Below are 144,179 nucleotides of genomic sequence, written 5' to 3'. Positions count from 1 at the left end.
CAAATTAGATTATGGTACTTTAATGTAGCCAGTGGTTAATTCTTCTAAAGCAATAAACCAATTCTGTTATTGGTCGTTAATAAAGAGGGTGATGTAGTTTGTCTCCACTTCTTGACTATTTTACAATGAGTTACATTGATGTGTGATTAATTTAGCCATGATCATCATCTATTTATTTATATAGCGCCACTAATTCCGCAGCGCTGTACAGAGAACCTACCCACATCAGTCATGTGTTTGTCCAGGAATTGAATGGGTTTGTCTAACGACTAAGTGGCTGGATCTAAGGGTGAGACAATCTTAGTGATGTTTTCTATAATGATGGTTATTTTCCGCCCAGAAAGTTTTGACCATAGACAGTCCCAACATAGATGCAAAAAAAGTATCTTGCGTCTGACCACAACTTCTCCAACAGTTCAAATAAACCAGCGAAAAATATGTCTGGTTGGAAAAATTAATGTCTTGTATACTTTTTGGGCCTAATTCATGTTCAGACGCAACCTGTGTTTAAAACTGGAGCATGGAACTTGATCATAATTAAAGCCGAGCGGTTCGATTTGAATCTGGATGTAAGTACACTCTGCCTAAATGTTACTTGTGGTATGATAAGAAGTTGAACATAGTGCAGGATACACACATACTTATGTCTAATATAAGGTCCCATAAGAACGCATGCAAAAAAATTTTTTTATAAAATATATTAACAACTCATAATTCTATTATTATTAATACAAATATGTTTTCAATTATTATTTTTATTTTACATTAAATACATAAATCAGGATGTTTGTTATTGCACACTGTAGATACAATGTATTTTTATACTCTCCCTTACTTGCATACAAATGTTCTCTGCTATCTAGGGGTATGCATATGTGTAATTTTTATTAAAAAGACAGTGCCGTGACTTTATATGCATTATATCTTATAAATACATTTACTGAACATTTTGCTTTACAAAGTCTTATATTAAATCGTCTTGGTCCATATTTACTCTGTTCTACGCCGATTCAAAAGAATCGTAGGCTCAATTATTTTTGCTAGAACTTTATTGTATATCCAAGAAATAATTCTATTTTGGTTCAAATGAGCCTGTCCATCAAGCCTATTTAAGGCATATTTGGGTGTAGCTCACAAGCCAGCCTTTGCTAGATATAAACCCCTATATCTGGGAGGTGAGTGCATCTGATTTTAACTGCATTTTAATAGTGTTTAAAGCATATAGGTCAGTGTTGGACCTGCATATAATGAGGTGTCCTTGACGCTGGGATGCAGGCTTAAATGTTTTGATCAAAATATGAACTAATACCTCATGTTTTCATATGGCTAGATACACACAGATATGCATTGTTAAGGATGAGTGCTGACAACTGTCTTTTTTGATTTGTATACATATATGGGCATTTATATTACCACGCAGCTGGTACCATATACAATATGGGAATTTCCTTTATCACCTAAATCCTCTCTTATTTAGCCAAATTGATTGTTGATTATTCCAGAAATTTTGTTTCCATATCGAATGTAACTGTGAGAGTATTTAGTTCAATTTTCTTTTTAATGTCTAATTTATTTCTCTGCCATTACTCAAGAGTACACTCTCAATATATATATTTTATATATAGAATATCATGTTGACAATTCACAACAAATAAACAATACATTCATAGAGATATTACCATAATTTTTTTTTTTTTAAAAAAATATATTCCTCAAATGGCTGTATTTATCTATCTATCTATCTATCTATCTATCTATCTATCTATCTATCTATCTATCTATCTGTGTATGTATATATATATATATATATATATATATATATATATATATATAGTCCAGATATTAATGGAGCTTTAATATGATCTATTATAAATATATACCTTCATCAAGATTCCTTATACAGAATTTGTACATACATTTGTCCATCTTTCAGGTTCGTGTTCTGATCGGAGAGCTTTAGTCCAAAGAATAATAGAAAAGATCAAATGCATTAATAAAATAAAGTAAGTGTATTCCAGCTACGCATTTCGGGGACCTTCCACCTTTAGTGGGAAACCCAGAACAGAGCGTTCAGTAGGCTAATGTCTCTTGTTTAAATAGATAAGCCCTAACCTATTCAAAGTGACAATTAAATAAGATAATATTAAAAGAATACCAATATACACATATTAGCATATATGCAAGTAATACAGACATAAAAGAATTATATACTGTATCACAATATAACATTACGTAAAAATAAAAGGAAAATAATAACCGTACATTATTAAAACCTTAACATGTTAAATAAAATGAAAAAGAATGAATTTTGTTTTTTAAAACTTATTTTTTTTATATAATGCCAGCCTCAGATTATAATAATTATTTACATCTTAATATTATAGATCTATTGTTCTAAAAAATAAATGAGCATTTATTGGAATTGTTTCTATGCCCCGAAATTCAAGATAAATGGGATTTGCATCTTAGCATTCTGCAAAATAGCAGTATATACACTATGGGCCAGATTCGTTAAGGAAAATAATGAAAAAAATGAGTAAATTTTCTCCTGCACAAAACCATGTTACAATGCACGGGGTGCATTTTAGTTTTTTATTTTGCACAAATACTGGCTATTTTTTCATATTGCACACAAATACTTCATAACTTTATGTTTACTCTGAAATTTAAAGTTGATCTAGGACATGCCCTACTCCAGCTATGTATCTGACCCACATTTTAATTTACCGAAAAGTTACTAATTTTCTTTGCTTTACTTTCCTTACTGAATCAGGCCCTATATGGATAAAAGTATTTGGACGCTTGACCATTACACCAGCAGGGACTGTAACGACATTGCAATCAAATACATATACTTTAATATGGAGTTGGTCCCCCTTTTGCAGTGATAACAGCTTCCACTCTTCTAGGAAGGCTTTCCACAAACTTTTGAAGTGTTTCTGTAGGAAATTGTGCCCATTCATTCTGTAGAGCATTTATGAGGTCAGGCACTGATATTGGATGAGAAGGCCTGGCTCGCAGTCTCCGTTCCAGTTCATTCCAAAGGTGTTCGATGGGGTTGAGGTCAGGGCTCTGTGCGGCCAGTCAAGTTATTCCACACCAAACTCATCAAACCATGTCTTTGTAGTCCTTACTTTGTGCACTGGGGCACAGTCATATTGGAATAGAAAAGAGCCTTCCCCAAACTGTTGTCACAAAGTTGGAAGCATAGCATTGTCCAAAATGACTTAGTATGTTGAAGAATTAAGATTGTCCTGAAAAACAGCCTCATACCATTATCCCTCCTTTACCAAACTTCACAGTTGGCATAATGCAGTCAGACAGGTAACGTTCTCCCAGCATCCACCAAACCCAGACTCACCCATCTGGCTGCCAAACAGAGAAGCGTGATTCGTCACTCCACAGTACACGTTTCCACTGCTCCACAGTCCAGTGTCGGTGTGTATTACATCACTCCATCCTACGCTTGGCATTGGTCTTGGTGATGTTGGAGAAGAGTTATCTCAAATATGTTCTTGTACGGAGCAAACTTAATGAAATGAAAACCTGTCATCTACAGCTTAGCAAATGGCTCATAAGATAACTTTCTGTGATGCCCAGAGTCAACCCAACCTTGCAATAACTCTTGCTCCATCTACATAAATGATATATATATATAAAAATAAAAATACAATATTACACTCTACATCAGGCCTGAGAAAACTGGGACTCTCCACATGTTGTAAAACTACAAGTCCCAGCATTCCTTTCCAGCTAGTAGCTAGCTATTTGCTATTTGCAAATCCCAGTGAGTAATTAGTTAAAAGTTAAAAAGCACCCTTTTTACATGAATTCATTCATTGCAATTAGTTAATAAATAGGAAAACCAGAGCAGAACGTATACACAGGGTAAATAGTTTATGCTGAATATATCCATCTCTACTTTAACAAGCTACCCTAATTCTACAGACCTGATCGCTTGCAACACCAGAAATGCATGTGCCAGCTTTTAATCATTGGGAAGTGCGGATCTTCATCCGGTAGGTTTTATTATAAGAGATCTGTCAGCTAATTGCTGTTTTGTGAGGCTCTGGGGGATTATAAATTCTGGCAAACACCTGATCACAGCACCGAGCTCAGCGAGAGAGATCAGACGTTCTCCCCCAGCCAGGTGATTAATGAAGACTATAAATATCAGGGAATCCCAAGCGAGTCACGTTAAATAATATTATGACTCGATGTTATCTGGGAAGCAGTTTCATGTGGTCTCAGGGTCACCGATCAGCTGGAAAAATTCAGTTTCCTGCAATACAAATTCTGGGATAAGGTCTTTATATTGTGATTCATTTGCTCCTATGTTTGACAGTCTGAATGGATTTACCGGCTCGGATGTGGAAGTCTCACAATTAAATTGCGTTACCGCTGCGGGCGAAGCAGTCGTGGCCCAGGGTCATTGCACCCTGTGACTTGATAAATAACGATTCACGTCTTTCTCATACCTTAATATAAGGAGCTCAGCTGCTAAAAGGGGGGATAACATTTTATGATTGCCCCTCCCAAGCAATAGAACCGTGAGAAAGCGATGCTGGAGAATGTCACTGTTGCCGTTGGCATAAAATGCTGGAGACGTTTGAAATTACCCAGGCTGCATTTAATGCTGTCAATGGGCAAATGTCATTAGATATTCTGCGTCAATGACGATCAATCCATCCGGTGTATTGTAAAACTTCTCCAGGCTTCTATGCCTGGAGAAGCAGCTGGACCAGTCCCTCCCAAATGATGAGGTCCCATGCGTCAGATGGGGAAGTTGTTACTCATTAAAGGTTTTATTTGAATGAAGTTCCTCTTTAACGAGGACCCCTTATTTCCTCATAAATCTACAGTGAGGATTATTTATTAACAAGTTTTAAAGGAACAAAAACTTTACCAGGCAATCAGATATCTGCTTTAATTGTGTAACTTGTATTACGCTGGTACAAGCTTATTGCTGATTGGTTGCTATGGTTTCAGTGCTGATTTGCAGCTCTCAGCAATATTAGTAATTAACCATTTTTCTGGGCCTCATGCAGATGACAAACTTGAAAGCGCAAAATACGTTTTTGCACAGTAAAACAGAGTATGGGCGGAACATACAGGCCCGGGGTTCAGGCTGCTCTAATATGCTTGTAACGCCCCCCTCGCATTTCATACATGGCTAATATTTGGTAGATAAAAATTAACTTGTCCATAATTTTAAATTATGTTTCCTGCACCCCCCACCAATGTTTATGTTCCTGTGTTTTCGAAACTCTGGTCTTAGGTCTTTATCCTCATGTGTCCATTTGAGGATGACTTGTCTTCAGCCTTGACCATGGGAATCCATCAAGATTGAAACCATACTACCATACTTTTTCTTTGCAGTACAACGATTTGCTTATATTTTAAGTTTAATTTCAGTTTACTCCTCTCATTGTCGCCATTTTGCACCCAGAAATTTTTTGGCGCCCCAGAAAAGCCTTGTGCCCTAGGCTACAACCTAGTCAGCCTATTGGATAATCGCGTCCTGGGGACCTAGAAAACAATGCTCGCTTCAGGCTGTGCCGAGCGTGTGTTTAAACTCTGACGCCTCTGGTCTCACTGCACCTTACTGAACAGATGATGGCAGCAGCCAGATGTAGGTACTATTATCTAAATGCCCATGGGTTTTACTTATTGTGAGTGTTACATGTAAATCCTTTAACAAGTATCGAGATTGACTACATATTACACACATTTAATTAGTTCCAGTGGGTAGAGGAAGACATAGCAAAAAGTACTGTACAACAAGATTTTAAATCTGCAGCAGACAATTGATTATCACAGAAATTACAATGTAATGTCATACATGACATTATGCCGTGTTGCTGAGTGAATCCGACCATACCGTCCAGAGACTTGTTGTAGCCCTTAGTGTCGACTCCTTGGGACCTTGAACAAGTCACTTCCATTTTCCCAGGGACCAAAACTTATATTGTCAGGTCAAGTGAACAGGAAATATGTGAACAATTATGTGTAGAGTACTCCATAAGGGTATGCATTATATACCCACAAACTCATGGTGTGAATTCCCACAGACTAATCCAACCCAGAAATATGTTGTTTTTGTAACCGCTGATGTAAAACCTATAATAGCAATCACTTATGGCTATTATTTCTTCCCTAAAAGTTGTATTTTTATATTTAAGTTCAAACAATTAGAAAAGACATACGTAAGAAACAAACAATTAGTAAACAAAGTCATCAATGGCTAACTGTCACAACTCTGAAAGCTAGGATATCTGCTAACATTGGCGCAGCTCTAGTAAGAGGTGTGGAGTCTAGCGTGTCCCCAGTCTTCTCCAGGAGTCCCCGCAAGGAGGTATGGCTTTTGCCGCAGGAGGCGCGCAGGTTGCAGTCCTTCCACTGAGCTATAAGCAAGTTCAAGATAATAGTCAGACTTTCCGAGTCAGCAACGTGTGGACAGAGGAGATACACAGGGAGAATCCAATAGAATGGTCAGACAAGCTGGGTCGGTAACTTTCGGGAACTGCAGTACACAGTACACAGAATCCAGGTGGGAAGTCAGACAAGCCGGGTTCAACAAGATAACATTGGAAGGCAGGAGAGAGGTTAGGTACAGCCAAAATGGTACACAGGAATGAAGCACAGGAACAGTGAAGCAGGGTGACCCAATACTCTGGCCCATGAAATCTTAAATAGCACCAATAGCCAATGACAGTGCCGGCGGTGTGACGTCAACGTGCTCTGCCAGCGATCCTGATAGCATTCCGTTGCCTGCCATGTGCGGCAGAGCTGGCAGTACCGGCGGAAGTTTTGTGTCTGGTTGCTTGGCAACCAGATGCGCAAGGGGAAATGACAGGCACCCTTCCCGAATCAGTGGAGGGACGGCGCCTGACATTAACAAACCAACAAAAGAAAAATTCAAAATGAGAGTGTTGAGTATCATTGCATCAAGGGCAAAGCAATGCCATTATTGTGTAAAATTATATCTAGACTAGTTGAAGTACCCGTCATTGCCAGAGTTTAAATCTACAAGTTATTAAGTTATCAATGAGCTGGATGTAACTGTCAACATTTTAATAATAATCGCAGCTAAGGTGTGCTCGAAATCCCTCCAGTGGAAGGGCCAGAGCAGGCTCCCCGGGTCAAAGTTCTGCCCAGCGTACACCAACAGGAGGTCCAAATGGAACCCCAACCACTCCATTAGGCATCTGAGACCAATTGTCACCACTCTGAAGTTTTCATCCAAATCCATTCACTGGAAGACCCAGAACAGGCTCCCTGGGTCAAAGTTCTGCCCAGCATACACCAAATGGTGCCCTGACCAGGACCTCAACTCCCAACTATGTCTTCAGGGATCCAATTTTACCAGTCTGTGAAGTTTTCATCCAAATTCATCCAGTGGAGGGCTTAGATCAGGCTTCCTGGGTCAATGTTCTGGCCAGCATACACCAATGGGAGGTCCGACCGGGACCCTAATCCTCCTAAAACCTGGACAGGATCCAACTAGACCACCTTGCATTGGTTTCATCCCAGTCGATGCAGGGGTGTCCAAATGCATAACCAAAATACAAGATTCCCCAGTGCAGAGGAAGGAAGATAGAAAGGAGTATGAGGATAAAAATAATATGAGACAGACAATGTATAAATGCTAAAATGTATTATTAACCATATACACGGTGAAGTCAGAAGAAAAGTTTTCTTCTGACTTCACCGTGTATATGGTTTTGCTATATTCAGGGGTTTGAGACCATCCCCTCTGCTTTGTTCCCCTGGATGCCCATTTCTCCTCCACTTGGGAAGCGCAGATCCCCCACATTTCTATATAGTGTCCAAATGCATAACTGGACAGACAAACAGACCAATGAAATTGTACCTAAAATATACACGTTGTAATCTGTAACTGAAATTAGTATAAATATTTTACTTTTGTTTCCAACATTAAAGATTAAAGTTCACATCAACAATAAAGCAGTTCCTATAAGTTTGCATATTGTTTCTTGAGGCTCAGGGAGATCAGAAGAGGAATGGCAAAAACAATTTTAGTACATACAAAAGAAGAAGATCCACTCTCTTTTAATACAACCAATATAGAAACAAATTAATTTGTACATACATCTAGCGCACACTCTTGTCGCACATCAGATTAGATGACACTTCACCAGTTCTAGGAATTTCATACAAACCTTGAAATCTTTCACTTTTACACTAGAACTCAAAATGAAAACACATAACAGTGTAGTATGTCACACATATTTCTATGATCGTTCCCAAAGTGCCTTAGAATACTGGAAAAGGCTTCTATTAACACCGTGTAGTTCGTAGCATGAAACACCAAAACAATCTTGTGTTCTTCAAAAACATCTTGTCCCCGCAGGACTCATGCTTACAATGTTTCTGATATGAAGGAGCCTTCAGAAAAGACAAACTTTCTCTCCTCCTTTTCTCGTTCCAAAAAGCACAGCTCCCTCCTAAGTAAATGCAAAATGGGGAAATAAGATCTAGTGTATCATCTTTTAATCATACAAAAATATGTAAAAGCTCAAACAAATAAAAACATAAACAAATAAAATGTCCAACGATATGTAAAAATGGACTCGTAGCAGACTCCTCCGAATCAAAGGCATAACATATGACTAATTGAATTCTCCGGTGATCAGGTCGGGTCCCAGCTACAAACGCGTTTCGACTCTAAGCCGCGAGTCTTTTTCAAGGCTGATAAAATTGAATGACTTATTTTTAAGTGTATTGAGCCAGCGGGTCCGGTGGTATTGCAGCATTGCAAAATCGGGGAGGGGGGAGCGTGGGGTCCCCTGAGTTTACAATAACCAGAACTAGACAAGCAGGCTGCTGCAGGAGCTGACAGGTATGTGCTTATCCTGTAGGGTCCTGTGTAGTAGACCAGAGCAGAAAAGGAAAATACACCCATAGTCAACAAGGAACGTATCTTGAGATCCGCTCCTTGTTGACTACGGGTGTATGCAGAGCCTATTTGCGTAAAGTTGTATTACTCCATGCCTTAATGACACAATCCCGTGGAATTTACAGAGAGTGGCCATATTTTTTGACAACTGAATCCCTACATAAGATATAGACTTGGTCGCCCAGTGTAAAGAAAGTTTGTAAGCCAATGAAAGCTTGTTATAACCTCTCTTTAGATAAAAGTCTGTCAATTTTACAAAGTTTACCTGAAACCCTGACATAAATCCAAACTTCGATTTTCTCCATCAGAGGGACCAAATAAAATTCCAGGTTGGATATATATAATAGAATGTCGTCCACTAAAGTGGTGATCTTGATGGACTCTGTCCCTATCTGAATGCCCCATGGTATTGATTACTTTTGTATGTTCCACACCCTTGTTGAGTACATCTTGTCCTTTCCAAAGAAGTGCCAAGTAAAGTATTGACTAATAGGGAAGTTAATGGATGTTATAAGATGGTGGAAAGTTTGCCCTAACTTATTCTTTCTTTGTTCTGTTCTTGACTCCCTGTGCTGCTGGACGGCATGTGGAACGCGAAAGTGTGGGCAATGCAGAAGCCATCAAGGGACAAATGTGTTGCAAATCTCTTTGTGTTTTACTCTGGCTAGGAGTAATGAGCGGTTATAGCACTTATTAATTTATTTACCCTCTTACTTTGGTGTTGCATTGTGGGTTTCTGCACAAATTTCATTCCCGAAAATATCAATAAAAAATAGTGTTTAATCTGGTAGGTTTGTGGCTCATTAATACTCCTAATAATGGTCACAGACTGTGGTTATAAGTGAAGTGATAGAAAATAGCTTGTACATAAGTGCCAATTTATTAAAGGCCGAAAAATCGGTGAAAACGAGTGTTTGTTCTTTAAGTTCCACAGTGCATAGGTGAGACTTGATCTAGTGATGTTGGCAGAGACTGTTAATCCTTACAGCTCGCCAAATTTTGATAAAAAATCCCCATAAAATCTATGAGGCCCCCTGGAATATGCAGAGTGCTCCCAACATAGATTGCATGTCTACGGTGGTGAGAGGGTTAATGTTTTTGCTTTCTGAATAAGGTAATTGGCCAATAAGTTTTACAACCGGTAGAGGCATTGTCTGGCTTGGCAATAATTATTATGTGGGTCTCTAAATTTTCAGACAGAAAAATCCCCCTCGTAGTACCCGCATTATACAACTGCTCCAGTATGGACAGCATCTTTTCCTGGAATGTGAAGATTGTTAGTGTAGCCGTCGGGACCAGGTTCCTTATTTTTATTGACATGACTAATAATCCAAATCTCCTCTTGGGACCATGGGGCATGTAATACTTCCCTTGTAGCCAAGTCAATGGAGGGTAGGAGGAGCCCTTCAAAGAAGGAGGAAACATCTGCCATACTTGGCTGGTAGGTAGAGGCATCATTTTTGTAAATTATACAACCCAGTATAGAAAGAAGCAAAGATGTCAACTATATCATGGGGGTTAGAACCTTTAACACAATCCTGACATATAATCGTCTTGATACGATTACTTGCTTGCAAAACTCCCTTTTTAGCCAACAACCTACCCGCTCTGTTGCCTGCTGCATAAATTTTTTGACGTAACCTAGACAATGTCCATTGGGTACGGATCATAAACAGCTTCTGCTCAGGTGATCTCACCTGAGAAATTTCTGATATAGGTGACTTAGAAAGGTGAGCTTTATTCTAGGATTCCAGAAATGTGAGCTTAGATTCCAACTCCTTCTGACGGTGAGTGTTTGTCTTCTGGATCCTAGAGGCAACTTGAATGACCATCCCTCGAAGAACCGCCTTAAGGACGCACCAATAGGTAAAGATAGAAGTCTCACCTGGGTTGCTGGTTTGAATAATAAAAAGGAGGGCTCCTTTAATCGAACTGGAAATTTGGAAGTGGTGGTATGGAAAATGATAAGTGAACTGAATTTGACAGTTTTACAATGAAAGCAGCATATAAATTGGCGGTACGACATACCACCATATATTGGCCAACTTCCACCACTGATTGTCTCATGTGTGGACACTCCGGATCCACAGCTTGGCCATGGGCCAATCACGGCACCCGGCCCCGGGCCAATCACGGCGCCTGGCCGCGGACCAATCACGGCGCCCGGCCACGGACCAATCACGGCTCCCGGCCGTGATGAGGTCATAGGGGAGCGACCAGCTGGGGGATATATACGGTGCCCACGTGGAGGCCGAGGAGTGCGGTGGGCAGGACCGCTGAAGGCAAGGGTACCTGAGCGAGCAGCAGGAGGGACACAGTCTGACCCAGCAGCAGCAGCAGCAGCCACAGCCACCGCAGCAGACAGCACCAGCACAAGTCCAGACAGAGAGCCCTTGTCAGGGCTATGAGCTAACCTGTCTGGTGAAGGTAGAGCAGAGCAGGTTACAGCGGAGCTAGAGCACAGCAGTGAGTCCGGGCGGCCAGCACCAGCAGGACCGAAGAGGAGCTACGCTGACGTCGCGAGCGGAGGACCTAGACCAGGTAAAACCCCAGTGGGGACCACCTCTCCCGGGCCCACGCCCGCATTCTATCGGTCACTATTCACCCGGGCCCAAGGCCTTCTTCCTTCGGGCATTAGGTCCACCCTCCAGTTTGGTAGCTCTTGTTAGGTCATATAGCCAGGCCTAGTTCCCCCATAGGGCACCAGGCCCTGAGTGGACCCCCTAGGGCACCTGGCCCTGAGTAGACCCCCTAGGGCACCAGGCCCTGAGTAGACACCCTAGGGCACCAGGCCCTTAGGTCACCCCCAGGCTGTAGGCCCCGGCGGTAGAAGCTTGCCTTCGTTTCCCTTCTTTCCCCCCCATAGGGGACAGAGTAGGGCAGTAACTCACACACGGCTGCATTGATATTGCGTATTGTATTGGGGGATTGTACTGTGCCATTAGTAGTGTCTTGGGTATTGTACTGTGCAATTGAGTATTGTACAGGGGTATTGTACTGTTGTGGTTGGGCTTGTACGGTGTAGTAGGTGGTAGGGGGGTGTTGTGTTCTATCCGGAGGGGTCGGAAGGTGGTGTGTCGGGACAGATCGTTGGGTGGACTTAATTCGTCCCCTGGCCATGCGTACGGCCTGGGAGTGGCAATTGGGGCGAGCTACGTACCACCGCAGGGAGACGGACTGCGTAGGGTCTCCCAAGCCGGTAAGTGCTGTCTATCCCCTTTCCCTTCCCCTTCCGTGTAGACTCGAGGTAGGGCAGGCCCTTGGGCGGCGGTGTGGCACGACTTCTTTGCGGGCTGGGGGAGATCAGGGTTTCCCTCGGTGCCTTGGGAGTAGTGTAGCACAGCCCTTCTGAGTTCCGGGGGCGGTCCGGGCGTTCCGCGGTTCCCCTGGGGCAGTGCAGCCCTGCCCTTGTGAGTGCCGGGGTTTGTCCCGGTCATCCACGGTTCCATTGGGGTGTCTGGTCTGGGCTCCGACAAGGTTGCCTGACGGTCCCAGGGCAGACGGTGTCTCGAGGGGTAAGACGGAGTCCGCCCGCACGCCGGCAGGATACTGACGGTTCCGGGTGGGGACTGTGATACCCCGCAGCGCACGGCCGGCCGAGTGAGTCTTGCCCCCACATTCGGGTGGCCCTCCCCAGTGGGGAGTAGGGAGTTCGGGCGAGAACGTTCTCTACCCCGAACTCTTGAAGCCGCGTGGCTTGGCCAGAATAAAACGGGGAGTCACCAAGCGGGGCTGAGTAACCCTCGGTTCCGGGGCAACATTCCGGACAGCCCCTTCCTTCCCCCGTTGTATTCGTGCCTCTGTTCCTCTCACACTACAGGGGACCGTGATCGTCGCCGAAGTCTCCACCTTGGACGGGCCCCGCCCATAGCGACCCTCGGGATCAGGTGAGAACCTTTCCTCTCGGTTTAGGGGACTCTCCGAGGTGTTCCTCGGGAGTGCCGCTCTCACACCAGTGCACAGACCTAAGCTTAGGAGTTGCACCTGCATAGAGAATACAGTTTTCTTAGAGTGGACTTCCCTTTATGTGTGATATATTTTGTATTTCCTTGAGATGGCTTTAACTCATATTCAGACCTTATAATGTATATAGATTGTGTGAAATAAAAACATTCCCTGAGAGTCATCTCTGAACATTGTGACACAATGCATGTTTGTGCGGTTCTCCTCACTCCTGTATCACCACTAATGTCTGCTCTTGTTTCTCATGATGTTACCACAGCATAATACAACTTCCTTGTGGTTTCTGCATTGCTTTTATCTATACTTAAAGTAAAAGGCTTAGAACAAATTACATCCAGAAATGTACATCTTGTGCCATCAGAGAGGATGCGATCGATGGTCGTGGAGTTCAGTTTGACCACAAACATCGTTCCTCAGTCAGAAAACAAGGCTTGGTAACACAATGCTTGTATACACTTACAGACACAATTATCCCCGGCAATAAAACGAGTAACAATTAGCTCTGTATGAATTCATGTTAATATTACTCTCCGATGGAGAATGACATAAATTATACCGGACATATACCACATAGAGCGGAGGTTGTTTGTACATAATATAAGTGCCAGAAGTTAGTAAGGACAAAAACATAACTCTGCAGGCTTGGGATATTGAAAGTACCCGGAATACACAAATTTTCAGCCAGGATTGACAGCTGAATGCTCTCAGAGATGCTCTGTGTGAAATATTGGCAGAGGCCGACCGTCTATCACGCCACTTGGATGTAATCTAATCACCGTTTAATGGCACATCAGCAGACACATTGATGATTAGGGGAAGCAAAATGCTGTAAAGTTTTCTCTCAATGTGTTTGAGGCTGGATCCTGAGCTTTATAATACACAATTGATTACCGCGTGTGCTGCTTAATCTTTATGCAACTTACAAAATGCATTACATCCACACAACATTAAGTGCGGCCAACCTGGAACAGTATTACCGCTGAGTGAAATACTTGTAGGGTATAGACTTGTGGTGGAAGCTACGGAGAGATTTAAAGGGACCAATAACATTTTAAAGAATGAAAGATCACCTAGCAACAACTGTCAAGCTGCACTACTGCCTAGGATAAATATTTAACCACGTTGGCCCTGGCCGTGCATGTTATACAGGAAATAATAAAATGTAACCACCAGCTCTATTACTAAGGAAGTGATCTAATTAAGTGTAAGCAGCTGCACATTATAGAGAATGTGTGAACGAGATCGGATAGCAAATCTAAGAATAAATATATTTGGCTGCGCTTGCACCTAAAGAAAAAATCCTATCACAGAATTGGATAATTAAACCAATTTATTAAAAATTAATAAACATAAAAAAAAAAACCAGCTGGGATTTAAAAACATATATGTTTTTTTCGTCCCTCCTCATAGCAGGAACATCCCATGAAAAACCTATAAAGTGCTTTTGTAAAAATCAGGATTTTTAATATAATCTGTACAAAGGCTTGTTACAAAATTGACATTAACTCTTATGTTCTGGTATGAGATTACAATGATTGACAGACAACAGTAATTGTAAAAAGGATAATACAAATGTATTTTATAAAAGATATATATATATATATATATATATATATATATATATATATATATATATATATAAAATCAATAGGTACTTAGCTGCGGAATACAATTTGATTGTTGAGAAATATCTTAACCTGAGGAGCCACGTTGCTAGATTGCACTCAGTAAAATAAATCAGGATACCTGCTAGACGTAGCCTTCTCAAATTTTTGAAAGGGCAAAAAGAGTTGCTGATGATGCTTATTTTAGATTTGCTCAATAAATAAAAGGTGTTGGTGCCTGCAAAAATATTGTTGCTTCTGGCAATAACCCTGCTGGAGGAAGGTTTACCAGCTTTTGATTGCATAGGCTTCCCCATCGCCTCCGCAATACCTGTTCTGTTAATGCCATCTTTGAAAAAAGCATTTTTAATGCATAAATGTTTTAAATATTTAAATTTGTGAAATAAATTTTATATTTTTTTAACTTAATTTAAATTTTATCCACATTAGTGGAACTAAAAGGCAAAACCTGCTCAATCCATGTCACTGAGTTGGATCAGGACTGGGATATCCACAAGGACAAATTCTGCCTGAGAACTGTACAAAATTCAACAACAAAATGTGGCAAGATTTCCGTGAAAATATTGCTCATCTCTAAGAGTGAAAGCTGGTTGTAATGACTACCAAAATACGCATGGAGAAGGCGTAAAGACTGCCAAAACATTCGTGGAGAAGGGGTAAAGACTGCCAAAACAATCAAGGAGAAGGTGTGAAGACTGCCAAAATACTCAAGGAGAAGGTGTGAAGACTGCCAAAACACTCAAGGAGAAGGTGTGAAGGCTTCCAAAACACTCAAGGAGAAGGCGTAAAGACTTCCAAAACACTCAAGGAGAAGGCGTAAAGACTGCCAAAACACTCAAGGAGAAGGTGTGAAGGCTTCCAAAACACTCAAGGAGAAGGCGTAAAGACTACCAAAATACTCAAGGAGAAGGCGTAAAGACTGCCAATATACTCAAGGAGAAGGTGTAAATACTACCAAAATACTCAAGGAGAAGGCAAAAAGACTGCCAAAATACTCAAGGAGAAGGCGTAAAGACTGCCAATATACTCAAGAAGAAGGCGTAAAAACTACTAAAACACTCAAGGAGAAGGTGTAAAGACTTCCAAAACACTCAAGGAGAAGGCGTAAAGACTGCCAAAATACTCAAGGAGAAGGCGTAAAGACTGCCAATATACTCAAGGAGAAGGCGTAAAAACTACTAAAACACTCAAGGAGAAGGTGTAAAGACTTCCAAAACACTCAAGGAGAAGGTGTGAAGGCTTCCAAAACACTCAAGGAGAAGGCGTAAAGACTACCAAAACACTCAAGGAGAAGGTGTGAAGGCTTCCAAAACACTCAAGGAGAAGGCGCAAGGCTACCAAAATACTCAAGGAGAAGGCGTAAAGACTGCCAATATACTCAAGGAGAAGGCGTAAAAACTACAAAAACACTCAAGGAGAAGGTGTGAAGGCTTCCAAAACACTCAAGGAGAAGGCGTAAAGACTACCAAAACACTCAGGGAGAAGGTGTGAAGGCTTTCAAAACACTCAAGGAGAAGGCGTAAAGACTACCAAAATACTCAAGGATAAGGCGTAAAGACTGCCAATATACTCAAGGAAAAGGCGTAAAAACTACCAAAATACTCAAGGAGAAGGCGTAAAGATTTCCAAAACACTCAAGGAGAAGGCGTAAAGACTACCAAAATACTCAAGGAGAAGGCGTAAAGACTGCTAATATACTCAAGGAGAAAGCGTAAAAACGACCAAAATACTCAAGGAGAAGGCGTAAAGACTTCCAAAACACTCAAGGAGAAGGCGTAAAGACTGCCAAAATACTCAAGGAGAAGGCATAAAGACTGCCAATATACTCAAGGAGAAGGCGTAAAAACTACTAAAACACTCAAGGAGAAGGTGTAAAGACTTCCAAAACACTCAAGGAAAAGGCGTAAAGAGTTCCAAAATACTCAAGGAGAAGGCGTAAAGATTGCCAATATACTCAAGGAGAAGGCGTAAACACTACCGAAATACTCAAGGAGAAGGCGTAAAGACTTCCAAAACACTCAAGGAGAAGGTGTGAAGGCTTCCAAAACACTGAAGGAGAAGGTGTGAAGGCTTCCTAAACACTCAAGGAGAAGGCGTAAGGACTACCAAAACACTGAAGGAGAAGGTGTGAAGGCTTCCAAAACACTCAAGGAGAAGGCGTAAAGACTACCAAAATACTCAAGGAGAAGGTGTAAAGACTGCCAATATACTCAAGGAGAAGGGGTAAAGACTGCCAATATACTCAAGGAGAAGGCGTAAAAACTACCAAAATACTCAAGGAGAAGGCGTAAAGACTTCCAAAACACTCAAGGAGAAGGCGTAAAGACTTCCAAAACACTCAAGGAGAAGGCGTAAAGACTTCCAAAACACTCAAGGAGAAGGTGGGAAGGCTTCCAAAACACTCAAGGAGAAGGCGTAAAGACTACCAAAACACTCAAGGAGAAGATGTGAAGGCTTCCAAAACGCTCAAGGAGAAGGCGTAAAGACTACCAAAATACTCAAGGAGAAGGCGTAAAGACTGCCAATATACTCAAGGAGAAGGCGTAAAAACTACCAAAACACTCAAGGAGAAGGCGTAAAGACTTCCAAAACACTCAAGGAGAAGGTGTGAAGGCTTCCAAAACACTCAAGGAGAAGGCGTAAAAACTACCAAAATACTCAAGGAGAAGGCGTAAAGACTGCCAATATACTCAAGGAGAAGGCGTAAAAACTACCAAAACACTCAAGGAGAAGGTGTGAAGACTGCAAAAACACTCAAGGAGAAGGCGTAAAGACTTCCAAAATACTGATGGACTACTATGATAAACTGTATTGTGAATACCTTCAAGTTTTGTTAGCAACCTGTGTTACAGACTATACTGTTTGTTAATAAACAGGGTTCTCTTAATAAATGTTGGTATTCAGCATGTAACGAGTTCTGATCTTATGCGATGCTCTGCAGAATATCTAGGTATATATCTGTGAAGGGGCAGATGGCACAGAACAATGTTCTGCTGATCTCTGAATAGGTTGATAAACTGGCTATATGCAAACTATTGACAGATAAGTCCACTATTGTGGCCATTTTTTAGTAATAAATATGCACAGTAGAATAATAACCCTATACTATATCTACCATTTTAGTAGATATACTCTCCAGCAAAGTGTTTCTAATGTTCAAATGTTCATGTTTTCCTGCAGACTAATGTTAGGCAGTGTGCTTATCTGTCTACAGGCATCTGACCAATTTCAGGGTTGAACTTACTAGTGCAAAGAAATGTTTGTGCTATCCAATGTAAGCTGATGATGTTGGGTTGGGGCTTGGTGTAGGCAGAGCACTATTTTCGGCACCCCTAAGACAATGACCAAAAAGCTTTTTTTTAGATACACTCTACTAGACAGTGTATCTAACCAGATATTGTCTAATACAATATATCTAACCATATATAGGCTAGGAGTTGCAAATTAGAACTATGGAGCCATTTTGAACATTTATCACCAAAATAAAAAGTCTACATATGTGCATTTATGCAGTAGACATCCCTCATATAAGCATATTAAACAAATTTAGTAGAGTACCAGCAACTAAACAGTTACAAATATCACATATAATTTCAATAACACAACTATGGAACAATAGTGTATAACCTCTGTGATGTTCTGTGTTAAATGTTTAATATTTTCTCTAACTAGATCTGACTTTTCTCGAAATAAAGCCGGAAAAACTCCCCAGTGATGAATCTACCTGGGGAACAAATCAGTAATATCCTTTGTAGATAACCATCCTTAGCATGGAGTGTAACCTTCAGCACACCAGCCGAGTAATTATCCTGCAAAATGAGAATATAGCTCAATAACATAAATCAGTTTTGGGTTTGAACACACACAACAGACAGCACGATGTGCGGACTCCTGTGAGCAACGGGGTGGGGGTGGGAAGGATTATTGTCACTGTTAGAAACAGACTGGTAGATATTGATATAATTTCAGAGTAGACAAAAGGAAAGGGGACAACTAAAGATGTTCTATTGTATTATTAGCATTATGTCTCCAATGGTAGACACTTTGTATATTAAGAATTTTCAGCATTATTGATAATTTATTAATGCAAAGCAACCATGGTTACTAACTGGTTATTCCAGTAATGAACCCAGGCGAAATGCGTTGCGCATAAAAGCACTACAACAAACTTGAGCCACTTCTCCAGCAACAGGCTTTCATCAGTGTGCAGGCAGCAGTAAGCAACGAGGAAGAATTATGCTGCCTTATACTACAAAGTGCCAAAAACAGCGCACTAACCGCTGTGTAAGGGAGGAGCTTTATCAGCTGCCTACACTTATACATTTCAGTCCTGATTTAGTGATTCAGAGTAGAATGCAGGCGTAAGTGTAATTTGCGCTTGAAAAAGCTGCACAGAAGTGTATGCATATGTGTGCCATATTCAGACACTTATGTCTAATTTGTGCACATGTACAAAAACCTTTTATTTTATGTGTTAGGAATGCAACTGCAATGAAGTGTCGGTTAAACTTGAATAACTTAGCTCATAGAACAGGAACAACTTCCTGACATGCGGCTAATCTATGGCTGAGCGCCTACTAATAAGCATCTGCAAATCATTCGCAAAACCTCTAATCACAAGATTTTTGCTAGTTGGGGAGTTCATCATAATCCACATCCGCTACTTACACCTGCAAATAATACCGCAGTCTGAACCTGTACATAATTGCTTGATCATGTCCTTAATGTACATTGCCCTTAATGTACAACGCCTATGTTAGAACACCCCTTCTGAGTGGCTGATGGCCCTTTATATATTTGCCTTATGGCTATATGATATTTGTGTGCCTGCAGTTCTGACTTTTCAGTTTTACAACCATTGTGCTAAAGAAGCAAATGATTCCGATTACACACATACGTGTTACGGCGATAAGTGCGGGGATGTTTGTAATGAATGACTATTTTATTGCTTAAATGCAATCAGCGCATTTTCCTACTAACACTGCAAACACAAAATATAATAAATATATTCTTTCTTAAAGCTACACAAGACATATTGTACAAGTGGAACAATATTTTTTGGGTACTGAAATTGGTGCAATTTCTTGCTAACACATGAAAGTTATATCTCCTTAAAGTTGTGCTAGAGAAATAACCACAAGTTATTGCAAAAAAAAATAATTAAATGGTATTCTTTTCTATAGATTACATTATCTTTCATTGATTTTGTGTCCTTATAACATTAGGAAAATGTTCAGAAATTTGACACGCGGTGCACCAGAAAGATCCGAATGATTGATTTGATGATGGTAGTATGTGTTAGGTCATTAATTGATTTTAGCTGCGTCACACAAACGATACACTCCTTGACCCGTGAAATGCGATATTGTAAGAAACAGTACCCAAATCATACACACGGCTGGTGCAGCAATACCCAACTCATACAAAACATCCTGTATGGAAACATAAATACACAAGGGAGATATTAACTGTGATCTAGAATCTATGAACTATCGCCATTGAGAAATACGGCTCACGCCCTGCGGGATATGTCCTGTTCTGAATGTTCAGACAGTCGTATTTTACGCTGGACATGTAAGCAGAGATCCATAAGACCAGACCACCTTCTTCCATTGCTCCATGGTCCAGTTCTGGTGCTCACATGCCCATTGTAAGCGCTTTTGGCGGTGAACAGGGGTTCAATATGGGCACTCTGACCGGTGTGGGGCTACACAGCCCCATACGCCTCAAGCTGCAATGCTCTGTGTGTTCTGACACCTTCCGCCATAGCCAGCATTAACTGTTTCAGCAATTTGTGTTACAGTAGCTCTTCCCTGAGATTGGACCAGTTGGGATAGCCTTCGCTCACATCATTGAGCCTTGGGCCTCATGAACCTGTTACCGGTTCACCAGTTGTCCTTCCTTGGACCAATTTTGGTAGATACAGTTGAGGCTGAAACTATTTCCTTCCACCCGCACAGAGCCGGGTGATCGTGATCCGCGACAGCAGCACAGTTAACCCTGGGGGGATATGTTCAACAAACTTTAGCTCTTTACATAGCACATACATGGAAGCAGGAATTGTTCAGTAATAATATGTGCAGAATTATTAATATATTCAGCAGTAGTAGTACGCCTAGAAATTGTATTATGCCCTGTAATAGACGGAAAATAAATAAATATGGCCAGTATCACTACTAACTGATTTTTTTTCCAGAACAAAAAGAAAGACTGCAAAGTAAAATTGCAGTTTTGTTGACAATACAACTGCACACATGCGGCCAGAGCAACAAATGACAAAGTAAACAGCAACTGCAGACAGAACGCAAAAAATAAAATAATAATAATAATAAAATAAAAATATATCTTTGACCATGTCACTCATCTAAAACCATAAAGTGCAGTTAAAAATATGCTCTAAACTACAAGAAAAGTATGAGATCAGTTTGGACTCGAAACTTCTCTGCCTTTTGGAATAAATTTGCTTTTCATTTGATTTTCACATTCCATATTTGAGTAATATATTCTATATATATATATATATATATAGTGACAAGCACTGACACGGGTTTTGCTGAACCACTTTGGTGCACTTTATACACAGGTGTCAGGATGGTACAGACAGCAAGAGGTGTAATTCCAGCAATCAAACCAACCACAGTATTTTACAATTTCCTGCGATCCCACCTCTGGCAAAGCATCCAGCTTCCTCCCTAGATACAGGCCACTGTCTGACATCGGTCGCTTCGCCCCCCCTGTCCTCCGTCCTCTCGCACACAACACAAAACCTGCTGTTTATGCTTCCTTGCCACAGACCAGAAATTAATCACACCCAGCTGTAAACCTGTGTTCTGTGTGCAGAGACATGTGGAGCATTAACCCTGTCTGCAGAATGATCCTGCAGACTCCCAGATAAAGTATCATTCTCTCCCTTAACTCCTTTTTTTCCCACAATATAAATATATGTATATTATATATATATATATATATATATATATATATATATATATATATACACCTATACAAGTAATTTAAGCTCAGGCAAGTTTTTAGCTAAAAAATAATAATAATAAACACCACACATCTGGGTGAGGTTGGTGACCTCTGCGTTAGCGAATAAGTAATTCAGTTAATCACTTTTATCACAGTGTGCTTCTCCTTTAAATTGACCGTGAAGCATTAATCTGAATCCCATTTTGCACAGTGTATTTATGCGCAAAATAGTCGACGTTGATGATAATTGATGACTCCTGACATACAGGATTAACTGGGTGAGATGTCTGACATCTCTGGTGAGATATATTCACCCCAGGGATGTACAATACAGTTTGGACACATTGAAGCCAGTTAACTAAAGGTCAATATGCTTTACCGCAAGCAGTATCATACATGTTATTACCACAAGTAAAGTACCACGTTGTGCACTAAACTTTTATTTGCAAAATAACAATGAATGACAAAAATGTGTTACTAGAGTCACAGTCATGTGAAAATGACGCAAGAAATAAGCCCTGGATGATAATAACCATATTATAATGTGATTTACTAAGGATATTGCCTAAATTACTGTAAAATATAACCACAAAAATAATTCCAACTTCATGTTGTTTATCTTTTAGGGAGTTCACCTGTTCTGTTTCTGATGGTGCCTGGAGGGACTTTTCTTTCTTGGCTCACCGACCTTTCTTCTGTCTCATGTCAGTCACCATCTCATTATTACTTTACATGTTCTCTTTTCTGCTGCTGATGTCTCTCTGCTGTCTCTCTCTCTACTGTCTCTTCCCCTATCTCTCTTCAGTCTCTCTCCTCTCCTGTCTCCTATCCTGCTTCTCCCCTCTCACTCTCTCTCCTGCCTTTCTCCTCTCTCCTGTATCTCTCCATTCTCTCTCTCTACTGTCTCCTCTCCTCTCTCTCTCCCTGCTGCCTCTCTCCTTTTCTTTCTTTCCTGTCTCTCTCCATTCTCTCTCCCGTCTCCTCTTCTGCCTCTCCCCTCTCTCTCTTCTTTATCTCTCCAGTCTCTCTCCCTTGTGTCTCCTGTTTCTCTCTCCATTCTGTCTTCTGTCTCTCTCTATTCTCTCTCTGGAGTAGATTTATCAGACCTTCTAAAAAAGAAATTGGAGTTTTTGTCCATAGCAACCAATCAGATTCTAGCTATCATTCATTCTACATCCTTTTTTAAAAAAAATCTACCCCCTTTCTCTCTCCTGTCTATCTCCATTCTCTCTCTCTCTCTTCATTCGCTCTTCTCTCATGTTGCTTATCCTTGTCTCTCCCATGACTGTCTCTTGTCTGGTCTCTCTCATGACTGTCTCCTCTCCTGTCTCTCTCTATAAGGCTGTGTAATATAAAGGGGATCCATGCACAAAGACCAGGATAAAGATGACCTTTCCTTAGAGGGACCATTGCTCCTAGACACATCTAAATTGGTGCCTATTTTATTACTTTTGGGTATGTTTTTATGGTGGGAAGCACGTGGAGTAACTTGTCAAGGTAATTTCATCAGTGAAAGAGGGAGAGGTAGCTTGGAGCACAGGGGTGTTCATTGCAACATTTTGGTGCCCCATTTTTAGCTTTTATGGATAAAAACATTGACATGTACATGTCAACCTTCTGGCAATAACCAAAACATGGCTTACGCAATCAGACACTGCCTACTGCTCACCTGCAGCCCTTTCACATGGTGGCCTCCATCTCACCCACACCTCCAGATCTGGAGGCAAACAAAGAGGTGGGGTTGGATTACTTCTCTCCCCATGGTGCACATTCACAGTTCTATCAAATGTCCCATCCCTCACATTCACATCTTTTGAAGTATATACTATTCAGATATTTAATCCATTTTCTATGTGTGTTTTGTCTTCTATCATCTCCCTGGAGCACACCAACAATTTCCTGATGATTTCTCTGCATGGCTCGTCACGCCTATCTTCTGATATCTCCATCATCAACATGAGTGATTTCAACATCCCAATTACTAATACACTACTACTCTTTCTAACCTCCTCCCTCGACATCTCCCAATGGGTTGAATCCTCTACTCATCAGAATGGGCATTGCTTTGATCATGTTTTCTCTAGACTATGGTCAGTTTCTGAATTACTTAACATGCCTTTCCACCTCTCAGATCATCACCTTATCAGCTACACACTCACTCCTAGTAGTTTAACCTCTCTGCTGTCAAACTCTACCAAGCCTACTCATACCCGCAGAAATCTTAATCTTCAACAGTTTTCCACCTCTCTCCAACACCTTCTTTTCCCAATCTCTACATTCTCTTTCCCTGATATGGCAGTATCTTCATTTTCATGCCATAGCAAATGCCCTTGATCAAGTGGCTCCAACAACTATTCATACTTTACGTCAACTTTGATGTCAACCGTGGCACACTAGAGTAACACGAAATCTTCAAAAACTTTCCTGCAAATCAGAACGTCACTGGCGTAAATCTTGTACCGCCAATGATTTATTCACATATACTGTTATCTACCACTCCTATCGAAATGCTCTGGACGATGCAACACTAACATACTACCAATCTCTCATCTATGCACAGGCTTTAAACCCCAAATGCCTGTTTAACACATTTGAATATCTTCTCAACTCTCCCACCCCAAACCATCCGACTACTATCAGTACCAAGGATCTTGCTTCCTACTTCAAGGACAAGATTGATAAAATCAGACTAGATATGGTATCCTCTCCCTCGTCAAGTAATTAGCTCAATTCCTTCCCAACATCATCTGACACCCTTTCTTCATTTAATCTCACAAATGCAGATGAGGTATCTAGCCACTTTTTATCCTACTCTAACTCCTGTCCTAACTAAAATTTTTAATCTCTCTCTCTACTGGTATCTTCCTGTCATTATACAAGCATGCAGTGGTTACTCCTATTCTAAAAAAAAACAAAATTCTGACCCAAACTCTCTCTCAAATTACTGCCCCATCTCTCAGCTCCCATGCCCCTCCAAGCTACTAGAGAGACTTGCCTACACTCGCCTCACATGCTTTCTTTCCGCAAACCTATTGGATCCTCTTTAGTCAGGCTTTCACTCTCAACACTCCACAGAGACTGCGTTGACCAAGATTTTCAATGATTTGGTCACTGCTAAAATTAAATGCCATTACTCTCTCCTAATTCTCCTGGATCCATCAGCTGCATTCTACACTATTGACCACACTCTCCTCATACAAACACTAGAATCCCTAGGTCTTCAATATACTGTCCTATACTGGTTCTTATCCTACCTTTCTAATTACTCTTTCAATCTTAATTTCTAGGGCTTCCCTCTGCTCTGCTTCCTTTATCAGTTGGAGACCACAGGGCTCAGTCCTAGGTCCTCTGCTGTTCTCTATCTACACCACTTCTCTTGGAAAACTAATAAGCTCATTTGGATTTCAGTATCATCTCTGCAGATGATATCTGAATTTATCTATCCTCTCCTGATCTCTCACCATCTGTGATGTACCACGTTACTGACTGTCTTTCTGCCATTTCCTCTTGGATGTCCTCTCGCCAACTCAAACTCAATCTCTCAAAAACAGAGTTAATAATATTCCCACCCACCAACAGAAGTTACCTACCTGACATTTATATTTCCGAAGACAACATGACCATAAGTTTCACCCCGCAAGCTCGCTGCCTAGGTGTGATCCTTAATTCACAACTATCCTTTCTTCTCACATCGACCCTATATCTAAATAATTTTACATACATCTAAAAAACATTTCCAGAATACGTAATAACACTGAAAAAACTTTAGTTCATGCACTCATCATCTCCCGCATTGACTATTGCAATTCCCTTCTTAATGGTCTTCCCTTAAACAGGTTCTCACCCCAACGATTTATTTTGCACGCAGCGGCCAAACTGATTTTCCTTGCAAATCATTCTTTTTCTGCTGAGCCACTCTGTCAGTCTCTATATTGGTTTGCTGTTTTTTACAGAATCCAATATAAAATTCTTCTACTAACATACAAGGCCATCAACAAAACTGCACCAACATCTCCTCACTTGTCTCAAAATTTCTCCCAACTAGACACCTCCGTTCTGCACAAGATCTGCGTCTCTCTTTCACTCTCAACACATCCTCAAATTCCAGTTTACAGGACTTTATTCAGGCTGCACCCACTCTGTGAAATTCCCTCCCTCGCACAATAAGACTTTCCTTTGGTCTACAAACCTTCAAGTGTTCTCTGAAGACCCACATCTTCAGGCAAGCTTATAATATTCCTCAACCACCCTCTTAACCCCACTACGTTATTTTATTAGCACCCTTTACACAAGTCACACAAGACAACAACCCTCTGACCCCAGGCCAACATTGCTGTGTGACTGGTTCACATAGCAAATTAATCACTTTTTACTTTTGCAATCCAATGGGACCATTATGCAATATGTAGATTTAACCTCATGTATCCAACTCCCATTGACCTATACATTGTAAGCCTGTGAGCAGGGCCCTCTCACCTCTTTGTCTGTTTTAGCCAGTATTGTTTATTATTGTGTTTGTCCACAATTGTAAAGCGTTTCAGAATTTGCTGGCGCTATATAAATAAATGTTGATGATGATGATGATGATGTACGAATATGACATAGGATCTGAAATCTCAACTCCAACTCCCTCGACCTATGAACAAGGCTCGAACAAGCTGTTTCAGAAGAAAAATTGAAAAGTATTTTCATGGAGGGACTTCCCAAAGTAGATGCAACAGACACTTGTTTGTAGTCAAATTGCTGCCTCTTAAAAAGTTATATCCAGCATTGTTTAAAGCCAAAGGGAACCAGTTTGAATTGTTTTTTTTCTCTCTTGTATTTACTGGCAGAAACATTCAACTATATCTCAAAATGATGAATCATATTTAATCCCATGTCGATTGATTTCAGCGATGATTTATAAATTTGCTCATTTCTTCTGCTTACTGCTGCTCCCCCAGTCGATAGCTGTTTATTCCCAGGGAATGGATCACCTTTAATACTTTTACTCTCAATCCTCCGTTCAGCACACGAACGATGACAAATACATGATCTCATTTAAGTTACAGCCGGCAGATCATCACTTGTATCTGGGGAGTTACTTCATTAGTTGGGAAAAAAGGATGATATTAAAATATATTGGAGAGTAATGCAGAGTAATTCATATTGATTGCACTCAAAGAGAGGAATTTTACTGAATCGGCCACATCCAAATTCAGCTAAGACCCAGAAAGAAAGTGTCTTTGTATATCATCATTCCACCGCTGTATAATTATATATTTTATTACATTATCTGTAGATATTTTATCTTCCTCACCCGATCCCACGATACTCCCACATGTTTAGCTAGTGCATTAAGATAATATCACTCAGTTATTTGTAGTGTTCATGCTTCTAGACTAGACAAATATCACCATCTGATTATTTTAAATTATAAATATACTTCAGTGGTTAAATTTACTTTTTTTTTGTTAGAAATGTGACGGTGGAGCATATTTTTGAAGATATGTAGTAGCCTAAAAGGGTTACATGTGAGTCAGCAAGAGAATATGTATGTTGGGGAGAAATATCCCAATTTGGTTGTTGAATCTGATAATAATTATGGGTCTGATCCATCAAGGAACGTAAATGGCGATTTTGTGCTTATAATCTGCAAATTTGATCTGCGCATTCCCAGAAGTGGATCATAAGCGCAACTGAACGCAGGAACGTTCAGATCATCTTTGTACAGAAAGGACACATACTATACCTTACAATTTCGGGACGGGAACGGGGTTGGGAAGAGGTGTTTGTCTGTAGTCGATGTACAGTAAGGAAGTGCCAAGCTCGAGCGACCACTGCCACGTCCGATTCAAGCTTTGGCCACACAAAGTTACTTGTCTTTCTGATATATCTCTTGCTCCTGCTACAGGGCTAGTCTAAGTCCTGATCACTAGTGATGCCAGTCGCAAATGCATGCTATAACATGTGTTTGCAATCAGGAGCAATTGTAAAAATCTATTTTATGTTCAGATATTAAGAACATCCTAATAAATGTATTTAATGGAAAATAAAACATATTAAAACATTTCATTTTTTATTTTTAACTGTTTCATCCTTATTAACAGGTGACATTAATTGAAATTTTTTTCTGTGCTTTCTTATGTGAATTTAAAATCCACATATGTATTGGCCGCATCCTGCGTGTCTTGTGTAGTATAACTGAGCAGACCTAGACCCAAATTCATCAGCGCACGTATCTTCAGATCCGCTTCTTGTGGAACTCGGGTGTGCGTATGCCCGAATTCCCTGCGTTTTAAAACAAATGTTTGATGCATTCTGTATGTGTGCCTTGATAAATGGAACTGTATGCCTTTAAAGTCTACCCCAAATGGTGAACTGCTGGAGACACAGGCTGCATGCTAACGCCAGAAGTGGACACATGCCCAAACATGTGACCTCAAGCGCCCACTGAGTCAGAGCCGACCAGAGTTGTGTGGGATCCTTGTAAAAAAGGAAACATTAAGAAGATTTAAGTAGGGGACGGCCTTGTGATTCAGTTCCACCTCTCCAGAGGTGCCCACTCGGCTCTTCTGAGCCTGCGCTGGGGCTGACGCGTGCGCAGTAAAGCCCCAGCGCACATATGCTTAGTTGAGTAGAGTTTAGAGCGTCAAGAGGGCAAGCGAGAGAGGAGAGATGAGGGAGGAGAAATCAGTAAAGGGAAAGAGAAACGAGGGGGAAGATAAGAGAGAAAGAGACGTAAGAGGTGAAAGGACAGGGGAATCAGAGATACTACGGAAGAACAAAGAGAGAAGGAGATAATAGGGAAGGGAATAGAGAGATCGGAAACAGCAAGTAGAGGATAAAAGAGAGCAAGTGAGAGATCAAGAGATAATTGTGAGGGGAATAGAGAGAGATAGCAAGTAGGGGATTACTTGTTGTTTAGCGCTAAGTGGAGAAGACATAAGAGACCAGTGTAAGAAGAGTGGGTAGAGCACAGAAGGAGGAATAAGATAAAGAACAGAGAGGTTGAAGATAAAAGATTTAGTTAGACAGAGAATTAAAGCTCAGTAAGTGAATAAAAAAAGAGCAATTTAAGGGGGGCTTATAGTGAATTGGAGTAATTATATGGATAGAGGTGAGAGTAGAGTTAGCCATCAGTGACCACAAAGATCACCATAACCTAAGCCACAGCGAAGACATTTACCAGTGGCCCAACGTCACAGAGAAAGACACAGACAACCACCTGCGTTCTACAGAGACCAGAATTCTAAGGGCAGGAGCGCCTGGGCGCAGCACGCTGCCACCCTAACAATACAGCCTATACGACAGATAAGTGGGTTATCCTCAGCTTACACCAGACTTGTAACTTAGAATTCTAGCGCCCGGGGCGAGAAAGACAAATGCCGCCCCCCTAGCCATCAATTTTAACCAAATTAACCTACATATTCCTAAATTGCACCCACTTCAGCGTTGCGCCCTGGGCGGTCGCCCCTGTTGCACAGCCCTAGTTACGGCCCTGGCTTACACATTACATCCATAAAATACTGCACTCTAGTAAAATATAAAACCTGGCCTGGTGAGTTCTCAGCTACTTACTACGTAACAGAGAACAGAAACAGATACTGAATACATATGTACATCTAGGGGTAAATGTATCAAGCTGAGAGTTTTCCGGTGGGTTTGAAAAGTGGAGATGTTGCCTATAGCAACTAATCAGATTCTAGCTGTCATTTTGTAGAATGTACTAAATAAATGATAACTGGAATCTAATTGGTTTTTAAAACCCACCAGAAAACTCTCAGCTTGATACATTTACCGCCTAGTATCAAAGAGGGAAATGTATTGCAGAAGTATGAAAGGGAGAACTGATAGTAAACCGCAGATAAACCTCCATTTACAAATCGGCGGTCCAAATTTTAGACTTTTAGTAGTTTTGGAAATCACTGGAATATAACCAAAACAAATCAAGGCGGTTCTGAGAGGAGAGATTGCTCAAATAGGGGACAATTGGGGACAACATTTAAAGTGCCCACTTGTAGACTCAACTTATTTGTCAAATTTAACTAATTAATTTGCATTAATCTTCCCACATTTTACTCCCTTCCAAACTCCTTTCCTTATAACTGCTAGTTCATTAGGATTCAATCGGAACAATCCTTTAACAGTGTGCCATTGTTGCTATTGGGGGGATCTGGCCACTCTCTGTGTCGAAATCAGTATCACTCTGTTACGATCTGCCTTGTATCTTTGTGTGCATTTTACCCTGAGTTATTATTTGCCTTGTTTCCCTGTGTGCATATTACCCTGCAGTACCTGTGATTCTCCAGAGGTGCTGCTGTTTGGCCTTTCCTACTATCAGGGGTTAACTAGCACTGCTAAGTAATCATCCACACCTGTCTGTGGCCTATATATGCCTGCCTTTTCCTGAATCCTTTGCTGGTCATTGAAGTTCCTAGCCTGCTCATGTGTCTCTGTTCCTGGATTACCTGCAGGTTTCTGGCTACTACTGCAAACTGGTTTCAGTTAAGTTATTTGCTGCATTTCATTATTATTTACCTGTTGTTTGCCAAGATCTGGAAGTCCTTTTGTTTCATTCAGCCTGACCTGTTTACTGTTTATTTTGCCTACCCTGGACTATACTTTCTCTGCAATAAACAGTTTAAACGTTTATATCACGTGTCTGGCTCCATGGCTATTATTAAGGAATTGGTTTTGAACAGAACCATAACACACTCTCTCAGAAGACAGAAGTACAACAGTCAACGATGGCCAATCAAGCGCCTGTCTCTCAGGGGGTGAGTCGAACTGTTCACCTGCAGACATTCTATATTTCCTTAGTGGGGATTTTTTTTAGCCATAAAGCAATATGTTCCATTTGTACAGTGTTAATGTATTTTTGTATATTGCTTATGATTCTAAAGATAATTGAATTTATCTGCATATTTATATTTATTAATATAAGTGGTGGGTGTCACACTGCATGATTACCTAATGCAATCTTAAATATTTATGACAGATTAATCATAGCACATAGTCCAGAAATAATGTAAAGTATACTACTCCTACCTAAACCAGTCAACAGAGCTTTATTAATTATCTATTATTTATCTAATTATCTATTAATTAAGAATTTCTGTTTTTGTAACGGAGCTGCTCGCGATGTTCTCGGTCATGCTGACAAGAGCGCAGCCTCGCGTCAGTTTCTTGTCCTGCCAGGGGCAAATGCAGTGGGTGTGACCAGCACGCATGCGGGCGTGGCTATAATTTTAGAGAGTGCTTGGCTGCTCTCCAACTCTCCCTATCCCCATAATATACATGGGCAATGCTGCCTGCACTACTGTTAGGTGCACGCAGCTCTCTCTTTTCGAACAGAGCCGTGTGAAGCGGGGGCAGGGTCCAGCCATGTCAATTATACTGTGCCCCAGGCTTAGAGGGGTGTTTCCAGGCACTAGGAAACCCCTCCTCGGTTTGCCTATGCCCACATTACATAAATCGGAGGGACCCAAAAAGCTACAGCAATATTTGTGCTGCAGCAGCTATTACCAATGTTTATACATTTCCCTTTTCAGTCAACAAAGAGAGTGGGCAGCACTTTCTTATCTACCTTATGCACATACAATGCATTTTTATAGTTTCTCTTCCCTCCATAGACGTGTTCTGTGCTACCTAGTGGTGCGCATATATGTAGTTTATAATACAAAGACTATGCAGTTTCAGTCGTCACTATCAGTCAGCGCTTACACATGCCCTGTAGTTGATGCAAATGATACGGCTAAAAGATGTACTTAAGAGAAACCCAAGACTTGAATCAGCCACCACTGCCCAGGCATGGCTTTGGCACGCCCTTACTGTACATTGCCTTTGTACATCTGCCCCTTCCCTCCTCCGTAGGCAGTAGTTACTGTCATTTGCATGCAATTGCATCCATTGGAGTAATGTCTGTTTCTGGGCCAGGATAGAGCTATTTCACACAAAATATGGCGCGCAAAGGACTTACGTACGAAGTTGAATCGGGCCCTAGATTTGTACATTTGCAGTATTATAGTCTATGAAGAGCTGGAACTATAACGATCAATTAATTCAGGATGCAATAACTGGTAAGGCAGTAATATAACCACAGATCTTAACAGCGGAATAGGCAATACTGTAAAGCGATGGTGAGAACCAGTCATCAGCGGGTTGCAGGGTGAATACTTCTGGAAGAGGAGGAGAGATAAGTAGTCTGTGGATTGCAGGGTTGGATACTTCTGGAAAGGTGTTGAGACGAGTAGTCTGCGGGTTGCAGGGTTGGATACCTCTGGAAATGTCTTGAGACAAGTAGCCTGCAGGTTGCAGGGTTGGATACCTCTGGAAAGGTGGAGAGATGAGTAGCCTGCGGGATGCAAGGTTGGATACCTCTGGAAAGGTGGTGAGACGAATAGCCTGCGGTTTGCAGGGTTGGATACCTCTGGAATGGTGATGAGACTCAGAAGCCAGGTAATGCTGAAACACTTGAGAGCAGACAACAGGTAAAGGTCTAAATAAGCTGAACAGGTTACACTGAGAAGCAATGAGCTGTAGAGAGCAGAAGCACAGAGATCCACACAAGTGTATAACTCAGGAACTGGATAGATGATGAGCTGTGTCTGCGGCACTGGAATGAACAGCAAAACCACAAAGTCAGGTACACAGGTAAGTATAACCAGGAACAGGAGTCAAAGGAGAACGCTTCCTATCAGGTTGAGTGACCTGATGATCTGGCCCAGACTGCTGGGTGAGGCTGTCTTTTAAGGAGTAGCGGAAGGTGTAAATCATCCTGAGAAAATGAGCTTAGCTCAGCAGGAAGGGAAACAGTTCAAGTGCCAAAGTGGCCACTTTGGTGGCATGGTGGTACTGCAGGCTATATATATCCAGAAAGTCCAACATAGCTACTGGCAAACATGAGCTGCAGGAGGCAGATCGTGACATTGTTCTTTTTAAAAAATGACTAAAACTTTCTCTGTCTATCCCACAGAATTTGCCATATCAATTATTCCCCCACCAAGGTTTTTTTTTCTGAAGAGCTGCCACTCTTACTCAGGAAGCTTTTGGTTCTCCCATTATCTAAACCAGTGTTGGCTAACCTGTGACACTCCATGTGTTGTAAAACTACAAGTCTGAGCATACCCTTCCAGCAATAAGCTGCTATATATTTGCAAAGCATGCTGGGACTTGTAGTTTCACAACACCTGGAGTGTCACAGGTTAGCCAACACTAATCTAAACTATTCTTCCACAACTTAATTTAATAAAAGTCATAGCTCAATTGATCTTCACTGACCAAGAGTTACCATAAACCAAATGATCTCCTCTGTTTCAGCTATGTAGCTCTCCAATACCTAGCTGTCTGACATGTGAATTTGTAAGAACACAGACACATATTAAGTGTAATTTAATATGAAAAATAAATCCACAATGCTTAGGATGAAAACAATTAACAAAAATGACATACAAAGACATAATACAATAGTATCTTATAAAATGACAAGGATTAAACAACATAAAAATGGTACATTCACGAATGCTCAGATTCATACTTGCTGGGAGGGCATGAATTCAATGGAACACTTCTCAATATAAAATTGACCTTCAAAAGTGAACAAAAACTGTTTAATTTACAAGACATTTTAGACATGATTCAGGTGCCCACAGCCCTATTCCACTTTGATATTAAAACTATAAAGTCTAACAAACTGTAAATGCAAATTTTTTATGCCTTTCAAGTCAGGGAGTCTTTACACCTGCCTAACTTCTTACCAGATTGTCCTACAAAGATGGCATTACCTCCACGCAACAGGTAATGTTTCCCTTCATTTGCATACCAGACATGACTCCTGTAGTATGTATGATATTTGAGAAAATATGACATTTTCCTGTGTCCTTATTTCTCTTCATTCAAACTTATGCCAGCTGCTCAACCTTCTGTCACGCAGATGAGATGTCCTGAGATATCACAGAACCATGAAGATTGCGAGGGGTCTGTTATTGGGTATTATTGATGATATTGATGTAACATTTAAGAGAAATTCCAAGAGTCTTTAGCTTTTACGACCTGTGCCATAAATTGGTATTGGGCATTCATCTGTGGCTGTACCTCTGAATATCTCTATTAATAAATACCTCATGGGTAGAACCGAAGAATTTAGAGACAATCAAAGAGATAACATTGTAATTTAGTTTTAACCTATGATTGGAAGCAGAGTTCCTGTAAGCCACACAAAGCTAATACTACTAATTAAATCAGAAACACCTACTTGCAGTTTTAGATAAGTAGCTTGCATATGACATTCCCATTACAAGGAATATATGTTTGCTCCTTTCTGCTTTATCGGGTCTTGCTAAACCATGCCCTTACCCATATAAATGCTACAAACCCACAACACCAGGTGCAAGATATCACAAATGGGGAGGAAACAGCAGTTTTGTGTATAGTTTTTAAAATACCATATTGTCATGTATAGGCATTTATTAAAAACAAGGATCTTCTGATTTGTTAAGTAAATTATAAATATGTAAGCATGGTGCCCCAGGTTGAGAAAGAGTGAAATAAACATTTGCAATGATCCTTAGACTCAGTGCTCATACATACACGGATACAGTTTGTCTCTGTGTGTTTGAGATTTCTGCTCTTTGTATGGAATGACCAGATGATTGTTTCCATGGTAACAGGAGACCAGGGAAGCCCCCTGAGTGTCTGTCCTCAACTCGCCCTTTCCCTATACCAGGAAAGACTGAAGGAGGGGGTCTGGGAAGTCTTGTAAGAATGCTGCTCGCTAGAGGTGAGTAATAACATAATATTAGATCTCACTATAGGTTAGTGTATGTACCTAGTTCATACAGTAATCAACAAGCGGCTGCAGCCTTAATATTGAAACAGCATCTTTCATTTCCAACATTAGAGGAACTTACCTCTAACATTTGACCAACCGTTTGCGACTATCCAAATGTTTGTGCATTTTCAACAAGTAAAAAAAAATTACCATATCAGCCCCTTCCTGCTAGGGATGGCCTAGGGATCATAGAGAGGCAACATGTTGAATTTTCTGTCCCTTTCTTGCTGATCTGTGGTCAAGAGGAAAATAAATGTTCAGTTTATGGGGATCAATGGTGACCTACCAACAGTTTACACACTACATTGTAAAATAAATACAAGGTTTGAATGGCAGGGCTCTGCAGTGCCCCCATTGGTCATAGATGATACTGCAGCTTTTGTTTTTGTATTGCAACTTGCTATGTTTTTCTGTTTAACAAGTGTTGGTATTATATAAGTGCAAGCATTCTATATATATATATACAAGATCAAAAAATATGTGTTGCTAAAATGAATTTGGTCTTGCCAGCAAACAGGCCTGAGCATGTAAGAATTCCTTTAAATTGACTGCTAAGATAGAGTACAGCAGTGTATATGAATCAGGCAATGCTTCCTACTACTCATTCAAGGGACTATATTCTCTTGAGGTAAACAAAATTTTGTTGAAATTTTGCCCAAATTAATTTTCCTATTTCCAAAGTTTCAGCCATACAATCTTCTTTTCAAAATCTGGTGGAATCCTTTCCACACTGTATTGGTAGATTTGCATTTAGTGGAATTTATAGTGTAAGAATAGAGTTGGGAACTTGGTGATTAATTCATTCAGCTGTGTGGTGTGTTTGGGGTAAAATGGATTAGCCGAGGACAGAGACTAGAGAAAGCATGATTATCAAGGCCAGAAACCATTGTCAAGATTGGAGAGAGGAACATAGTCATAGTCACTAGCCGAGGTCAAGGTTTGGAGAAAGTAGAGTGCTTAGGTGGGCAAAAGTTCAGCAACAAAGAAACAACAAGCAACACCATGGTCATTCGCAGGGAAGAGCCGACAAATTTTTGCCCAGGGGGTAAGACTCGACTCAGCAGCCCATTAGGAACATTTTAAAGGAAAAAAAAATGCAGGTAGCTCAGTGACCCTGCCCAAGGTAGCCAACTATGGAACAGGCCCCATGGGCAGATGCCCTCTGCCCCCAGCCAAACCAGCCCCTGCTCAGGTGCCTTAAATAGGGAAAACTGCCTCTTAGTCTCTCAGTCATTGAGCTACTTCTCATCCTTGGCATCTTCAGTTATTATCTTAGTTCTCAATACAGCCTCGCTCATCACCCTGTATTCTGGGAGCAGCTAACTCCAAACTAGCTTGCGAGAGTCCCTGGTGACCCCCTCCCTCACTCCGTGACTCTCGGGAGGTAATATAACGTGAGCCGGGTGTACGGACAGTCCTCTGACCCTAACTCCGTGACATAGGGAGTCGATTTCTGTTAAGCTGAGTCTAGTTTGTTGTATCAGACCTGAGCTCTGAAGTAGAGAAATTGCATTGGGGGGGTACAAAAAGCATGTGCGCCCCCTAAAATCATCAGCACAAGGCTATGCCAGTCAGGGCTGGCACTATAGCAGGAAAACCCTCAGCATTGGGTCCCGCTGCCATAGTACTAAGGGACTACATTCCTTAGGGGCATCAGGCCCGCAAAAAAACAGGGCCCCCTGGGACAAATCAGCCCCCTTCTCATAACACTAGGTCTAGTCCCACACCTCTGGGCAGTGTCAGAACTTACATTGGTACGACGGGGCCCATGAGATAATGGGGCCCACTGCATGCAGAAGGTCGTTGGCCCCAGTTCCCTCTTTCCCGCCTCACTGCACCGGGGCCCACAACTTGCTAGTTCCGCCTCTGTCCTGTGGTGGTGCATGTCGGTTTATAAATATAATTAAAGGGTTAAATGTTATTTTATGTGCAATGCACTACAGGTCTCAGCATACTTTGAACACCTTTAAGTAGTTAGTCATGCTGGCGCTTGTAGTACTACAAGCTCCAGTATACCCATGACTGCCAGGGCATGCTGGCATGTGAAGAATCACAAGTGCTTGCATACCCTGGTATTTCAGGGAATTCTGGGGTCTGTAGTGCACCGTGAGAAAAAAGCAAACAAAAAAATCCCTACACACCAGATTAAAAAAACTTTAATTTAAATAATATACTACCCTCTTTAGACCTCTACATTTCCCCACCCAAATATTAAAGTTGGCACCTCTGGCATCTGCGTCTGGCAGATTGGCCTCAGCAAAACAAAAAACCATCATAGGACGGAGCACCGAAAGGTCAGACAAGAACACCGCCACATGAGCTCTTAGCGGCAGTGCAATAATATTTATAACTGGGGAATTTCCCATTCACATTCATGCAAATTGTGAGCCTCACATTACATGTATGTATTATAGGTAAAATAGAATATTTATATACCAGCCTGGAGCTCCTTCTGCCCCTCAAGCCCCCAATCACGCTTCGAGGTCACTGACTAATTTCCCTCCTCCTCTGGGAGGACCAGCCGCTTCCTCCTGGTGTGACATACCTTCTATGGCCACCTCCTTGTCCTCGGCTGCCTGGACTGATAACTCCTCGTAGTAACATAATAGACAGTATGAATAGTCCTATACAGCCATTGTGAATTCAAAAATGTAAATGTAATTTAAATGTAAATATATATTTATTTTCTCTTAACATGTATAAATGGATTATTAATTTATTGTGTCGGAAAATATCTGAACATTATTACACAAGTTATACATTCAAAAAAGATATTATCACATATCGCCCCAGTACAAGGGGCACGATGCTCTCACCTGCCAAATGCGGCCATCTGCCGGTCGCAGATCCGTCCTGTCATTTAGAACTCTTCCCCTCTGCTCCCATTCATCCAGCCTGTCATTGTCTCACTATTTAAGGCACCTGGGCTAACACTCAGTTGCCTGTTCTTTGTTTGTCAGCCCTGACTGTGTGAAGACTTGGCTCCCTGGCTCCAGCCTACCTGCTTCCTGTATCTCTGCATGTCTGACTCAGCTGCGTATTCCTGGAATTCAACTCACAGAGTTACCATCCTTTCCAGCACCTCAGCTCAGCTGCACCAGTGTGTCTAATCTACAGTTCTCAGCTCACAGTGTTCTCTTACCTAATTCCTGTATCTCTACATGACTGACTCAGCTGCTCATTCCTGGATATCAACTCACAGAGTTACCATCCTTTCCAGCACCTCAGCTCAGCTGCACCAGTGTGTGTAATCTACAGTTCTCAGCTCAATGAGCTCTCTTACCTGCTTCCTGTATCTCTGCATGACTGACTCAGCTCTGCTCATTCCTGGATATCAGCTCACAGAGTTTACCATCCTTTCCAGCATCTCAGCTCAGCTGTTCAGTGTGACTAATCTACAGATCTCAGCTCACAGAGCTATTCTACATTGTTCCTGTATTTCTGCATGACAAACTCAGGAACCATATTCCCTGCCATGAATTGTGAGATATACATTTGAAACCTATGGAAATAAGTATGTATAAAACACAGTTATATGTTGGACTTCTTTTGTTTTTACCATTGCATGTTATTTATATTTATAATAATTGATCTACAAAAAGATTCAGTAGTCCAGAGTCACATTGACCAGAACTCTGCCAAACTGCAACAAATATTGTGATAAAAACGAGAGAACATTCCCTTTCTCTCTGTTCTTCACAGAAGGTTTGGAAGAACAATATAAAATCCACACGTACTGGTAAGAATCTGGGACCTTTCGGTTACACAACCTTGTATTATAAGTTATTTAAAGAGGAAATGTCACAAGCTCTCCTGAGTATGGCTAATTCTACATCATACCACAGTTTTCCAATATATGCAACATCCCATTACCCAAAAAAACAGAAGTTTAATTGTTCATATGAAAATGATAATTAAGGCTGACAGGCTGCCACTGTGTCCTAGCTATCACTTAATACAGATATGAAATTGTGGCAAAGTGTTTTGGCCCATTGACATGTGATACACTCAGACCAGGTCGGGTTTGTACCTGAGCATAAAAGATATAGCAATACTACGGGGTTATTATACTTAAAACACTATGGACTGCTCGCTCTATATATTGCTTTGCCCTTTTGTATAAATGCTGAAATAGCATTTGATAGGATTACCTGGAAATGTATTCAATAAAAAATTATAATCATTGTAGAACTTGGTCCAACATTGATGCAAATACCCTTTATCAGGGTCCATCCGCTGGGCCGAGGGTTGACCTAGGCCATGCAGAAAACTTCTGTATGAAAAATGGGACAAGACAGGGATGTCCTCTGACCTCGCTTATCTTTTTGTGCACTGAGACCCTAGTGACAATCCCCAGATCTACAAAGTATAACACTGGCATCCTCAGTACATAGTACATCTTTCTGCTGTTGGTTTTCTCAATGAATCCGCACAGCTCTTAGTCAAAGTTTTAGTCGTCTTTATTTTTTTAAAACAATTCAGCAAAATCAGAAGCACTGAGCATCTCGCTAACCTCTAAAACTTAGCTAAAACCAAATATAATTTTGTTCTAAATGGCAATCAGAGTGTATAAAGTAATTAAGGATTTTCATACCAGAAAATGCCTTCACCACAATGTCTGTAAACCCTTCCCCTCTCTCCATGAGATCCAGAAGGAGCTAGCAAATTATAGGCTACTGCATATCTATTGGCTCAGTAGAATACAGGTAATAAGAATTAATGTTGTATCTCTTCTAACCCTGTACACTCACCATAGGCAAACCGAGGGGGGGGGGGGGGGGTTCTAGTACCTGGAAACCCCCCTCCAAGCCTGGGGCACTGTATAATTGAGGTGGCTGGACCCTGCCCCGGCTTCACGCGGCTCTGCTTGAAAAGGGAGAGCTACGCGCGCCTAACAGTAGTGCACGCAGCATTGCCCATGTATATTATAGGGATAGGAAGATATGGAGAGCAGCCAAGCACTGTCTACAATTATAGCCACTATAGCTATGCCCCCATGCATGCTTGTCACGCCCACTGGCAGCATTGTGTGGCAACCCCTCTCTACAAATCCTGCGTTTGCCACTGCTCACCTTATTAAATTTTTGACATACGACTGTTATAAATCTCATCGTATTAGCAGATTGTTCCACTGGTAGTTTCACCGTTCACCTCAGTGATAGATTAAGATGAAAAAGGAGTTTTCACTTTTCAGATCCGTTCCAAAATATTATTGACTTGTCGCTCGTTTGTACTTTTGTCTCTTCATAATTCTGCTTTCAATCCAACTGGAGCTTCCGCAGGGTCTCAGTGTCCACCATTTGTTTGAAAAGGGAACCTCAATCCGTCACAAGAAGTGGCGGATCCTTTCCATTTCTCCTGTAGGGATTTGGCAGTACCAGCAGTATATACAGACATGTCTGGAAAAAGAAAAAGTTTTAAACCTCTTAACTCATTTGAATCCATATTTTTGTCTGACTCCCCTCCATTACACAGAGTCTATAGAGTTTCCAGGCTTTTAAGGACCAAGACCTGGTTAAGGGTTCAGGGCGCCCTTTCCTTATATGTTCGTAGCGCCCTCTCATCTTCCACGTCAGGCTAATACATGCTAGGTAAAAACAAACTTATCTTTATTTTAAAAATAGCCTTCCTTCACCCCCACACCAATGTTTATGCTCCTGTGTTTTGGAAACTCCGCTCAACTTGACTTTTTAGAAGGTTCACGGCAACCTTTGTCTCTCATTTCATTTTCATTAAAATCAAAACTGTTTAGCAGAACAGAGGCATGAGCTATTGAGCAGAAACGTATTATCAGGGCTCTTGTGCTGTTATATGTAATAGCTGTCAGCGGCGTTGGTGGTAGATGTTAAACGTCAAGAAGCTTTTAGACTTAACCAGTTTGTTGGTTTTATTTCAGAACTTGTTGTATCAGATTATATATACATATATACATTTGCTCATAGTTGATACTGACTGCAACAGGCAGGCAGTATGACAAGCTTATGCAGTTAATGTACTTAACACTATTATAGTACATTAATATATGCAAATGGTAATAAGCTTATATTGTGGGCAATGTCAGAGAACAGGTTGCTCATATATATTTTGTGCCGCAGCTCACTTTATATATCTATATATAAGTAAGTTTACACAAAAAGGATACAGCTCCATTTATGACGTCTTTACAGTTCAACTGTCACTGGAAGAACCTGCTGAGAGCTGAACTTCCTGAACTTCCTGCATTCTCAGTAGAGCTATGCAGAAGGCTGGAGGCTGCCTCACTTCCTGTCTTCACTAAATCACAGGGAACACCACTACCAAGATGGGAAATAGAGTGTAGTGCTCCAGATCAACATGAGCGAGCACTACTGAGGGTGACTCACTTATCCTTAAGCGCTCGCCCAAGGATGACTAATTATGTCTGAGTCATTAAGGAGAGCAAAGTAAAAAAAAGGAGTAAGTTTGCTCCTGGACAAACCATGTTACAATAAAAGGGGTGCAACTCAGTTTATTATTTTGCACATAAGTTAAATACTGGCTATTTTGTCATGTAGCACACAAATATTTGATAGCTTTATTTTTTTTTTCTAGAATTTTTTATTTTCAGTGGTCAATCAAGAAAATACAGACAGCAAAACGATAACACTGTGTAGCATACACAGTAAAATCACAACAGTTATTGTGGTGTATCGCATATTAGTTAACCTTTAGACAAAAATGACCGGTTTTTAAATTTTTAAAGAGTAATATAAAATGGGTGTAGAAACAAAAGGGATTGTGGGGGAGGGGTGAGGGGGGTAGGACCACAAAGATAAGCACTGTAAGTATTTAGAGGATAACTAGGATGTGTTGAGCCTATAGCAGAGGGGGAGATATGTGTCGGGAAGAGTTAGGGTCATCGCACATGGGTCAGGTCGGAGGACGTGGAGCATTGAGGGCGGAAGGTGTGTTCCACGGCTAGCCATGGAGCCCAGATTTGACTGAAGACGTGGCCTCTATTGTGGAGGTAGTACGTAATCTCCTCCATAGCGGCCACATGCCAAATCTGCCTCTTGAGAGCCAAAAGGGATGGAGGTGAGGTCTTTTTCCAATTAAGAGCTATGAGTGATTTGGCTGCTGTCAGGATGTGGGCAGTTAATTTCTTGGAGAATTTGTCCAGGTCTTGGGGAGGGTATCATAAAAGAAATATCCAGGGATCTTTCGGGATGGGGGCTTCAAAAAGGGTATTTAGGAAACTATGGACTGAATCCCAGAAGGTGGTGATAATCGGGCAAGACCACCAAATATGAAACATCGTACCCCTTTGGCCACAGTCCCGCCAACAGCAGGGCGAGGAAGAGGGAAACATTCTATGGAGTCTTGTGGGAGTGTAATACCAACGGTAAAAATTTTTGTAAGAGGTTTCCTTGAGTTTAGTTGATATAGAGCATTTAGCTATCCCCAGTCTCATGTCCTCCCAAGCCTCTTCATCCGGGGGAGGACCAAGGTCCTTTTCCCACTCGTCTTCATGAGGGTTTGGAGAGGGAAGGGCAAAAGTGAGAAGAATGCTATATATTTGAGAAATCATGCCCTTGACCAAGGGAAGTTTTCTACAGAGAGATTCAAATGGAGTAAGGTCCCTAAGAACATAGGTTGGTGGCAGGGATCGCAAGAAATGATTAATTTGGAAGAATTCAAAGGGGCTGAGGATTTGGGACGGGGATTGGGGTTGGAGATCCGCTAGAAAAAGCCAGCGGCCTTGTTTGGAAAAATCGACTGGAAATTTAAGCCCTGCACGAGACCAGTTATGGTGGATCGTAGAGGCAGATCCGGGAGGGAACACCGGGTTATGGCAGATGGGGGTTGAAGGAGATATTGCAGTTGAAAGTTTTAGTTTGAAGGAGTTGGAGTCCCAGAGCATAGCATCAAATTTGATAGAAGGCAGTGCTCTAACAGCAGGGGGGCGACGGGCGGGAGATACGCCCCAGAGAGAGGAGAGATCGGGCAGGGTTAGATGGGCCGATTCTATATCAAGCCATGCAGTGGAGCCAGAGGGAGCGTAGGAGGCAATGATTTGCGAAAGGTGGGATGCTAAATAGTATAATTTGATGTCGGGAAGGCCTCTTCCTCCTCCAGGGATTGGTCGTTTTAAGATATTGGATGAGACTCTAGGAGGTCTATGGTTCCAAATAAAGCGGTTGAGTGCCTTCTGGATGTTGGCAAGGAAAGAGGCAGGGCAAGCTACCGGAAGGGTTTGGAAGAGGTACAGCTATTTGGGGAGTATGTTCATTTTGACAGCTATGATCCTGCCCATCCACAAAATAATAAGGCGGTTCCAGGAGGTCAGGTCTGATTGCGTCTTGGAGAAAAGGGGTAGGAAATTCTCACAAAAGAGGAGGTCATAGCGAGAAGTGAGGAAGACCCCCAGGTATTTGATCTTCTTGTTCTGCCATTTGAAATTAAAGTTAGCCCGGAGGAGCTCGGTATCCCGAGGGGAAACGTGAAGCAGCATGGCCTCTGACTTGGTGTAGTTTATCTTATAGCCCGAAACATCGCTGTAGTTCTGAAGGATGGCATATAGGTTGGGCAAGGAGATCCCCGGTTGGGTAAGCGATAGGAGGATATCGTCTGCAAAGAGTGAGATATTGGAGTTCGTATTACCCACCTTGACCCCATGTATGCTAGGATTAGACCTAATTTGGGAAGCCAGAGGCTCAATTATCAGAGCAAATATCAGAGGGGAAAGGGGGCAACCCTGCTGTGTTCCATTTCGAATGGAGAATGATACTGAGGGAGTGCCATTAACCAGGACTTTAGCAGTAGGGGTGGTGTATAATGCTAGGACGCCAGTGAGGAAGTCGCCAGCGAAGCCAATTGACTCAAGAGCCGCTTTCATAAAGTCCCAAGAGATCCTGTCAAATGCTTTTTCAGCATCCAGAGAGAGCATAATAGTTGGGGATCTCCTGGAATTTGTAATATGGATGATGTCAATGGCACGTCTGGTATTGTCCCTCGCCTGGCGTCCCGGGATAAACCCTACTTGGTCATACTGGATCAGAGAAGGGAGAAAGGCATTCAGACGGTTTGCTAGGATTTTGGCATAAATTTTCAAATCGAGATTGAGGAGAGAGATTGGCCTGTAGCTAGCACAGTGGAGCTGGTCTTTACCGTCTTTAGGGATAACTACAATTTTGGCCTCCAGCATCTCTGATGGCAGAGGGTCACCTTGGAGAGTGTTGTTATAAAGGGATTTGAGATGAGGGGCCAACAAATCAGAAAATGTCTTGTAGTATGCGGCCGTGAAGCCGTCAGGGCCTGGGGATTTACCACTTTTTTGTCCCTTGATGGCTTGATGGATCTCGTCTGTCGAGATCTCTTCATTGAGAAGTGAAAGGGCTTGTGGGATAATTTAGGTAGCCTGGCTTTGGCAAGTGATCAGGGCGGAGGGGGTTTTCAGTGTTGGGGAGGAAGCGGGAGCTGGGAGGTTATAAAGAGCAGTGTAAAAGTGTTGAAATGCTGACCTGATATCTGCTGGATCGTGAGTTAACTGGTTATGTGAATCATGGATAGCAACAATATTTCTATGGGTTCTAGCTGTACGCAGCCGTGATGCAAGAATTTTGTCAGCTTTGTCTCCTTTTTCATAAAAAATCTGACGGAGCCATTTAAGGCGTGTGGCCGCTTGTTTAGAGAGAAGGAGGTTTAGTTTGGCTTTGGTTTCCCGGAGGGCTGTCAGGTTTGCGGGATCAGGAGTTGCTTTGTGCTGGGCTTCCAGGGTTTGAAGTTGGATGGAGAGCTCATTGGTTCGAGTGAGGTATTATTTTTTGTGTCTGGAGGCCATGCTGATCAAGTGTCCCCTCAAGACCGCTTTGTGCGCAGTCCATAAGGTGGCTTTGGAGACTTCTGGAATATCATTTAGCTCAAAGTAGTCCTCCAGTCTAGTCCTAATCTGAGATACTATATTCGTATTGTGAAGAAGGGAGTCATTAAGACGCCAGGTCATTGGGCGAGGTCGGGGTAGGAGGTCAGAGATGTCAATTGTAAAAGGGGCATGGTCAGACCAAGTCAATGGGTGAATCTGGACCGCCTGGAGGTTTAGGGCCAAATCATGGCTGAGCAGGATCATATCTATATGGAAGTATGAGCCGTGGGGTGAAGAATAAAATGTGTAATCGTGTGTAGTCAGCTCCTTCACTCTCCAGGAGTCATATAGAAGCTGGGATTTCATGAGACTGAGTGTCACTCACCGGACTGTGAGTGCTTCTTCCCGGACATTTAGGAACCGTGGCCGTCCTCCATCCTGAGGGACTGCGCATGCGCAGCCCTTTCCATACCTCCAGTGTATGTTCCTTTAACTAAATTGGCAGATCAGGCAACCTCCCTATATTAAGCACCTGTGGTCAACACCACGTTGCCTGATCTTGGAGTCTCATTCCCCATGAGTCTCTGAAGGTGTTCCTGTGTTTCCTCGTTTATTCAGCCCAGCTGATCCCTGTGGTTTCCAAACCACTTCTACCTCTGTGGTTTCCAAACCACTTCTACTACTGTGGTTCCCATACCACTTCTACCATCTACTGTATCATCGTGACTGTGAGCTGATTCCTATCCGCTGCCTCCGTGCACTACAGTCTTCTAATCACTTCAACTCTACCATGCATCATTGGGACTGTTAGCTGATGCCTATCCGCTGCCTCCGTGCACTACAGTCTTTCATTCACATCCACTCACCTGTTCATGATTGTGACTGCCAGCTGATTCCTATCCGCTGCCTCCGTGCACTACAGGCTTCAACCTGCAACTCGTCTGTGTTTCATCATCGTGACTGCTAGCTGATTCCTATCCGCTGCCTCCGTGCACTACAGTCTTCAACCTGCAACCCGTCTGTGTTTCATCGTGACTGTTTGGCTGATTCCTATCCGCTGCCCCTGTGCGCTTCAGTCTTCAGCCCTTGTCAACTCTCCCGTGTTTCCTTGAGTCAGCTGCCACTATTGCTACCCGCTACTCTCCGTGATCAACTGTTCCAGTTCAACTCTGCTCCGGTGTCCCATCGTTACTGCACCTGCTGGTTGCTATTGGCTACCTCCGTGTTCCCGCAGAGACCCGCTGCTGTTACATCTCGGCGCTGCTCATCCATCTACTGCTGATCCGCTCTCCACGCCTTCCTGTGTTCCCTGCTGGTCTACCTACCTGTGCGCTGCACCTGCTAGACCACCGCTTCACCCATCCAGGGACTTTGCATCCTGCCGGCCTCCTGCCGTTCAGGTATCTCTGCACTCCTGTCTGACTGCCTTCTCCTGAACCACGGTATGCATACTTCCCATTGACTGTGCTGTGTATTGCATACCTTGCTGGACTGTGTTGGTTCTCCTCTGGAGTGTACTATCCGCTGAATCTATTGCCATCATTGACTGTGTTGGTTCTCCTCTGGAGTGTACTATCTGCTGACTCTATTGCCATCATTGACTGTGTTATCTCATGCTGGATTACTTCTAGAGACTTTCTATATTGGCAGTGTTGTTCAGTCATTTATACATTTATATTGTGCATATTACTGTGGATCAAAGTCAAGGTGCCCGTGTATATATTGTGTTGCAGTCTCTCCCCGTGCACCTCCTCACATATATATTCAGTGGTACAACTTGCTAGTAGCAGACCACTGACTCCTGTTTACAGTTTCACCCGTTCCAGTATCCTCTCACATAGCAGTGGTACAACTTGCTAACGCAGACCACTGACTCCCCGGATACCTCCACTTGGATTCCATTCCTTCACTCAGACAGCGGTACAACTTGCTATCCGCAGACCGCTGACTCTCATCACCTCCTCGTTTCTGTTGGACATTCCTCCTCACTATAGCAGTGGTACAACTTGCTACCGCAGACCACTGACTACCTTCACGTGTCCTTTGTCCATACAGTTCCTCGTGTATTACTACTTCCATATTGCCAGTGCTGCTAGTCATAGACTTTCCTGAGCATCTCATCATCTGCTATTTCCTGTTCCGTGATCACCCTGCTACCAGAGTACCATATTACCACCTATACTGCTCTGGTAAGCCTATCACCTGGTGATCCCTGGGTAAAGACTCCTAGTGCCCGTGACAGTAAGATCAGGCCATGACAGACCCAGATACGGAACCTACCGCTAAAGAGATGCTGCAGCATCTGGTCAGCCGTGTGGAGCAACAGGATGCTCGCCAACAGCTGTTACTTCAATGTTACCAATCGTTAACCTCCCAAGGAACATCTGGACAGACTGTTACAGCTAATATTGAAGCTCCTGTGCTTTCCTCCGTTTCCCCAGTGCCATCCCAGGTGTCTACAGTTTCCACGCTTCACCTGCCTACTCCGTCAAAATATGACGGGGACCCCAAAACTTGTAGAGGTTTCCTTAACCAATGTTCAGTCCATTTTGAACTCCAACCTCAAAATTTTTCTACCCATCGTTCCAGAGTGGCCTATCTTATCTCATTGTTTTCTGGACAAGCCCTGGCTTGGGCCTCCCCTCTGTGGGAGAGAAACGATCCAATTCTACAAGATAGTGCCAAATTCATTTCCACGTTCCGAAGTGTGTTCGATGAACCAGGTCGTGTGACCTCCGCTGCTTCCAGCATTCTTCGTTTGCGACAAGGCTCCCATACAGTAGGACAGTATGTCATTCAATTTAGGATCTTAGCCTCTGAACTTCAGTGGAACTCTGAAGCATTAGTTGCCGCCTTCTGGCAGGGGCTTTCCGATAAAATTAAGGATATACTGACTACCCAAGAACTTCCTTCGTCACTAGAAGATTTGATCTCTCTTTGCCATCGTGTAGATATGAGATTTCGTGAAAGAGAGTCTGAGAAAACAACGGCTGTCAAAGCACCTCTTCGTTCTAACCCTCAATTTCGTCCAGCTCCATCCTCTGCGATTCCCATGGAGATAGGACGTTCCAGATTATCTTCAGAGGAGAGGAAACGAAGAGTAAAGAATAGACTCTGTATCTATTGTGCTGATTCCACGCATATGCTCAGCTCTTGCCCTAAGAGATCGGGAAATGCCAGGCCCTAACTAGTTCTGGAGAGGTGAAGTTAGGGTCCCTGGAGTCCTCTCCATTGTCTATGAAATCTAAAGTCTGCGCTTTCGATGTTACGATTTCCTTTGCTACCAAATCCTTTGAGTCACAGGCATTGATTGATTCCGGAGCAGCAGGAAATTTCATTTCTAAATCACTAGTGAATCAATGGTCCCTACCAGTGATCACTTTAAAAACACCCATTACTGTGACGGCTATAGATGGATCACGCCTCATCAATGGTCTCATCACCCAGAGTACGTCTCCAGTAACCCTTCAGATTGGTGTACTACACCATGAAGAAATTTCGTTTTTAATTCTTCCAGTTACGACAAGTCCGATTGTCTTAGGCCTTCCATGGCTTCAGTGTCACTCTCCCCAGATTGACTGGCGCACCCCTCAAGTTACGTCTTGGGGGTCTGAATGTCACCATCGTTGCCTCTCTCAAGTTATTCCTCTTAAAGTACAGCAATCTTCCATCTCATCTTCCTCCCCGGGACTCCCTCCTCAGTATGCTTCATATGCCGATGTGTTTGATAAAGCTCAGTCTGAACGTCTTCCTCCTCATCGTTCTTGGGATTGTCCGATCGACCTTCTACCTGGCAAGACTCCTCCCAGGGGTCGGGTCTATCCTCTCTCGTTACCTGAAACTCAAGCCACATCTGAGTACATACAGGAGAATCTCCAGCGTGGGTTCATTCGACCTTCCATCTCTCCCGCTGGAGCTGGGTTCTTCTTCGTCAAAAAGAAGGATGGATCATTACGCCCTTGTATAGATTTTCGTGGACTCAACGCCATTACTATCAAGAATCGGTATCCCATTCCGCTGATCACTGAGCTATTTGATCGCATCAAGGGAGCTCGGATATTTACTAAGTTGGATCTTCGTGGTGCCTACAATTTAATTAGAATCCGTTCCGGTGACGAATGGAAGACCGCGTTTAACACCAGAGATGGGCATTACGAATATTTAGTAATGCCCTTCGGGCTGTGTAATGCCCCCGCGGTTTTCCAGGGTTTCATCAATGAGATCTTTCGGGACTTATTATATGTATGTGTCGTTGTCTACTTGGACGACATATTGATCTTCTCACAGGACCTGCCTTCTCATCACCAACATGTGGCAGAGGTCCTCTCCAGACTACGGAAAAACTCGTTGTTCTGTAAATTGGAGAAATGTTCATTCGAGTTACCCCAGATTCCATTCTTGGGGTATATAGTTTCCGGAGTTGGCCTGAAGATGGATCCAGACAAAGTAAATGCTGTACTACATTGGCCTCAGCCAACTACTCTTCGTGCCATCCAGCGTTTTTTAGGTTTTGCCAATTACTATAGACGCTTCATTCAAGACTTTTCATCCATTGCATCTCCCATTGTGGCCCTAACTCGGAAAGGGGCTAATACTAAGCAATGGTCATCTGAGGCTCTCCAAGCCTTTCAAATCCTCAAAGAGTCCTTCTCGTCTGCTCCCATTCTGCGACAGCCTGATGTGACACTCCCCTTCTTCCTAGAAGTAGATGCCTCTAATGTGGGCTTAGGAGCTATTCTCTCCCAACGCTCGGAGCAACAAAAATTACATCCTTGTGCCTTCTACTCTCGGGGTCTTCTGCCCGCAGAGAAAAATTATACTATCGGGGACAAGGAGTTGCTGGCCATCAAAGCTGCATTAGAGGAATGGAGATACTTGTTGGAAGGAGCTCGCCATCCGGTGACGATCTTCACGGATCATAAGAACTTGTCATATTTGCAATCTGCTCAATGCTTGAACCCTCGTCAAGCAAGATGGTCTCTTTTCTTTTCCCGTTTTGAATTAATTATAACCTTCAAACCAGCCGCTAAGAACAAGAAAGCTGACGCTCTATCTCGAGCTTTTGTGACGTCCTCTGATGTAGAAGAGGTTCCCAACCATGCTATTCTAGACCCCAAATGTATTTCTCTGGCTGCTTCATCCACCAAAATGCTACCATTTGGGAAGACCCTTGTGCCTCCTACTCTGAGGAGGAAAATCCTTTCGTGGTTCCATGCCTCTCGTTTTTCTGGACACGCCGGTGAACACAAGACCTTTGAGATTCTCTCTCGTAGTTACTGGTGGCCTTCAATGAGGAGAGACGTCAAAGAGTTTGTTGCTTCCTGTGATTTATGTTCTCAGTTCAAATCCTCCCGCAGAACTCCAGCAGGGTTGCTGCGACCACTACCCATTCCGTCCAAGCCTTGGACCCATATTAGTATGGATTTCGTTACTGATTTGCCACCAAGTAAGAATCACAATACTATTTGGGTAGTGGTAGACAGATTTTCGAAGATGGCCCATTTCGTCCCTCTGTCCGGTTTACCTTCCTCGTCTACTCTGGCTGAACATTTCATTAAAGAAATCTTCCGCATCCATGGATGTCCGTCTGAGATTGTGTCGGATAGAGGAGTACAATTCGTTTCCAGATTCTGGCGGGCCCTTTGTAAAACCTTGGGCATACGATTAGCACTCTCATCTTCTTACCATCCGCAATCTAACGGACAAACGGAACGAGTCAATCAAGATCTTGAGACCTTTATTAGGATGTTCTCTTCAGCCAACCAAGACAACTGGGTAGAATTGCTCCCTTGGGCTGAATTCGCCCATAACAACATGTACCATGAGTCATCATCCAAAACTCCATTCTTTGTGGTCTACGGTCACCATCCGTCTTTTCCGGAATTTCCTGCCCTCCCGCCCACCCAAGTTCCTGCTGTGGAGACTGCTTGTCAGACCTTCAAAAATATCTGGTCTCAGGTCAAAACCTATTTAAAGAAGACATCTAACAAATATAAGTCTTTCGCAGATAAGAAGAGGCGGGCTATTCCACCACTAAAAATTGGAGATCGTGTCTGGTTATCTACCAAAAATATTCGTTTGAAGGTTCCATCTATGAAATTCGCCCCTCGTTTTATTGGTCCATATAGGATCATTCAAATTATCAATCCAGTATGTGTTAAACTTCTTCTTCCTAAGAATCTTCGGATCTCCAATGCCTTCCATGTGTCCTTGCTCAAACCTCTCATCATCAACCGTTTCTCGACTCCTCCCTCAGCACCGCAGCCAGTTCAAGTTCATCAGGAGGAGGATTTCGAGATTACTGAGGTATTGGATGCAAAAATTTCGCGAGGAGTCCTCCGTTTCCTCGTTCACTGGAAGGGCTTTGGTCCTGAAGAGCGTTCATGGATCAAAGCTGAAGATCTTAATGCTCCTGCCCTTCTGAAGAAGTTTTATTCCAAAAATCCGGACAAGCCCGGTTCCAGGCGTTCTGTGCCCACCTTTAAAAGGGGGGGTACTGTCACTCACCGGACTGTGAGTGCTTCTTCCCGGACATTTAGGAACCGTGGCCGTCCTCCATCCTGAGGGACTGCGCATGCGCAGCCCTTTCCATACCTCCAGTGTATGTTCCTTTAACTAAATTGGCAGATCAGGCAACCTCCCTATATTAAGCACCTGTGGTCAACACCACGTTGCCTGATCTTGGAGTCTCATTCCCCATGAGTCTCTGAAGGTGTTCCTGTGTTTCCTCGTTTATTCAGCCCAGCTGATCCCTGTGGTTTCCAAACCACTTCTACCTCTGTGGTTTCCAAACCACTTCTACTACTGTGGTTCCCATACCACTTCTACCATCTACTGTATCATCGTGACTGTGAGCTGATTCCTATCCGCTGCCTCCGTGCACTACAGTCTTCTAATCACTTCAACTCTACCATGCATCATTGGGACTGTTAGCTGATGCCTATCCGCTGCCTCCGTGCACTACAGTCTTTCATTCACATCCACTCACCTGTTCATGATTGTGACTGCCAGCTGATTCCTATCCGCTGCCTCCGTGCACTACAGGCTTCAACCTGCAACTCGTCTGTGTTTCATCATCGTGACTGCTAGCTGATTCCTATCCGCTGCCTCCGTGCACTACAGTCTTCAACCTGCAACCCGTCTGTGTTTCATCGTGACTGTTTGGCTGATTCCTATCCGCTGCCCCTGTGCGCTTCAGTCTTCAGCCCTTGTCAACTCTCCCGTGTTTCCTTGAGTCAGCTGCCACTATTGCTACCCGCTACTCTCCGTGATTAACTGTTCCAGTTCAACTCTGCTCCGGTGTCCCATCGTTACTGCACCTGCTGGTTGCTATTGGCTACCTCCGTGTTCCCGCAGAGACCCGCTGCTGTTACATCTCGGCGCTGCTCATCCATCTACTGCTGATCCGCTCTCCACGCCTTCCTGTGTTCCCTGCTGGTCTACCTACCTGTGCGCTGCACCTGCTAGACCACCGCTTCACCCATCCAGGGACTTTGCATCCTGCCGGCCTCCTGCCGTTCAGGTATCTCTGCACTCCTGTCTGACTGCCTTCTCCTGAACCACGGTATGCATACTTCCCATTGACTGTGCTGTGTATTGCATACCTTGCTGGACTGTGTTGGTTCTCCTCTGGAGTGTACTATCCGCTGAGTCTATTGCCATCATTGACTGTGTTGGTTCTCCTCTGGAGTGTACTATCTGCTGACTCTATTGCCATCATTGACTGTGTTATCTCATGCTGGATTACTTCTAGAGACTTTCTATATTGGCAGTGTTGTTCAGTCATTTATACATTTATATTGTGCATATTACTGTGGATCAAAGTCAAGGTGCCCGTGTATATATTGTGTTGCAGTCTCTCCCCGTGCACCTCCTCACATATATATTCAGTGGTACAACTTGCTAGTAGCAGACCACTGACTCCTGTTTACAGTTTCACCCGTTCCAGTATCCTCTCACATAGCAGTGGTACAACTTGCTAACGCAGACCACTGACTCCCCGGATACCTCCACTTGGATTCCATTCCTTCACTCAGACAGCGGTACAACTTGCTATCCGCAGACCGCTGACTCTCATCACCTCCTCGTTTCTGTTGGACATTCCTCCTCACTATAGCAGTGGTACAACTTGCTACCGCAGACCACTGACTACCTTCACGTGTCCTTTGTCCATACAGTTCCTCGTGTATTACTACTTCCATATTGCCAGTGCTGCTAGTCATAGACTTTCCTGAGCATCTCATCATCTGCTATTTCCTGTTCCGTGATCACCCTGCTACCAGAGTACCATATTACCACCTATACTGCTCTGGTAAGCCTATCACCTGGTGATCCCTGGGTAAAGACTCCTAGTGCCCGTGACACTGAGGAGGAATTTAGTGGATTGTGGGTCTGCTGAGAGCGGAACAGCGGCCACCGGGGCAGAACGGTCGATGGTTGTGTTCAGAACAGTGTTAAAGTCGCCCGCTACAATAAGATCCCCCTGTCTGAAACGAGTCAGTAGGGAATCTAGTTTGGTGAAGAAGCGGTGTTGGTGTTGGTTAGGGGCATAAACGTTTACTAGTGTACAGAGCTTGTTGTTTAGCTTACCTATCAGAATGAGATAACGTCCGTCTTTGTCAGCGAGAGAATTGTTAAGCTCAAACGGATAGCTTTATTTTTACACTGAAATTGAAAGTTGATCTGCGACATGCCCTAGCCCAACTATAAATCTGTCCCCACATTTTAAATTTAGCTCGCCCCTCCAATGCAACGGGGTTTTGCCAAGGTGCAAAGTTCCTGTTTGCTATGCTTTGCTCTACTTAGTGACTCAGACCCATTGTCTTCAGTCCTTGCCAGAGTTATACGTCAAGATTAAAACTTTACTATGTTTTTCTTTCATTTTTTCTTTTTACTTTGGAGAACAACTATTCTCTTATATTTTAAAATTATTTCAGTTTATACCTCTTCCTGTTACAATTTTGCATATCCATAAATTTTGCCCACCTCCCCCCCAAGCCTTGGGTCCTGGGTTGAAGCCTAGTCAGTCAAGTGGATAATCAGACCCTGATAAGGCAAGGTCCTCTTTATGTTGTAAGAGGACCTGGCCCGTCACATTGCTTGCAGCAGGACTGCGAGAGACTATCATCGTCTCACACAGATAGTGCCCTGGTCGGAATGAGAATTTAATAAAAAGCAAAACTAATCTCAAAAGCAATATTTTCATAGTCACTTTCTTGCAATCAGATCAAGTAAAGAAATGAAAATATTGTGGTTAGAATCCATTTAATGACTCTGAATTGAGCTACTTTGAAAAGAATACACTTAATCCGGGTTTCTGTTATTGGATTTCACTTAATTAGGACAAATTATACATATATATTTATATTACTATTGAGTCTGCAGACAAAAATAGATACCGTAACAAACACAGCTAATCAGAACAGCAGCTTGCATGACAAACCAGTCTCCGTTTTATTAATATGCAGACAGAGAGCTAGGTGTGGAATGGGGAGGATGTCGCAGGACTGAAATATTTAATAGTGAGAGAGGAGATGATTTAATTTTAAGATAAAAACAGTCACCCTTTATGTGGACCACATAGACACAGCAGTTCCATTTTACAGTGCATCAATATATCAACTAATCTTCAGCAGCAGCTCTAGACTTTAGATACCTCTCTGTCCCTCTGCTCGTACTAATGACATAAACCAGACCTGTCACTGATTGCTGCAGATGTTGTTTGAACATTTTGTGTAATGATACACAGTGTGGTTTATGTGTCAGGTAGAATGATCCTAACAGAACGCTGGGTTCACTAATCACTGGGTCATATATCACTTACTTCATGCACGCTGTTCTAGCGCAGTGCGCGGGAATATTTCATGCACTGCTCCTGGCTAAATGCGTCACTCTGTGAAGTTGTGTGAACAGCGAAGGTGTAGTGACATTAATATCCTGGGGACATGAACTGTTGGTAGCTCTGGAGGATCTGATCTAGAGGACTTACATCTACTCCCAACAATACTTTTTCCAAGTTTAATTTATTTATCACTCCAAAATTTATTCGATCTCTCTGTATAACAATGTTAACCAGGAGGGAACAGCCACACTGGAACCAGGATCACTGACCTAATAATAACATCTGTCTATCAACCTAAAGTCCTGGATCATTTTTAATCTACTAGTATATGTTGAATCAGGTTCCTCCCTCCAATAGCAGAGAAAATGGATAAAAATTAATACATTTCAATAGTAATATGCTGCATATAAGGGAGACAGAATTACCATTATATTATAGAGCACAAGGATCCATGTCCTAAATAACCTCTAGCTAGGTTATTTAGGTCATGTTGGCACCTCACCCTCAGTCCTCAGTTAGCCCCTGTTCTGTATAGTGTACATTATAGGTAGGTGACCTGTGACTGTCTGGTGTAGGTCATGTTGGCACCTCACCCTCAGTCCTCAGTTAGCCCCTGTTCTGTATACTGTACATTATAGGTAGGTGACCTGTGACTGTCTGGTGTAGGTCATGTTGGCACCTAACCCTCAGTCCTCAGTTAGCCCCTGTTCTGTATACTGTACATTATAGGTAGATGACCTGTGACTGTCTGGTGTAGGTCATGTTGTCACCCAATCTTCACTTCTGAGTTAGCCCCTGTTCTGTATACTAGGTGACCTTTGGCAAATGGGGCAAATGCATTTTACCATCTTAGAGGCAGATTGATTCATGAGAACTGACCTACCGATCTCAGTGTTCCTAGACTAACAGTTTGGGGGGATAATATTACCCCTTCATGTAACCTTCTGGAACCTCTCCTCCAAGTGGAAACGTTCTCCACTGTTATGAAAAATCGGCTCTTCCCACCCATCTTTCTACAGTTATTAGAATGAATCCCCCAGAATTATATAGAGGCAGATACAGCGGTCACTGACACAGAGCCCCCTGCTGGCGGTATTGTATATAGCCAGACACCAGGACACACCTAGAGACAGGTACCGCGGTCAATGACACAGAGCCCCCTGCTGGTGGTATTTTATATAGCCAGACACCAGGACACACCTAGAGACAGGGGCGCGGGTCATGGAAAATCGTGATGTTTTGGCCATGCCCTGTGACATGTAAACAGGCTGAGATGCTCCTCTAATCGCTGTTGTGTTGGACACGCCGGCTGACTTCATTCATTCAGCCAAAGCCGTCGGCTGCACCTGTCTGTGTTCCTGCATATTCTCCACAACAGTTATCTGTTGTATGGGATTATAAAGCTGAGCAGTATATAGGAATAGTAACAATATTTATTGTAAAGCACTCGTATCCATAACATACGTAATATTAAAACAATGTCAGTAACTTCCGTTAATCATAGGTGTCCATCATCGAGTAAACAATCTGTATAAAAAACAGCTCAACGCGCTTCGCTCTGTTACTAGAACTTTTTCAAAAGCAAACCTTATCCAGGACTGTCTCAAGTTTTAGTCCCATATCTTAAGGGGAGACTGTCTTAAACTGTTAGAGAGAGTCCACCCTGATCTGATTTTATAAATCTGTATTGATTGGAACTACATTTATTTGTTGTAGATATACCTCATAACATTTTATTTTTTATTCTATATATTGTTTATCATTTGAGCAGTTATGTAATTTTTTCATTAACTCCTGTTTCTAGTTGGCCTTTATTAAAAATTCTCAAATGTTCACATGTAAAAAGCCAACTATCCATTCACAAGTAAAAACACTGAGCCTTGAGGCGATTATCACCTGGATATCCTGCCTCACAGTACTGGGGTCATGAGTTCAGTTCCAAACCATGGGTGCTCCGGTTTCCTCCCACACTCCAAAAACATACTAGTAGGTTAATTGGCTGCTATCAAACTGACCCTAGTCTGTATGTGTGTGTGTGTTAGGGAATGTAGACTGTAAGCTCCAATGGGGCAGGGACTGATGTGAGTGAATTCTCTGTACAGCGCTACGGAATTTGTGGTGCTATATAAATAGCTGCTGATGATATCAATAATCCTGATGTCTGTTTTATTTTCAGCACACTCTCTCACACACACACACACACACTAAAAGGATTCAATTATTATCATGTCTTAATAATTGTCATATAGTCATTAATCAAAAAACATGAAATGAAAAAATAAATGTTCTTTTTCCTTCCCCCCATGAACTACATATATCAGGATGTTACACCTGACCTGTAGCTGGTGGAAGTGATATGACAGATAAACACGTACCTGAGAGATGCCCAGAGCTTGAACCGGACGCTGCCGCGTGCACTCGTTCTATGGTACACCCTTACTTTACATTGACTACATGCATACGCCAAGTCCCCTCCCTGTTACGACCATCAAATCGTTGATTATTCAAAGTACTGTGCTCCATCTGTATATGCCTTTTACAGTAATAATTTCAGACAGAGGTAACAATGGAGGAGCAGTCTACAAAGCAGCCAAGGGCCGCATGATGACCGCACGTCCTAGAGGGTTCTGGGAAATCACCCAGGGAGATTGCTGCAACCAAAATGCAGTTTATGCCGTAGATGGCAATACAGACAGACGGATATACAATCACCAGACAGAAGCGATTCTTCACCGGTACAGCATACACATGTGACGGAAGCACAGTTCCTAACCACTAATCCACGAACACCCTCAGTGCAGACAAAACACAGGTTATATCCGCTTTAATATTCTCATGGTGGTGGAGCTAATGGTGGGTGGATTAGAGGCGGTGGCCAAGTTATGATAGGTGGGTCAATGATGAGGCATAACACTGAGGGTCCTCCCCCATGGTGATTGGGGGCTGTTGGCTCCCTATGGAGAAGGTGTCTAGGAGTCTAATCCAGGGGTAGTATTATAACAATCACCTGGCTGAATAACCAGGAGAGATTTGATGACATTATCGATGTAGACACCAATTGTTTAACCCAGACGTCTCGTCCTCACATTCCTGGCTTACATTCCACCTGGCGTCATTTACGAATCTCTTGTCTGGCTTATGTAACCATGTTCCTATTAACATAACTACACGTGGCCTACAATAAGTAACATTAATACACGTGGCCTACAGTAAGTAACATGTGTTAAACTAATGCAAAGAACAGTAAGTATAAATAAACTGTAGGGCAGTGAGACATGCGCATAGAACGATAGATGACAGGAGTTCTGCTGCTTTATTCAAATTAATGTAAATATCGCAATGTGTGTTTTCACAGGGGGCAAATCTCACTGGTACAAGAAAGGGGTAAAATCAAATGGTTGTAAATTGTGCATGTAAAGACGTACACACACTAAAAATCAAACAAATGTTCATCAATTGGTGTCTAAGACACCTTAATACTCTGCCTGAAAGCTTCATTTTCTATGTCCCTATAGGAATGTGCAGTACAGGACTAAGTACGTGGAGCTTATAATGACGATGGGGCAATAACGTGAGATAAGGCGATGGTCAAAGGTCACACAGTCCGGAGGGAAAAACCTAGTTTCCCTCCCCAAAACATAACATGATCATCAATTTTGCCGCTGCACACGGTCTGACCAACACCCTCTAAATATAATACAACAGCCCATCCCTCTATGGGCCTATTTCTGTGAAAAGGCCTGGGGGTAAATATATCAAGCTGAGAGTTTTCCAGCGGGTTTGAAAAACCAATCAGATTCTAGCTATCATTTATTTAGTACATTCTACAAAATGACAGCTAGAATCTGATTGCTTGCTATAGGCAACATCTCCACTTTTAAAACCCGCCGGAAAACTCTCAGCTTGATACATTTATCCCTGGAGTTGCAGCTCCATCGACCCCCTATGGTAATTCGGCGCTGGGGATGGGCTGTCATTGCGCAGTGTTGGAACAGGAGGGGTCACACCCAGAGCCGGATTTAGACCTCATGGGGCCCTAGGCAAGATACTGGTTTGGGGACCCCTCCCTGAAAAAATCCATAGCACTATAGTTTTTTAGTATAACACATACTTGCCTACTTTTAGAGGCATCTGTCCAGGAGGAAGTCTGTCGAGGGGCGTGGCCAGGCGCGGGTGCCATTAGGCTCCGCCCCTTGACAATCAATTTAGCCATTTTAGCCAATCGAAGCAGGGGGCGGGACCACAATGGCACATTTAGCCCCGCCCCCCGTCATCTTCAACAGCGAGAACACCTAGATCCGGGATTTTTGCCTGCTCTCTCGGGAGTCTGGGAGAACTCACAAAAATTCGGGAGTCTCCCGGACATTCCGGGAGAGTAGGCAACTATGGTATAACATATACCCCTATTCAGGGGCTGGCTGGCAGATTTTAGCCCAGGGGAGCAAGCACATAGCACTGGTCCATAAGTAGCGGCCCATTTTTAAAGGGTGGTCTCACCGCCGGCCCTGGGAGGGCCCTCTGGGGACCGCTGGGCCCTAGGCAATTGCCTAGGTTGCCTAGTGGTAAATCCGGCTCTGGTCACACCCCCTAATTGTAGGGATCTCTGAGAAGGGGGGAATAATTTTGCTTCTCCAAGAAGTCTATGCGTTTGAACGTGACTTATCATTTTTGTTTTAAATGCATTCAGGGCCGGACTGGCCATCTGGCACTTCTGGCAAATGCCAGAAGGGCCAATGGCTGGATGGGCCGGCCCGACTCCTCCCGTCCTCTTTGGCTGGTTCCTCCCCAGGAACCAGCCACCTCTGCTGCGCGCTCCTCAGGTCCCTCCCCCAGTTATGCTGTGCACTGGTGAGTTTCCTGGTTTTTTTTTTTTTTTCTTTTACTGAAGAGGGGGGGGTGCCTGTGATTTTCGCGGGGGTGGCGCGATTTTCGGGGGGGGTTCGCGTGGGGGCCCTCATTCTCACGCGGGGGGGTCAAGAGTGTGGAAGAGCCATGGGATGCTGGGAAAGGGGGTGAGATAGCCAGGGGGTGCTGGGAGAGGGGATGAGAGCCAGGGGGTGCTGGGAGAGGGGGTGAGAGCCAGGGGGTGAGAGCCAGGGGGTTCTGGGAGGGAGAGTTGGAGCCAGGGGGTGCTGGGAGAGGGGGTGAGAGCCGAAGGGGGTGCTGGGAAAGGGGGTGAGAGAGCCAAAGGGGAAGGGGGTGCTGGGAGAGGGGGTGAGAGTGCCAGGGGGTGCTGGGAGAGGGGGTGAGAGAGCCAAAGGGGAATGGGGTTCTGGGAGAGGGGGAGAGAGAGCCAAAGGGGAAGGGGGTTCTGTGAGAGGGGGAGAGAGAGCCAAAGGGGAAGGGGGCGCTGGGAGAGGGGGTGAGAGAGCCAAAGGGGAAGGGGGCGCTGGGAGAGGGGGTGAGAGAGCCAAAGGGGAAGGGGCGCTGGGAGAGGGGGTGAGAGAGCCAAAGGGGAAGGGGGCGCTGGGAGAGGGGGTGAGAGAGCCAAAGGGGAAGGGGGCGCTGGGAGAGGGGGTGAGAGAGCCAAAGGGGAAGGGGGTGCTGGGAGAGGGGGTGAGAGAGCCAAAGGGAAAGGGGGCGCTGGGAGAGGGGGTGAGAGAGCCAGAGGGAAGGGGGCGCTGGGAGAGGGGGTGAGAGAGCTGGGTTGGTAGGGAGTGCAGGAGGAGGAGTGAGAGAGCCCGGGGGGTAGAGGGTACAAGAAGACGTGTGAGAGAGCCAGGGGAGTAGGTGGTACAGGAAGATGTGTGAGAGCCAGCAGAGAAAGGAGAGAGGGACAAAGGAGAAGATAGTGCAGGGGCATAGGTAAAAGAAAGTGTAAAGGGAGAGACATCTTAAGAATTTGAATGTCAGGGATGCAGCTATCATAAAACACAAGTAATAATGAAGAATGGAAATGCACAGAGGGGACAAGTGTTAAAAAAAATAAAAAATCAAGCCTTCATACTCCATTCACTTATATTTTCTATACCCCCACTCCTAAATTTCTGCTTCGACCACTGCCTTCTATTCCTGCTCCCGACTGCCTGTGTGAGCTGACAGCTGCTGATCCCTCCTCGCCCAGCGCCCAGTAGGAGAACAGAACACAGGATGCCATAATCAGGTAAGTTCATATATTTTCTCGTGTGCAATATGTTTTTAACCATCCTTTCTTGAACTGGGGACACTACAGCGTATCCAATAATGTTTAACACTATGTATTGCTCATTATTGCGCTGTAATGTTTTTTTCATATTTATCTGTACAGAGATTTTTAATTAAGAGGAAAAAACATTGCTTGTCATAAATTTTAGCTGTAATTGTGTCAATATATCTATTTTTGTTTGCATTGTAAATGATGTATTAAGCTGCTCTTGGGACTCACACTCAGTATCTGATATGCTGTACCAATTTTTATTTGTGAATGAGTTTTTGTCTGAGCTTTACTAATGATTTGGGGGCACTACTATGGCATAATGTTATTTGGGGTCACTATTGTGGCATAATATGATTTGGAGGCACTGTTGTGATTTGTGGGCACTTCTGCATGACCAAATATGAATTGAGGGTAATACTATGTGGCATAATATGACCTTGGGGCAATACGATGTGGCATACTATGAACTGGACACACTACGGTGTGGCATCATATGAACTTCTGCCAAAGGCAAGTCTTTCATTGTTGAATATGATGGGAGCCCAAAGAAGTTGCTGTATCGGGGCCCAAAATTCCTCTTGTCAGCCCTGCCTATGAGTCAAGGGGGTAGACGTCTCCAGGTAAATAATCTAAATGTTTCCTATCTAATCAAACTGATGGATCACATCCAATTATTTCTCACCCACCTCCTCTATCCCCCTTAATTTATATACTGTGTTATTTAAAATGAATAGAAAAGACGCATATCCAATTACTGTAGTAAAACAAAAATATTTTTCCCTGACATTTTGCTGTAGATGGAAATACTTTTAACGCGGCCGTGTGGGTTCAACTAATCATTTAATAGTTATGTTTTTTTTAGATATATGTTAGTTTTTTTTCATGTGGAATGATTCATGAAAATTCTGCCATTACTATTTAAAAGGGTACCTGTTACCTATATGTGTGTAAGTATTCTGTTCGTTGTTGCTATTTTGTGGGAGATTTGAAAAAGCAAAACATTGTTTCCTACAGTGGCGTCTGTATAATTGGTGGTATTGCTGTAGTATGGGGTGGCGTGCTGGTGACAATGTTGTAGTGTGTTTGGTGCTTAGTATTGCTAATAAGTAGGAGAGGGTATTACTGTAATGTGGGGGGTGACGCTGGACGCTGTAATGTGGGGGGTGATGCCGGTTGCTGTAATGTGGGGGGTGATGCTGGACGCTGTAATGTGGGGGGTGATGCTGGACGCTGTAATGTGGGGGGTGATGCTGGACGCTGTAATGTGGGGGGGGGGTGACGCTGGACGCTGTAATGTGGGGGGTGATGCCGGTTGCTGTAATGTGGGGGGTGATGCTGGATGCTGTAATGTGGGGGGTGATGCCGGTTGCTGTAATGTGGGGGGTGATGCTGGATGCTGTAATGTGGGGGGTGATGCTGGATGCTGTAATGTGGGGGGTGATGCCGGTTGCTGTAATGTGGGGGGTGATGCTGGACGCTGTAATGTGGGGGGTGATGCTGAACACTGTAATGTGGGGGTGATGCTGGACGCTGTAATGTGGAGGGTGATGCCGGTTGCTGTAATGTGGGGGGTGATGCTGGACGCTGTAATGTGGGGGTGATGCTGGACGCTGTAATGTGGGGGGTGATGCCGGTTGCTGTAATGTGGGGGGTGATGCCGGTTGCTGTAATGTGGGGGGTGATGCCGGTTGCTGTAATGTGGGGGGTGATGCCGGTTGCTGTAATGTGGGGGGTGATGCCGGTTGCTGTAATGTGGGGGGTGATGCCGGTTGCTGTAATGTGGGGGGTGATGCCGGTTGCTGTAATGTGGGGGGTGACGCTGGACGCTGTAATGTGGGGGGTGATGCCGGTTGCTGTAATGTGGGGGGTGATACTGGATGCTGTAATGTGGGGAGTGATGCTGGACGCTGTAATGTGGGGGGTGATGCTGAACACTGTAATGTGGGGGGTGATGCTGAACACTGTAATGTGGGGGGTGATGCTGGACGCTGTAATGTGGGGGATGATGCCAGTTGCTGTAATGTGGGGGGTGATGCTGAACACTGTAATGTGGGGGGTGATGCTGGACGCTGTAATGTGGGGGGTGATGCCGGTTGCTGTAATGTGGGGGGTGATACTGGATGCTGTAATGTGGGGAGTGATGCTGGACGCTGTAATGTGGGGGGTGATGCTGAACACTGTAATGTGGGGGGTGATGCTGAACACTGTAATGTGGGGGGTGATGCTGGACGCTGTAATGTGGGGGGTGATGCCGGTTGCTGTAATGTGGGGGGTGATGCTGGACGCTGTAATGTGGGGGGTGATGCTGGACGCTGTAATGTGGGGGGGGTGATGCCGGTTGCTGTAATGTGGGGGTGATGCCGGTTGCTGTAATATGGGGGGTGATGTCGGTTGCTGTAATGTGGGGGTGATTGATGTAGTATGAGTGTAAGTGTGGGGTTATTTATTGCTGTAATTTGGGTACTAATAATGTATTGTCATGGTATTTATTGATGTAATTGGGGTGCTAATAATGTAATGTTGAGGGTCATTAGGATAAATAAATAACCCCCCCCACACACACACACACTCATACTACATCATGTTGTACTGCACCAGCATAAGTGTGCAACAATATAGTGCATGGAGCCCACAACACGTGGGCCTGTGTGCTTTAAATGCCAGGGCTGATTTTTAGTCCCAGTCCAGCCCTGAATGCATTATATACAATATGTACAGTCAGGTTCAGGGGAAAGTTAACAGCTTCAACGCATCCTCATATAGATTCTACTGCAGCAATCTGGGGTATCACTGAAACAGTTAAAGGGCTATTAAAATAAAGTGATCGCTCACTTGATATGAACAGGTCACACTGACAAAACTAAGAAAATCAGGAATTTGTCAGAAGTGAAGATATTTGAGAACAACTTTTTTAGGCTTCTTGTCTTACTGAAGGGGAAGTCGCAGCATATTTTAGAGGTCTATGAAAACACAAAGCTGTAATCTATGGTTCAAATAACAGCGTTACATAAAATACATTATAAACGAACAGAAAGGGCATGTATCAGACATAATTATATGTGCTGTAGAAGTGTGTCGGAGAGAGGAATCAGGTGCACAGGACTGGCTGAGGTTTAACCTGGGATGATCCATCCATTTTTCAGAATCTTATTATAATGAAACAGGAACAGATTATGTTAGTGCTCCGGGCTCTGGTTAGGAAATGAATAGCGGTTTTCTGAGTGTTGTACAGGACAGTGTGTGAAATCTCACAGAGTTACTAGGGTCAGGCCAGGCAGAGAGTGGAGGAGATAATTATGCTAAAGTCCAGTCTCTTCCAGTAATAACACTTATACTGCGTGAGGCTATTATTCTACAGCATCAGCAGGGAAGAGGATTAGAGATGAAAGCTTCAATGTATCTGACAGGAAAAGAGGAAAATCTGCAGCGAAAGATGAAATTCCCAGATGAGCGCCAGACATATCCAAGAGGTTAGTTCAGTGGTTAGGTGGTATTGGCTGTCAAACATGACTTTACGAGGCAAATCTAATACAGGACTATATGAGATACGAAGGATATGAAGGACAAATGGTACACGCTGTAACAAACACATCTGACAATAAAGCAGGATGGAGCTGGGGGCCGCGGAGGACGGCTCGGAGGGCCGCCTCTTGCCCAATATCATCAATTTGTCTTCATTTATGTAATAGAAGCATCAATGTGCAATTATTCAAATGCTGTCATTACATATATGTGCATCCAGTATGAGAAAGAATAGTAGCAAAGGAACTTAGCAATCACTTTAGTGCAATGTACAACTGGACGCTGCTTAGCGGAATCTTGCGGCTCTTAGTATGCGTCTTGCACCTTTTCAGTCCTCTCTCTGGGACTGATAACTGTGTTCTCCTGTCTCCATATAGCGTTTCTAATGCAACCTGGAAACAATGCTGTCTGTACAAATTAAACGGGCCGCAATCTAAAACATATTTGCTTGGCTTCTATGTTGCAGGAAAGATTCCCAACTGTCCTTAGTGCACCACTGCAACGAACAAATCTGATACCTGACGCGTTTCATCAGAACTTGTTCACGGAAAGCCAAAGAAACTGATTGATTAGCAGTAAGAATTGACCAATTCCCCAATATTTGTTTCTGTAGATAACCTGAAATATTGGAGACGTTTAATACACAAGGAACACAATGGTCATTATCTTGACAAAGTTTTGGATGCCGGGAATATTATAATGGAAATTCCTTCAGGTCTCTAGGGTATCCAGGTGCCCTAAAATACCAAGTTGTTTCTGACATTCAGCTGGATTCCGTGTGTACTTAATATAAGCAGGTAAATTGATTTCCAAGAAATGTAAGAAAGAAAATGAAGATATTGTGTCATAGGTTGAGATAATGAGTTGGCATAGGACAGAACAGGGAAATATTAATATCTTTATAGACTTTAGGAAGTCCATGGAAACATGGTTTGATATTGCAGCTTCATGATGGGTGAAACACTTGTAGTCAACACCTTAATGTACAGCATTGGATATAATTTGGTGAAACATAAGAGAATTCAGTTTAGAGTATAGAGTAGTGTCCTACAAAATTTGCAAAATGCTCTTTCTGTAAAACTGAAAGTCTGTATGCACTATTAAATCTAGGTTTACCAGCTATATTAGTATGTGATGGTACATTCCTTTGTACCACCTTAATATAAGTATTAATTATTGAAAAGTGGCAGGAGAATTAAAGTTAATTTACAATCTGAATAGTGAGTTTGACTGAAAGGTGATGAGCGGAAAGAAATGTCTTTGAAAAGCTCCTTGTGTCTCAGAAGTCTTTAAAAACTAACCAAATTGAAAGGAGAAGTTGTACAAACCGAAAGTCCTTTCGAATGTAGTCGGACGTCCAACTCATCAGACGAAAATTCTTTAGATGATGCGTTTAAAATGGGGTTACTTTCCATACTCTCCCTTTTATCAATCTGCTTTAAATGTTTAAGTCCACTTCTGTCTTTCTTTTTGCAGCTTTTGTTCTTCCTAAAATGAGCAGCTGATCTGATGATAGGTCTAGATGGCTCTTCATGGGGTGTATCCGACCCCCAGGTATCTAAGTAACACTATCACTGTCAGGTTATCCTGTGGTAGGTTTGGCCTCTTCCTTCCTAATGACCTGATAGGCTGCACTATTACAAATATTGATTTAGCAACAAAATGGCTACCTCCACTGTGCGTAAGACAGGTCCACTTTAATATAGTCTACAACTTCATAAATGTGACAGCATTATAATAACCAATTTACATTACAGAAATACAGAAAGCATTATAGTGACCAACTTACAATACTGAAAGCATTCTACAGAACAATACAGAATGCAGACAGCATTCTAGTTAACTATATACAATATCGAAAACATTCTACTGACCTATATACAATACAGAAATTATTCTACTGACCGATATACAATACAGAAATCATTCTACTGACCGATATACAATACTGAAATCATTCTACTGACCAATATATAATACAGAAAGCATTCTACTGACCAATATACAATACAGAGAGCAATCTAGTGACCGACATACAATATCGAAAACATTCTACTGACCGATATACAATACAGAAATCATTCTATTGATCAATATACAATAGAGAAAGCATTCTACTGACCGATATACAATACAGAAAGCATTCTAGTGACCGACATACAGTACAGAAAGCATTCTACTGACCTATATACAATATTGAAATCATTTTACTGACCAATATATAATACAGAAAGCATTCTACTGACCAATATACAATACAGAGAGCATTCTAGTGACGACATACAATATCGAAAACATTCTACTGACCGATATACAATACAGAAATCATTCTACTGACCGATATACAATACAGAAAGCATTCTAGTGACCGACATACAGTACAGAAAGCATTCTACTGACCGATATACAATACAGAAAGCATTCTACTGACCTATATACAATACAGAAAGCATTCTACTGACCAATATACCTTACAGAAATCATTTTACTGACCAATATACAATACAGAAAGAATTCTAGTGCTCTCTATATGATAAAGCGAGCATTCTAGGGATCAATATACAATAAACAGAGCCTTATAGCTGTCTCTACACAATACATAGACCATGATAGTGACCTCTATAGAATACAGAGAGATTAATAGGGAACTTACAATATAGAGGACATTCTCGTGATCAATAGTCAAAGCACAATGCATACTAGTGACTACTATTCAATACCAACTCTGTCCTGAAGGGAAATGTATCAAGCTGAGGGTTTCCAGTGTGTTTGGAAAGTGGAGATGTTGCCTATAGCAACCAATCAGATTCTAGTAATCATTTATTTAGTAAATAATCCGAGTGTTCCGGTTTCCTCGCACAGTCCAAGAACACACGGAGAGGTCAGGTCGCTGCTGACTAAATGAACCCTAGTATATATTGCATGTATGTGTGCAACTTCCTGACCCTGTATGTGGAAGTGGGGGGCCCCTCCTCATCTGCCCTGGCTAGCTCCTGGTGTGAGGGGGGTCCCCAGCGCACAGGAGTGTTACAGCAACGTATGTTAAGTGGGGGCATAGATGTTGTTACACAGTGCAGTGAAATAGTTATCTCGGTAAGTTTGGCACCAGACCATCTCTATGTTTCAAAATGGGAACTCTATATTTTCCAATCCTTCTTCACTCCAGCACATTTTTAAACAGTTGCATTAATAAATCAAGTATATACAGCTCCCTTTCTCCTCCTGCACGGATCTTAACAGTTACATGTTAATAGGACAGTTACAGTTAAAGTGGTGGCTCAGTGCTGCTTCTGTCTTTCTCAGCTGTGTTTCTCTCACCCCTTCTCAGTGGGAATGGTATAACCCACTAGGCTCGGACACTATCCTTGATGGCCTTGCACACCGTCTTCTGCAGGGGGGTGGTGGTAACATCGCATCTGCTGCTAAGAGCCTCTCTGCTCTTAGCAGCATGTCTCTGGGGTCACTCAGGTGCTGTGTCTCTCAGCCATACCGTTAGATTATAAGGTAATGCAGTATTTTCCCTCTAACTGAGGTCTCTCTATCATACAGCCACATTCTGATTTAATTTCTCCCTCCAATCTGTCCCACATCACTCATATTCTCTCTGTCATGACGTACGCTCATGCCAGCCCTATGTTGCTAAGCTAATGTTCCTGGCGTGTCTCCTCTGGGTCCTAGAGCCGGGGCCACATATTCAGTCGCCGGGAGGTGTGAATAACAATGCTAGATGGGGCGTTACTTGTGTATGAGTGTGTGTTTTGAAAAATTTAAACTGTAAGCTCCAATGGGGCAGGGACCGATGTAAATGATTACATTTACAGCGCTGTGTTACATAGCTATATAAGTAAAAGATAATAATATCTCAAGCAGTAATAAAATAACAAATTGAAAAACAAATAATATAATGGAATCATCATCATCATCAACAGCACTTTACAATTGTGGACCAACACAGTAATAAACAATACTGGGTAATACAGACAGACAGAGAGGTAAGAGGTCTCTGCCCGCAAGCTTACAATCTATGCGATAGTAAGCAAAGGGCATATCATACAAGTCATGGGAACCAGTAAATATTTTGTTTAGTGTGATTGCTGAGATTACAGCAGTAGCCGTTCATTCCATCCCGACAAGCTTGAATAAAACAGCAATGTGGTTCAGCAAACCTGTGTCAGCAGCTTATGTTTGTCCTATTCCCTGAAATTCTGTAGCGTTCTGCAAAATACTAGAGCACTTTTTCATACAGACTGGTACATTTATGCACAACTCGGCAAATTAAGATTAAAATCAAAATTTAAATCCAGCATTACGTAAATTACCGCACATGTATGTTATTTACTGTAAAACACAAATGAAAAAGAAACAATACAATTTAACTACTTGGTCAGGACACTATAACTACTTTATATGTCGTCTTAGAGACATTTACAATTAGAGGTGTGTAGCCCTTTAAGAACCCATACCTGAATTTTATACTACATAAAATGAGTTCACATTTTGCCTTGTTCTGAGACACTGAAGATGTTGATGATAAATTCGATGACAACAAGTATTTCATATGGATTGATTCTGCCTATGTCAGACAATTTCAATTTACTGGATTTATGGGGTCAGATGTCACCTGGCTTTAGAGCTGACTAAGCGTCTCCCTTCCATCAAAAATCCCGTCATTCCTCATCCTCTCTACTTCCCTCTTTGACAATGACTATTCTGTCCTTACACATAGTTTTTTTTTTTCATGACTCGCTTCACCGCGTGCAGTTATAAAGTGATATTGAGTATAGACCATTTCATTTAAACATCACAACCTTCGGATGACGGAAGTGGGAGACATACGCCGATTGACCAGCTTAATAATTTGCCAACTTTTTATTCTGTGGCAGCTTTTCAAAACCGATGCCAACAGATGACATGTGTGTGGTCAATAGTGCTAGGAACCCCTCAGCCAGTACAACAAAACCCGGAGTCTGCTCCGAACGTCTGGTGTTCACAGTTGCCCCTAGTGGTGGGGACAGGCTTGGCTGCAGACAAACAGAGGGTCGAGAGATGAGCACTGGCTGGGGAGAACCCAGGAATAGAGTTACCGAGGCCGTAGAGTAGGAAGTGCAGGAGAGAGCCAGGAGAGACACCGAGTGGATGGTGTCAACACTGATATATCACTCATGGCCACTGGAACAAATAAAGGAACAGCTGATAGAGAAGTCCCCTGATACACAGCAACCTCTGTACCGGTGCTAGTCCAGAAAGGCACGGCACTTGCAGTGATAGGTAAAGATGATGACACTGAATGTAGGCAGTAGCCAAGGGTAACTACAACCCACAGTACTGGTGAGAGTTCAGAGATTTAGGGGAAACAGTTATTAGGCGGTTGCCAGGGGTAACTGCAACCCACAGTACCGATGAGAGTCCAGAGATTGGAGGGAAACAGTTCCTTGGTGGTTCCCAGGGATAACTACAATTATAGGCACACAGTGATATATGTAAACAGTCAATAGTACCTGTGGCAAGATTGAGTCCGGAGCCAAAGGAAGATTATTGAAATCTGAGCGCAGAGATGCTGCAGGGGCTGCATCTCCGTATAATGTAGGATGAGCAGGAGAGGTGGAGATCACGCCGGAGCCATGCTCAGCAGCACGACTTTACTGGGGTCCAGGAGATAGCTGACTGGAACTGGTGAGTAGATAGTAGAATCGTCAGTAACAGAATAAGGTCTGGTACACGGGATATCAACACAGGATAAGAGTCAAAGCAGAGCCGAGTCGGTACACAGGGAAATCCAATGAAGAGTAGTCGGAATGGAAACGGTCTGGTACACGAAAATACACTAAGCCGGCAGGAAACAACAGGAGCAGGTAACAGGGCAAACACAAGGGAGCAGAACACTAAGGTAAACGTATTACCGGCAATCCTGCAAAGGATTAGCCGGCTATTTAAGGAGAGCAGAGCCATTAGGCTGCAGGTGAAACAGGCTGGCTAGGTGAGGCATAAAATAGAAATGACAGCATGAATTAAGGGCAGATTCTGACAGAGAACAGACCTAACTGACCCTATCTAATACCTGTCTAATCTATCTAGCTAATCTATCTGCCTATCTGATTTACCTAAACTAATCTAAGAACTAAACTAACTACCTATCTGGCTACCAGTGGCTATCTAACTTACCTAACTACCTACCTATCCCTAACTATCTATCTATCTATCTATCTATCTATCTAGTTACTCTGACAGACAGCCCGGCGAGTCATAACAAATAGAGGTGGTCCTGATAGGACTAAATATTTAAGTGACTTTGAATGTTGTATGGTAGTGGGTGCTAGATGTGCCAGCATGTATGTATCAGAACCACGCTTATGGTGGTGCCTACTGCTATGCAGGGATGTGCCAACATGGGCATGCTTATGAGTAGTTTATAGGTGCTATGTTCCATTATAAGTGCAGGATCAATGTTGTGCAGTGCCCATTATAGTTAAATTTAAATTTCAGGGTATGTTGATTCTTATACTTCCATCGGCGTCTCCCCCCTTTTGAACCTACTTCTTATCTGCCTGCCCGGGCTGTAGCTTTTGATTTGGATTTCCATGGTAATTTAGTTGTTTACCATGGTGCTTTTTCTTAAGGGACAACGGATGCATCAGAAAGTATAAAGCATTGTACCTTTTCACGGATGGAGTATGATAACTGAAACACTCCAGTTATTGAATGTATATAATTTTCTTTAATGTCACATAGTTGCTTTACTTGCTCATTAAGAGTGCAGCAGACAGTTTTTAATTAATTTTTGCCTTTCAGTAATTACAAATCTCCTTTTATACATTGTATTTCCTTTATTTGTATTACTCGGAATTTCCTTCATATTGGATGATATGATAGTGCCTTATTTATATGGTCTGATCCTGATTTCCTGATATGTAAAAGTTTTACCATTTGGAACAAATTTTTAATTTTATACTATATATATCTTGCATTTATTGATGCCTCAATCTCCTTCTCCCTGTTATATATCCCCCTCCCCCATGTCCCAAGCTCTGAGTATTTACCTGCTTGTGATTATATAAAATAACGGGAAATTCAATTTAAATAAGCATTATTCATTATTTGTCATCTTTACACTGTTTGTTTCATCACGATGGACACTTGGTAAAGCTCTGTGTTTATGGGGGGTGGTTGGGGGGTCTTGGTACAGTGTAGCTTATTGCATTGTAAGTATATTCATCCCTCTGTTAGCTCCAGTACTAGTTCTTCAATAGTGTGAATTAAATCCTCATAACTACTACATAGATCATTTATTTTAATTTTATATTTACAAATGGCAGATTTTACTTTCAAAATAAATTTTCTGAGTAAAAGAAGAATTAACCACACACATGAAATGAGCAAAAACAATAACGATTTGTAAAATTTCCTTGTATGAGGTTGGGTCAGGGCCAGGATATGGGATAGCAGCCAGATAATGCCTGTGGAAAATAATTAAGCTGACAGGCAATATTTGAGATTAATAGGAAACCTGTTATGATCAGGAACAGTAAAGTGTATATATATATATATATATATATATATATATATATATATATATATATATATTGGGGCGGGAACTGATGTGAGTGAGTTCACTGTACAGCGATGTGGAATTAGTGGCGCAATAAAAACCTATGGAATGAAGATTATAGAAGACAAGGCGTTTGGAAAAAACATGATGACTGTACGCATCTTAAGATATGTTTGATTGGAATGCAACTTAAACTCAGGATGCAATTTATACTTCTGTTGTAAGTGTTAATTATGCCCAACTCTAAATGACTCCAAAGTGCACACTTCTGCTTCGATAATCAACGTTCACTATTTTCTACAGCAAAATCCATTAACTCAGTAATTGAAGTAACTCGACCTTATATATATATATTGGGGCGGAGACAGATGTGAGTGAGTTCTCTGTACAGCGCTGGGGAATTAGTGGCGCAATAAAAACCTATAGAAAGAAGATTATAGAAGACAAGGCGTTTGGAAAAAACACCCCTCTTTCTATATAGCCAATATTAAACGCTCCTTGTCACCTGAAGCTAAGTAATCTAATTCTAATAACTTCAACGTGGAGGTCAAATACTAATTAAAGATAGAAATAAAAGTGGATGCCTTTGGGTCTCACGTAGGCAGATATAAACCAGAATGAAGATTAGCACTTAACTAAGTCTATAATTAAACTTTGGAGATGAAACACATTGTCAGTAGAGAATGTAATTATAGTGCAGAATCCTCAATGGTTCCATTCTGTCAGACATTGACGAGCGTTCCGATTTTTCCGCAGTAAAGTGGGAGTTAACATCCAGGTATCATTTTCAATGTCAGTAACAGTAGCGTGCTCATATAAGACATGTGTATCATGTCTGTTCATTTAAGATACAGACTATAATGAAAGTGCAAAGACATCACAATTTTTTGTAGCTACCCACGGGGGTTGGGGTTCTTCCTGTGAGGGTATAAAATAATTAATAGTTATTAAGATGTTCAAATATATTTGTGAAATGCCTTAAAACACTACATACTACAGATGCAGGACAACGCCTTGAAGAAAAACAAGTGTTTCCTATGGAACAGACAATAGCAGGATGCCAGACTAAAGGAAGCGGCCGAGAGGAAAAGCACGTAATGCTGAACAGAGGATGTTGCCTTATATGTATTATTGTTGCAAAGAAATATTTGCTGAGCTAAAGAGATTTCCTTATATGTCCTTGTCGTTAACCAGTTAATGCTGTACCCTAGGTATAAATAAAGGGTCAGCCTGCAAGGACCCTCAGAGCTGATTTTGAAACTGCAACACCATGTTTGTGTTTAATTTCTTTACTCTCCTGTTAACAGCAAAATAGCACATAGGAAATCAGGTTATCAGAGATCGATAATGAGGGCACCATGCCTTGGTACCCCGACATTTTCTGGGGACTTCGTCTGGGATACTCAACATACCAGCCCAGGACTGACCAGAGACCTCCTAAATCTTCAGGAACAGCAAACAAATCCGTGCGGTGAGTAGTTGAAGTTTTGTGCATTTGCAACTCTCTACTCTATCTGCTCTTCCTGTAAGATATAAGGTGGGGTTCAGTAGGGGATGGTATAACGGGTATTTGAACAATTACTGAATAACCTGTTTTCCTGATATATTTGTTTTTTGTGAAAAATAGATAAGTGAATGTATGTGTTTGTGTCGATACAGGATGTATATAAAAGGATGCAAGTACATAACTTATTAATTGACCTCGATAATCAAAGGCATTCCTCTATACTTGTTGCTGAGACCTCGCCTTGTTGTGTGTAGATGATTGTCCTTGGGTTTGAGAGGTCATTATAAGAATCCTTCGCTCCTGTAAAGATTGAGTGATATTGTACTGATAAGAGATGTATAATGGGAAAACATAACCTTGAAAAGACTGATCTGATCAAAGACCGTACCTTGCACATGCAACTGAGACTTGACTTTGTTTTGTGTAACGTGCGACCACTTGGCCAGCTGTCAGTCTACAAGGGTCCTCAGCTCTCTTAGAGGTTGAAAGAAGTAACAACTGAGTAACACAGTAAAAGTGCAGAAAGGTTGCTCACTGATTCTGGAAAGGGTCCTCCGCAGTTCCTTGTTAGGTACCTCTGTTAAGAGGCGCCTGAGGTCGGAGGATAGGTCTGTCTACTGTCCACTGTCTATTGTATACTGTTTACTGTCTATTGTCTTAAGAAAGATTAGATGACACCTGCAGGAGAAATAGCTGAGTGGATTGGTGGAATTATTTTAATAGTAATAATTGTACTAGTATTAATATATTGTTCATAAAGGGGAGCGGAGGGAATCAGAGACATGCTGTGGGGAGTATAAATGTCAGAAAATAATCTTAGTTGTCCAGACTGTAAATGTGTTGTTATAATTCAAAAGGCAGTGACGATACAAACTAGTAAATTGATAGCGGTGATAGGAACTGACACTGATTGTTCAGTAGCATATGGTAAACATAAGGAGGGAATTTTTAATCCAACGATATATACAGCAGTAGTTGGAAGTCACGGTTGTCCAGACTATCTAAAAACCCAAATAGGACTGGGATGGTGGCAAATATGTTATTTTTTACCAGAAAACATTAGAAGGATAGGGCCACTTACATGTCCATTAATTAATAAAATATCAGTAAGGTATGTACCCAAGTTGTTCAAGCAATCCATAACAGGATTGAATTGTAAAGGTGTATAAAATTAGAATAACAGTCACTTCTCAGGCACACTAGGGGCCGGTATTCCCATAACTGCAGTAATGGGGGCCCAGGGCAGTAAAGGTATGATGGTACAGACATCATACACTCCTGCGGATCTAGTTAAGGAAAGAGAAGGTATTGTGGCTGTTAGAGAAATCCATATCATCTTTAGGAAGGCGGGATTGCCAGATTTTCAGAAAGAATATAGTATATGGATTACTAGGAATAATAAAGAACACCAAGTATCAGCATGGGTAAGGGCATGTAGACAAATAGAACAAGAACAAATGGTAAAGGAGGAGATGTTAGAAGACATCCAGGGACATACAGCTGTAAACTTGCCTCCTACTCAGTCACCCCCAAGTGCACCATCAGACCCACATAGTCACCCATTAGAAGGGACGTCAGGACAACTACCCCCTGTAAAAGAAATTATGATATTTTTAATTAAGCAATATATAGCTTTCATAGATAATGTATAAGTCAATTAGTTAAAAATGACTAACTACAGACCTTCGTAGGTAAAGAAATTCCAATTAGATTAACAGATTTAAAGGATGAGCGGTTATGCATCAAAAATTTGGATATAACTCACTTTCAGTAAAGATAAGCAAGATAAGCTGTCTGTCCTGCTCTAAGTGAGAAAGATTTACAGATGTCTTTGTTCAATTGGTTGCAGGTCATAGCTACAATTTAAAGGATTTTGTTTATTATTATGGTATGTAACCACAAGAGGGTATGCCAGGTTTTATGTATAAATATTAGTATACCAGTTTCAGTAAAACAGAACTGATTAATCCAGACTACAGTGTGAGTCTCAGATCAATTCTCCAGTGTGCACCGCGTACACCTGAATTAGAAGGGATTTTACTGGTGGCAAAAGGTCTATTGCCTTTAACATACTTAGAGGCCACAGTGAGCTTCGAAAATCTTCCTGAAAAACTGCGTAGGAGTCGGGGAGAGGCAGAACTAGGAACGACAAAACCGCGGTGGGTAGAAGTTTTATTCTGCTCTAAAAAGGTCGTTGTTATTTCTGTGTCTTCTAAGATTCATCAGTTTGATGTGAAGGTTCAAGAATACTCACCCTTTTAGTTCTGGTAAGATTCATTGTTTGTATTTGTTATATTTTGACATATTACTTCATATGTCTGTTGTTGAAGAAAGGTGTACAATAATATTTAAATTAGCCACTGAAGGATTTAGAGTTAACATTATTTGTGCTGGTAAAAATTCGAGAAAGCCTTTTAAATTCAGAGGGTCATTCTTTTTGGCTATTGGAACTTGAGAATTGCACTGGACTAATCTTTTTTTTTTTTTTACTTGTGTATTTATTGTGGGAATTCACTATCCCACGTCTAGCTGCAGTCTTATTTTTCATATATTCTCTTTTGCGCCAGATATAATACTTTTTGTATTGGTTGTACAAAATGAATTAGGAAAAAGAAAAGACAAATTACACATTGTGCATATTTTTAGTTTTTTGTTTTGTTTCTGTCTTACTACCTGTGAGTGAGAGACAGAGAATGGGATGTCTTCCCCTTCCTATTCTGTGTAAAAGACTTCAGTGTGTTGAGAAAGGGAGGGGGGATATGAGCAGAGGGGGAATGAAGTTGCAGATTCTCTCCCCAGTTTGTTCAGTGTTCAGTGTGAAAGAGAAGGATTTATTTGACAATATATGTGGTTGATAGAAAAGAGGTTTTCACGTGTGCTTCAGTAATTCAAGAGTAATTGAAATTTCTCAGCAGTGGTAACAACCTAATTGAAGCTGAAGCTAATTGAATGCTGGGACTTGTAGTTCCACAACTGTATGCTGTAACATATCAGTTATATTTATCTTTTTCTTCCTCTTTTAGCAAGAAAGAGAGTGTTTTGTGGATTACTGAAAGAATAATATTTTCTGCTTTTCCATTTTTAAACTTGTATTAGTATAATTTTACCACATTTCTGGATATTGATTTGAAGGGATTTTCGTTAGTAACTTGACTTGTGGTACAATGTTAGGATTCCAGCTAGGTCGTTTAGGTCTATTGTAGGTGCAAATGATTTATTTTTTTGGTGTTGCCTCTATGGATAATTGTATGCCTGCTGAAACGATATTCAGCTGAGAGAATGTTAGGTGAACATTTGTGTGTGATTTAATGTCAGACCCCTAGACCAGGTGAATTGAAACCAAAAGAACCTCCTGCCCCACCCGCATACAACAATATGTTGGATGCAGCAGCAGGAGATTCAGTGACACAGGCTATTTCACAGAGTCAAATAAATGAAGTAGCTGGTCCTGCTGGAGTAGCAGAAAAAAACAAAACAAAAAAAAAACTAGGTTCTGGGGACTTGTGGTTACAGAGGTGTTTAATAAATTGTACACAATTACTAGAACAGGCTCCAGCAGCTGTTGAATAAAAACAAGACACTCTTCTAATATGTAGATAACTTATTACCATGTTGCCAAACGAATGAGGGGTGTCAGGAAGAGACTACATCATTAATTAACCTTTTAGGGCAGCAATATTTCAAGGTATCACCCACAAAATATAAGCAGCGCAGAGTAAGATAATATTTTTAGGACATTGCATCTCGCAAGGTACCAGACACCTCACACAGGACAGGATAACTGCAATCCAGTAGGTAAAGCCACCACAGAATACCAAGGAATTAAGGGCATTGGCAGCTGCAGCTTTGCTAAAAGATAAAGTGGCAGATATAGTACTAGACCATCCATTAACCATGCAGGCCCCACATGCAGTTACAGAAATACTAAACCAAGCAAGAACAAAGCATCTGTCCACAGCAAGGTTCACTAAGTACGAGGTGTCATTATTAAGTCCCACACATGTAACAATTAAAAATTGCACAGTTTTGAATTCAGCTACACTGTTCCCAGTTAAAGCAGATTCAACAGAGGGGAAAGAGGTGGGTGGGGACCTACCCACCCTTGATGAATCAGAAAGGGAGGAATGTATCAGTACCAGACAAAATACACACAAAATTTTTCCCTTTTCTGAGTCACATGACTGTGCTGAACTAATGAATCTAGAAATGAAGGAATTAGAAAATGTGACAGATGTCCCTATACCTAATGCAGATTGGAACTTATTTGTTGACTGTTCCAGGTATTATTATGAAGGGTCACCACACACAGGGTATGCTGTGACCACCCTGGAAGAGACTTTGATACAACAACCACTCCCACCTTTCTGCTCAGCACAGGAGGCGGAGTTGCATGCACTCACTGAGGCATGTATAATGGCAGAAAACCAAACAGCTATCATATACACAGACTTCAAGTGCGCATATGGCGTGGCCCATGACTTTGGGCCAATATGGAAGAGCAGGGATTTTGTGGGGTCAGCAGGAAAACCTATCAAGCATGAAGAACAGATAAGGGCTCTGTTTAGAGCTCTGCAGCTACCCAGGAAGGTAGCTATATTAAAAGTCCAGGCACACACTAAAGAAAAGACTAGGGAGGCTATGGGAAATGCCAAGGCAGATGCTGCTGATAAACAGGCAGCCCTTATGCCCAGGGTGCAGGTCTGTCATGTGACACAGGGTGAAAACCCTGTATAGCCTGTAACCCTTGACATACTGTAAAAGTTCCAGGAACAAGTCTCCTCAATAGAAAAAAAAAGCCTGGGAAAAGGAAGGTGCTACATGTCAGAGAGGGCTCTGGAGAACAGATAATAAGTATTGTCTGCCCAGAAGCCTATACCCTATGATGACTAAATTGGCACATGGGCTGGTCCACAATTCTAAAGAAGCTATGACCAATATTGTCTTAGGACATTGGATAGCACCAGGATTCAATGCAGCTGCTACGGCATATGCAGCAGCCTGTGTGATATGCGGAAAATACAATCCAGGTCAGGTCATGAAAACACCACAGAAGAACACACCAAAGCCATTGTACCCATTTCAGAGATTGCAGATTGACTATATACAGCTACCTAGGGTAGGAACATATGAGTATGTCCTTGTGTGTACAGATCTATTCTCAAATTGGCCAGAGGCCTGGGCAGTGGCTAAGGCAACAGCTAAAAACACTGCCAAGAAACTGATAAGTGAAGTAATGCAAAATATAATGAAGGATATGGGGGTACAGCAAGGTTTTTATAACCCATATAGATCTTAGGCAAGTGGAAAAGTGTAAAGATTGAATGGCACATTAAAGTTAAAAAAAATTCAGAAAATGATTGCAGAAACAGGAAAAACCTGGGTAGATTGTCTACCTTTAGCTCTATATTCAGTTAGAACAATACCAGGAAAGAAGCATAAGTTGTTCCCTTATGAAATATTGTTTGGGGGAGCCCCCAAGACAGGGTGTTATTTTCCTCAGCAATTGCAACATAATTATGCAGATCTAACTGATTATTTAATACAGCTTACAAAGATAATGACTAATGTGCACTCTCAAGTTTTCTCCTCCATTCCAGATCCAAATAACGATACAGGAACACATGCCTTGCAACCAGGAGATTGGGTCTACCTAAAAAGGCACATGAGGAAAAACTTTGGAACCCAGATTTCATGGTCCATATTCCATCTCTGTTAAGTTAGGAGGAAGAGACAGCTGGGTCCAAGCGTCTCACTAAAAAAGCTGACGGTGAAAATGAAAGCACCATGAATCCTTTTCTTGTGATAATGTGCATAGCACTAGTAACAGTAAATGACTAACAATGAACTGGTATATAGAAATATGTTCAATGTAATTACGCAGCTATGGATTCAAACCGATGGAATGGGTGTGAAGTGTACAGAAAACTGGTGCATAGGAAGTTTTCAGACATAGTGTATACTGAGGACCGAGATAATGTGTAAATTCCTCATATTGCCTGTCCCACTCTATGCCCAGGTCGGTGGAACACAATTATGGACCCCGCAGATAAAAGGGGAGTATATAGATAATAAAAACAACACACATAACTTAGGATTGTGTTCAAATACAGACAATGGAATAGTGTGCTCTCAAAACACTCAAGTTTATGAACCTTGTAAGTTAGAACATCCAACTAGTGTCTGTAATTGATAGCTCCATGACTGGAGAAATGATATGTTTATAGAAGTAGCACCACAAATAGTGTGCTTAGTAACCCATGATAAACAAACTATAGAAATGTATAACTTGACTAATCCATTTTCAGGATGTATCCAAAATGTTACTCATCTAATATGGAGAAATGAGACTTATATATTCTATAAGGATAGGAAAGACAATATATATCAGCAATTTATCCCAATTAAACTACCCTCCTATAACTTGACTATTAATCTTCAGGGGATAATCAATGCTATAAACAACACCCAGCGCCTGGCAGAACATTTGGCACATGTAAACTATTCAGCTAATCATGCACAAATGCAGACAACAATAGAAGCACAGGAATTAAAATATGTAGCTCATCAATTAAAAGATAATCTGCAACACCATTGGTGGGATGTGTTCACAGGTAATTCCCCCAATGCAACATGTATTTTTAAGGTAATGCTCCATGCAATACTGGTAATAATAATGGTTTTGATCCTGTTGATTGTGTGGAATTGTTATTTGTCCTGTAAGTTTAGGAAAATGGTTAATCAGGCCATGACTCCGGTACAAACATTTTTTAATCAAACTCAAAAAGTATGTACCTCATGTAAACGGAATAACATCTATCAAGCAAAAATGACATGTGTATACTGCAGTGGAATACTGCTAGGGAAAGAATAAATGATGCAAGGATACTTTCTCTTGTGAATAATTAATTCTCTATCCACATGGAGACTTTAGGTCAAAATCTGGATAAATGTAGCTTGAGAACCAGGTAGCCCTGTATCATGACATAATAGTCAGGAAACACATGTATATTTGTTTAATGTAATTAAAAGAGGGGATTGTGAGGGTATAAAAGAATTAATAGTTATTAAGATGTTCAAATATATTTGTGAAATGCCTTAAAACACTACATACTACAGATGCAGGACAACGCCTTGAAGAAAAACAAGTGTTTCCTATGGAACAGACAATAGCAGGATGCCAGACTAAAGGAAGCGGCCGAGAGGAAAAGCACGTAATGCTGAACAGAGGATGTTGCCTTATATGTATTATTGTTGCAAAGAAATATTTGCTGAGCTAAAGAGATTTCCTTATATGTCCTTGTAGTTAACCAGTTAATGCTGTACCCTAGGTATAAATAAAGGGTCAGCCTGCAAGGACCCTCAGAGCTGATTTTGAAACTGCAACACCCTGTTTGTGTTTCATTTCTTCACTCTCCTATTAACAGCAAAATACCACATAGGAAATCAGGTTATCAGAGATCGATAATGAGGGCACCATGCCTTGGTACCCCGACATCCCACAGGCAATACAGAGCACTTGAGCATTAAGATAATTTCCTCTCTGTGCCAATGTCGCATTTATTTCGCTTTTGGGTTTACACTGCAGCGCACAGATCAATGTGGCGGGATGGTGTCAACTGGAACGTGTGTGCTCTGATAGAAGGCGGTATTGAAAACATTAGTTCTCTGTACAGCACTGCAGAATCAATGGCGCTATATAAATAAATGGTGATAATGATGATTATGATGAATAGTCATTTCTATAACGTGTGGGCAGCATGGTGGCTCAGTGGTTAGCATTTCTGCCTCACAGCACTGGGGTCATGAATTCAATTTCTGACCATGGCCTTATCTGTCTGGAGTTTGTATATTCTCCCCGTGTTTGCGTGGGTTTCCTCCGGGTGCTCAGGCTTCCTCCCACACTCCAAAGACATACTGGTAGGTTAATTGGCTGCTTTTAAATTGCCCTTAGTCTCTCTCTGTCTGTGCGTGTGTGTGTGTGTGTCTGTGTGTGTGTGTTAGGGGATTTAGATTGTAAGCTCCAATGGGGCAGGGACTGATGTGAGTGAGTTCTCTGCACAGCGCTGCGGAATTAATGGCGCTATATAAATTAATAGATGATGATGATAACGCCAGCATAGGGGATCGGGGCGATCAAAATAATAATGATTTACTCACAATTACGATGCCAAGTTTAAGGGTGTTTCTATTTTGTGAGGTTTCGTAGGAAGTTTACGCTGCAGAAAAGAGGTAGAAGGGAGTTTTATGGACCTCATTTACTGTTAAGAGCGAATCTACCTACAGAGTGCAGATGGACAACTCACTTGCGATGTAAGGGGTGCAAATTTATTTATTTTTTGCATGCAGGAATAGGTTGACTTTACATGTAGCGCACAAATAGTGATCAGCATTATTTTTACTCTGCGACTTAGGGTTGAGCCCATATGCACAGTTACAAACTCTAATCTGCTTTTTTCATTTTAAATTTGAAGATAAGCACTAATGACGATTGTACGCATCTTAAGATATGTTTGGCTTGGAATGCAACGTAAACTCAGGATGCAATTTATACTTCTGTTGTAAGTGTTAATTATGTCCAACTCTAAATGACTCCAAAGTGCAGACTTCTGCTTCGATAACCAACGTTCACTATTGTCTACAGCAAAATCCATTAACTCAGTAATTGAAGTAACTCGACCTTATACTTAAGAAACTGTGTATGTGGTGAAAACAGGAAAAGTTCTTTGGAATGGGGGTGGGGGGATATGCTCCAGTCCGTCCCATCTCCTATTTCTCAGAGTTCTCTGGACGTACAATTACACCCAGCAGGAAACTCAATTAAGATTATCCAGAGTGAATATTTTCACAGCAGATTCTACTTAAATACATCTTGTCTTGTTCTCATTAAACATTGTACACATGTTCATTACTGCGCGGGATGGAAATAAGATGCGGTTTGCTGTATGTATAGCAGGATATGTAGAAAATAAACAATAAACAGATGTAACCGATTGTAGCCTAACATGAACTCCTCTTATCTGCTATCATCTTCCTATAATTACACTTAGGGATGAATGGATACTCTCTGACTAAAGCTGGGTACACATTACAGGATTGGAAAAACATCGTTCCATCCGTGAACGAGATTTTTAGTCCGTTTATAAAATTAAATGATTCAATACGATAATCGGTCATCATTGGAGCGTACACACTAATGCGATATCGGGCCGAACGGTCGTTTATGTTGTGATTGGCCCGATAATCGGGTGAACACTCCGTAGTGTGTACCCAGACTAAGCCTGTTATATTACTTTTACTAACCTACAAGGGCATCAACAAGGCTTCACCAACATACATCTCCTCTCTTGTCTCAAAATATCTCCCAACTCGACACCTCCGTTCTACACAAGATCTGCGTCTCTCATCCACCCTCATTACATCCTCCCATTCCCGGTTACAGGACTTTTTTCGGGCTGAACCCACTCTATGGAATTCTCTCCCTCGCGCAATAAGACTCTCCTCTGGTCTACAAACTTTCAAGCATTCTCTGAAAATCCACCTCTTCAGACAAGCTTATAATATTCCTCAACCACCCTCTTAACCTCATTAGATTACCCTATTACAACCCGTTACACAATTTCTCACAAGACAACTACCCGCTGACCAACATTGTTGTGTGACGGGATCATTTAGCTTATGAGTCACTTTTACCTTTGCAGCCTGGCTGGACCGAAATGCAAAATGTAGACTTAACCTCATGTGTCAAACTCCCATTGTCCCATAGATTGTAAGCTTGCGAGGAGGGCCTTCTCACCTCTTTGTCTGTTTTACCCAGTTTGTTTATTAGTTTACTATGTTTGTCCCCAATTGTAAAGCGCTACGGAATATGTTGGCGCTATATAAATAAATGATAATGATGATGATGATAACTAATGTTGCATCATGTTTTGATGAAAATAAATGTGCAAAGTTATCCAACAAAATAAAATGAAGAAAATAGGTGTCATTTACATTTAATAGTGCAAAAGTGAAAATATTGTCTTGGGAGGAAATTTCTACAGTACATATTTTTCTCTTGTCTCACCCTTTTAACCAGTTTCTGGGATCAAGGAATAAAAGAGCGTGTTTAATGAGGATCATTGTATATAAAAAAGAAAGGCTGTTTTAAGTTCCTAATGCTTAGTGTACTGACTTTACAAGTACTGTGGTATAGAATTGGAGATGCACCCATAGGAGTACTTGGAGAGGGTCTTTTTATTCAGCTGTCAGAGATATCCTGCGCTATCGCTGTGGGATAACTATGGCTACATCTGTATGCTGCAGCAGACTTTCCTCTTCTTTTTTGCCCATTTACAAAATATAATTGGAGAAAAGTATTGTTATTGTGATGGGTTGTCCTCTGCTCTCAGTTTGTATGTCACAATACGACCCCCAGGAAATATTATGACAGCAACATAATTCAAAATTAGCACTTTCAATGCTTTTCAATAGATAGCTTTAAAAAAAAAAAATGAGCTTTGCGTTTTTTTTTGATAATCGTTAACTTTTGACCATCTCTATCCACTGTACGGGCCACAGGGCCGAAATCTGGGGCCAAACACCGTGATCCAACAGCTGGCAGTGATAACACAGAACACGGGCTCATCACTAAGGACCACACAACCTTCATCAGTAGAGACAAGCAACATTTTCAAAACTGATCCCCTGGTTCTGTGTATGGCTGCAAAAGTTCACACGTTTTGTCAGTGGAATTTGGCCTTAAACATTCTCAGTCTACCCCAAGCTCACAGCACCATGGCTCTACAACAGGGGAACGGGGGGAGGGGAGGGGGGTGGGTATCTCCTGATGAAAATGATGTTTAAAAAGGAAAATTGTGGGTGTCTCCCTTAGCAACCAATCAAGTTGCAGCTATCATTTTAATCTACCAGATAAATGATAACATGAATCTGATTGGTTGTCATGGCACCCAAATCCTGGTAATGTACTGCTCCCATCAACTCTGCTCGCCATAAACTAATGTTTGACAACACAGCCCCAAAGGCGGTTACCTATTCTGTTTTCCTGGTACTGACTACACTGCATATGAAATTTGTAAGATCTGTTTACAGCATGTATTGTTTAATAAATATATTAAATTACAGTATAAACATATGTATTACTGTAACACTATTAAGAGCCATGTTGAACAGTCCTGCATTCTGTGTAGCTCAAATGCACATTATTTAGCCATATACCCCTCCCTGCAGTTTACAACCATATATTAAGCACCCAGAAAAGGGTTAATAAAGGGCTCAACTATATATTTGATATAAGTTAAATACCTAAATCATAACTATTTATAAAATATGTGCAATAACTAAAAGCAAATGCAGACAAGATAGAAATAGGTAAACGGTGAGGTTTCTGCACCTCCTGCTATTGGCTAAACGCTCTGTGATTCTCTTCCTCTCCCAGTTTATGTAGCGACTGAAGAGAAAGTGTCACCTTGCCTCATGACCGACCTCTGTCCAATTACTGTCATCAGATTGTGCTGGGTCCCTGACACTTTCTGACCGTCTGTATCTCTCCCTTACCTCTCTCAGACACACATATGTCAGAGACAACCAGAGGCTTCCTCCCCCTATCTTGGGATCAGTCATTAATGTCACATTTCTGGAGGAAAGCACAGAAGGTAATTAAATCGTTGTCTCCCCTGTCCTCGCTGGTTTGTCAAGCTATGAACACAGTTAGGAACTTAGACAATTAATAAATCCCAATTAAGTTCACTGATAGATTTAGGATCGTGAAAATGCTGCTCGATTCAAACTTTTAATATAATCATGTTGAATAGACCGTAGAGGGGGCGGGTGGCGGGCATTTCGGTAGCTTATTTTTCCCAAAATGATCCTAAAATTGTAGTCCTGATTTACCGACAGTTTGGAGAATGTGACAGGGATCAGTAGACATAAAGGGCCTGGGTCATTAAGGCATGTTGTGGCATGAACGTATCATACGCAAACTCTGCGCAAGTCTGCACATGCCCACAACCGGCCCCTACGCCAGAAAGCGCAGCCCTGTTATCTCCGTCTTCATACGCGAAGGACACTTACTACAGACTACGATTTCAGGTAGGGAGCGGGGCGGGGAAGGGGAGTTTGGCCGTTGTCAATACACAGTAAGGGCGTGCCAAGCTCGAGCGCACTCAGCGTCATCCGAATCAAGCATTGGGTGTCTCAGAGTTACTTGTTTTTCTACCATATCTCTTGCACCAGCTACATGGCTAGTCTAAGTCTAAGTCCTGAGTCCTAGTGATGTCAGTATCATATACATGTTATAACATGTGTCTGCAATCGGGAGCAACTGTAAAAATGTCTGTTATTTAGTCATGGCCAAAAGTTTTGAGAATGACACAAGTATCGCTTTTCACAAAGTTGCTGCTTCAGTGTTTTTAGACCTTTTTGTCAGATGTTGCTATGTTATACTGATGTACATTACAAGCATTTCATAAGTGTCAAAGGCTTTTATTGACAATTACATTAAGTTTATGCAGAGAGTCAATATTTGCAGTGTTGACCCTTCTTTTTGAAGACCTCTGCAATTCGCCCTGGTAGCTGTCAATCAACTTCTGGGCCACATACTGACTGATGGCCGCCCATTCTTTTCTAATCAATACTTGGAGTTTGTAGGTTTTTGTTTGTCCACCCACCACTTGAGGATTGACCACAAGTTCTCAATGGGATTAATAGTGCCACCCACCGCAGCTGGTTTGCCTAGAGCTGGTTATGTAAAAATCCGGGGGTCCCCACACAAATTTTCATGTACCAGCAGTAGGCCGGCAGCACTAGGGTTAATAGTGCTTTTTTTTTTTTTTTTAAGTTTTATCTGTTTTTACACTTTTAATAGCTGCCTGGACTTCCGGCTCTATATACAGAACAGTGTAACAGTGATGTGTTAGTAATAACGCAGGAAACACAGGAGAGCTAGCTAAAGACGGGAGTGTTTGACATTGCAGCAAATCGCCAGAGATGACCAGTGATTTTTAAGATCAGAGTAAAAATCGCAATTTAATACATCTGGCGACTTTGGAACTAAAATCGCGTGTGGAATTATTTTTACCCAAACCCTAACAACAGTTGTCTAGCCACTTGTAACATTGTAAAGCCACAGTCAATAGAGGTAGGGACCTTAACCATCTAGGATCCTCATCCATGTTACGCAATTTGAAGCAAGTTCATCGAAAGCTCTTGGGAAAAACAGAAACTTATGCTACAAAAATAACAACAAGCAGTCCAGCATCAGCTACCTCTCTTCTCTCAGCTAGATCCCAGCACCTGCAATCTACACCCCCAACACCTTCATCATCACTATCCTCACAAGTGATCGGAGTTAGTCCTGCATCCAAGTTGCTAAGGCGAGATGACTCCTCCCCTATCCAGGATTCCTCAGAAGAATCCTTGAGTGTTAGTCCCACTGCTGCTGCTGTTTCTGCTGCTTGGGGTGGATCTTCAACCCAGAAGCAGACCAAGAAGAAGACTACTAGTAGTTTACAACAATTGACTGTTAAACAATCTTTTGCAAGAGAATGCAAGTATGAAAGCTGTCACCCAGTCGCACAGTGGATCACAGGCGCAATGGCGACTCTGCTAGTATTAGATCTGCATCCAATATCCACCATTAATGCAGCTGGTTTTAGACAGTTACTTGAGGTCTTCTGTCCCCGTTACCAAACTCCATCACGACACCATTTTAGTAGACAAGCAATTCCTCACTTGCACCAGGATGTTAAAAAAAAGAAAATTATCGAGCTGTAAAATGCCATCCTAGCCACTGTACACTTAACCACAGATATGTGGACAAGCAGAACTGGGAAAACGAAAGATTATATGACTGTGACAGCCCATTGGGTCGGTAAATCGCCTGCAGCAGCAGGAACAGCTGCAGCATCTAACAAACAATGCCAGATCTTTCAGAGGCAGGTTACTCTGTGTATCACCTGCTTCAGTAAGAGGAATACTGCTGAGAACCTGTTTGAAAAAGGGATGTCATTACAACATAGCTTATCCTGCTTGGACTGTCCTGAGGATATGCGATTTCTAATAATGCCACCAATATTGTTAGAGCATTACAGCGGGGGGAATTCCATCACATTCTCTGTTTCACTCACACAATCAACTTGGTGGTTCAGAGCTTTTTAAAAAATGACAGTGACATGCAGGAGATGCTGTCTGTGTCCCGAAATATTTCCGGAAATTTTCGGCATTCTGCAACAGCATGTAGGAGAATGCAGCAGCTACACTTTAGTCCAGCGCAGTGGAAAATACTTTCCGTGTTGTGCAAGGTGCTGAAACCACTCGAAGTAGTCACCTGTAAAAAGAGTGCAAACACTGTTAGCTTGAGTCAATTGATTCCCCTAATTATGCTTTTGGAAAAGCAGCTAGAGAAATTGAAGGAGGAAATGAAACAAAGCAATTCCGCTAACTATGTTGAACTTGTAGATTAAGCACTTTATTCGCTTTGCCAGGATCCAAGAGTTATCAACACCTTGAAATTGGATCACTACATTTTGGCAACTGTTCTTGATCCTATGTTTAAGAGTTATGTCTTCTCTTTCTTTCCAACTGACCCAGAACTCAAGAGATGCAATGAGCTCCTGGTCAGCAAGCTGACAGCTCAAGTGGTACATGACACAACAATGTTTCCTCCTTCAATTTCTCTGGTAACTGCTGTGAGGAAAAAAGTTAGCTTTCCCAAGACACCCAGTGGGTATATGCAGATGAGCCAGCACAACATTTTGACATTTGGTCCAGTTTAAAAGAATTGCCCAAAAATCATGACAGCTCTGCCATAAAATGAACTACAAATTCCAAGAGGAAGGCCATTACCGGCAATAACATCAAAGTACAGAGACTTCTGTAATGGTGGATACCAGCAGGGATGAATTAGTATTGTGTGAGGATGATGTACACACTGATGAGGGTGAAGATGAGGGTGAGGATGATGACAGTGTAGATTGCAGGTGCTGTCAGCTAGCTGATGTTGGTATGCATGTTAATATTTTGGGTAGAATTGCATTTTGGAAATTGTATGTTTTTCTGCAGTAAACTTTCATTTTTATTAGAGAGGTTTCTTTTTCTTTAAAAAGGTAAAAGCTGTTTTTTACATTTTTGTTTCCCTGACTTAAAATCACTATGCACTTGAACATAGACTTTAGCAGTTGACAAACAGAGATTAGCATCATCATGACTGAGACTGGAGAGTGACAAGAACACGGCCACCCCTTTTGTTTCTGTATGAGCAGTGGCACAGAGCAATGTGACTAGAGAGTGACACTGCCAACCCTCCTGTTGAGCTATGGCACAGTAGAATGTCACTGGAGACTTTCAAGAACACTGGCACCCCTCCTCTTTTTGTTTTAGCTATGATGCTGCCCAACTTCACTAGAGACTGCCATCAAACCCTGCTACCCCTTCTATGTCTCTCTGTGAAATGGTGCCGGATCTCGGTGGAGGGCGGTACTTATAGAATCCAAAACTCGTGAGATCTGACAACGCGACAATGACGTTTTGCCTCGTTCTCAGTTCCGAGGGCGCACAAAAGTACCAAGCCGAGCCGTCTCAGATCGGGTATGTTCGGGTGGGCTCGTTTTTTCCAAAAACCGAGCCCGAGCATCTCAAGTAAGAATCTATCAATGCTTATTTTTTGTGCACTCCTGAGCAAGTGGAAAAATCAGGTCCTTTTGCAGAAAGAAAGTTGCTTTGTGCCTCCCCGAAAAATTGGGAATGCTTCCTAAATTTCACTACATCAAGTACAAACATTTTTATCCATGTGGATTTCTGGCTAATCGCGTGTAATTGAGCAAACATAGGAGCATAACTTTACAGAATAAAATCTTCACTGCTCACTTTTGTATGTTCACAAATAAGCCTTAGTGTCTGATTTTCCAGTATATCATGGATTAAATGTATGTAACACATGTTAGGCTTAGAGTATGTGAAATTACAATATTTATATGACGCCAAACTAAGCACAAAACAGTTTGTTTCTCTCTTATTGTATGCCTGAGTCATGTGACTAGTTCCTGATGAATTGATAGGTGCTCTCAAGAAAGTTGGTTCAGCCCACAAAATGTCCGCTTCCACCGTTTGGAGAACACTTTAGAAGGAATGTTCAACATTTATTCCCTTTTTTCTAAATTGTACTTTACAGACCCCAAATGGTCGACTTTCTAAACAGAAAACCCTGCCTAACTTATGTAGTTGGTTAGATACAGTCTCTTGAAGAGTGTATCTACTGGCACCTGCAGAAAAAGAAGCTTTGTATCTTCACAGCGAGGGTCTCCATGGGGGATTTTCATAACCTGACTGACACCGAGTAAATGCTGCAACAATTTGGGCAGGTTATCTGCAGAGCTATCCTGTACTGGGTGCTCATAACCTAGCGGATGCCCCTATGCAACCATACGCTCCAATGCTCTACTCCTCTGTCTCTCCTGCACTACACTGGATAAATGAATATATTCTACAAAATAAGCAAGAGTTTTCTTTTTGTTTACACAATCTGTATGTCATCTCCATAAACGGAATACAAATTATCTCCCAACATATGTCTTTTTCATTGTTCGTTGCTAAATACACACAAATAATTAACAGAACAAAACAAATGTAGCAAAAAAAATGTCAGTGTTTGTTGACTGATTGGCATATGGCAGCTGTCACATGAAGATGTTGTGTTTTAGTGGAGTTTTGTGCTTTTCATTGTCATGTTCACACTGAGTCTAGGTGAGTGATATCTGATGTTATTGATTCATGTCGCTATCACAATACGCATATCCACGGTTATATTTACTCTATACAGAGGTCTACAGAGGCCCAGGGTGCCATAGTGGATTGCTTTGCTTAGGGTCTTATGAATCTTGTATCCAGTACCCGGTCAGATTATAGAGGCCTGAGTTCTGCCCCCTCATATTATTAGTTTTCCAACAACGTTGAACACATATTTTACAATAGTTGTAATGGGAACATTTGGAAGGCACAGTTTGTTTAGATGCGCTAATCATTGGCCTTCTCTATATTAAGTGGATCCTCCACCAACAAAGGTTTGGCTTGAATTACTTCCAGATTGGTCCAGATTGGTCTATCCACCTGAAAATGCTCAAGGTGGAAACAGAGGCATATGCCCCCGGTCAACTCCCATATTGGGCTGCCTTCGGCTAGGTCAATAGGCCACTTTCATTTTTTTCCTTTAAAATGTTCCTAATGGGCTGTCTGTTGCCCCCCAGGCCAACCAGCTCTTGGGTGGAAAGAATGTTTATGTTACTGCAAGGAACATCCTACTAACACTTTAGGATCAGTGCCTTCATTCAGTTAAAAGTTTCAGATTAACTGCTCAGTGTATCTTCACTTATGTCTCCATTTAATCATGAGTGTGAGTGGACATCAGAACTGTCTACATGACATGTGTCACTTTTGGTTGTTTGATGCTGACATTTTTTACTTTGCTTGGAATGACTTCTACAAATGCACTTCTCTACAGCAGTGTAACTGAAAGGTTCACACAGTTCACAGAACCCTGATCACCAAGAGACATCAAGCTCTTTTTCTGGTTGGAAACGCTGAGTACTCACCCAAATAAAACAAGAAATCTCCAAGATGCGTCTCCTCTACCCACATCAGCTCCTTTATATAAAAGTCTTCAAAAATAAACCTCTAATACTTCCACTTCAGTGCAACGCAAGGCATATTATAAACCTAATCCAACCATTAGCAAGACACTACCTGATCCATCCAATTCCTTTGTACAAATGGCCTCAGATAGATTTATTAAGCATAAAGATAAGCAAATAAAACTTCAAAATACACACCTAGCCTGTCCAGCACTAAGTACATACATGTTGCTCCTGACTGTCAAACTAAACAAAAACATTAGAAGTTCCAGCACATATAGTTTACGCACAACAGATATCAGGCTATCTCCTATAGAGACTCTGCAGTCCCTTTCTGAGGAAGAGGAGAGACTGAGACTGATTATATTGACATCCTTTTAAACACACCTCACAGGTGCAACCATGAATCAGTCTGCTATCAGCCTGGAAGATCAGAAGACCCAGACCGGGCATTAGAAATGGAGCCCACCCTTCTCTCTCTATTTATACCCCAGGGACCGTACCAGCTTTTTCCTCAAGCTGAATAGACTCTTCGGGAAGCTCCCTCCCACAATAGACAGTCTCCTTTGCATTTTTAAAACATGTAGGTCAGAAACCTGGGACAAACATATCTGCCCAAAAATACTATTCCATTGTGTCTGTCACAATACATATACACTGATCTGCCACAACATTACAAATACTGACAAGTGAAGTGAATAACATTGAGTACCTTGCTAAAATGGCACCTGTCAAGGGGTGGGAGATATTAGGCAGCAAGTGAACAGTCAGTTCTTGTAGTTGATGTGTTGGAAGCAGGAAAAATGGGCAAGTGTAAGGATCTGAGTGACTTTGACAGGGGCCAAATTGTTAGGGTTAGATGACTGGGTGAGAGCATCTCCAAAACAGTAGGTCTTTTGGGGTGTTCTCGGTATGCAATCATTAGTACCTACCAAACGTGGTCCAAGGAACGACACCCGAGGAACCAGTGACAGTGTCATGTGGCCAAAGCTCATTGATATGAGGGGGGTGCAAAGGCTAGCCCATCTGGTCCCATCCCACAGAAGAGCGACAGTAGCACAAATTATTGAAAAGTTAATACTGGCTATGATAGAAAGGTGACAGAACACACAGTGCATCGCAGCTTGCTGCGTATGGGGCTGCATAGCTGTAGACCAGTAAGAGCGACCATTCAGACTCCTGTCCACCGACAAAAGTGCCTACAATAGGCACATAAGCGCCAGAACTGGACAATGGAGCAATGGAAGGTGGCCTGGTATGATTAATCTCATTATCTTTTACATCATGTGGATGGCCGTGTGTGCACTCTTTACCCAGGAAAGAGATGACACCAGGATGCACTACAGGAAGCAAGCCGGCGGAGGCAGTGTGATGCTGTGAGTAATGTTCTACTGTCAAACCTTGGGTCCTGGCATTCATGTGGATATTACTTTGACACATACCACCTATGTAAACACTGTTGCACACCAAGTACACCCCTTCATCTCAATCCGATGGAACATCTGTGGTATGTGCTGAAAAAAGTCAGAGCCATGGAGGCCCCACCTCGCAACTTACAGGACTTAAGGGAGCTGCAGCTAACTCCTTGGTACCAGATACCACAGGACACTTTCTGAGGTCTTGCGGAGTCCATGCCACGACAGACCAGAGCTGTTTTGGCAGGACAACGAGGCCCACACAATATTAGGCCGGTAGTTTCAATATTGTGGCTGACCAGTGTGTATATATATTTTGACAAAAAGGGTTATTTGCCACACCTCTCCTGCATAAAGACAGGTGAGGTCCCAGGGAGCCTGCAGGTTAAGTCTTTGCAGAGTAAAACTCCAAGACTGAACACACACAGGTGGTGGATAGGGTCTAATAAACTAAATAGAACTAAGTGAGGGATTTTGTGTACTTAAATCTGTATCATGCATTTTGTGCAAGGCGACCGATGCCAGCTAGTTGGCTGGTGACCAGGGAGTTGAGCTGTTGTGTTATTTGAACAATAAAAAGCACATTTTTGCCAAGTAAGAAGTTGTTTGTGTCTGTCATCTGCCAAGTGTTAGTATCACAATATTTATAAATCCAGTATAGGAGGCTCTCAAAAATTTACTGCTAAGTTGAAATTTCAAAAGTTTGTTTTATTTCAAAGATTCCAATGCTTCAGATAGAGTGTAACTTTCATCATGGATAACATAACAGTAAAACTGAGATGAGTGGCATATAAACAACTGTTAATTACTAACCCAGGTGAAGGAAATAGGAGAGAAAGAACCACTCAGGTTTTGGGACGTGATTGAAATGATTGTAATTAGAAAGCAAGCAAAGGAGTGTATGTTGCAAACAAAGGTCACAAGGTCCTAAGGTTCTACTTGTGACAAGATGGACCTCCTATGCCAACCTGTGCGTGCTGCCAGGGACTGATTGGGCTTGCCTTGCCACCGTCCACTTTCTTTATCCCAAATTGTGCCCCTCTAAATGCAGTAGGAGGGGCTTACTGCTGCCACCACCACCCAGCCTCCTTCACCTGCACCTAGAACCACGTCTTTCTGGGTAACTCTCACTACTAGTGTTTCCCCTTGCTGGTACACCTGGGCTGGTACACCTGACTTTTTGCCTTCAGATCAGGGTTGCTGTGGATGGTTCTCCCTGGCCTATCACACTGGTCAGGGCTGCAGGTATTGGCAAAGTGTTGGTACTGAATGCTGAGACCCAACCTCAGAACAGCCAGTTACCGGATTCAATTGGGTCTAATCTGTAGATCATAGGAATTGCTGCAGGTAAGTAGGCGTCAAAGCAGGATCCTGAAGCAGTGATATTATATTAGATCAAGTGTCTTAATAAGGACAGTTACATTAGTTTGAAGTACTAGTGATCTCAGAAGGTACAGATGGTATAATACATTTCAGGGTAGAACAGGGCTCTTTTTATACAAATTTGGATACTAGCTTGGCAGGAGGTAATCCAGCCTCTGGCCTCTTTAACCAATCCGGCCTGATTCATGCAGCCTGCACATCAATCTACCCAGAGGGGCTCTCACTTTTTAATGTTGCTGCTAGTGGCAGGGGGAAAGAGGGTACAAGTCCCTCCGGCAGCCACTGAAGCTGGCTGACGGAGGGTGAAGGCTCCAGGCTGCCTCTGCAGCCTCCACTGGACCACCAGGAACCGGGTAAGTACTTTTTATTTATTATATACACACACACTTAGAAAACATATTTAAATTTCACTTTTTTACGCTCCCGGTGCCTAAGGCCATGAGTTAACCCTTCAATGCTGCACGCCGGTTAAATACTGGCGCTTCAGCGCACACACAGCAAATATACTTTTTTTTTTTTTTAATTTACTTTTTATTAGAAACATCTTTTTTTCGGTAAAAAAAAGCATTACAAAATCTCGAGAGGTTAATCAGTAACAAATAACACGTGTTTACATACAGCAGGACGCATAAACACTCTCATAGTTCTATCATAGTCGGAAGATAATTGCTTATGTATCCAGAACTGTAAAGATGTTGTTTTATCATTTCAGAACTATAGGGTATGGAGTGGGTGGGGGTAATAAATAGAAGGGGGGAAATGTAGGGACCAGAGGAAGGGATGGGGGGTTGTGTCTAAAGAGTTTGTGAGCAGATTTGGTGAGGTCTGGGAGGGGCAGCGGTAGCAGGATATGCTTGGGATCAGGTGGAATAGCAAATATACATTTTAATATAGAGTATTTACATTTAATATATACAATGCTTTAAACAGTTTTACACTCCCGGTGCCTAGCCAGGGCTGCCAAGAAGAATTCAGGGCCCGGGTACAACAAATTCATGGGGCCCCCCTCATAGTCAAATAAGCCCCAAAAATTTTTTGCGCAGCCTTACGACGGCGCAAAAAAATTTAGATGTATAGTCATGCATTCAGGGGCGTAGCTAGCCAAACGGCGGTGCAAAAATTTTGGGAGGTGTGGTCATGCATTTTGGGGCGTGGCAAACGTGCCATTGGGGTGTGGCTAACATAAAAACCACTAGGCTCTCAATTCGCCGGAGCGTCACATATGTTCAAGCACTCCTGACTTTCAGGACATCTACCACCACAGTGTAGTATACAAACAATGCAGTGTGTACACAAACAGTTCAGTCTTGGCCTACACCTTACATTGGGCACAACATTCACCAAAAAATGGTATTGTCCCTACTAGAATCACAACATTTCACACACTGTGCTGCTCTCTCCTACCTGTTCTTCTCACTTTCTCCACCTGTGGCTGCTGCTTTCTTTAGTTGTGGCTTGTCCGGATCCAGAAATGTTGAAGGACCTATTTTGAAAAAAAAATGGCTACATTTAGAAAATTACAGCCAGCCCCGGCGTTAAATCAATAGCACCCACGATTAATAATTAGGCCTTCCTCCAGCCCCAACATTAAAATAATACTATTTACATTTAATAAATAAACCTATTTCACTTCCTGCAAACAGCCCCAGCAATACCTATTTCCCGCAACCATCACTGCCATTAAATAATTCATAGTCACATTTAATAAATAGACCTCATTCTCCCTAAACTCACCCCAAGATTCAATAGCCCCCAAACCACCCCATCTTAAATTAATAGTCCCTACTATTAAATTGCCTCACCATCACCCTACAAACAAAATAGCGCCCATTAATTAGCCGCCACCTACCTCACACACACTACATTGCAACAAGCCCCCTGTGCCATCACACACACAATACTGTGCCCCTTCATCACAACTACACTGTACCCCCTTATGCTCACACTGCGACCTCCATGCTGCTTTTCCCCCTTCTTTTTTACTTTGTGCCTCTCTCCCACTTTTTTTATTCCTCTGTTCCTCTCTCCCACTTTTTTCCTCCTCTGTTCCTCTCTCCCACTTTTTTTTCCTCCTCTGTTCCTCTCTCCCACTTTTTTTTCCTCCTCTGTTCCTCTCTCCCACTTTTTTTCCCTCCTCTGTTCCTCTCTCCCACTTTTTTTCCCTCCTCTGTTCCTCTCTCCCCAATTTTTTTTTATTCCTCTGTGGCTCTCTCCTTTTTTTCCTCCTCTGTTCCTCTCTCCCACTTTTTTTCCCTCCTCTGTTCCTCTCTCCCCAATTTTTTTTTATTCCCCTGTGGCTCTCTCCTTTTTTTCCTCCTCTGTTCCTCTCTCCCACTTTTTTTTCCTCCTCTGTTCCTCTCTCCCACTTTTTTTCCCTCCTCTGTTCCTCTCTCCCCAATTTTTTTTTATTCCCCTGTGGCTCTCTCCTTCTTTTCCTCCTCTGTTCCTCTCTCCCACTTTTTTTTCCTCCTCTGTTCCTCTCTCCCACTTTTTTTTCCTCCTCTGTTCCTCTCTCCCACTTTTTTTCCCTCCTCTGTTCCTCTCTCCCCAATTTTTTTTTTATTCCCCTGTGGCTCTCTCCTTTTTTTCCTCCTCTGTTCCTCTCTCCCACTTTTTTTTCCTCCTCTGTTCCTCTCTCCCACTTTTTTTCCCTCCTCTGTTCCTCTCTCCCCAATTTTTTTTTATTCCCCTGTGGCTCTCTCCTTTTTTTCCTCCTCTGTTCCTCTCTCCCACTTTTTTTTCCTCCTCTGTTCCTCTCTCCCACTTTTTTTTCCTCCTCTGTTCCTCTCTCCCACTTTTTTTCCCTCCTCTGTTCCTCTCTCCCCAATTTTTTTTTATTCCCCTGTGGCTCTCTCCTTTTTTTCCTCCTCTGTTCCTCTCTCCCACTTTTTTTTTTATTACTCTGTGGCTCTCTCCTTTTTTTCCTCCTCTGTTTCTCTGTCCCCTTTCTTTATAGTACTGTCCCTCCCTGTTTTCCTCCCCTTGCCTCTCCGTTTCTTTACTTACCTTTTGTCAACTTCTTTCTTTTCTTTTCTGCTCTTCTGTCTCCTCTTCTGTCTTCTTTCTTCCTGCTGGCTGCGGCGCTCCTCACTGACTGACAGGCGTGACTTGATGACGTCACGCCCAGCAGTCAGTGTGAATGGAGGAGAGGAGGGACACGGCGCCGCGCGATCACGTGAGTATTTTTTATTTTTATTTTTTTTTCTTCCAGCTCCCATGAACCCCCCCCCCCCCCCCCGCGGGAAAAAAAAATAAAAAAAGTTTTAAAAAAAATAGCGCAACAGAGAAAAATAATAAAAAAATAAAAATAAATTTAATTAGCAGCGAGGGCCCGGCCCGGGCCCCCTGGCATGGCCGGGCCCGGGTAAACTGTACCCGCTCCCCCCCCCTCTCGGCGGCCCTGTGCCTAGCACAAGGCGTTAACACTTTCAGCGCTGCGTGCTGGTTAAATACCGGCACTGCAGCGCCTACACACATGAATATTTACATTTATTTAAATACATCTGAAAACGCTCTACAATGCTGTGGCACTGTGTTCACCTCCCGGTGACCCAACGCACATGTAAAAACTTTTATTTCATAAAATAAAGCATCTAAACATTCCACTTATGCATGTGGTACCTAGCGCCAGTGATTTAACTCCTCCGACACCGGAGAGGGCAGCCGCACACGTACGGCTGGACGGTACAAGGACTCTCGACACACTACTGGTAACTACATATGTGTGAAAATGTGTGAATCACAAAGAACAATGTATGTGCTATTGTGAAACGTGTTGATAATGTTAAAATGCATAATAGACATAGAGGGTCTGATTCATTAAGGAACGCAAATGCTGATACGTGCCGTATTTTGCGTTAAATTGGTTTAGTGGATCTATAGGCAGCATGACGATGTCTTGTCAGTTTGCTACATAAACCCGAGTACCAAGCAATGGAGATATATATGTATATATATATATATATATATATATATATATATATATCTATATCTATAATATAAATGCTTAGTGGCGTGTGTTAGTCTGTCTGTTTGTGGAAAATATAAAACCAAGCTGCAGCGCCACCTGCTGGGCGGAGTTATACACTGACCTACTAAATTCTTAGTGTGTGTGGGAAAAAAAATTCAGAAAGGGCTGAAATTTGGTATACTAAGATGTTTTTAATTTGTTAATTTAATTTGTTAATTGTTAAAAGTGTTTATAAAGATTTAAAAAATATATATATATATTTCTTGAAGGAGAAGTGACAGTTGGGAGTGGTTGGTGGTTGCTGGGGGTGACAGTGGGGAGTGGTTGGTGGTTGCCGGGGGTGACAGAGTGAGAGGAGTGTGATACTCAGGACCGCTGAGAGAGATCCCTGTGTCTGGATAGACATCTGGATAGATGTGGCGATGAAAATGAAGGATGAGGTGATGGAGAAGAATGATGAGGTGGTGACATGTGGACAAAACCACGTCAAAAAAGGGCGCTTACGTCGGTAAGTAACGCTCTTCCCCTGAGGAGGCCTGGGCTATGGCCCAAATGCATGACAAGAACCTTTTTAACACCTTAAGTAGCTTGATTTGACTAGAATGCATGAGTATCATGCACGGGTTAACTTGTATATATATATATATATTCAGAATCAGTCAGAATTGTGATAGGCAGAGTAATTCTTTTACAAGTGTGGTTAGGGGCTAAATGTATATAATTTAATATATCTCTATTGCTGAATAAACAAACTACAGGTCGGAATCAATACTGTGCGTCCGTCATGTGGTGCCATAGAGCTGATGGTATTGCTATAAGCCTTAATAATTATATTATACTTTGCTAGCTGTACATAGCAATACAGCAAAAATATTGATGAGTGATATCATACATGTCCTCACCTGTCATTGATACATCTCTGATCACAACACGCTACATGTACAACACACATTTCTATTTCAGATAATCCATTGTACAGACAATTGGGACATCTAATGTGTGCACTTTTAGGGTTAAAATACTGATTCACATGGAACATTATTCATTTGAAGGATAAAGAGGAAAAATGTGCCCATAAATCAACACAGTGTTTGTTTTTAATGCATCTCCTTGTATAAGAACCTAGAAAATATACTACATATGTAACCAAAACCAAACCAGATTTCGGTGATTTCAGACCATAAATAAAGCCTGGAAGTAAGTGACTCCTACTTACCAGGGTAGTTGTACAGTCTCACTTTAGATCCTTGTCCATGGTCCTGAAACTGATTACTGACATTTTAATAACAGTTATTTTATTGTTCTGCAAATGTTTTAATGTTATAATACGCAGCGCTGCCCAGAGAAAATCATTCACATCAGTGTCTACCCCATTGGAGCTTACACTCTAAATTCCCTAGAGGGAGGCGGTCCAGACTGTAGCATTTTTTAAATACCTGCAATTCCTAGCAGCCTTTGACAATGAATATCAGAGATTTGTGATTGGCCATTGGTGCTGCAGTAATATAATTTTGTAACAGCCGATCAGCTTCTTGAATCTGTGGACTCCACCAGTACCCGATGAGTAGGCAGGGTGTCTGGGGGAAACTTAAATTCATATTTCAAAGTTAAAACTGATACCAATAATTAGAGATGTCCGAATCGACCTGTCCAAATTTGTATAAATATGTTAATCTTGCAACCTTTGTAGTAAGAGACAGGGAGCTGCCTGATTGTGATGTCCTGCAGGACGAATCACCATCCCCGGTTATTGCTTTGGCCCTAACAGGAGCTCAGGGGGTGGATCGGTCCCAAAAGCATCAAGAAAGGTAAAAGGAGGTTGTGGGGAAAAATTGCTGTCAATGTGTCAGTGCGAGTCTGTGTATCAGTTAATTATCATTGTGATCAGTGTGTCATTGTGAGTTTGTGTCACTAATTATCACTTAAGTCAGTGTGTCATTGTGAGTCTGTGTCACTTATTATCATTGTGCGTCATTGTGAGTCTGTGTCACTAATTATCACTTAAGTCAGTGTGTCATTGTGAGTCTGTGTCACTTTTTATCATTTTAACTTAGTGTGTCATTGTGAGTCTGTGTCACTAATTATCATTGTGAGTCAGTGTGTCATTGTGAGTCTGTGTCACTTTTTATCATTGTGAGTCAGTGTGTCATTGTGAGTCCGTGTCACTTATTATTATTGTGTGCCTGTGTGTCATTGTGAGTCTGTGTCACTAATTATCACTTAAGTCAGTGTGTCATTGTGAGTCTGTGTCACTTATTATCATTGTGAGTCAGTGTGTCATTGTGAGTCTGTGTCACTTATTATCATTGTGAGTCAGTGTGTCATTGTGAGTCCGTGTCACTTATTATTATTGTGTGCCTGTGTGTCATTGTGAGTCTGTGTCACTTATTATCATTGTGAGTCAGTGTGTCATTGTGAGTCCATGTCGCTTTTTATCATTGTGTGCCTGTGTGTCAGTTATTATCATTGTATATCAGTGTATCATTGTGAGTCTGTGTCCCTAATTATCATTTAAGTCAGTATATCATTGCAAGTTCGTGTCACTTATTATCATTGTGTGCCTATGTGTCAGATATTATCATTGTGAGTCAGTGTGAGTCTGTGTGTCAGTTATTATGACTGTGAGCCAGTCAGCTATTATCATTGTGAGTCAGTGTGAATCTGTTAGTTACTGTCACTGTGAGTCAGTGTGTCTGTTATTATAATTGTAAAATAACAATAAAAATGTGTGTGTTTGTGTTAGTCAGTATGTCAGTAATTATTAGTGTGTCCATGTGTCAGTGTGGGTCTATGTGTCAGTTATTATTGTGACTCAGTGGGTTATTGCGGGTCTGTGTATCAGTTATCACTGGGTATCAGTTATCACTGGGTAAGTTATTATCATTGTGACTCCGTGTGAGTCTGTGTGTCAGTTATTATCATTGTGTCTCCGTGTGAGTCTGTGTGTCAGTTATTATCATTGTGTCAGTTATTATCATAGTGACTCCGTGTGAGTGTGTGTGCCAGTGTAAATCTGAGTGTCAGTTAGTAACATTGTGCAGAGGAAGGAGTGGCTGGGTTTATAGTATGAATGTTTTAAAATCCCTCTGCTAATTACATCTTATGTCATGTGACTGTGGTAGCCATGGTAATTGCATGACACTTAGCAGACTCTAATTAATAGCAGCTGGACTCAAAACCCTAAGGGAAAATTAACAACTACCTGTGTCTTCTTATAGAGCATTTTGAAGAAACTTTTAGAGGTCGTTGCAGCTTTAACGAAACAAAAATAAAGTCAAATCGAAATCAAACCACTTTGAGCTAATATAATTTACCAAATATAACTTGGAACTAAGTAATAAAAGTTACAATTTAAAAGATTTAAAGTGAAATCGACATAACTTAAAACAAAGAAGTAAAACTAAAAAAAATCTAAAAAAATGCAAACACTTTCTCCAGGACCTGTTCTTAGTAGACACATCGGGGATAATGAGCGATAACACCAGTGTGGAGACACTTACTAACATGAAGTTCCTGCAGGAGAAATTGCTGATCCATCAGGTTATCAAACTGACTTGTTGATAACTAAATAAAATGTCAATTTTTTTTGAATAAGTCACAAACTGGATTTCTAAAACAGTATCCCTAGCACATCTCTAAGCGGTAGAACTTCATCAATTCAGTTCCTTAACCCATTTTCAGATCCCAGAAAATCAGATGCAGTATTATACTTTAGTAATTAGCATTCACTCCGGATTAACATTACATTATACAGATTACTCGGGACTGGTAATATTATATTATCTTCTATTGATCAAGACTTTCCATTTTGTAATTGTCCAGGATGCACTAAAACCATTTCCTGTGCTAGTAAAAGGATCCCCATTATTTTAATGAACTTGCTGAGTTAGACCACAATTGCAGGGCTTTGATGGTTGGGTTCGTGACAGCTGTCCAATGTATCTACTGTATTTAAGAGTCACTTAATGAAATTAGGCACCAAAATATGGTTACCGAGAATTTCCCTTAGTTGGGGCTCATTAGCCACATATTTTTAGGGACCGTTTATTTAGTAGACATAAAAGCCTGCTGTGAGGAGTGAGAGGTGAGGGACCCCATCCAAGACAAGACCCCAAGAAATTCACTCTTTTAAAGGGTAATATTTTAAAAAGGGGACTGAGTAGTACGTCGTTAGTGACATCACAATCCCGGCAGCGGCCGTATGCCATGTATCTCCCATAAGAAATTGACATTTACTTGTGAGTGCCACAAAGATATATGATTGGGGCAGACAGTTTAATAATTCGAGCAGGGATAACACCAGCGAGGATTAAGATTAAGAGCGCTGAATATCTATTTATCGCTGTCAAAGATAGTATCACCTATCTGTTACCAGTGCCATAGTATAGGAAACTCGGGGAAATAGTACACTGGTTCTGGGCAGCACGGTGGCTCAGTGGTTAGCACTTCTGCCTCACAGCACTGGGGTCATGAGATCGATTCCCAACCATGGCCTTATCTGTGTGGAATTTGTATGTTCTCCCCGTGTTTGCGTGGGTTTCCTCCGGGTGCTTCAGTTTCCTCCCACACTCCAAAAACATAATGGTAGGTTAATTGGCTGCTATCAAAATTGACCCTAGTCTCTCTCTGTCTGTCTGTCTGTGTGTGTTAAGGAATTTAGACTGTAAGCTCCAATGGGGCAGGGACTGATGTGAGTTAGTTCTCTGTACAGCGCTGTGGAATCAGTGGCGCTATATAAATAACTGATGATGATGGTTATAATAGCTCAATTAAGGACAATAGTAACGAGGGTACAAGAATTATATTTACTATTACTGTACCGTGTGTCCGTTCCCAGTATCTGCCATATTGGCGGGGTGAAATGTAATAGACACAAGCTGTTTGATTGCTATTTTAAGGAAAGCCCCACACTGCAGCGTAAGCAGCATTCATCTATATAAGGGGCACTTGGTTTTCACTGTAATCTGAACTAACAGATCATGACAGATACGGTGATGACTATAGACCATACTGTATATCTATCAGAGCATATTATCTTTATTAGGTAAAAAAAATAATCGCTGCAAATCTCTTTTGAGGACAGAATATTTTCTATAATTATTTAAACCCTGGTGGATAAATATTTCCTGTTCATTTGTGAACCATTAAGAGAACAATGATTGTTAATCATTGAGATATTTTATAAGGTCAGTAGTCTGTAATACTAAAAAATGTTTTACTTTCTCCCTGTACCGGGTGTAATAAATACTGTATCTTCCTATAATGGATAGATGTGAATTTCCCAATATAATATGGGCCATCCTGCAAATTAGTGGATATTGTCAACATTCTAACCAGACAATAAATAGATTAAAGTATGTCAGGAATAATTTCTTAAAATTGAATAAATATATGGGAATATGTCTGGGAGAATGTAATAAAGCTGAAAAATATTCAGGGCCTCATTTAGAGTCGGACGCAAAGTCCGTTTTAGGCGCATTCACCAAAAAAACACTATCGCACATGTGCAGCAAGCACCATATCCGCCTGCATCTTGGACGCCATTTACACTTGCGACAGCTTGCAGCTTACTACCAGTGAAAGGGCGGAATTGTGAAGCTGTGACCCCGTAAGTAAATCCTAGACGTAGTAAGGCGCAGACGCAACACACGTCAAAAAAGGGCTAAAACTGTGCATCAGGAATTAGGTGGTGCAAGCAGTTAGCCAGCCGCAGGAACTGCTTGCAGCTTGGTAGGGTATTACGAGTGTGATGCAACTGGAGTTGCATGCTACTCATAATACCCTACAAAGCTGCGGCACACTCCCACTCCTACACGTCTTAGACGCACATTGCGTCTGACTCTAAATGAGGTCCTCACTATATAAGAGAGTGGGTCTGCACAACTATTTATACAATAAGAGACATAGAACTGTTAATACAAAAATGAAAATATGTCTCTTGTCTCAAGATTAAGAGTGAACAAACTAATTGTTTTGTCTCCTGACTCCAGTGTGTACAAAGTATAACTGTGTACAAAGGAGGACATAAAGTGTATGCATGGCAGGATAAAGCTAATAAAGACACAAGTCTGAATGATGTGTCATATTTATTGATACAAGTATACAATACGATCTATAAATGTGGATATCAGTATACTGGTGGACAGGTATATAACACAGTTCAACAGTTGAATCTATTCAGACCTCAATTTCCCAGACATCAAGGGTCTGATTAATAATAATTTATTAGCATTGAATCTCTATCTTTATCACTTGTCTATCATTTTTATCTTAATATTTTTCCATTTATAGGCCATGTGAATGTAATGTGTCTAAAGGCCGTTTTAAATATATGTGAATTTATTGGACTCGGAGTGCCTTCTTTTTCAACTCTAGTCTTGATAAAAATAAGGGGACTAGGAGATGAGTAGGTGTGGGAATGGTGGGGTAATTAGTCTGGGTAAGTATAGGACCTTAATTAGCCAAAAAGCCATTCAGCTGTTGTCCTTTTAGTTCTCTATAAATCAATGCTAAAACTTTGTCGCTGTCTAGGCTGGTGTTTATCTATAGGAATCCGGCTTTTAACAAGACCATAGATGGAAAGTGTCCCTCTTACTGGGTGCTGTAAATAAATGGCAACGTTGGGATTTTCTTGTTTTTAATGCAGAATATAAGTAAGATGTCCCAATTCACCTGGCTATGAGTTTTGGAATATCTATCGGAGTCTGAGCCCTGAAAGTCCAGTCCTCCTGGAAGCGAATGGTTGGATGTTTCCTGGTTCAGACATTTGTGTGGCTCTCCGTGGTACTGAAGTGGACAGGGGAAGTCCCAGCTGCTGTTTTCAGTAAACTCTTAGTTGCTCTATTCTATTTCTCTCTCCTTGTTTAATATGATGGTTATAATAGTGCCCTAATATATCCCTAATTGTGCTTTTTCAGCCAATAGCCACTTTCATCTTTGACTCAAGGCCGGTCTTCATCTCACCCTTTATCTGTTCACTACTCTCGTTCTTCTGTCACCTTAAATCCCATCTCTCCGTCTTTCTCATCGTATGCTCACAGCTTACATATATCTGCTGATCCCCTTGTTTGTCCTATTTGCTGCCCAACAATGTTGTCACTTTCCTCTGTGATATATCTTTATTATTTCCCTTTTCTTATCCTAGTTCCTCTGTTCTGTGTACCTCTCACTTCCAGTGTCTCATCTTATCTTCAACACAATAACTCTTTCTCATAATATTCCCACATCTCCTACTCTCTTCTTTTATCTGTCCTTGTCCTCTCTTCCTCTGCACTGTTACTTAGGGCTGATTAGGACCGCAGCTCTGTTCATTTCAGTCTCCTGATTCAATCTCCACTGTGGGGACAGCTGTTATTCAGCATTTTAGATGGGGCAGCTCCAACTCTCTTTTCCTAGATGCTTGTTGATGGCTCCAGCTGGGGAAGCGGCGAGAGATGCGGTCATCTCAAGTAGTCTGCCAGTCAGGCTACAGGCGGTACAGCTGTAAGGGGCCCAGAGAGACTAGGAGGTCAGGACAGGCCCCTCCACCTGTCCCCCTCCCTTACACACATATTATATTAACATACTCCCCCCTCAAACACACATTATATTAACATACCCCCCTCCACTCACTCCGTGCTGTGTGGTCTTGCTTCTCTGCACACATGGGACGGCACCTGTCACATGGCAAGCATCCCATGTGACACTGGGTCTCTCACTAATCGGAGGCCACACATAGGGAAAGGGAAGAATGGGGGATGGGTATAAGATCCACAGCCAATGATGGCTGGTGGCTGATCCCGGAGGAGGGGCCGCCCACCAAGTAATAGAGATGAGTCAGTTCCTGTACCGGCCCAAAATATTCTTTTTTTTGTCTAGCCCAGGGGTCAAATGCCCCCCTGCCCAAGGGCCCAGCCCGCTCCTGGTCCCAACCCATAACAGTAGTTAAAGACTCTCAATATTAGGAGTACCCCAGCTACAAATCCAATTTAATCCCAGAGTTTAGACCCAATCTCTAGCTACCATCTTTATCCCCATTTCCTCCCCCTAGACTTCAATCCTTAATCCCAACCTTAAATTCCAATTATAAATCAGATTTTGAAAAGAGTCTAATGTCTCACTACAAAGGTCAGAGCCAAAATCTCATGGAATATAAAGAAATTGATGCCAAAATGAACTGAAGATACAATGCATCAGGGTCCAAATTTCAAAAGACAAATGCCCAAATAGCTCTCAAGTTGACATATATTTTTTTTTAAAAAGAAATCAGGATTTCATCTAATTCCAGAATTTGGAGTGTACTTATAAAAACGATGTAAAAAGTTAATGTAAAACCAAAGATTTCCTACAGTAAGAATTACATCACAATCAAAAAATGTGCATAATAGTGACTCTTCTTAAAGTTCTTACTCATTGTTGTCATGAGATAAAATCTCTATCACGGATGTCAAATTCTACAGTATAAGAATAACCTTAAAATGATTTACATACAGAAAGAAAGTTTAATCTTTTTAATTCATAATCAGTCACATCTTTTTATCATAAAATATATATTTTTTAAATGTATAGGTCCTTGACATTTTAACTTACACGACTTATACTGACTTTAAAATAGTGTATTTTGATTAGGAAATAACTTACAGATAAAGTAGCCTCTTGCGTCATATTTGCACCATGTTTGCTATGTTGTTTTCAGAGAATAAGCCACATTGACACTGCAGTCGTAATCACAGCCAAATAACGGAGGAATTACAAGAACATTTAATGCAAGGACTGATGTCCTGTGGAGAGAAGTCAGTGTTGCAAAGCAAAATCATATCTGTGCGCGGACGTCCTGCGGTTTGTGGAACTGTATAAAACACGTCGCACGGGGAGACGGCGAGTCGTCTTCTACTGACCCGTAGCCCTGATGGGTTGTGTAATGCTCATGGCGATATTAATTAAGGAAAGGCAATGTTCTATCGTACTGAATAAAATATGTAGGAATTATAAGCAGATGGGTTATTGCGCAATATGCATGCAGTCTCCCTAAACGTAATATATAACTCGATTTGAAACTGTGTGAGGTTTGTTACTCGGTGTTTACTTGCAGAAATATTTTGTGAAGGTTGGGATAACTAACGGGACTATACAATGTTTTATTAAATACCTCTTGGATAAGTGGACTATTAATATACATATTTAATTGAGAATTCATTTAAATTGTTTCATGGCTTTTAATGCCAAGTGTGTTAAGCTGCCATTAACGCCCAGCTGATCTGTAGCTAGTGCAGACTTTAGTGGTCTATAACGACATGAACACAGGTTCCCGTACATCTGCTCATTAATACAGATAACGCGATGCTGCTTTTGGGCAAGGACAAATCCTAGGATAAATAAGAAGTACTGATAGACCATCACCTTCCTGTTCTTATACTGGGGTCCAGTGTTTCAACATACTTTCCTTATGCAGAGGGCAGGAGCTGGCTGCTCAGCGCTATTCGTGTCAAGGTGAGGTCATGAGGTCAAATATCTGTGTATGGCTCATGAAGACCTATCCGGTGCTCTCCAAGACAAGTGTGATGACATCTTGTGGTTCCAGGGTCACTCAGGGGTGCTGCATGAATCTCCACCACCATATGAAGACCGTCATTCACAATTCCAGATTCGATGGTCAACAATATATCCTGTTAAACAACTATATAAATATCCTTCTGGTACTTTAACTCTGACCAGTGGTCTCAGGGTTTCAGAAAACTGTGACTCAGACATGACGGACTCTGCACTGAGTTGAAATGTGACTACTATAACTCTCAAACAGGTTTCCTTGATTAATGTGTGGATGATAAACTCTCCGAGTCTATAAGGTGATCAATGTTCCTGTTAGTTTTATGATAAAGTAGTGAAAAAAGTAGCACTTATTTTAAATGTTGAATGCAAATCTTCTATTGATGGTGCTTTAAATTCAGATTTTAATTCCTACCAACAATAGTAATATTGTTATGCCATGTCTAACAGATGCTTTTAATGCCGTAAATTTTAGCTTACATTTTTTGTTAGATAAGGAGTTTTTATACCATGATATTACCATAGAAGAACTTTTAGCTGTTTTTTAAAGTGCCCCCAGATGCTATAGTTTGTTAGATACACTCCCAAATAGAGTGTATCTAATAAATTCTGCTCTGTCCTCCTATAACTGCCCTACACAGCCCAGTCATCTGCTAATGTGCACCATATTACAGTAGGGACCTGTTGTCCCTATGTCTGCAGCATTTGCACACACTTCTCTTGTATCTATTTCCCATTTGGAACATGACACAATTACATTTAAAAAAGTGCTGGGCTGGGTGATTTCTTAGAGAGGACTGTTCATGTCCAATTAAACCAAACTAATACAACTGAGAGAAGAACATGACACCTATGTAACCCCGGCTGCATAACACATCCCAGTGTTTGCAGCACAAACCTCAGAAAAAAAATAAAAAAATTGTTCCCTATCTCATTTCCACGACAATGACTTCTTATTAAATCTGCCCGATATTAAATAAGTAATTCTACAAATTAAACTCAGAATTGTTTGTTTATAAAATGCTAAACCAATATATTATTACAACCTTCCAATCTTTAACCCTCTGAGGTTTCATCAAATCACCCTAAAACAGGCAATAATATAACGGTGGGAAGTTGTATTACAGTGAGCTTGGCATGTAATTATGCCAGTTAGCACAGTTTTAACCTGAAGTTAAGCAATTACCATCCATCTGCTAGGTAATTTAATATTGATTTTCCTAATTTAACATACCTTAATGAATGCAGATCTAATTGATTCTGTTAATATACTGGAAAAACATCTCTTTAGACAGTCATTGCCTCCTTGATTGTCAAACGTTATGATGACAAGTGTAGCAGTCTCATTCAAAGGCATTAAAATCATGCTTTGAATGTTTATATACTCAAAGTTATTCCACAGTTCCGTTATGAAACAAAGGCGGTGAGGGCTCTGCATTTAACATAACTATATATTTCTGTAAAACATAACCTCACTCTGTAAAACATAATCTCACTCTGTAAAACATAACCTCATTCTGTAAAACATGACCTCATTCTGTAAAACATAATCTCACTCTGTAAAACATAACCTCATTCTGTAAAACATAACCTCACTCTAAAACATAACCTCACTCTGTAAAACACAACCTTACTCTGCACATTTTAAGACCCTGTTTGTGCCAGTCACAGATCATCATCATCATCAACATCATTTATTTATATAGCGCCAGCAAATTCTGTAGCGCTTTACAAATTGGGATCAAACATCAATAAAACAATACTGGCTAATACATACAGAGAGAAAGGTAGGAGAACCCTGCTCGCAAGCTTACAATCTATGGGATGAACCCTTTTGCTGCTAGATGTTTGTGCCAAACTGGCAGCTAGCTCAGGAGGCCACATCATTTTCATTTTTTGAAAGTGTCATCTATGTTGGGAATAACATTTTTTTTATTTTTTTTGTTACAGTACTTAACTGAAATTCATATTTTTTTCTTACATGTATAGGGATTTTCTTTTGTCAAAATGTTTCAGTAAATATCATATATGCTATATATACTATATTCAATGGACAAAACACTTCATTGAGTAAGTTGGTAATAATTACCTTCAAAAAAACATAGTTGATATAAATATAATTTGAAAATAACAATAGATAAAGTAATAAATGAACTTAAAAGTTGTCAATATCTTCAGTTGTGGCAGCTGGGATTGGCAAAACCAATTAAGTTGACAATTTTTCTTGACCTTTTCTATCTATCTCATGTCCTAGCAATAACATTAACTAGTAAAGATATCTAAAGACAACTAATCAATTCCACAATTTGAAGATTCATTTGGCATAATAAGAGCCCTCATATTAGCTTAATTAAAATAAAATATAACAGACAAAGGAAAAGGGGGGTCTACATATAATTATGCAGCTCATCTTAGTGATTTATTCTATCAGGGTAATTATGCAAATGTGTCTGTAGAAAAAAAATCATGCAATATGAGATTACTGAGATTAAAAGTAATGTGCGGCCCTTTTTAAGTGTATTAGGTTGCCTATCACTAGATTAAACATTTGACTAACGTAGACTAGAAAAATTCATTGGACTATGTGTTAACGATGCCTAGGATGAAAGGAGCTCCTCTCGCTTAAGCAGCCCACCAGCTAGTCCAGCAAGTTGCTACAAGATTATTCTGCTCTCAGCAGAGGCTGCTCCGCCCTCTGGACAACCCACCAGTTTCTGCCTGTACTCCAGCTATCTCGGATAGTAATTCTCAACATGTGAGCTTCATCATCTGTCTCCCTTTAAGAATCTTTCTCTCCACCTCATCATATTAGTGTCTCTAACTCCCTCACTTCTGTCTTCCCCTCAACCTGTGAATCTCTGTCTCTCCCTCCTTCCCTTCCTTTTGTCTTCCCCTCAGCATGTGAGTCCCTGCACCCCCCCTTCTGTCTACCCTCTCTCTCCACTCTGTCAGTGGTCAAACTACAACAACAGGTAGGAGAGAGTTGTACAGGGTTGGAGAACCGTCTAGTACATGTACAAGGCTAGGCACAGTCCCTACTTCTCCTCCAGCGGTGCGCACCTTGGGAGGCAGCATCTACTCCCACCAAAATGGGGGAGAGGGGATTTGTGTGAATATATGATACAGCTATATTCAATCTCTTCAAAGCAACATAGCTCATGCATTTTAATGGCTTGACTAGAAGCAAGGAAACACTAACAAAAATTTGTATTTTTTTTTAAGTTTGGGAAAGCTTTATTGATGAATTTCCAAGTCTTTCAAAAGGACAAATAAGACAACACTGTCCATGATATGACACTGGTAATGTCATTACCACCTGATCTGTGCTGCCCTAAAACTAAACATCCATCTGTTGCCTGCTCCACACCCTGTAACGAGGACTACCAGAATCAGGTATGGCAACAGTTGCTGCAAGACTGTGGAAGTGAAATAAGTCAGGTGATTGTAGAGACGGACAGTTCCAGCAGGGGTCCGGGAAAACAGTTAAAGGAATGGTTGACATCCAATATATTGCTCAGCCAGTGGAAATCTGCTTGATATGTTTCCACAAATCTATAACATGCTACATATGTCCAATATATATGGAGCAACAGCCAGTAATTAGGAATTACTAAAGTCCAACAAAAGTCCACAGTGGTTGCGTCAGTTTTTGTTCTGATTGATACTTATAGAGTTTGCTATATAGAACTATTGTATACTGCAGTGTTTATGCTTTATGTCTAGTTGGTAGTTTTTATATTTAACCGGTGTTAATGATAATGTTTATTTATGTTACTAGTGTTACTGAAACTGTTTAAATAATGTTAACACTATTATAGAAAAACAGTGTTGAGATTAGAATGTAGTCTGCATGAGAAATGTGTTGAGATAAAGAGCGGAAAGGAGTGTGGTTAGAAATGAAGAAAAAGATAAGGGCCGGTGGACAAGGAGCATAAGCGGGTGAGACAGTTGAGTGGAGGAGAACAAGAGAGAAGGGGGAGGACATGTGAGAGGTGAGGAAGAGGAACATTGAGGAGAATTTAGCAATAAATCATATGAAATAAGAGTAATGTGACAAACTAAGAGGATAGTGATTGATATGAAAAGAGGATAAGCTACAGACCACAAGGATGAGAATCTGTGTGCCGGGAATATGTCAGTTGTAAGAGATAAGTGTATCAACCCACAATCCAGTATTAAACAATGTGTGTAATTTGCCTACAGATGTTCATATAGCTGAACTACAGTAGTTTTCCGTTCTCTAAAAAAATAACTGGATTTAGCGATAATCACAGATTTTACTTTAAGCAGAGACAGTTAAATATAACAAACTTTTCCCTCACTCGTTGTAGTAAGAGAATGAACACATAAATATAGGTGTCCAGACTTTTATGTCATCCATCCTTTATGAAACGTTATATGTTATGATTCAGCAACAACATTTTGTAATTTTAAAGAAATAAAGTGAGGTTTAAATTATATGCTTTATAATTTCTTTGGTGATGGATTAGACACTCTATTCATTTACTGTAGGTTTTTTTTAATTAATTCCAGACATATATGTCAGTGTGATTAAATTGTAAAAATTGCCCAAGGAGATTCAATACACAGATTATACTGGACACCTCAGCTCGATAACATTTAAATACTTCAACTGTCTATATGTGCACTGACGGCCATTCAAGGGTGATCTATATGTATGAATTCTGTAAGTATATTGTAAGAATATATATATTTTATAGCATAAGACCAGTGATTTCATACATGTTATAATAGTAGTAACGGTTTTTAACGAATAATTATTAGTAACTTAAAAATCAAATTTATCATGTGCAAGTTTAGGGTTGACTAGTGATAAATGAGTGATTTAGGGAGTGATATAAGTTACGTTATATAGATCACATGTTGATTTCTGTATACATTGAATGTATTTATTTCTGGGATGTGCTGTGTGATATTCACCACTATTGCTATTGTGTAATCAATGCTTCTCATTGATATAATCGAAAACATATTATCATCATCATCATCATCATTTATTTATATAGCGCCAACATATTCCGTAGGGCTTTACAATTGGGGACAAACATAGTAAACTAATAAACAAACTGGGTAAAACAGACAAAGAGGTGAGAAGGCCCTGCTCGCAAGCTTGCAATCTATGGGTATAACACATATTTATGTTAGTCTATCAATTAAATATTACAAGGGAACTATAGTGGGGGATTTCCTGAATCACCCCATCAAGGACCTGGGTGATTGGCCTTTTTAGTCTGACGCAGCATGTGTCACGAAGGCTTTGTCCTGTATTACACTGACTGTGAACATCCCTCAGAGAAAGTGACAACTCAGAACGTTTAAAAACAGGTTCACAGGGAAAATGTATTTTATTTATAGGGATAAGGTACATAAATAATCTGTTTGCTTTCATACAAGCTAGCTTATTATATCTTAAAGTGCAAGTAAAGCCAATATACATTAGCATATAAAATGCTGTGTAATATATATATATATATATATATATATATATATATATATATATATATATATATATATATATATATACATAAATATGGAATTGTTTACCTGTCTTCTTATTGATTCACTTTCTGCTCCTTGTAATGTATAGACATCTAAACTTCACTTTCTCCCCAGACTCGCATGAAATCTCCCTCCAGTGATCTACCTTAAATCCTATTTATAAACTCTGCTGCAATGACAGTCACCGTACACTAGATTCCCTCGTCACTTGTCTGATGCTAATCCCTGGCTCTGGCTAACCTACCACCAAGACGCTCTGCGGGAGCGCTTGTAAAGTCTGCTTATCACAAGGAACTAATTGGATTTGTGAGCTCGGAAAGAGGATGAAGAAATTACATCATATTCTATTAACTATCTAAGTGAAAGCATAGATGCCTCTAATAATGATTAATAATGAGCACCAGTCACAAGAAGCAGAAATACAAGCAACTGTGAGATCATTTTGCAAGTTTAGATATTAAATATATTTTCTTTATCGCAAATAAATCTTAATCTTTGATAAATAATTTTCCCATTGGATGTTTTGCAGCAGAGGATGGCAACACGTGGCTCTTCAGCTGTTGTGTTCAAAGCCAAGTATCCCTTCCAGTCATTGCCTGCCAGAGGATGCTGGGAATTATAGTTCCACTACAACTTGATAGCAATATGTTGCCTACTTCTGTTCCAAAGGGTGAAGGAACGCTCTTATTCCACAGCTGTGGTTCCCAACCTGCTGTAATGTTGTAGCACCCATTCTGGTGCTAGAGTACTAGAGACGATCAAACCATTTTGAAATCAGTTGTCAAACTAGTTTGTTGAACGTATGTAAAGGTTAGAAGAATGCAAGAAATTTGCAAACTTTCGCAACATTGGAAGATTTGGCTGTGGTTCCAGGCTCTTTGAACAGATAAGATGTTTGAATGTCGTGTTTGACCACGTTTGTTGTAAAGTCCAACTGAGGATGAACCACTCACAAATCACAAGCGAAACTCCCAGTGCAATTGAATTTTTAAGCAACACAGCAATGTCAAATCTTTGTTGTAAATAAAACTATGTTCATACCTAATTATACAACGAGCAGTCATGTACTAGTTAGCAAATCACACAGAGATAATTTGGTAATAGATCAGAACAGATTAAGTTTTTACAGGACAGTGAGTAAGAAATCCTAAGTTGTTGGATGAGGATGAATCAGCACTACTTTCCTTTGCTTCAGTACCACTGGCACGAGCATTGCTTCGTTTCTTCTACAATGTAGTTATTAATGTAGTGTTGGTCTGAGTACATTTCCCCTTTTTGTGTGTCTCATATGTAAGCTTATCACTTGGTGGTAAATTGTAATCCTGATCTGACCACCGTTGTCTTAGGAAGAGAGTTAATGTTAATTCTCATCATCCCTCTAAGGGTGTCTATTGAATTTCAGTATTACTGTCTCATCGTGCGCTTCCCCATACTGCTGCAAATAGTTACTGGCACTTAAAAGTTATGTATAAATAAAGAAAGCTCTGTGCTACTATTTGATGAAGGGGATGATACTATTACACAAGTTTTATTATCATGTGAACTGTCAACATGGGTTATCTGGTCTATCATTTCATGTGTCTGACTCATATTTATAGAACCACAATTAAAGCTGCAATCCTCTGTAAAAATTAGGTGTTTGGTTATAACATAAATCACTCTAGTTACCTGCAAAAAGACATACTGAGTTGTTCATTTTATTAATAATCTACTGTTTGCACTGTCATGTAATTACCATGGCAACTACAGGCACATTGCATATGATGTATTGAGCAGAATATATATGGAATATTCATAACATAAATCCTCACACCTCTCTTACTTCTCACTTGTCTGTTATGAATTATAGAAGAGCGTCCTTGGAAAACCATTATTAGCTTCATGCCAAAGAGATACAAAACTTGATATTTTAAAAAATTTGTTGTGGGTACTTTTTATTATCTGCAAATTGTTATTCTCCATAATGTAAATGACAGTCAGTGCAATATGCTTGATATTGTATCTTACCAAAACTATACATTTAAGGGGAATGACCAGTGTCAAGTACCAAGGGAATATATTTTTATCTTAACTGGTGTATTTTGTACAATGTCCTGATCCTATTTTGTCTGCTGTTAACGGGCCCGATTCATTAAGGCTCACGAAACAAACGTAAACTGCGTTTTTCTAAAAAAGCACGTAACTCAGGCATGCGCACGTCTGTATTCAACTACAAGCGGACCTGAAGATTCTACTCTTGCGGAATACGGGTCTAGGTCCGCTCTGCTTGGACAGACACAATACACTGCAGGATAGGACGATTGTTTATGGGCAGTTTAAAGTCCCAGCAGAATGCACAGAAAAAATAAATATTCCATGATCGTCACCTGTTAATAATATAATCATTAACGACAAAACATTAAAAAACATATTTTTTCCCATGCAACACATCATGATGTTCTTAATGTATATAAAATAAATTTTACAGTTGCTCCTGATTGCAAAGACAGGTTCTAGCTGCATGTCAGACGCCTGGTGATCGGACCATACACGTGTTTACTTGCTCCTGCCGTCCGCTCGCTCTGGACTGGGCGCATGCGCAGACCCGTTCTGTCAATTTTCTCGACCTCACTCCCATTGGCTGGAATTCTGGCTCCAAAGTTATTTGTGTTGCTATCTTCATGCTAATGTGGCTTTTATCCCTGTTTGTCTGCAGAGCTGACACTCTACTACAAGCGCTTCTTCTCTGTTCCTGTAGAAATCTGCTGAGTTCTGAACAAACACCTCCTAAGTGTTCCTGCCGCCATTCCGGCTGTAACCAGTTGTCTGCAGAGCTGACACTCTACTAACAATCGCTTCTCCTTTGTTCCTGTGGAAATCTGCTGACTGCTGAGCAGACACATCCTAGTGTTTCTATCGCCGCTCCAGTGGTAACCAGTCGTCTACAGAGCTGACACCTTACTATCGTTTGCCATTGCTGACTCTCCTGGCCTGTTCCTCTAAGATGTTATTCCTAGTAAGGGCCGCGACCTGCGAGGAAGACGCAGCTAAGCCCAAACCGCCTTGCGGCTGGTCCCTGGTGAATTCCGTCTCCTCGTTAGACTCCGCGCCTTACTAGGGTGTTATCTCTAGATTCCGGCAGGATCCTGTCCATTATACCGTTCTGGCATTCAGGCCGTGACAAGGCATATGCGACCGTCATCAATATCACTCGGCACTTAGCCTAGACCTGCGGTTGCTGTAAGTGATATGCCCATATATCCATTCTCCTCCTTGTTACCCCTGAAATTGTAATCTGTCGTAAGGTTCAAATGCGCTCAAAGATGAATTAGACATTCTTATGTTACTGGTGCTGGGTTCTTGGCATGCACAGGGCACGTTTACGCAAAATATGGCACATATCGCCATTTACGCTCTTTAATGAATCAGGCCCGTCATCTCAAGAGCAGAAAAAGTAGGATTTGGGCATTGTAAAAAAAAAAAAAATTCACCAGCTGAGATGACAATGTATTCCCTGAGTATTTTTATGCTGGGTATTTGGAGTCCCTTTGTGGGTACAGACACGAGTACAGTAACAATTGGCTTTGGAATTTGTGCATTACTGGATGAAATAGAGTAGTGGGGAGAGAAGATATGGGCAAATTGTAAAATGGAAACAAAATCACAAATCTATTGGACTGCAATCAACTGTGAGTCACCTTAGAACTAAGTAAGGTAAAAAAAAACAACAATGCATTGCGAACAATGTTACTATGTAGCAAACTGTCCACAGAACAGAAGTGAGGAGGAAGATGAGAATAGTCTGAGGTCAGTGATAATCACAGCTCAGGTCACTATAACATATTGTAACATCCACAGACGTTTCCTGCTAGAACAGTCCAGGAAGAATGAGCGTCAGAACAGCTGTAAGCTCCTATTATAAGTTTATAGACATGTGACACAGTGACAGGACTACCTTTGGTGCAGCAGTTGCTGTGCACCTGGGCCAATGTAAATTATGGGGCCCGTTACACGAACAACTAGCGAGCTGTGGGCCCAGGTTCCCTCTTCCCCACTTCCCTGCCCCTGAGCCCACAGATCGCTAGTTCTGCCTCTGATGTGACATAAGTTGATCCTTGCTGAATGGCTTCTGTGATTGGCCTTATTCTCTATGGGGCATAAATTTGTTCAGCCAATCTCAGAATCAGCCGCCCGTCTCTACTGCACTTGTGCCAGCAGCATTGGAATAATACATTATAGGAACCCAAAAATGTGCCAGTTTCAGTAGGGAACGATTCTGAACATCTGACAGCAAAATACTGACTACAAGTAACAGCCACCAACATATGTAGATAATTCAAGATCTTGTTGAAACATAATATATTGGGATATAACTATTGCTCCATAAGGGATGTATTCATGTAGCTATAATGATCACTACGAGCCTTTTATGGCTGATTACATTACAAGTTCTGCCTCGAAATTAAATAGTTTAAGCACACACTTAGGGGGGTTTCCAGTTACCCAGAAACCCCTCTGTGTGTGAATTATCACCTCCTATGCTGATTTGCGGTCTGCAGCTGTTACATCATTGATACATAATAAGTGTTGATTCAAGTGTTGCTACTTTTTCATTTATCAAAGTGAATGGTGTATATCAATTGCTATCTTAGTCTTGGTTATAACATCCTGAGATGGAGCTAATAAAACAGGTATTAGTCAAGTACCATTGTGTTACTTGTTAAATAACCCCCCCCCTCCCTTTTCAAGCATTTGGAACCTCCCCTCTACAAATCCTGTGTTTGCCCCTATAGCTTTAAGATGAAATGTCAAATACTTGAACGGTGGTTCAGTCCTTAGGTGTTAAATATCACATTGCTTTTGTGTTCATTGCAAAAATGTGAAGCAGCTACGGTATAATTATTATGCAAATAAATACATGGATTACTTCAGAGTGTATCTGTCACTCAGTGTTGGTACCGGAAGCTGGTGGCTGGTGTGCACAGATACTTCTCTTCAGAAATATCTCTACGGGGATCTAGAGAAACATCTAGAGGGAACATGGAGTATTTATACAATACACTACCCTGAATACACAACAATATCATCATCATCATCACCATTTATTTATATAGCGCCACTAGTTCCGCAGCGCTGTACAGAGAACTCGCTCACATCAGTCCCTGCCCCATTGGAGCTTACAATCTAAATTCCCTAATGCTTACATACACACACACAGAAGACAGAAAGACAGACTAGGGTAAATTTGTTAGCAGACAATTAACCTACCAGTATGTTTTTGGAGTGTGGGAGGAAACCGGAGCACCCAGAGGAAACTCACGCAAACACAGGGAGAACATACAAACTCCTCACAGATAAGGCCATGGTCGGGAATTGAACGCATGACTCCAGCACTGTAAGGCAGAAGTGCTAACCACTAAGCCAAAATATTGCCCTTGCGCTTCCATTTTTGCAGATTACAATGTGCATGTATCCTCAGTATCAGTTTAGGAAATCATTTTGCATTTCCTCAATTGTATTATTCCACTATTGTTCTCACATAACTCCACTATTTAGAACAGGTGTTATCTACTTTCATAAATATCCCACTATGCCTAAGACTTCATCGGGCCAACAACATATTTTAGAGCTTGTGTATCAAATAAGAATAATAGGGATACAAGGTGACCAATATATTAGGCTGCCTTGGCTCCATTAACAGTCAGGTCACAGTTGAGTTCCTCCTCTGCCCACCAGTGCCATATATAAAATAATTAGTGACTATCTGATGATGTCATCACCCGGGAGAACAAAGGCTCGGAGGCTGAGCTCATCAATCCATTTCTATTTAGCCACTAATGGATGGAGCTACGAGGGGCATTTTTAATTAGGAGATATCGTCTGAAGTCACAGAGCCGGCTCTTGTGTGTAACCCGCTGATCTCATTTTCATAAGAGTGGATGTGAGATAAATTGAGTATATGGGTCTTTCCTGGTGAATTTAATCAGCGATTTTCCCCGGAGGTCTGGCTCAGATAACAGATGACTGAATGCAGGAGCTCAGGAAATGCCGCCTCAGCCGTGTGAGAGCAGCATATACACTGTGCTGCTGCTGCTCCCGAGCCTGTGCAGAAATGTCAGACACTTTGATGATTAGAAGACTACAAATTGTCCAAACCTTTATTTTTTAAGTGATCTGAATTCTTCTTTCACATCAATTTTTTTTTTCCTCTTTTATAACCTCAGGCTTAAATAACTAGTCTCTCATTAACACCTTTAGACCAGAGGGTTTTAACCCTTTAATAGTCATGCAAATATTTAAATTTTTATGATACATCTGTTTTGTAACTTTCTTTCTTTCTTTCTTTCTTTCTTTCTTTCTTTCTTTCTTTCCTTCTTTCTCAATACAGACATAGGATACTACACCCCCAACATGACCTGACCACTGGACCTAATACAGTTGTGAACTAACTGTTACATCTTCTGCAGGGTCACACCTCTGTGTTGAAGATAATACTTTCTGATTGATTTTAAGAGCAATTTTACCTTACTTATAAGCAGGGCCTATTTTTATTTAATTAGTCAATAAACGTTTCCTAAAACATGGGTGTATCTCATTCTTCCAGACTGCTAGTTCAGACTAATTATTATTATTATTATTATTACCATTTTTTTATATATAGCGCCACTAATTCCGCAGTGATGTACAGAGAACTCACTCACATCAGTCCCTGCCCCATTGGAGCTTACAGTCTAAATTTCCTAACACACACACATACACACCAGGGCCGGATTAACCCTAGGGCTAACTGGGCTACAGCCCAGGGGCCTCGGCCATCCAGGGGGCCCTTGAGAGTGCTCAGCAGCAGTATTGATCGGTCGGGGGCACTTTCACTGCAGTACATCCCCGTTGCGCTGTAGTCTTCTTACTGAGGAGATCTCGTGAGTCTCACTCTCACGAGATCTCCTCAGTAAAGAGCATACAGCGCACCGGGAAAGGAGGTAAGTGCCTTGGGGGTAGTTCGGATCACGGGGGGGGCAGCTCAGATCACGGGGGGGGGCCCTCATGGGGGAATGGAGGCCCCCTTGGCCCAGGGGCCTCCATTCCCTTAATTCGGCCCTGACACACACACATAGATAGAGACACACACAGACTAGGGTCAATTTGATAGCAGCCAATTAACCTACCAGTCTGTTTTTGGAGTGTGGGAGGAAACCAGAGCACCCGGAGTAGGAAATCGAACCCATGACCCCAGTGCTGTAAGGCAGAAGTGCTAACCACTTAGCCACCGTGCTGCCCCACTAATATAATTAAATATCAACTTTAATAGGGCAAAATGAATTGAAAATTATTGAAAAAAGCTACAACTATGTTTCACTTTAAGTATTGTCCATGTTGTTTAAAATCCCTCTGTTGCCTAATTAGCAACTAAACTGGCTCCATACTCGTTTCTTACACAACATTTGTGAATGTATAGGTTTGCTTATATATAAAGTGTACACAGCACCTTACAGCAAATGATAAACACATAGGGAGGATCAGAAAATGAAAGATACAAAAATACAATAGGAAAATGATCTGTGTCCTCAAGAGCTTACAATCAATTTGATATTTTATTATTTATTTATCTATTTTTTATTTATTCTTTTCATGTATATTTTAATGCAATATATTGTCAATTTATTTTACTAGATCTATCATCTTGGGAGAAGCCGATTTAAATAATGAAAGAAAGGAAATGTTATTTTGACATTGTATCTTCTGTTATATTATATACCTTCCCTCGTTGTTGCTGCCTGCGACAACTGCCTGCGTTTGCCTCATTATAAGACCACCCCTGGGAGGCTGTTTACATTGCTGGCTGTGATGGTATTTCTGTATCTGAAGATTGACCTCCTTTGATTACTTGCGTAGACCTTTTTTAAATTATTGGCAATTATCATACAGCATTCACATGTCCCAGCTCACTAATTGTAAGAACTGTCAAGGGAAACAGATGCTATGCTGGGATGGCTCAATCACTGGACGGCTGACATCAATAAACAGAGAACAAGTCTGTTATCACAATACATTATGTTTCTATAGTATTATCCCTCTTTGAGATATAGAGAGACAGTGTGCATTATACAGAGCGTTGGTAAGGACTATTCACGTGACTGGGAGAGTTACTGATGATCCAATGCTCTACGTGATCCCTACTGGCAAATCATCTTATTTTCTGTATGATAGATCAGAGACAAGTATATCCCAAGGGAGGTTCTCATTTTGCCCCTGAAGAGTGATCATTATGAGGATTCCATTTAGTCCAGTAGGACAATTTTTGACTGTCAAATAGATTAGCTAAGCTCTGCATCATTAAGGAAATCCTGAAATCATGACCTGTTGGTGACTCTTCAGCAACCCAATGACAGAGCTTCATTTTTCAGACCTGTCATTAAAGCTAACGCAGCGCGGGTAATTGGCCCAAAGGCGTATAAGTGCCCAAATTGTGGTAGAACCTGCATTTGGATGCCCTGCAAGAGCTAATCTGACAGTATGTTTTGTAAGTAGAGTTTAGCAGGACGGCCTGAGCTGGGGATGCTTTGTAGGCATCAGCTTAAGTTTTCCTCCAGTTAATCAATTTGTGCTTAATTTAAGGGTTTATGAGTCCAACTATAAATGGTGGGAAGAGCGGGAACGTCGCTAAGAAGTCTATCCTACTGTTGTAGGGTCCTTCGTTCTTCAATCTCCCGCTTGGACTACTGTAACCTCCTCCTCACTGGCCTCCCCCAATCTCATCTTGCTCCCCTTCGATCTGTTCTTAACGCAGCCGCTAGGCTTATCTTCCTCTCTCGCCTCTCCTCGTCTGTCTCCCCCCTCTACCAATCCCTTCACTGGCTCCCCTTCCCCTACAGAATCCTCTTCAAGCTCCTCAGTCTTACATACAAGGCCCTTGCCAACTCCACTGCACCCTACATCTCCACCCTCCTCTCTATTCATGCTCCATCCCGCCCTCTCTGATCTGCCAATGACCATCGCCTCTCTTCCCCCCTGATCACCTCCTCCCATGCACGTATCCAAGACTTCGCCCACAATGCCCCCCCTACACTGGAATAAGCTCCCTCCCTCCATCAGAACTTCCCCTAATCTGTCCAGTTTCAAACGGGCTTTAAAAACCCACTTTTTTCTTAAAGCCTTCCAGTCTCCCACTTAATTTCCTACCTTTTTTTCTGCCTCTTCCCCTTCATTCCCCTTCCCCTATCCTCCGTTCCTCCTTCTCTGCCTCTCTCCCCCGTGTCTCTCTGTCTGTCTACCCCACCCCTTAGATTGTACGCTCCTTTGAGCAGGGTCACCTCTCCTCCTGTCTTCACCACTGTTAACTCTGCTCTCCAGCTACCTTGCACTCCTGCTCGAGGACCCTCTTCCCCGTCCCCTCTCGCTCCCTCCTCTCCCCTCTGGGGGTCTCCCTGTCATCCGTGTCCTCCCTCTTGGGCTCCATCATATGTGGACCTTCCACTCTCCCCTCCCCCGCCCCTAGCTGTGCTTTGAGCTCACGGAGCTACTGTGCTTATTGTTTACTGTACTGTGCTCTCTCTCCTGGTATTGTAATTTTGTTTGTCCCTGTATGGTGCTACGGACACCTAGTGGCGCCCTATAAATAAAAATGAATAATAATAATAATAATAATATTAATTTCAGTTTTTCATTCTTTTTTTTTCCTAAAATACTACTTGGTTTAGCCTTGGTTATGTCTGAAATAAATCATGAGAGTTATGTGACATCGGATATCTTCCTTACCTGTGTCACTTTCATGTGCTTGACTGAGTTTATCACATTGGTAGAATGTACCTACAATATGCTTTCCTATGTAAAGTGGAACTGGAGAGCACGAGATGTACCCCATCGAAAGTGTTAGCTGATGGCTGAGTCCATCATCTCTGATGACACTGGGAGAGAAACGTAGTGTCACGGGTAGAACAATGTTGTGTGCCCCCCCTAACAAAACAGGGGAAGACCCCCTAAATCCGCCTTCTTGAAATGTTAGATCTTTTTGCCTTTGCAAGAAGTGTCATCAGCATAAGGTGCAGACATCGGCGCCCCCTCTCCCCACAGTCACCATCTTGGATAGAAACCCATGAGATACCTTGTTAAAATGTGTGTATTTGTGAAATTTTAGGCACAAGTAGCATAAGCATTGCTGGTTTTGCACATTTTACACTCTATAATAAACCTTTCATAATTTAGGACATGTTTTAAGGAATTCCTTTTATGAGTGTTGGCACGAACTAGCACTCACCTGAGCCTTTGTGATGCGTGTGTGACAAAATGTCAACCAAAAACAACCACCTGATCTGTTTAAAACTGATTTAAACTTCCCCTGTCTATGCCACACACTAACTTTGCGTTACCAAATATGTCACCACCAAGTTTTTTTAGGAAGAGCTGACACTCTTACCCAGGAAACCTTCGGTTCTCTCTTTAAACTACTCTATCACAAATTACTTTCATCACAGTTATCATAAACCAAATGATCTCCCCTGTTTCAACTACGTGGAGTTTGACAACCAAGCTAAGTCTGACATGAATTCGTAAGAACACAAAGACCTGAACTTATTAAGTGCAATTTAATATGGAATATAAATCCACAATGCTTAAGATGAAGACAATTAACAACAATACATACAAAGATATAATACAATTGTTTCTGGTAGAATAAAAAGGAATAAAGCAACAGAAATGATACAACTTAAAAATGATCAGATTCTTGCCTGCTGGGAGAAGCAGGAATAAAGTGACACCTCCTAGTGGTTACAAAGTGCACTACACATCCTCAGTAGCTTTGCTCTAAATGTAATTTCCCGGTGACAATAAGGTTGCAGTTGTAGCTAACTAAGGAGACACTTTCGATGTCCTATATAAAGATGGCCACTCGGTATATGGATATATGGCTTTGAAAAAGTATACACTAAGTAGGCGAAACGCGTTACCTTAACGCATCACCTTAAGATTGGCATACTTCAATAAGGACCATATTATTGAGAATGAGAACACAGCACTTTACATGGATCTATTCTAATTAACCATCTGCTGCTGTCCAGACAGAGTTTTGGTGCGAACCGCTGGTAGCGGAAGTCATCTTTGGATTTAGGAGCCTGCATGGACAGAGGATCATGGAGAGTGTAAGTGCCGCAATGTGCTCACTCCCAGTTGGCCTGGAGATTCTTTGGGATTCTAGCCTTAGGCTCACTGACTATCATTACATCTTTCATTTGGTTACTAAAATCCATGTTCACCCTATATATGGTTGAACTTCTTCATTAGATACTAACTGGAATTTTGGAGTACACTACACCATTGGAGAGGTGCGTCTTCTAGTAAGGACCTTTTCGAGATCTTGGAGTTCCAACTATTGTCCTGCTATTGGCTAAATCCCACAGTTCATATTGGTGTATGAGACAGATTTTGTTGCTTATAGTAAATATATCACTGTGTGTCTCTTACTAATTCAAGCATTCATCAGTATCTCTAGTGGTAACATCCATTTCTTCATCTGCATATTACTATGCTATGACTAGCAACTACTGCTTATTTTATTATTGTTATACTTAGTCCTGTTTTATTTTTGTCTTTAAATAATTGCCATTTTTTTCTTATTATTTTATTGGGATAATGGTTAATAAAGTGATTCATTTTTAACCATATCAGTTTTCTTATTTGATGTTTATGACCCTTACCAGGTACTTTACCTATACATACTCATATCCATATGCTATACACTCTGCAGCCCCCTTTCTGCGTTGTCTGGTTCTTCTGTGATTTCTTTTCAGAAGAGACTGAGCATTTACCTAGAAAAAAACTCCATTGTTTGGCCCAAAATGCGTCACTTTACTGGCTACGTAAGGCAGGAGCTACTGCTTGGATGGACAAGCGTTGTCAGCAATCATCTATCCCAGGATTCATATGACATCTACTTGATATACTTGCTATCTGCATCCTTCTGGTAGGAATACCTGCACATTATATTTGCCTGTTTGGATTTTTATCTGTTCTAGTGTAAGATAATACATTTTTATATATTTGTTTATTTATTTTCCAAAAACATATTGCACTACATATTTCTTTTTAAATTTGCATGGCAGCGATCCATATGGGACTATTTTCTTCATGATTTTGTCAAAACGTCCCTACATACACTATTGAGGAGCCATTGAGGCTTGAGATATGTGACAAGTCAAAACTGTTTCAAGTAAGTGCGCCACCTAGAGGGGATAATCACTACGGGATGCGGTTCACAGATTTACACTTTATGATGAGTGATTCACAAGTTTTGGTGTTGTAGGTTTCCTCACAAAGGAGAAGTGTCACATGGCGGACCTTTGGTTTCTACAACCGTGGTCCGACACACTTACCTGCCTCCCGCTGACCTCCAAACTCCGGCCGTTGGCGTCCTGTTTTTGGTTCTGCGCATGCACAGGCTCCATTTTCTATGCCCTCTGCATGTTTCTTATTGGACAATCAATCCTGACTCCAAACTTTTAAAGGTACTTCCCCCTACAGCTCAATGCCTGTTGATCGTGTTACCTGCCTAGGTATCAGACGTGGCTCCATTGCTTCCTGTGCGCTCCATTGGTCATCAGAGCTCTCGTTCCACCACTCCGTTGTACCGCTGTCTACAAGAGCTTACGCTCCATCTCATCCCGCTATACCGTGGGCTACAAGAGCTTATGCTCCATCTCATCCCGCTATACTGCGGGCTACAAGAGCTTATGCTCCATCTCATCCCGCTATATCACTGGCTACAAGAGCTTACTCTCCATCTCATCCCGCTATACCGTGGACTATAAGAGCTTACGCTCCATCTCATCCCGCTATACCGTGGACTATAAGAGCTTACACTCCATCTCATCCTGCTATATTGCTGGCTACAAGAGCTTACGCTCCCTTTCATTCCACTATACCACGGGCTACAAGAGCTTACGCTCCATCTCATCTCGCTGTAACATTGTCTACAAGAGTTTACACTCCATCTCATTCCGCTATACCGTGGGCTACAAGAGCTTACGCTCCATCTGCTATACTTTTTGACTACAGAGCTTACGCTCCACCACGCCACTGTACTGCTTGTCTACAGAGCATATGCTCCACCACTCCGCTTACTGCTTGTCTACAGAGCTTACGCTCCACCCCTCCGCTGTACTGCTTGTCTACAGAGCTTACGCTCCACCCCTCCACTGTACTGCTTGTCTATAGAGCTTACGCTTCACCACTCCGCTGTACTGCTTGTCTACAGAGCTTATGCTCCACCCCTCCGTTGTACTGCTTGTCTACAGAGCCTACTTTCCAGCACTCTGCTGTACTGCTTGTCTACAGAGCTTACGCTCCACCCCTCTGCTGTACTGCTTGTCTATAGAGCTTACGCTCCACCCCTCCGCTGTACTGCTTTTCTACAGAGCTTACGCTTAACCCCTCTGCTGTACTGCTTGTCTACAGAGCTTGCGCTCCACCACTCCGCTGTACTGCTTGCCTATAGAGCTTATGCTTCACCACTCCACTGTACTGTTTGTCTACAGAGCTTATGCTCCACTCCTCCGCTGTACTGCTTGTCTACAGAGCTTACGCTCCACCACTCCGCTGTACTACTTGTCTACAGAGCTTACACTCCACCCCTCCGCTGTGCTGCTTGTCTACAGAGCTTAAGCTTCACCACTCCACTAGACTGCTCGTCTACAGAGCTCACGCTCCACCACTCCTAGTCTCTCAGTTGTCTCAAAGCTTGTGTTCTTTCTCTCCTGCCGTTACCTGCTGCCTGCTAGTTTCATCCTGCTCACTCCCCTAAGAGATCTCGCCCGATACTCCTAGTAGGGGCCACGACCTGCGGGCGGACGCAGCTAAGACCAAACCACCTTGCAGCGGTTCCTGGTGAACATTATCCGTTCTTTAGACCCCGCCCCTTGCTAGGAGTAGTGCTAAACTGGGCATATCAAGAATCCTATCTGCAGAACCGTGACAGGAAGTTACACTGCGAAAGAATAAAAAGAATCACACGCTGTATATTTTGGATGTTTGTTATATATGTATATTCATACAATGTTACACTATTGTGTTCGAATTATTTGGTTTTTCATGTTTGGATCACACCATTAGAATCCTATGGGGAATACATGGTCAAGAGATCAGATATAGGTATTATTTATTTATATATTTGTAATTGATAAATGGAAGATTGATAGCGCTCTAATCTTTATATGTTCTTAATGTTTTTATACATATGTTTTCAACAAGTGTATAGTTTAAAGAGTTTTGAGCTGCAATCATATGTGAGGCGCTGTAAGGAACCTTTTCCTTTATTTTCAATAGAGATTGACACTTGTCTTGAGTAAAGCTGCATTTAGTGGTTTGCATTGTTACATTAACTTTATTTATATTAAGAAATAATTGATTTTTTATCATTATTAATTACTTATTTACTTTTTAGCGGCTGATATACATATTTTTCTTTTTTGGATTTTGGCCTAACTTCTCCCCAGAATGTCTTACAAAGATGATTTTACCTCCATTCCACAGGTCATAAGTTTCCCTTAATTTACATACCAAACATGACTGCTTTTGAGCTGTCCCCTTATTAGCCAAGAATGTGAGGGGGTCTAGCTGTTACATATCACTGATGAAATCATCCTAAGGACAGATTTCAAAGGCCTCAGTGTACCATAAATTGATAGTGGGCACCCATCTATAGCCACATATCTGGAGCCTTCTGTCCATAAATACCTCCTGGGTAGAATCAATTCTACAGTTCTTATTTAGCAGTCCTTCTGCCTGTCTGACTGTGTTTCAAGTTCTTACCGATATACAATGTAAACCTAACTTACAATTAAAGAACAAAGTCCCTTATAAATGATTGGATCTGATTGCAAAGTTTAGTCCAACCAAGAGAGAAGAGCTGCCATCTGGGTCTAACATGCGCTTTGTCCAACCGCTACCTCTTTTGACAATAGTTACTCATCCACCTAAATTCCTTAGTGCGCTCTGAAGCGAAAACATAATTTCTAGCAGGGTGTCTGATTTACCTTGTTTTATTTTGGGGTGAGTAGGAGAAGCTGCATTTAAGTGATTTTCCTCCTGACTGACTACTGTAAACTGTTTCTAATTAAGCAGTTGGAAAAAGGATCTATGCCCTGCATAAGCTGTCATTATTCTGCAGTATAGGTGACTGACTTTGTGGCAAAATTTCACGAAAAATGGAGATTCATGGAGGAACAAGCTGTTTGGCAGAGGTCCAAAATTCTGGTGATACAATTTTCAAGTTTCACTTCTGCTTTACCATTCAATTCTGTATTTGTAATTTGTATTGCAATTATATTTGTGAGTTGCAATTTGCAGGATTTGTAGTCTATGAATTGAGCTGGGCCGATAACAATCGACTCATTCTGCTGTGCAGTGTGGCGGGTGAGATCATTTAAGGACTAATTCTGCTGGTGAGACTGGCAAAGTTGGGAAGTGACATGAATGACATGGAACAGCTAGGAAGATTTTGTTCATCTCTAGTATACAGTAAATCTACCGTCTTACCTCCTTAGTTGGATACATTTGTGGCTACAGAAGCATAGGAAGTGGATCCTGATAGCTGGATTTTCCCGCTGGGCCATAAATCCTCAATCAGAAACTGTTTATAAAATTCAACAAACACGACCCATTTCACATGTCAGACAATGGTCTCCATCTGTAATAACTGGGGATGATTTTATTCATTGACACATCTTAAACATTAGCCATTGCCAAGGCCTGATTAGGCTGCAGAGTAGGGCACGAGGCATTTGGAGGGGTGCAAAAAATTTTAAGGCGCACATTTGTGACAGGGAGAGGTATAAACTGAAATTAATTTTAAAATATAAGAGAATAGTTCCCCAAAGTAAAAGAAAACATGAAAGATCAATATAGTAAGATTGTGACCTTGACATTTTCCCATGGTAAAGGCTGAAGACAATGAGTCATCTTTGGGTGGGCGCTTGAGAATAAGCGAGTAGGAGAGACCAAGATGTCAACAGGCACAAGCATGACAGCCCCTCCCCCTTCAAATCTTCACCCCAAGCGCCCTCATTCAGGCCTCTGTTCTGCTATACAGTTCTGATTGTATTGAAAATGAAATTAGTAACAGAGGTTGCTGTGACCCTTTTAAAAAGCCAAGTGGAGCTGAGCTTTGAAAACACAGGAACATAATCATTGGTGGAAGGGGACTGAAGGAATTCAAATTTTAAATTATTGGCAAGCCTGTTTTCTACTACCAGGTATTAGGCTGGCGTACAAGGTGAGGAAGCCCTACGAGAATATTAGCCTTGGGTGGACTGAACCCTTAATCAGGCCACGTCAATTGTATTCACCACAGGTTGCAATAATTGTAATTAGAAAACATGGAAACAATTGTGTACAGCATGAAAAAGGTCACATTGGAAAGAACGTATGATCTGTCATTTTTAAAGCCCTACAAAATCTTTACAAACTCATATACATCAAAATCTCTTATCCCCAGCCGACACTACCGTTGCAGAGATCCTCTCTTTGAAGACGCCCTGTAATCCGGCACTCTGACAATTGAATGCCCTCAGAACAACAAGCCGGTTATGAATGACGTCTCCGGGGGATTCTACAACACACAGAGTTCCGTTAAGGCAGAATTTACTCTGCACAAGAGATGAAAGGAGACAGTAAAGTTTCCTTCAGACTCAGCTTCAATATGTCATATTCTTCAGTAGCCGAGGTCATTAATAATAACTTAAAGATGAAATAATAAAGCACTTTAACGACATGAGGGCAGACACACCATAGGAAACCAATATGGCTTTATATAAAAAGAACTGTGGTTTATGGTACATTTATTGTACAAAATGTCTTTTGGATGCCAATGTACATCGCAAGGCTCTATTGATTTCTGACTTGCAGGGTAATTTATATGTCCCTGGTGACTCGCTGAATCTGCTAATGTTTTACCTAGTTCTGGCTAAGCGATGGAGGGAAATATGTATGAAGCTGATTTACTGACCACGAAAACTGGACTTTATGGGGTCTATTTATGACCCTTCGTTTTTTTGACTTGATACTTTTCAATCCTTATCTCCTTGATAAGGATTGAAAAGTAACGGCTATGTATTAAAAAAACTTCTCAGGGACAGCAGTGCCGATAACCTGCTGTCTCTGAGAAGTGACTCACCTGATCATCGCAGTCTTTTCTCATTTTTCAAGGCTGCGATGATCTTCTCTTTTTTTTTTTTTTCTTTTTTGTTAGTGCGCATGCGCCGACCGAATAGTTGGTGCATGCGGAGTAACATCCTTGCCGGCAAACTGCAGGATGATTGACAGGAAGGGATCACATGATCCCTCCACACATGCGCTGTCCAGCTCTGCTCTTCAGAGCAGAGCTGGACAGCGCAAAAGTTTTCAGATATGTTAATGTACGCCAGCTTCAGATGGCACCATGGAGTACATTAACATGTAAAAAAAGAGAAAATTTTCTCTAGTTAGCCTTTAATACATAGCGGTTCTGAGCACTTCCCATTCACTGTTATGGGGAGTGCTCAGAAAAACGATAGGAAATGCAAAGCAGCAGATATCTGAGATGCTTCAATAGTACATAGTGATTTCACGGTAAACCACAGGAAAAATGCTTGGTAAATAGACCCCTATGTGCGCAAGTGGCCTACTTGTTCGCCCAGCGGTCTCCAGGTCTACGCCCACTGCTCAGTCGTTGAATACACCCCATAAAAGCAATTTACATCTGCATATATGTTCTGAAAAAAGCGTGTGGTGCAAACAGTAAAAGTGTTACAACAAGGTCCATCCTACAACCTCGTTAGGGCCACCCCTTCATTAATTGCAATTTTTCTGTTTTCTCACAAACCACTGCTTGGTTAATCCTCATTTGAAATGAATCATTAGAGTGAGGGGACATTGGCAGTAGGGGGGAGGGTGCTTCGCAGGGCACCATAGCCAAAATTAGTCTTTGCTTTGAGCTGGGACTTCTTATGAACCCTGCTTTATGAGGAGAAGAGCGTAGGCCTTGGGATGAAGTCCTGCATTTTCATCCCACCCCCTCTCCTACAGGAAAGTGGCGGGTGCACCAACTGCACCCACTGTAAATAAAAAAATAAAAGATATTAGTGTATTAGCGCTGGCAATCAGAAGCTGCCCTCTGTTTTCTGCTTCTGATCCATAAAGTTGAAAATCAAACAATATTCATAGAGTTCGACAACAGACATGGCGCTGCCGATCAACAATCTTATACTCAAAAAGAATATACACTAAAAAAAGTGTAATAAATGTGAACTAAAATCAATCTCTCTGAAAAGTATTGAAATTACAAAGAGCAGCAAAACTTCAAATCTACAATCTCCAAAATGTACATGTAATTCGTGTAGCCCAATTTCGAATTGATCAAAAAGTTCAACAAAATGTCAGTGACATCAATTTTTCTTAAGTCTTTCTCCCACGTGATATAGATATAAAAAATAAAACGGAAAAAACCCCAACATAGTGTAATACTGTAAATAATAATAATTCACATAGATATGCTCCCAAAGTAATCTTCTTCTATTAGGGAATTAATAATAGTAATCAATACCACCACGTGAGCAGCTCAACACCCCCATTATGAATGCACGCACAGAATATTGATTGTAACATCGTGTTGTATATCAAAGATGTGTCATCTTCTTAAAGCCAAACACGTGCAATATCCCTTTAAGATCAGCTCGCTTCATGTATAGGAAAAAAGAAATGCCACTAATAGTGCATTATCGCTTACATATTTATTAAAAAGAAAAAAACTTACTTAGAAAAAAAGAAGAAAATATTCCGAAGGAATATTTAGTATGTGTGGGACTGATAATTACTAAACCGAGATCACACCTGAAAATATACAGATATAGATATATTCCTTTTTGTCTTCTGTTCATTGGGGATCTGTGAAACTGATATACTTACCTGGATCGTGTCCCCGGACATGTGTATGCGCGGTCACGCATACATTTCTCTCTGCTCATTATGAGAAACATCATTATAAGCGAACATATTTACCATCTTCACGATCTTCGTATAATTTCTTACAAATAAGGAATGATAATAATAACAAATAAGCTGATTTCAGAAATAAACTGGTATCACGAATACTCCGTTGATCGTCACAATATTGAACAGATACTTACCATCATTTAAGGACATAGAAACAGAACTTACATTCAGGAACTTCATCTGTATTAATTATATACATCATTAGATATCTGTGTTACTAACACATAATGTGTAATATATATAAAGATTTATTCATCCAGATGACCTGTGCAGTTTTTGATCATGTTTGATGGTTAATTATGGATTCTCACTGTGATTATCGTGGATAGGGAGATACATAAATATAGGTGATTCCACCACCACTACACCGACATTTTAATATTTCGCTTTTTAATTATTAAATCCATTTTTAATGCATATCAATAAAATTTTTGGTTCTATGAGTCATGTTCATGTATTATCCATCCTCAAAAATCCCCTTAATGATGTGGAATAATTTTCCAGTATTGGACTAAATATTTACGTCTTTAGTGCGCCTTCGTTGGAAGTAGTACTGCTCTTCTTTTTCATTCTACCAAGAAGCCAATCGGGAATGTACGGTACCAAAGGGAGATCCAAACGGGGAGTCAGACAGGCCAAGGTCGCAGGAACAGAATGAGGCAGAATGCAGGAGATTGGTCGACAAGCTGGGTCACAACAGAGAAGCACAAAACAGAGTAGTAGTCAGGAGCGCTGGGTCAGATCCAAATAGCAGACATAGAATAGGAATAATGCTGGAGACAGGAACCTGTTACTCTGGCACCCTAATGGAAGCCGGGGATAGGAGGAACAGTAGGGGCGGTCAGACATGCTGACGGCCAAATGGAAGAGTCAGAGCACACGTGCCTGACATCAAGAAGAAGGCCGGGGACACTGCGTGCCTGTTGCTAGGCAGCAGGATGCCCCCGGCCGAGTCTCATCAGGCAGCCGTCCCCGCACAGCGGAGGAATAGTAGGGACGGCGCCTGACAAGTTTGTCCCACCCGCCAGCTCATCTGTCTTGACTGTCGGAATGCTTGGAGGTATGACCCATCTACTTGTCCCCCTTTGCAGAGTATGGTGGACAGAAGTCGCACACAACTTCCCAGAGTGGCAATACCTGTGTGTTTTTAGAGGAGAGTAGGTGTTTAAGGTGTGGCCTAGCCACAGAACCGCTCGGCATGGCTCTGGGAGGTGTGACCACTCCCCCGCTGTGATGTGGCCAAACTTCCATTGCAAAGTGGCCAAGCCCACATTTATGTGGCTGTGCGCACTCCGATATAAGATAGAGTACAAACGTTGGAATATGTGGATGGAGAGGAACTAAGTGATTAAGGATCAGTCTCACGGGCACGTCGATCGCTCCATTCTTGCTTCTTCCCACCCAACTACCTCTGACATCGAAGGTCTGATTCATCTTCATACTTATGTCTGCGTATGCTCAGACATGACACTCACTGCTGCCAACGTCCTGATAGGCAGAACAGGGGAGGCAAGGGGAAAATGAACATAGATAATGTACAGTATGGGTGGGCCGAGGGCGTGATAAAAAAAGACGGGGTCTTCTCATGGTCTGTGTTTCTCGAAAGTAAATTTTTTATTCACCGTATCATTGCACCAGCTACAGGTCAGGTGTAAGCGCCGACTGATAGTGATGATGGATGCGGCAGAGTGTTTGTACTATAAACTACACGTATGCGTGCCACTAGATAGCAAAGAAAAGTGTATGCAAGGGAGATTGACTATATAAACGTATTGTATGTACAGTACACATTAATACCATCCTGACTTGTGCATTTAGAGTAAGGAAACAAATTAAAACAAATATTTTTTTTAAAAGGCATTTTTATTAATGATTATAGTATTAATGGTTGGTTATTTATTTGATATTTTTTGGCATGCGTTCTGATGGGATTTTATATTGCACATATGCATGCAGTCTGTTCTGTTTAAGCAGAGAAAACTTATACCCAGATTCAAATAGAAATGTGTCTTGAGATCTGCTTGGATTTGCACGTTCAAGTTCTTGTTGTAAAAATGCAACTTGTGGCAGCCTATTCCTCCGGTCCTGCCCTGTTACACCTTCTTCCAAGACTGCACCCTGTCAGTAAATTTAAATTCAGTAAACTATTAGCTTACTAATAATGCAAATTAACAATATCATCATTATCATCATCACCATTTATTTATATAGTGCCCCTGATTCCGCAGCGCTGTACAGAGAACTTACATCAGTCCCTGCCCCATTGGCGCTTACAGTCTAAATTCCCTAACACACACACAGACAGAGAGAGAGAGAGAGATTAGGGTCAATTTTGATAGCAGCCAATTAACCTACCAGTATGTTTTTGGAGTGTGGGAGGAAACCGGAGCATCCGGAGGAAACCCACGCAAACATGGGGAGAACATACAAACTCCTCACAGATAAGGCCATGGTCGGGAATTGAACTCATGACCCAAGTGCTGTGAGGCAGAAGTGGTAACCACTGAGCCACCGTGCACATGTGTTTCCATATCTGGTTAAGTTAATGATCTTCTACTCCTCCTCTCCCCACCTCCACCCCAGGAGCCGGTTCTCCTTTAGATATTAATGCTGTGAACTTCTGATACTTTTTAGAATTACATTAAGATATGTCAGGGTCAGTAAATTTTGTCAATAAAAATATATACACTGTGATACAGTATTCCCGGTTGGTTATAAAATGCAGGAATTATTTATTAAAGTTCTTTTTTAAGTACTTTGAATAAACAACAAAATCTGTCTGAGCAGATAGGATAAAAAAATTCAGCATTTAACTTGGAGGTAACAGAGATTTATCCATCACAGGGAGGAAACATTGAGACCATTTGGCTTAAAGGTGCATTAATGGTTAATGAGACATTAAGGTAAATTTCATGTTTTTTTTCAATTTGTGAAAATTCGCCTATTTGTTTCGCACATATCAAAGTGGACCCCAGAAAGACAGAACATCCCCTTACGTGCATTTACTCCAACTCCTGATCTAATCTAAATAATCCCACCACACAAAACATAACCCCATTTTTTACACGTTTCTGTATAATGTATAAATGTGTGCAAGTTCCTAAAATAGGCAAAGGAGTTGACAAAAAAATAATCTGCATTGCTGGTCTATATGTTATAATATAGATCATAGTTGCCAACCTTTCTAGGTTGGGCTCCGGGCGTCTCCAGGGGAAGGTGGGCGTGAGGTGGTGGGGCTCTGTGAATCATGCCATTTTAGTCCTGCCCCCTGTGACGTAATGCCGCAAACGCGTCAAGTGCAGTGGGCCATAATGGTGTGATTCCCGGAGAGGCTCAAAATCCACTTCAAGTGGGCAGATGCAGGAGAATTACCAGCTTTCCTGGAAGTCCGGGAGACCTACCCCATATCTTTTAAGCATTTTTCTTAGCTGTCCACCTACAAATCATTATTTCCTTTTCAAAGCACTCTGTCAAGCAAAAATGGCTGCCAGACACAGACATAGTCAGTTTGCTACACAGACACAGACTCAAAGCTCTCAGTATGTCATGTGATGGATGAGGAGGGAGAAGGAGGATGTCACAGTGCAGACAGAGCTCAGAGGGGCATTCCAAAGCCTCTCTGCTCACTACATCATAAATGCGTCTGTGTTTGCCTTGGTGTGCATTGTCACTGTGATTGCCAGGGTGTGCCATGTGACTATGGTTGCCATGGTGTGCCATGTGACTGTGGTTGCTATGGTAGACCAGAGTCATAAATCATTAATAGCAGCCTAGAGGAAAAAAAATAACATTGAAAAAATGATAAATTCCAACATTCTTATCAGAGCTTGCAACAGTGTTAAAAAAAAACAAAAAAAGGAACTTTAGTTTCAGCTTTATTGGGCAGGGATATGATAGGTCTTTCAAAGAAATAATAATAACTTGGGAGCTGAGTTAGTAAATGTGCAGTATGTGAGATCAGTCAATATCTTATTTTGTACAAATAACCGACGTGTAGGGTGATAATCTCCTGTATTGCAGGTTATGTCCAGAGAAAACCATTCTCCCTACATGTCGTCTATAACAATCCTTCAATCCCCGCCAGTCTCCTCGGTGTTTTCAAATAGTCTCCTAGCAACCATTGTCAGAGGGACTTGTTTTATCACCTCCTGGGGGTAGAGGTGCAGGGGCTGGAGATTAGTGCAGCCTTTGCTGGCATTTTGGGAGCAGATTGGCTTCCGCTGAAGTTGTTTGCAGGTGAATCAATAGCTTTCTATGACAGCACAGCCATAACAAAAGGTTGAAGGGCAGCTGCCTAATTGCTGGACCGACTGTGTCATCCAAAGATTTTACTCTTTGCTTCAGTGAGTTTTTGACATTTCTCAAGAAAATACATTGTGTTCCCTGCACTGTAGCACCTAGGCTGAAAATGCGTAAAATAGATACTTGAGAGATAAAAAGACAGGTAGAGAAAGATATTGCTGGAATTTAAAAGAGATAGATGGATACAAACTACTAAAATAAACTAACCTCACGGTGTCCAGCGTAGAATATGCAGCAGGTCCAGCACAGAATATATACCACTGGCTCAGTAGCATCCAGCTCAGTAGGTCATAGCTCCACGCTAATCTATCACAGTGTATTTTAGTTAGTAGTGTCCAGCAACATATACAGCTGGCTCAAACCTTTCCAACATGGTTTCCAGTATCCTTAATTATGTACAGTAACATCTGGTCCAGCATACTCTCAGAAGTTGATAGAACTACCGCCTTGGCAAGCGATTTGACTAAGGTGCCTCCCCCTCTAATTAAGCTAACCAACTTTAGATAGCGGTGGTGGTTGATTTCGGATTGTGATTGGTCCACCGACACTCATCCCATCTCCCCCTTCAGTTTTCGGGTGGGACTGTGAGGAATGGAAAAGCCTCAGGGAAAAATGACTGCACAGAGCAGGCTCCGACTAGGGGATGGAGCATCTTAGTAAATTATTATACTAGGTTGAAGGGCAGCTTTAAACCTTTCTAAGCAGTGGAGTGGAGTGCAAGCATCTGCTCTCTGTTATCAGACATTTTATGCAAATGACTAAGAGGCAGGTTGCAGTGTCCTTCAATGGGATTTCTAACAAGGAGTCCACTGTGTATCAGAGAAGCTTTCCTCTGACACTTTTCCATCACAACCTTATCACTAATTAGAGAGGAGCAAAGATTTATGACTGAAATCGGTACGGATTTCTCAAATTTGGCATTGGCAAATAAATGTGTGATTCTGACATTCTTCAAACAGAGAAAGTAAACATTGCCTTCAATAGAATCAGAGCAACCACAGTCAATCAAAATAAAAGCAGCCAATCAAAAAGCACCGGACCCCATCACCAATAAAAGAAGCTTCCTTGCTGCATGAGGGGAGAATCCACTCTCTATGCTCTCGTGCTCTCTGTGTTTCATACTCTTCTACACAAAAGATGGGCAACCAAATATACTTCAAGGGCCGCATGTGGGGCCCTCCAACTGCATTTAATGTATTTTAGAAAGGATTATACATTGTACATGGGTGGATACTTACCTCACCCCCTTAACAACAGCGATAATCCCGTTGGCATGCTCAATGACGTCATCAGCTGCAGCCGCCTTCTTGCTTCATCGTCATTGGCTGCTGTCGGGGTGAAGAGGAGTCGTCATCGGACAAGGTCGGGAACCAACTCCTTCGGAATAGTCACGTCGGGATGAGTCTTGTCGCTCTTCTCGGCATCGATATGCCGTACCACACCCCACCAGGGTTAGTCCTATCATCTTACCACCTATCACAAGCTAGCTACTGCCCTAATATGTTCCAATTTAGCTCCATCACCATTGGAATAATGACGGTTATATAACCAGTGATGTGGTGACTAGGAACTACGTTTCCATCAGGTGCCTACACTGTACTTGTAAGGATTTCTTCTGCTCTGACCCTTGGTGGGCATATTGACCCTTCTCTGTGTACTGGGGAGCATCTTCTGATCTATATGGAAGGAACAGCTATAGGTGAAAAACGTGACTACTTGGTTCTAGAGGTCTCATTCTGAGCATCTTGACGTCTTCCTCATGTAACTCCAACTTGGCATAGAATTGATTTTCCCTCATTTATTGTAAAAAAAAAAAATGTAATGAGAGAGAGAGAGAAGAAAAGAGAGAGAGAGAGAGGGAATGAGAGAGGGAGAGAGAGAGGAAGAGAGAGAGAGAGGAAGAGAGAGAGAGGGGGAGAGAGAGAGGGAATGAGAGAGGGAGAGGGAGAGAGAGAGAGAGAGGGAATGAGAGAGGGAGAGGGAGAGAGAGAGGAAGAGAGAGAGAGGGGGGTAGAAAGAGAGAGGGAATGAGAGAGTGAGAGGGAGAGAAAGAGAGGGGGAGAGGGAGAGAGAGAGAGAGAGAGAGAGAGAGATTACAAAGTCTAGTGGGCATGACTAAGTATACGAAATGTCCACTATGCTTATTAAATGCAAATCTTCTATTCATCTCCTTCCCTGATGCAATTAAAGTAATATGTAGGATAAAACCTTTCTTCATATTTTCTTTAACATGCTCCTCCAAGAACCAAGGAGTGAGGACCGCGCTTCCTGATGGGTTCTTGGAAATCACCTAGGCAGTTTGTTCAACCAAAACCCAGTTTATTCCATAGATGGCGATACCGATGTGACTCTTCACAGGTACAGCATACACGTGTGACGGAAGCACAGTCCCTAATCCATGAACACCCTCAGTACAGACAAAACACAGGTTATATCCCCTTCAATATTCCCATGGTGGTGGAACTAATGGTGGGAGGACTAGGGGCGGTGGCCCCATTATGATAGGTGGATCTGTGATAAGCATAACACTGAGGGTTCTCCCTATTAAAGTAATTCTATCGTTTTCAAAATAAGCATTGCCCAAGCGATTGTATTGTGTTTCCAACACACAAAGTAATTTATTTTAGCAGATGTAACATTTATCAGTTCAATACATGATTATAATACAGTACAGCCAATACCAAAAGATAAATACATACCGCTGCATTCGCATGCGCTCGCTGTGCTTCCATGGGTACCAGTGGACAGTATATCACTCTAGAATACTGTGGTCAGAGTAGACTGAAACCAGTGGGATCACAGCTATGATTATATACATTCAGTGTTACAGAGAGAACAATGCAGATGACGTGGCTTGCTTCTATAGGTCCAAACTTCAGATGGGTCCAGTGTAAACAGGTCATAGGCTAGTTCAAACAACCCCCTCAAAGGCTGAGGGTCAACATTCCAGATGATTCTCCAGCCCAGAAACCATTTACAACTAGTCCATTAGCATTTTACAGTTTGGCATCACTCTGACTATTTATTCCCTAACATCACTAACTAGAGTATGCAATATGCGATCTCTTCGGCGAATGAAACGGACAACTGCTGATGAATAGGGGATTAAAATGATATCAGACATGACACATTTCCTATAACCTGAACCTTAAATACACTGAAGTGTACATATAATCATAATATATAAACTAATAATAAACTAAATACTATCTGCTCATAAATCACTGTATAACGGAACCAATATGAATATGAATTATATAAATAACTAAATGTTGTAATGCGAGTGTGTGCGTGCATATTTTACCGTGCGATTGCAGTATGCCAAGTGTAGCGTGGCATACTGAGTGCAATCGCACAACAAAACAATATTAACCAATATACTTTCGTTTATCCCATTATACGACTTCGACATCCCCCATGGTGATTGGGGGGTCTTGGCTCCCTATGGAGAAGGTGTCTAGGGGCCTGATTCATTAAGGATCTTAACTTGAGAATCTTCTTATTTCAGACTCCTGGACAAAACCATGTTACAATGCAAGGGGTGCAAATTAGTTTTCTGTTTTGTTAAATACTGACTGTTTTTTCATGTAACACACAAATACTTGATAGCTTATTTGTACACTGAAATTTAAAGTTGATATTTGTGTTTAATTAGTTTGATATTGATATTAGTCAGGGTTTTGGTGCCTTTGCAGGAGCCAGGAGTGGAGTATTATGTGATAACTTGTTGTTATTGGTGGGGATTTTTCTGTCTAATAATAACAATAATAATAATAATAATAATAATAATAATAATAATAGGTATTTAATAAGTATATTGGAATATAAAAGTGTCATAGGTGTTATTTATATTCAAATTGTGGGGGGGAGTTATACTTTTTTTAAACATACTTTTATTTAGTTTCAGCATTTGAAATGTTTTTTGTAGTCAAATATAATAGGTATTTATTATAATTGTAATGTACTTTATACTAATTGTGATCAAAAAGTGTCTCTCTTTTATTTACCAAGTCTTCTAAACTTTCTGTTAAACATATAGTAGGTGGTTCTAATTGTTGTTATACACTTTACACGAACAGCAAATGAAAATTATCTGACTTTAACAAATTATCCATTTTAGTTAAACAAATGCTACAAGAAGTAGATAAAATTGTTGTAATATGCTTAATAATACCGGGCCTGATTCATTAAGGAAAGTTAAGCAAAAAAATGAGAACGTTTTCTTACTCAAGTTCTCCACGCAAAACCATGTTACAATGCAAGGGGTGCAAATTAGTTTATTATTTTGCACATAAGGAAAATGCTGTCAGTTTTTTCGTGTAGCACACAAATACTTAATAGCTTTATTTTTACATTGAAATTTAAAGTTGATCTAGGACCGTCCTACCCCAAATATAAAACTGCCATCACATTTTAAATGTACCTCCCCCTCCAATGCAACATGGTTTTGCCTTACTTACTTACTGTTGCTTAACTTTCCTTAGTGAATTAGGCCCACCATATATGCCTAATAATATATTTATTGGTATGTGCAAATTATTTTAATATACCTTACACTGATTGCAACAGAAAGGTGTATGTTTTCCAAATGTTATAAATGCCTTCTTTTCTAATTTTTGTAACCGTTTAGTAATCTATAAACCGTTTTTCCAGCACAATACAAAACAGTGATAGTTGACTCTAATTTATGTACATCATGTTATATCAATTTATTTGGAATCTAATAACTAACAAAACTGAACTTATTAATGAATAACTAATAAAACTTGTAAACTAATAAACTGAAATTTAAAACACAAAGTATCAAAATAAAACAAAGAAAACTCAAAAACAATATAACTTTCCTAGCTTCCATTCACATTAGTCCCACTAAAGATTTATCAGTGTGGCTGAGTGATATAAAGAACGGGACTGTTGGAAACCTTTTTTTTTTTTTTTTTAATAACTTTATTTATAGAATACCATCACACAATGTATACATGCAGAGTAGGAGCCAAAATGGGCCTGGATAGGTGCCATAATATATGACTGTCAGGGACTATGTGGCAGCCCGAGTTATTATACAGAAGAACATATAAAAAGAGCAAAAAGTAGGCCGACAAAATACGCGATCGCTTGAAAGGCCCGAAATGTGCAGGAATAATGAATACAGAACTACTGGTTGATACAAAGAATTGTGAGGTCTATTTTTCTATAATATAAGAAGAAGGAAGGAGTCCTTGAAAAAGCAATGCGAAAAGCGCGTCGGCGTTTCTCCGGATGCTTGCTATACTCCATTGAATTGTTTTGATATAACTAAACCCCTTGTATGATAGAGACTTATCCAATTAAGATAGGAATCCGTAATATATGGACTTGCAAGAGAGAAATAATATAGAGAATATTCAGCTTAGTAGCATCTATGCTCAAAAAGAGAAACCATTAGTTTTCCAACAGAAGCAGTAATATAATAGATGGGTGGGGAGTCTATATCAATAATGGAATAAACGGGCAGAAAGACCAGAATCTATATCAATTAGAGCCCTATATTCTGCTAATTTATAATGAAGCAGCATTCCAGAACCCCAATCCACTTTTTGCAATGATCTTAAACAAGTGGCTTCCTGGAACTCTATATAGATGCTAAAAACTTGTACATTAAGCATATTAATATTAAGATAAAATGATTTCTAAAGCTATTTCTGACATATAAGATTATCAGAGGACTACCAATTTTAGGGTATTGTTCCCTACTTTTTTGACTATCTGTTTTATCATAACCAATCAAGGGGAGTAAATCACGAGGCTATGGGTAATAATTAGCAGGGATTGCGAATACGTATCAAACCCTTATACCTCATTGATATTACATAATATAAGAAGTTTAAGCACATCCGGAGTTTTAACTCCCTTTATTCACTATTTCACTACATTTCGCATATTTTAACAAAAGATTCTGTTTTAACAATACTAATAAAGGTTATATTTTAATGTACATGATGCCATATAAAGATTAATAGGTAGGATGGGAAACATAGTGCACCGTTGAAATAACTTCTAGTCCTTTTCTTTTGAATTATATCGAACCCAAGTTATCGGTAGCACCTCTCTATGTGAGATAATAATGTATTTTAGATACAAGGAAATAGAGGGTTATTCCCCAATCTGTGCGACAACATTTCTCTTTCTTTCAGGTCTTAAAATGTAGTCTGCAATGGTCCCATAAGTGACAAGTAAAGGAGATGGCAAGGTGAAGTCTCATAGCTCTAGGCCAATCACACGCTGACATCCCCAATACCAAGCCCAAGAATGACGTCCTGCAAGAGGAGGATTCCAAGTCTATCCACCATGGACCTAGTGCTCCTGAGAACCATTTTACATCCTGGCCCAGATGAGTAGCGTTATAATAGAGTTCAATGTCCGGAGCCCCTGTCTCCATTACATGTAGCTCTGCGTAACGTTGCAAAGCTAGTACGTGGGGGTTTGTGACGCCAGACAAATTGGGAAAACCAAACGATGCAGTTGTAGTAGTGTTTGAAATAGGTAAACGAGGTAGTATGTTTATTTTGAGGGAGACAATTCTACTCAACCAAGAATTAATAATTTTTTGCCATCTAAGCAGATCCAGCTTAATTGTGTTAATAACATGTGGGAAGTTTACTGAATACAGAGTGTCATAGATGGAAGTAATATAGACTCCCAAATATTTTAATTTGGAGCAATGCCAGGAGAAATTAAAATTACTCTTAAGGAGATCCAGGGTGGGGGCGGCAAATGTAGCGCAAGTGCCTCAGTCTTGGTGAAATTAACTTTATACCCCGAGAGAGACCCATAGGTAGCGAGGACATCGAATAAGATTGGGATGGAGGTGTGAGGTGAGGTCACTGTAAGGAGGATATCATCTGCAAATAAGCTGAGTTTATATTCGTCAGACCCGACCACAACACCTTTGATATCGGGGGAGAGTTGTATCCTCACCACCAGGGGCTCTATCACAAGAGCAAAGTTTAATGATGATAATGGGCATCCCTGTTGGGTGCCATTTAGAATCAGGAGTAAGTAGGAGAGTACTCCATTCACAGAGACCCTCGCCGAAGGGCCAGAATATAGAGCCTGGATCCCATGCAAGAAATTACCACCAAATACAACCAAACTTTTTGAGAGGTTCCAGCTTGAAGGGCCAAGTGATACGTTCAAAGGCCTTCTGAGAGTCCAAAGAGAGCACAATGGTCAGGGACTTGGAGGTGCATTAAGACGCTCCGCAAAAGCTTTTTCGTGTATATTAACGTCAGTGTTCAGGAGTGATGTGGGTCTGTAACTGCACAATCTGAAGGGTCCTTGCCTTCCTTAGGAATGATGATAATTCAAGCTTCAAGACCTTCTTCGGAGAAGGACCCATCATTGAGCAAATTATTGAACCCAACGGCAAGAAAAGGTGAAAGCAAGGAATTAAATGTCTTATAGTACATGGCAGTAAAGACATCCGATCCAGGGGCTTTATTTAGTTTTATGCTTTTTTGTTGGAAACATTTTAACCAGTGAACCACTGAAAAGTTTCACGAGTTTAACAATTTTTTTGGTTGCATTTGCTGAATCACTCACAAAATGAATTTTCAGCGATTTGCTCCTCCGTCTCTAATATTTCATTTGTGAAAAGCTCCTGAAATGTTTAAATATGTGTTTGTGAATGTTTTTAGTAGCTCTTTAAATACATTTTAAAGAATCACAAACACTCTGTTTACAATTTCCTTTTTACTGGTCTCTGGTGTTTTCTTCGGGTACTAAAACCTTCTCTAAGGAGACACAGAAAATGCCCCTTTGTCTTGGTTAATGACCAGTACTCCTGGAGACCAGACATTGAGATAATGTGCAGCACAAACATTAGGCAGATTGGAAGGGACAAGCGGAGGGTTCAGCAGCTGTCTGTGAGTTCCCATGGGTCCACAATCTACACTAGCTGTTTCTTTTCCAATTTAGGCCTTATCTGTGCTTACTGGTGCGTCAGATGTAGACCAGGCTTCCTGCAACCCATGGATTCCTGATATACAGAGACACAGGGAAATAAGTTCCTAACGTAATAATAATAACCGAGACAATAATTAGGGAAGAGGCAGACACATGGAATCCACAAAGACAGGAAATGCATTAATAAAATTAGCACTTTATAGGAATGTAAGAAATTAATAGAATACATTTTCGACTATCCGGTAGAATAACCAGGACTCAAAAAATCATAACTGGAGATACTGATTGAGATACAGCAGGAGATACAGTCTATATATTGCCCTAGAAAAATTGTCACTAACCTTATTGAATACAAACGGAACCCTCATATTAAAGGATGTCTATCAATGTCGTACAACGTATAGGTAATATCTGCTGATTTCCTGTTGGTGTTACAAGCTCAGGCTTTATTGCCAGGATGGTACAAACTGAGCTGTAGCATTAATACTTGGGGACGCCATGGATATTTTACAGTAGAAATATAGGGCCCGGATTCATTAAGGCACTCATATAGAATGTAGCTGCATTTATTTTAAAACTCACTGAGTTCGGGCAGACGCACGTCCTTATTCAACGAGGTGATGAATACGGGTCTAGGTGCGCTCTCTAACAGACAATACACTGCAGGATACGTCCAATACATATGTGGAATATAAATTCCCCAAAAAACGCACAAAAAAAAATAATTCAACTAATATCACCTGTTACTAATATAGTCATTAATGACAAAACTTTTTTTTTCAATTTTGTCTCCATAAAATACATTTATTAGGATGTTATTAATGTCTATTGTACATA

Source organism: Mixophyes fleayi, chromosome 2, assembly GCF_038048845.1.
Source record: "Mixophyes fleayi isolate aMixFle1 chromosome 2, aMixFle1.hap1, whole genome shotgun sequence".
NCBI classification, from domain to species: domain Eukaryota; kingdom Metazoa; phylum Chordata; class Amphibia; order Anura; family Limnodynastidae; genus Mixophyes; species Mixophyes fleayi.
Note: the sequence above shows the minus strand (reverse complement) of the source record.